Genomic DNA, 119899 nt, shown 5'->3' on the forward strand with positions numbered 1-119899 from the left:
GGAAGGGTGGGAGTAGTAGTGCAGAGCAGGGGGAAGGATGGGAGTAGTAGTGCAGAGCAGGGGGAAGGATGGGAGTAGTAGTGCAGAGAAGGGGGAAGGCTGGGAGTAGTAGTGCAGAGCAGGGGGAAGGATGGGAGTAGTAGTGCAGAGAAGGGGGAAGGATGGGAGTAGTAGTGCAGAGCAGGGGGAAGGATGGGAGTAGTATTGCAGAGTAGGGGGAAGGATGGGAGTAGTAGTGCAGAGCAGGGGGAAAGATAGGAGTAGTAGTGCAGAGCAGGGGGAAGGATGGGAGTAGTAGTGCAGAGCAGGGGGAAGGATGGGAGTAGTATTGCAGAGTAGGGGGAAGGATGGGAGTAGTATTGCAGAGTAGGGGGAAGGATGGGAGTAGTAGTGCAGAGAAGGGGGAAGGCTGGGAGTAGTAGTGCAGAGCAGGGGGAAGGATGGGAGTAGTAGTGCAGAGAAGGGGGAAGGATGGGAGTAGTAGTGCAGAGCAGGGGGAAGGATGGGAGTAGTAGTGCAGAGCAGGGGGAAGGATGGGAGTAGTATTGCAGAGTAGGGGGAAGGATGGGAGTAGTAGTGCAGAGTAGGGGGAAGGATGGGAGTAGTAGTGCAGAGAAGGGGGAAGGATGGGAGTAGTAGTGCAGAGAAGGGGGAAGGATGGGAGTAGTAGTGCAGAGCAGGGGGAATGATGGGAGTAGTAGTGCATAGAAGGGGGAAGGCTGGGAGTAGTAGTGCAGAGCAGGGGGAAGGATGGGAGTAGTATGCATAGCAGGGGGAAGGCTGGGAGTAGTAGTGCAGAGAAGGGGGAAGGCTGGGAGTAGTAGTGCAGAGCAGGGGGAAGGATGGGAGTAGTAGTGCATAGAAGGGGGAAGGCTGGGAGTAGTAGTGCAGAGCAGGGGGAAGGATGGGAGTAGTAGTGCAGAGCAGGGGGAAGGCTGGGAGTAGTAGTGCAGAGCAGGGGGAAGGATGGGAGTAGTAGTGCAGAGCAGGGGGAAGGCTGGGAGTAGTAGTGCAGAGCAGGGGGAAGGGTGGGAGTAGTAGTGCAGAGCAGGGGGAAGGGTGGGAGTAGTAGTGCAGAGCAGGGGGAAGGATGGGAGTAGTAGTGCAGAGCAGGGGGAAGGATGGGAGTAGTAGTGCAGAGAAGGGGGAAGGATGGGAGTAGTAGTGCAGAGCAGGGGGAAGGATGGGAGTAGTATTGCAGAGCAGGGGGAAGGATGGGAGTAGTAGTGCAGAGCAGGGGGAAAGATAGGAGTAGTAGTGCAGAGCAGGGGGAAGGATGGGAGTAGTAGTGCAGAGCAGGGGGAAGGATGGGAGTAGTAGTGCAGAGAAGGGGGAAGGCTGGGAGTAGTAGTGCAGAGCAGGGGGAAGGATGGGAGTACTAGTGCAGAGAAGGGGGAAGGATGGGAGTAGTAGTGCAGAGCAGGGGGAAGGATGGGAGTAGTATTGCAGAGTAGGGGGAAGGATGGGAGTAGTAGTGCAGAGCAGGGGGAAAGATAGGAGTAGTAGTGCAGAGCAGGGGGAAGGATGGGAGTAGTAGTGCAGAGCAGGGGGAAGGATGGGAGTAGTAGTGCAGAGCAGGGGGAAGGATGGGAGTAGTAGTGCAGAGCAGGGGGAAGGATGGGAGTAGTAGTGCAGAGTAGGGGGAAGGATGGGAGTAGTGGTGCAGAGCATGGGGGAAGGGTGGGAGTAGTAGTGCAGAGCAGGGGGAAGGCTGGGAGTAGTAGTGCAGAGCAGGGGGAAGGATGGGAGTAGTAGTGCAGAGCAGGGGGAAAGATGGGAGTACTAGTGCAGAGCATGGGGGAAGGATGGGAGTAGTAGTGCAGAGCAGGGGGAAGGGTGGGAGTAGTAGTGCAGAGCAGGGGGAAGGCTGGGAGTAGTAGTGCAGAGCAGGGGGAAGGATGGGAGTAGTAGTGCAGAGCAGGGGGAAAGATGGGAGTACTAGTGCAGAGCATGGAGGAAGGATGGGAGTAGTAGGGCAGAGCAGGGGGAAGGGTGGGAGTAGTAGTGCAGAGCAGGGGGAAGGCTGGGAGTAGTAGTGCAGAGCAGGGGGAAGGATGGGAGTAGTAGTGCAGAGCAGGGGGGAGGCTGGGAGTAGTAGTGCAGAGCAGGGGGAAGGGTGGGAGTAGTAGTGCAGAGCAGGGGGAAGGGTGGGAGTAGTAGTGCAGAGCAGGGGGAAGGATGGGAGTAGTAGTGCAGAGCAGGGGGAAGGCTGGGAGTAGTAGTGCAGAGCAGGGGGAAGGGTGGGAGTAGTAGTGCAGAGAAGGGGCAGGCTGGGAGTAGTAGTACAGAGCAGGGGGAAGGGTGGGAGTAGTAGTGCAGAGCAGGGGGAAGGCTGGGAGTAGTAGTGCAGAGCAGGGGGAAGGCTGGGAGTAGTAGTGCAGAGCAGGGGGAAGGGTGGGAGTAGTAGTGCAGAGAAGGGGCAGGCTGGGAGTAGTAGTGCAGAGCAGGGGGAAGGGTGGGAGTAGTAGTGCAGAGCAGGGGGAAAGATGGGAGTAGTAGTGCAGAGCAGGGGGAAAGATGGGAGTACTAGTGCAGAGCAGGGGGAAGGATGGGAGTAGTAGTGCAGAGAAGGAGCAGGCTGGGAGTAGTAGTGCAGAGCAGGGGGAAGGGTGGGAGTAGTAGTGCAGAGCAGGGGGAAGGATGGGAGTAGTAGTGCAGAGCAGGGGGAAAGATGGGAGTACTAGTGCAGAGCAGGGGGAAGGATGGGAGTAGTAGTGCAGAGCAGGGGGAAGGCTGGGAGTAGTAGTGCAGAGCAGGGGGAAGGGTGGGAGTAGTAGTGCAGAGCAGGGGGAAGGATGGGAGTAGTAGTGCAGAGCAGGGGGAAGGATGGGAGTAGTAGTGCAGAGCAGGGGGAAGGATGGGAGTAGTAGTACAGAGCAGGGGAAAGGATGGGAGTAGTAGTGCAGAGCAGGGGGAAGGATGGGAGTAGTAGTGCAGAGCAGGGGGAAGGATGGGAGTAGTAGTGCAGAGCAGGGGGAAGGATGGGAGTAGTAGTGCAGAGTAGGGGGAATGATGGGAGTAGTAGTGCAGAGCAGGGGGAAGGATGGGAGTAGTAGTGCAGAGAAGGGGGCAGGATTGTAGTAGTAGTGCAGAGTAGGGGGAATGATGGGAGTAGTAGTGCAGAGCTGGGGGAAGGATGGGAGTAGTAGTGCATAGAAGGGGGAAGGCTGGGAGTAGTAGTGCAGAGCAGGGGGAAGGATGGGAGTAGTAGTGCATAGCAGGGGGAAGGCTGGGAGTAGTAGTGCATAGCAGGGGGAAGGCTGGGAGTAGTAGTGCAGAGCAGGGGGAAGGATGGGAGTAGTAGTGCACAGCAGGGGGAAGGATGGGAGTAGTAGTGCAGAGCAGGGGGAAAGATAGGAGTAGTAGTGCAGAGCAGGGGGAAGGATGGGAGTAGTAGTGCAGAGCAGGGGGAAGGATGGGAGTAGTAGTGCAAAGCAGGGGGAAGGATGGGAGTAGTAGTGCAGAGCAGGGGGAAGGATGGGAGTAGTAGTGCAGAGCATGGGGGAAGGGTGGGAGTAGTAGTGCAGAGCAGGGGGAAGGCTGGGAGTAGTAGTGCAGAGCAGGGGGAAGGTTGGGAGTAGTAGTGCAGAGCAGGGGGAAAGATGGGAGTACTAGTGCAGAGCATGGGGGAAGGATGGGAGTAGTAGTGCAGAGAAGGGGGAAGGATGGGAGTAGTAGTGCAGAGAAGGGGGAAGGGTGGGAGTAGTAGTGCAGACCAGGGGGAAGGCTGGGAGTAGTAGTGCAGAGCAGGGGGAAGGATTGGAGTAGTAGTGCAGAGCAGGGGGAAAGATGGGAGTACTAGTGCAGAGCATGGAGGAAGGATGGGAGTAGTAGTGCAGAGCAGGGGGAAGGGTGGGAGTAGTAGTGCAGAGCAGGGGGAAGGCTGGGAGTAGTAGTGCAGAGCAGGGGGAAGGATGGGAGTAGTAGTGCAGAGCAGGGGGAAGGATGGGAGTAGTAGTGCAGAGCAGGGGGAAGGGTGGGAGTAGTAGTGCAGAGCAGGGGGAAGGATGGGAGTAGTAGTGCAGAGCAGGGGGAAGGATGGGAGTAGTAGTGCAGAGCAGGGGGAAGGCTGGGAGTAGTAGTGCAGAGCAGGGGGAAGGCTGGGAGTAGTAGTGCAGAGCAGGGGGAAGGGTGGGAGTAGTAGTGCAGAGAAGGGGCAGGCTGGGAGTAGTAGTGCAGAGCAGGGGGAAGGGTGGGAGTAGTAGTGCAGAGCAGGGGGAAGGCTGGGAGTAGTAGTGCAGAGCAAGGGGAAGGCTGGGAGTAGTAGTGCAGAGCAGGGGGAAGGGTGGGAGTAGTAGTGCAGAGAAGGGGCAGGCTGGGAGTAGTAGTGCAGAGAAGGGGCAGGCTGGGAGTAGTAGTGCAGAGCAGGGGGAAGGGTGGGAGTAGTAGTGCAGAGCAGGGGGAAGGATGGGAGTAGTAGTGCAGAGCAGGGGGAAAGAAGGGAGTACTAGTGCAGAGCAGGGGGAAGGATGGGAGTAGTAGTGCAGAGCAGGCGGAAGGCTGGGAGTAGTAGTGCAGAGCAGGGGGAAGGGTGGGAGTAGTAGTGCAGAGCAGGGGGAAGGATGGGAGTAGTAGTGCAGAGCAGGGGGAAGGATGGGAGTAGTAGTGCAGAGCAGGGGGAAGAATGGGAGTAGTAGTGCAGAGCAGGGGGAAGAATGGGAGTAGTAGTGCAGAGCAGGGGGAAGGATGGGAGTAGTAGTGCAGAGCAGGGGGAAATATGGGAGTACTATTGCAGAGCAGGGGGAAGGATGGGAGTAGTAGTGCAGAGCAGGGGGAAGGATGGGAGTAGTAGTGCAGAGCAGGGGGAAGGGCGGGAGTAGTAGTGCAGAGCAGGGGGAAGGCTGGGAGTAGTAGTGCAGAGCAGGGGGAAGGATGGGAGTAGTAGTGCAGAGCAGGGGGAAGGCTGGGAGTAGTAGTGCAGAGCAGGGGGAAGGGTGGGAGTAGTAGTGCAGAGCAGGGGGAAGGATGGGAGTAGTAGTGCAGAGCAGGGGGAAGGATGGGAGTAGTAGTGCAGAGAAGGGGGAAGGCTGGGAGTAGTAGTGCAGAGCAGGGGGAAGGATGGGAGTAGTAGTGCAGAGAAGGGGACAGGATGGGAGTAGTAGTGCAGAGCAGGGGGAAGGATGGGAGTAGTATTGCAGAGTAGGGGGAAGGATGGGAGTAGTAGTGCAGAGCAGGGGGAAGGATGGGAGTAGTAGTGCAGAGCAGGGGGAAGGATGGGAGTAGTAGTGCAGAGCAGGGGGAAGGATGGGAGTAGTATTGCAGAGTAGGGGGAAGGATGGGAGTAGTAGTGCAGAGAAGGGGGAAGGCTGGGAGTAGTAGTGCAGAGCAGGGGGAAGGATGGGAGTAGTAGTGCATAGAAGGGGGAAGGCTGGGAGTAGTAGTGCAGAGCAGGGGGAAGGATGGGAGTAGTAGTGCATAGCAGGGGGAAGGCTGGGAGTAGTAGTGCAGAGAAGGGGGAAGGCTGGGAGTAGTAGTGCAGAGCAGGGGGAAGGATGGGAGTAGTAGTGCACAGCAGGGGGAAGGATGGGAGTAGTAGTGCAGAGCAGGGGGAAGGATGGGAGTAGTAGTGCAGAGAAGGGGGAAGGCTGGGAGTAGTAGTGCAGAGCAGGGGGAAGGATGGGAGTAGTAGTGCATAGAAGGGGGAAGGCTGGGAGTAGTAGTGCAGAGCAGGGGGAAGGATGGGAGTAGTAGTGCATAGAAGGGGGAAGGCTGGGAGTAGTAGTGCATAGCAGGGGGAAGGCTGGGAGTAGTAGTGCAGAGCAGGGGGAAGGATGGGAGTAGTAGTGCACAGCAGGGGGAAGGATGGGAGTAGTAGTGCAGAGCAGGGGGAAAGATAGGAGTAGTAGTGCAGAGCAGGGGGAAGGCTGGGAGTAGTAGTGCAGAGCAGGGGGAAGGATGGGAGTAGTAGTGCAGAGCAGGGGGAAGGATGGGAGTAGTAGTGCAGAGAAGGGGGCAGGATTGGAGTAGTAGTGCAGAGTAGGGGGAATGATGGGAGTAGTAGTGCAGAGCAGGGGGAAGGATGGGAGTAGTAGTGCAGAGCAGGGGGAAGGATGGGGGTAGTAGTGCAGAGCAGGGGGAAGGATGGGAGTAGTAGTGCAGAGCAGGGGGAAGGATGGGAGTAGTATTGCAGAGTAGAGAGAAGGATGGGAATAGTAGTGCAGAGAAGGGGGAAGGATGGGAGTAGTAGTGCAGAGAAGGGGGAAGGCTGGGAGTAGTAGTGCAGAGCAGGGGGAAGGATGGGAGTAGTAGTGCATAGAAGGGGGAAGGCTGGGAGTAGTAGTGCAGAGCAGGGGGAAGGATGGGAGTAGTAGTGCAGAGAAGGGGGAAGGCTGGGAGTAGTAGTGCAGAGCAGGGGGAAGGATGGGAGTAGTAGTGCATAGCAGGGGGAAGGCTGGGAGTAGTAGTGCATAGCAGGGGGAAGGCTGGGAGTAGTAGTGCAGAGCAGGGGGAAGGGTGGGAGTAGTAGTGCAGAGCAGGGGGAAGGGTGGGAGTAGTAGTGCAGAGCAGGGGGAAGGCTGGGAGTAGTAGTGCAGAGCAGGGGGAAGGATGGGAGTAGTAGTGCAGAGCAGGGGGAAGGCTGGGAGTAGTAGTGCAGAGCAGGGGGAAGGATGGGAGTAGTAGTGCAGAGCAGGGGGAAGGATGGGAGTAGTAGTGCAGAGCAGGGGGAAGGATGGGAGTAGTAGTGCAGAGAAGGGGGAAGGCTGGGAGTAGTAGTGCAGAGCAGGGGGAAGGATGGGAGTAGTAGTGCAGAGAAGGGGACAGGATGGGAGTAGTAGTGCAGAGCAGGGGGAAGGATGGGAGTAGTATTGCAGAGTAGGGGGAAGGATGGGAGTAGTAGTGCAGAGCAGGGGGAAAGATAGGAGTAGTAGTGCAGAGCAGGGGGAAGGATAGGAGTAGTAGTGCAGAGCAGGGGGAAGGATGGGAGTAGTATTGCAGAGTAGGGGGAAGGATGGGAGTAGTAGTGCAGAGAAGGGGGAAGGCTGGGAGTAGTAGTGCAGAGCAGGGGGAAGGATGGGAGTAGTAGTGCATAGAAGGGGGAAGACTGGGAGTAGCAGTGCAGAGCAGGGGGAAGGATGGGAGTAGTAGTGCAGTGCAGGGGGAAGGATGGGAGTAGTGGTGCAGAGCAGGGGGAAGGATGGGAGTAGTATTGCAGAGTAGGGGGAAGGATGGGAGTAGTAGTGCAGAGAAGGGGGAAGGCTGGGAGTAGTAGTGCAGAGCAGGGGGAAGGATGGGAGTAGTAGTGCATAGAAGGGGGAAGGCTGGGAGTAGTAGTGCAGAGCAGGGGGAAGGATGGGAGTAGTAGTGCAGAGCAGGGGGAAGGATGGGAGTAGTAGTGCAGAGAAGGGGACAGGATGGGAGTAGTAGTGCAGAGCAGGGAGAAGGATGGGAGTAGTATTGCAGAGTAGGGGGAAGGATGGGAGTAGTAGTGCAGAGCAGGGGGAAGGATAGGAGTAGTAGTGCAGAGCAGGGGGAAGGATGGGAGTAGTAGTGCAGAGCAGGGGGAAGGATGGGAGTAGTGGTGCAGAGCAGGGGGAAGGATGGGAGTAGTATTGCAGAGTAGGGGGAAGGATGGGAGTAGTAGTGCAGAGAAGGGGGAAGGCTGGGAGTAGTAGTGCAGAGCAGGGGGAAGGATGGGAGTAGTAGTGCATAGAAGGGGGAAGGCTGGGAGTAGTAGTGCAGAGCAGGGGGAAGGATGGGAGTAGTAGTGCATAGCAGGGGGAAGGCTGGGAGTAGTAGTGCAGAGAAGGGGGAAGGCTGGGAGTAGTAGTGCAGAGCAGGGGGAAGGATGGGAGTAGTAGTGCATAGAAGGGGGAAGGCTGGGAGTAGTAGTGCAGAGCAGGGGGAAGGATGGGAGTAGTAGTGCAGAGCAGGGGGAAAGATGGGAGTACTAGTGCAGAGCAGGGGGAAGGATGGGAGTAGTAGTGCAGAGCAGGGGGAAGGATGGGAGTAGTAGTGCATAGCAGGGGGAAGGCTGGGAGTAGTAGTGCATAGCAGGGGGAAGGCTGGGAGTAGTAGTGCAGAGCAGGGGGAAGGATGGGAGTAGTAGTGCAGAGCAGGGGAAGGGTGGGAGTAGTAGTGCAGAGCAGGGGGAAGGCTGGGAGTAGTAGTGCAGAGCAGGGGGAAGGATGGGAGTAGTAGTGCAGAGCAGGGGGAAGGATGGGAGTAGTAGTGCAGAGCAGGGGGAAGGCTGGGAGTAGTAGTGCAGAGCAGGGGGAAGGGTGGGAGTAGTAGTGCAGAGCAGGGGGAAGGATGGGAGTAGTAGTGCAGAGCAGGGGGAAGGATGGGAGTAGTAGTGCAGAGAAGGGGGAAGTCTGGGAGTAGTAGTGCAGAGCAGGGGGAAGGATGGGAGTAGTAGTGCAGAGAAGGGGACAGGATGGGAGTAGTAGTGCAGAGCAGGGGGAAGGATGGGAGTAGTATTGCAGAGTAGGGGGAAGGATGGGAGTAGTAGTGCAGAGCAGGGGGAAAGATAGGAGTAGTAGTGCAGAGCAGGGGGAAGGATAGGAGTAGTAGTGCAGAGCAGGGGGAAGGATGGGAGTAGTAGTGCAGAGCAAGGGGAAGGCTGGGAGTAGTAGTGCAGAGCAGGGGGAAGGCTGGGAGTAGTAGTGCAGAGCAGGGGGAAGGCTGGGAGTAGTAGTGCAGAGCAGGGGGAAGGATGGGAGTAGTAGTGCAGAGCAGGGGGAAGGATGGGAGTAGTAGTGCAGAGAAGGGGGAAGGCTGGGAGTAGTAGTGCAGAGCAGGGGGAAGGATGGGAGTAGTAGTGCAGAGAAGGGGACAGGATGGGAGTAGTAGTGCAGAGCAGGGGGAAGGATGGGAGTAGTATTGCAGAGTAGGGGGAAGGATGGGAGTAGTAGTGCAGAGCAGGGGGAAAGATAGGAGTAGTAGTGCAGAGCAGGGGGAAGGATAGGAGTAGTAGTGCAGAGCAGGGGGAAGGATGGGAGTAGTATTGCAGAGTAGGGGGAAGGATGGGAGTAGTAGTGCAGAGCAGGGGGAAAGATGGGTGTACTAGTGCAGAGCATGGAGGAAGGATGGGAGTAGTAGTGCAGAGCAGGGGGAAGGATGGGAGTAGTAGTGCAGAGCAGGGGGAAGGGTGGGAGTAGTAGTGCAGAGCAGGGGGAAGGGTGGGAGTAGTAGTGCAGAGCAGGGGGAAGGCTGGGAGTAGTAGTGCAGAGCAGGGGGAAGGATGGGAGTAGTAGTGCAGAGCAGGGGGAAAGATGGGAGTACTAGTGCAGAGCATGGAGGAAGGATGGGAGTAGTAGTGCAGAGCAGGGGGAAGGGTGGGAGTAGTAGTGCAGAGCAGGGGGAAGGCTGGGAGTAGTAGTGCAGAGCAGGGGGAAGGATGGGAGTAGTAGTGCAGAGCAGGGGGAAGGATGGGAGTAGTAGTGCAGAGCAGGGGGAAGGATGGTAGTAGTAGTACAGAGCAGGGTGAAGGATGGGAGTAGTAGTGCAGAGTAGGGGGAAGGATGGGAGTAGTAGTGCAGAGCATGGGGAAGGATGGGAGTAGTAGTGCATAGCAGGGGGAAGGCTGGGAGTAGTAGTGCAGAGCAGGGGGAAGGATGGGAGTAGTAGTGCAGAGCAGGGGGAAGGATGGGAGTAGTAGTGCAGAGCAGGGGGAAGGATGGGAGTAGTAGTGCAGAGCAGGGGGAAGGATTAGAGTAGTAGTGCAGAGCAGGGGGAAGGATGGGAGTAGTAGTGCAGAGCATGGGGGAAGGGTGGGAGTAGTAGTGCAGAGCAGGGGGAAGGGTGGGAGTAGTAGTGCAGAGCAGGGGGAAGGATGGGAGTAGTAGTGCAGAGCAGGGGGAAAGATGGGAGTACTAGTGCAGAGCATGGGGGAAGGGTGGGAGTAGTAGTGCAGAGCAGGGGGAAGGGTGGGAGTAGTAGTGCAGAGCAGGGGGAAGGCTGGGAGTAGTAGTGCAGAGCAGGGGGAAGGATGGGAGTAGTAGTGCAGAGCAGGGGGAAAGATGGGAGTACTAGTGCAGAGCATGGAGGAAGGATGGGAGTAGTAGTGCAGAGCAGGGGGAAGGGTGGGAGTAGTAGTGCAGAGCAGGGGGAAGGCTGGGAGTAGTAGTGCAGAGCAGGGGGAAGGCTGGGAGTAGTAGTGCAGAGCAGGGGGAAGGATGGGAGTAGTAGTACAGAGCAGGGGAAAGGATGGGAGTAGTAGTACAGAGCAGGGGAAAGGATGGGAGTAGTAGTGCAGAGCAGGGGGAAGGATAAGAGTAGTAGTGCAGAGCAGGGGGAAGGATGGGAGTAGTAGTGCAGAGCAGGGGGAAGGATGGGAGTAGTAGTGCAGAGTAGGGGGAATGATGGGAGTAGTAGTGCAGAGCAGGGGGAAGGATGGGAGTAGTAGTGCAGAGAAGGGGGCAGGATTGGAGTAGTAGTGCAGAGTAGGGGGAATGATGGGAGTAGTAGTGCAGAGCAGGGGGAAGGATGGGAGTAGTAGTACAGAGCAGGGGGAATGATGGGAGTAGTAGTGTAGAGCAGGGGGAAGGATGGGAGTAGTATTGCAGAGTAGGGGGAAGGATGGGAGTAGTAGTGCAGAGCAGGGGGAAGGATGGTAGTAGTAGTACAGAGCAGGGGGAAGGATGGGAGTAGTAGTGCAGAGCAGGGGGAAGGATGGGAGTAGTAGTGCAGAGCATGGGGAAGGATGGGAGTAGTAGTGCATAGCAGGGGGAAGGCTGGGAGTAGTAGTGCAGAGCAGGGGGAAGGATGGGAGTAGTAGTGCAGAGCAGGGGGAAGGATGGGAGTAGTAGTGCAGAGTAGGGGGAAGGATGGGAGTAGTAGTGCATAGCAGGGGGAAGGCTGGGAGTAGTAGTGCAGAGCAGGGGGAAGGATGGGAGTAGTAGTGCAGAGCAGGGGGAAGGGTGGGAGTAGTAGTGCAGAGAAGGGGCAGGCTGGGAGTAGTAGTGCAGAGCAGGGGGAAGGGTGGGAGTAGTAGTGCAGAGCAGGGGGAAGGCTGGGAGTAGTAGTGCAGAGCAGGGGGAAGGCTGGGAGTAGTAGTGCAGAGCAGGGGGAAGGGTGGGAGTAGTAGTGCAGAGAAGGGGCAGGCTGGGAGTAGTAGTGCAGAGCAGGGGGAAGGGTGGGAGTAGTAGTGCAGAGCAGGGGGAAGGGTGGGAGTAGTAGTGCAGAGCAGGGGGAAAGATGGGAGTACTAGTGCAGAGCAGGGGGAAGGATGGGAGTAGTAGTGCAGAGCAGGGGGAAGGCTGGGAGTAGTATTGCAGAGCAGGGGGAAGGGTGGGAGTAGTAGTGCAGAGCAGGGGGAAGGATGGGAGTAGTAGTGCAGAGCAGGGGGAAGGATGGGAGTAGTAGTACAGAGCAGGGGAAAGGATGGGAGTAGTAGTACAGAGCAGGGGAAAGGATGGGAGTAGTAGTGCAGAGCAGGGGGAAGGATAAGAGTAGTAGTGCAGAGCAGGGGGAAGGCTGGGAGTAGTAGTGCAGAGCAGGGGGAAGGATGGGAGTAGTAGTGCAGAGCAGGGGGAAGGATGGGAGTAGTAGTGCAGAGCAGGGGGAAGGATGGGAGTAGTAGTGCAGAGTAGGGGGAAGGATTAGAGTAGTAGTGCAGAGCAGGGGGAAGGATGGGAGTAGTAGTGCAGAGCATGGGGGAAGGGTGGGAGTAGTAGTGCAGAGCAGGGGGAAGGGTGGGAGTAGTAGTGCAGAGCAGGGGGAAGGATGGGAGTAGTAGTGCAGAGCAGGGGGAAAGATGGGAGTACTAGTGCAGAGCATGGGGGAAGGGTGGGAGTAGTAGTGCAGAGCAGGGGGAAGGGTGGGAGTAGTAGTGCAGAGCAGGGGGAAGGCTGGGAGTAGTAGTGCAGAGCAGGGGGAAGGATGGGAGTAGTAGTGCAGAGCAGGGGGAAAGATGGGAGTACTAGTGCAGAGCATGGAGGAAGGATGGGAGTAGTAGTGCAGAGCAGGGGGAAGGGTGGGAGTAGTAGTGCAGAGCAGGGGGAAGGCTGGGAGTAGTAGTGCAGAGCAGGGGGAAGGCTGGGAGTAGTAGTGCAGAGCAGGGGGAAGGATGGGAGTAGTAGTACAGAGCAGGGGAAAGGATGGGAGTAGTAGTACAGAGCAGGGGAAAGGATGGGAGTAGTAGTGCAGAGCAGGGGGAAGGATAAGAGTAGTAGTGCAGAGCAGGGGGAAGGATGGGAGTAGTAGTGCAGAGCAGGGGGAAGGATGGGAGTAGTAGTGCAGAGTAGGGGGAATGATGGGAGTAGTAGTGCAGAGCAGGGGGAAGGATGGGAGTAGTAGTGCAGAGAAGGGGGCAGGATTGGAGTAGTAGTGCAGAGTAGGGGGAATGATGGGAGTAGTAGTGCAGAGCAGGGGGAAGGATGGGAGTAGTAGTACAGAGCAGGGGGAATGATGGGAGTAGTAGTGTAGAGCAGGAGGAAGGATGGGAGTAGTATTGCAGAGTAGGGGGAAGGATGGGAGTAGTAGTGCAGAGCAGGGGGAAGGATGGTAGTAGTAGTACAGAGCAGGGGGAAGGATGGGAGTAGTAGTGCAGAGCAGGGGGAAGGATGGGAGTAGTAGTGCAGAGCATGGGGAAGGATGGGAGTAGTAGTGCATAGCAGGGGGAAGGCTGGGAGTAGTAGTGCAGAGCAGGGGGAAGGATGGGAGTAGTAGTGCAGAGCAGGGGGAAGGATGGGAGTAGTAGTGCAGAGTAGGGGGAAGGATGGGAGTAGTAGTGCATAGCAGGGGGAAGGCTGGGAGTAGTAGTGCAGAGCAGGGGGAAGGATGGGAGTAGTAGTGCAGAGCAGGGGGAAGGGTGGGAGTAGTAGTGCAGAGAAGGGGCAGGCTGGGAGTAGTAGTGCAGAGCAGGGGGAAGGGTGGGAGTAGTAGTGCAGAGCAGGGGGAAGGCTGGGAGTAGTAGTGCAGAGCAGGGGGAAGGCTGGGAGTAGTAGTGCAGAGCAGGGGGAAGGGTGGGAGTAGTAGTGCAGAGAAGGGGCAGGCTGGGAGTAGTAGTGCAGAGCAGGGGGAAGGGTGGGAGTAGTAGTGCAGAGCAGGGGGAAGGATGGGCGTAGTAGTGCAGAGCAGGGGGAAGGATGGGCGTAGTAGTGCAGAGCAGGGGGAAAGATGGGAGTACTAGTGCAGAGCAGGGGGAAGGATGGGAGTAGTAGTGCAGAGCAGGGGGAAGGCTGGGAGTAGTATTGCAGAGCAGGGGGAAGGGTGGGAGTAGTAGTGCAGAGCAGGGGGAAGGATGGGAGTAGTAGTGCAGAGCAGGGGGAAGGATGGGAGTAGTAGTACAGAGCAGGGGAAAGGATGGGAGTAGTAGTACAGAGCAGGGGAAAGGATGGGAGTAGTAGTACAGAGCAGGGGAAAGGATGGGAGTAGTAGTGCAGAGCAGGGGGAAGGATAAGAGTAGTAGTGCAGAGCAGGGGGAAGGATGGGAGTAGTAGTGCAGAGCAGGGGGAAGGATGGGAGTAGTAGTGCAGAGTAGGGGGAATGATGGGAGTAGTAGTGCAGAGCAGGGGGAAGGATGGGAGTAGTAGTGCAGAGAAGGGGGCAGGATTGGAGTAGTAGTGCAGAGTAGGGGGAATGATGGGAGTAGTAGTGCAGAGCAGGGGGAAGGATGGGAGTAGTAGTACAGAGCAGGGGGAATGATGGGAGTAGTAGTGTAGAGCAGGGGGAAGGATGGGAGTAGTATTGCAGAGTAGGGGGAAGGATGGGAGTAGTAGTGCAGAGCAGGGGGAAGGATGGTAGTAGTAGTACAGAGCAGGGGGAAGGATGGGAGTAGTAGTGCAGAGCAGGGGGAAGGATGGGAGTAGTAGTGCAGAGCATGGGGAAGGATGGGAGTAGTAGTGCATAGCAGGGGGAAGGCTGGGAGTAGTAGTGCAGAGCAGGGGGAAGGATGGGAGTAGTAGTGCAGAGCAGGGGGAAGGATGGGAGTAGTAGTGCAGAGCAGGGGGAAGGATGGGAGTAGTAGTGCAGAGTAGGGGGAAGGATTAGAGTAGTAGTGCAGAGCAGGGGGAAGGATGGGAGTAGTAGTGCAGAGCATGGGGGAAGGGTGGGAGTAGTAGTGCAGAGCAGGGGGAAGGGTGGGAGTAGTAGTGCAGAGCAGGGGGAAGGATGGGAGTAGTAGTGCAGAGCAGGGGGAAAGATGGGAGTACTAGTGCAGAGCATGGGGGAAGGGTGGGAGTAGTAGTGCAGAGCAGGGGGAAGGCTGGGAGTAGTAGTGCAGAGCAGGGGGAAGGCTGGGAGTAGTAGTGCAGAGCAGGGGGAAGGGTGGGAGTAGTAGTGCAGAGAAGGGGCAGGCTGGGAGTAGTAGTGCAGAGCAGGGGGAAGGGTGGGAGTAGTAGTGCAGAGCAGGGGGAAGGATGGGAGTAGTAGTGCAGAGCAGGGGGAAAGATGGGAGTACTAGTGCAGAGCAGGGGGAAGGATGGGAGTAGTAGTGCAGAGCAGGGGGAAGGCTGGGAGTAGTATTGCAGAGCAGGGGGAAGGATGGGAGTAGTAGTGCAGAGCAGGGGGAAGGATGGTAGTAGTAGTACAGAGCAGGGGGAAGGATGGGAGTAGTAGTGCAGAGCAGGGGGAAGGATGGGAGTAGTAGTGCAGAGCATGGGGAAGGATGGGAGTAGTAGTGCATAGCAGGGGGAAGGCTGGGAGTAGTAGTGCAGAGCAGGGGGAAGGATGGGAGTAGTAGTGCAGAGCAGGGGGAAGGATGGGAGTAGTAGTGCAGAGTAGGGGGAAGGATGGGAGTAGTAGTGCATAGCAGGGGGAAGGCTGGGAGTAGTAGTGCAGAGCAGGGGGAAGGATGGGAGTAGTAGTGCAGAGCAGGGGGAAGGCTGGGAGTAGTAGTGCAGAGCATGGGGAAGGATGGGAGTAGTAGTGCATAGCAGGGGGAAGGCTGGGAGTAGTAGTGCAGAGCAGGGGGAAGGCTGGGAGTAGTAGTGCAGAGCAGGGGGAAGGATGGGAGTAGTAGTGCAGAGCAGGGGGAAGGGTGGGAGTAGTAGTGCAGAGAAGGGGGCAGGCTGGGAGTAGCAGTTGGGGAGAACGAGAGATGTTGAGGTGAGAGAGACATGGGGACAGAGAGTGAGATGTGGGGGAAAGAGAGTGAGACGGGGGAGGGGTAGAGTGAGATATTGGAGAGACAGAGACAAGTGACTGATAGGATTGATAAGTGACACAGAGGAATAAAATCTGCAGGGCTGCAACAGCTACTGTAGACAATAAAATAATCGCCATTGTCAGTGTGTGCCACAGGGTGACTATACTTACCAGCTTGCTCACTGCTTCCACAGTCACACAGCGTGCATGGCCTTCATAGAGTAGGAGCAGGTCCCGCACTGTTGTTGGAGGAGGAGCAACCGATGAGGAAAGTAAGGGCTGTGCGGCTGTAACCATACATGCTGCTCCGCACCGCTGCTGCTGCACAGCCCAATTAACTGAGATTTCCAGCCCGCGCCTCCCCTGCCCTCTGAGATCAGTGCCCTGAGTGTGGATGTACTGCAGCGGAGTCACTACATGACAGCGGGTCACGGGGCTCTTACTTTCTGACAGCAGCCGTGGTGCTGTCAGACAGAGGCCGCGACTACTGGTAATGAGAGAGCCGGGGTCCGGTCCAGCCACAAGGAAGTACCCTTGAAATCCCGCTGGCTGGGCCAATTCGGCCCTGGGAGGGACATCAGATTGGAAGACACGCCTCCCGGCGCCCCGCCTGCACCACCCAGCATGTGAGCACGCACCGCGACCAGTGCTCCATCATGGGTACAGCCTGTCAGAGCGGTAGCTGGGAGATATGCGCTGCAGTTCCCCGTGTGACGCTACCATTCGGACACATGTAAGAGGCACGGGGGTGGGGCCCTGCAGAAAGGTTACAGCGCGCTCACTTACCAGCCTACGTACCTCTCGGCTCCCGTCCTCCACCTTCAGTCCGTCGAGACAACTCCGACGATACTGGCACACGTCCAGACACAGAGGAGAACTTCCTGGGGTGACCTGAAAAGAATGGGGGACACACTACGCAGGGGCGGCCTACACTGGGCTCAGTCAAGGGTCATCATTGGCACTTGTGGCCTCAGACTGGGTGCCCCCGTAGTGGTGCAAAGCACCAGGCGCGACCCTGAACGAAAACGTCCAAAGGGGAGGTGGGGAAGGGGCAACATACACCACAGACAACACACGAAACACAATTCCGCTCACCAGCTGTATCCTCGGATCCCTGCCAGACGACTGGCCCTTCTTCCTTGCTCCTGTAAGAGAACACACAATACAGCCCACGGGACGTGGCGCTGCTTTCGCTTTTCCGATGGAGAGACACTTATACAGAGGTTATAACACGATACCGTAACACTGTTTCCACCTTGTGGTACTCACCAACGCGTACTTCCGACAGCCTACCTTTCATGGGGGCCTGGCTGTGGGGAAAACTGAGAACTTACCACACATGCTACCCGCGACCTTGCGCCGACTTAAGCAACCTGCGGCCTGCCTAGTGCCGACTTACGCAACCTGCGGCGTAGTGCCGACTTACGCAACCTGCGGCGTAGTGCCGACTTACGCAACCTGCAACGTAGCGCCGACTTACGCAACCTGCGGCCTAGCGCCGGACCAAGAGATACCACGGCCTAGCGCCGACTTACCATACACACAATAGCTTTGGGCTTCCTTGCCCTGGATGCCCCGGCCTATTGCTGCCTATCTGGGGGACTTGCATTGGGCCTGCTGCCCAGCTACCTAACCATGTACTTGATGGCCTAACGCCCGTCTTGTCCCCCGGGCCTAATGCCTGCCTAGGTGCGAGACTATCGGGCCTAATGCCCACTTGCGTTCCCCCGGGCCTAATGCCCGCCTATGGTGCCTCAGGCCTGTGCCAGTTTTGCCCACGGGCCTAGTGTCCGAATCCCTGGTGGTCTAGGGGGAGGGGGGGGGGCACCACCTGGACTTACCCATCCTATGGGCCGCGGCTGGACCGAGCCTGGTCCGGCCACGCCCACCGCGTTGTCTTTGCCGGAGGCGGGATGGTTCCCACCACCTCTGGGCTTCCTGGAGCCTTCGCCTGGGCAGCGGTGGCCAGAGCAAGCTCTTTTGCGTTGCACACCACTGTCCCAGGGCTTCCGACGTCTTCACCGACAGGCGTCGGCTCTTTGTACTTCACCCGGCGGGCGGCGGCGTGTCTCAGCTCTTTTGCAACTACCGCCGCCCTCCGGGACTTCCGGCGCCGTCTTCCTTCTTCAATCTTCAGGAGCTCCTCTCTGCTCCTTCCCCGCCGCCGCACTGAGCTCTCGCGCCCGGCGCTGGCTAATACAGGCCAGTGCCAGGGGGCAGGGCTATGACGTGGCGAGCCGGGATTGGCTCGCCGCCGCCACTCCTGATTGGCCACCAGCTCACGAGCCGTGATTGGCTCACAGCTGGCGCCAAATTCAAAAAGCTGCGCTGTGATTGGCGGGGTCTGCATCCCGGAGGATGCAGGCCCTCCGCCATCACCCGCGTGGAGCGGCGGTGACGATTCACCGCCGCCCCTACGCCCGCTGCCGAACTCAGCAACCAGCCGAGCAGGGGGAGACCGGACCATGCCCGGTCCCCAGTGTTGCCCGGTTTGTCGCTGCGGTGCGAGCGGCTCCGGAATGTGCGTGCGTGACGTTGCCCGGTGACAGGGGATGCCGGGTTACGTCGCGACCTACGAAGGAAGCGGTCGCAGAGTCGGCCGCAAAGAAGATTGACAGAATGAAGGCGTTCCTGGGCGTGTCTGGACCGTTGGCTGCCATTTTCGGGGAGCGGTGAAGAAAACGCAGGTGTGTCCAGGAGAACAGAGGGCGGATGTCTGACATCAAAGCCGGCCCTAGCATCGCAGAGATCGTCGCACAGGGTAAGTATGTCCAGGGCTAGTCATGTTCTGCTTTAAAAAATTTTAGCATAGCAGGGCTGCACAAGCGATCGCACCCCTGCTAAGCTAAAATACACTCCCCCATAGGCGGGGACTATTGATCGCAGCAGCAGCAAAAAGTTGCTGGCTGCGATCAACTCTTTGTCTTTTCTTTCACTGAGGTTCTGACTTTTATAACTTTTCTTTCTGCAGCCCTGGGCCCATAACCTGTTAGCAGAGAAGCTATACAGGAGCTGCAGAAAGTGTAACCGATCAGGAACTCTTTATTTCTGCATAAATAGCTACAGGCACATCCTGTACAACTGTAGATGTAGTCAGTGGCGGTTCTTGCCACGGGCAAGCGGTACTTTTGCCCGGGGCGCCGCCTTCCGGAGGGCGCCGGCGCCATCCGGAGGGCGCCGCACCAGGGCAAGATCCGCCACTGTGCCCCCCGTAGTGCCCTGCTGTGCCCCCCCGCTTTGAAGGGAACCAGACGCGTAGCGTCTAGTTTCCCTTCATGGAGAGGACCTTAGTTGTGCGGTGCGCGATGACGTCATCGCGCACCGCACAGCAAAGGTCCTCTCCATGAAGGGAAACTAGACGCTACGGTCTAGTTTCCCTTCGTCTTGAGGACCTCTGCTGTGCGATGCGCGATGATGTCATCGCGCACCGCACAGCATAGTGGCACAGACACTAGGGGTCATAATTGACCTCTAGTGTCTATGCTGTTCTATGGGAGAGACGTAATAACGTCTCTCCCATAGATCGAAGAGAACAGAGGAGAGGAGAAGAGCGGCGCCGCCGGCGGAGGGGGTCTGGATCAGGAACGGGGATGGTAAGTATAGTTTTTATTTATTTTTATTTTTTCTTTCAGCGAGCTGACCACGCCCCCAATCGAAGCCACGCCCCCCATATTTTGCCCGGGGCGCCACAGATCACAGAACCGGCCCTGGATGTAGTCAGTCTGTAGTCAGTCTGTATACATCAATTCCGCACCAGTTTGGTCTGGCGGCGGTTAAAAGGTTTTTATTGAGAAAGAAGGTCTTTAACCCAGCTAAAATTGATGTGATATTACAATTGCTAGAATTAATTTTGACTATTAATTTTTTCTTGTACGACAAGCAATTTTATATGCAAACACAGGGGTGTGCGATGGGTTCTTCTGTGGCTTCAGTTTATGCAAATATAGTAATGTTTGGAGTAGAGGAGGATTTGTTTTATAACAATCCTTCGTTTTCCTCCCAAGCGCTGTTATTTAACAGGTATATAGATGATTTAATCATCTTGTGGAAAGGTAACCATACAGTGCTAGAAAATATGTTAATTGACTATAATGCCACAGAAGGACCCATCAAATTCACCTATAACATGAATCAAAATGTTATCAGCTTTCTTGATGTACAAATTCAGATCAATGATTCGACCTTGACTACTACATTGTTTGTGAAACCAACTAACAAACAACAGCTATTACATGCAAAAAGCTGTCATCCTAAATCTATGATGAGAGGTCTCCCTTACTCCCAGATGATTAGGATTAGGCGCATAAATAGTAATAGGGAAACAGCCGAATCACAGATCGATTCTCTCATTGATAAGCTGATAGGTAGAGGCTATTCGCTAAAAGCATTAATGAGCTCCAAAAAGAAGGTGATGGCCCTGGATAGAGAGACGTTGCTTATCAGCACTACAAAAGCAAGTGTGGGTAAATCAGTTTTACCATGGGTGAATACATTTCATGTAAGATCATCTCAGATTAATACTATAACTAAAAAGCATTGGCCAATTATTGCTTCAGATGATAACTTGAATTTAAGAGATACTAATTTAATGCCGTGCTATTCACGAGGCAAAAACCTCCGGGATTTGCTAGTGAAAACAGATGTAGCAAAATTGAAAAGAGAACCTGTAGCAAAATCATTTTTACCAATGGAAATAAGGTTGGGAAACATCAAATGTTCATGTGTAACGTGCCAATATCTTCTTACAGGAGATAGTTTCAATCATCCTCAGACAGGACAAAAAATCTTTATTCAACATCAATTGACGTGTAATTCCAATTTTGTAATCTATCAAATTATATGTCCCTGTGGCTTGAGTTATATCGGTAAGACCGAACGAAAATTTAAAGAAAGGATGTCCGCACACAGGTCTGCCATTCGAAATGCATTGGACACAGGCGATAGTGAGCAGCCTGTTGCCCGGCATTTCGTGCATTTTAAACACCCAATACATAGCATAAAGTATAGGATGATAGATTGTGTTCCAGCAGACATGAGAGGAGGCAACAAAGGTGCTAAATTATTACAGTTAGAAACTAAATGGATTCTCCGCCTCGGGGTAATACACCCAAGAGGCTTAAATGAATCGATTTCTTATACTTGCTTCCTTAAATGAAAGAATTAGTAAGGTCCGTATTAAGTATTCTATTTAAAATCCTGAACTAACAGGAACAATGTGGTTAACTCCGTTATGTACTCAATGATTAATACGGTTTATATTGTTTCAGCATGCACAGCTGTTTACTGCACTGTTTAGTTTGTTGTCATGGTGATGGGCACGTCACACGGCGCCGTCGAGTGATGACGACGTCATAGCCTGTGCGGCTCGGCGGGTGAGTGGTCCCGGGACGAGCTGGCGGGAATACACGCGGTGATACTATAAAGGTATGTACTTGTTTTTAATCTGATATTAAAGCCTGACGACAGTAGGTTGGTCTACTGAAACGTTGCAAATTGGAAGTTTGCTGTGGATTTCTTAAGCCTAGAGTGCCGCATCCTTGTTCTATCTATCTATCTATCTATATATATATATATATATATATATATACAGCCAAAGGGGTACCCTGTTACATACCCCCAGAGCCGCTGCTGCTTCCCCCCCTCCCTTTCCTTTAATCCCTCCCTGTGCTAGACTGACTCCTGAGACCCTTATGTGCCTCTTGAACAAAATAGGCATGTATCATGTTTAGAATGGGGGGAAGAATATATGCGGGTAAGCGATCGCGGGGTGGGAGGCATAATCTCGGGGGGGGAGGGGCGGCGGCTGGCAGCGCGGGGTAACATGCGGGAAACTGCTCTCTGCATATACGAGGGTGTATGCCGGATGTTATGGGCGCGCAGAAGGGGAGAGGAGAGGTGAAAAAACAGCTAAAATAACAGAATTTGGGGGTAATTTTGCTCCTACGGTATTATTAACCTCAATAACATTCATTTCCACTCATTTCCAGTCTATTCTGAACACCTCACAATATTGTTTTTAGGCCAAAAGGTTGCACCGAGGTGGCTGTATGACTAAGCTAAGCGACACAAGTGTGCGGCACAAACACCTGGCCCATCTAGGAGTGGCACTGCAGTGGCAGACAGGGTGGCACTTAAAAAAAACTAGTCCCCAAACAGCACATTATGCAAAGAAGAAAAAGAGGTGCAAGATGGAATTGTCCTTGGGCCCTCCCACCCACTCTTATGTTGTATAAACAGGACATGCACACTTTAACAAACCAATCATTTCAGCGACAGGGTCTGCCACACGACTGTGGCTGAAATGACTGGTTTGTTTGGGCCCCCACCAAAAAAGAAGCAATCAATCTCTCCTTGCACAAACTGGCTCTACAGAGGCAAGATGTCCACCTCATCATCATCGTCCGATTCATCACCCCTTTCACTGTGTACATCCCCCTCCTCACAGATTATTAATTCGTCCCCACTGGAATCCACCATCTCAGGTCCCTGTGTACTTTCTGGAGGCAATTGCTGGTAAAAGTCCTGGAGGAATTTATAATTTATTTTGATGAACATCATCTTCTCCACATTTTATGGAAGTAACCTCCTACGCCGATCGCTGACAAGGTGACCGGCTGCACTAAACACTTTTTCGGAGTACACACTGGAGGGTGGCAACTTAGGTAAAATAAAGCCAGTTTGTGCAAGGGCTTCCAAATTGCGTCTTTTTCCTGCCAGTATAAGTACAGACTGTCTGACATGCTTACTTGGATGCTGTCACTCATATAATCCTCCACCATTCTTTCAATGTTGACAGAATCATATGCAGTGACAGTAGACATGTCAGTAATCGTTGGCAGGTCTTTCAGTCCGGACCAGATGTCAGCACTCGCTCCTGACTGCCCTGCATCATCACCAGTGGGTGGGCTAGGAAACCTTATCCTTTTCCTCGCAGCCCCAGTTGCGGGAGAAAGTGAAGGAGGAGCTGTTGACGGGTCAAGTTCCGCTTGAGTTGACAATTTTCTCACCAGCAGGTCTTTGCACCTCTGCAGACTTGTGTCTGCCGGAAAAAGAGATACAACGTAGGCTTTAAACCTAGGATCAAGCACGGTGGCCAAAATGTAGTGCTCTGATTTAAACAGATTGACCACCCTTGAATCCTGGCCAAGTGAATGAAGGGCTCCATCCACAAGTCCCACATACTTTGCGGAATTGCTCCGTCTTAGCTCCTCCTTCAATTTCTCCAGCTGCTTCTGCAAAGGCCTGATGAGGGGAATGACCTGACTCAAGCTGGCAGTGTTTGAACTGACTTCACGAGTGGCAAGTTCAAGGGGTTGGAGAACCTTGCACAAGACGGAAATCATTCTCCACTGCACTTGAGTCAGGTGCATTCCCCCTCCTTTGCCTATATCGTAGGTGGATATATAGGCTTGAATGGCCTTTTGCTGCTCCTCCATCCTCTGAAGCATATAGAGTGTTGAATTCCACCTCGTTACCACCTCTTGCTTCAGGTGATGGCAGGGCAGGTTCAGGTGTGTTTGATGGCGCTCCAGTCTTCGGCACGCGGTGGCTGAATGCCGAAAGTGTCCCGCAATTTTTCGGCCCACCGACAGCATCTCCTGCACGCCCGTCATTTAAAAAAAAAAATCTACGCCACTAAATTAACTGTATGTGCAAAACATGGGACGTGCTGGAATTTGCCCAGATGTAATGCATGCACAATATTGGTGGCATTGGCGGTCATTCCGAGTTGATCTCTAGCTGCCGTTGTTCGCAGCGCAGCGATCAGGCTAAAAAAACGGCTTTTCTGCGTATGCGTATGCGTATGGGATGCAGTGCGCACGCGCGACATACTTTCACACAAGCCGATGCAGTTTCACACAAGGTCTAGCGACGCTTTTCAGTCGAACTGCTGGCCGCAGAGTGATTAACAGGAAGTGGGTGTTTCTGGGTGGTAACTGACCGTTTTCGGGGAGTGTGTGTAAAAACGCAGGCGTGTCAGACAAAAACGCAGGAGTGGCTGGGGAAACGTAGGCGTGGCTGGCCGAACGCAGGGAGTGTTTGTGACGTCAAAACAGGAACTAAACAGTCTGAAGTGATCGCTAGCTAGGAGTAAGTCTCGAGCTACTCAGAAACTGCACAATCTTTTTTTGTAGCAGCTCTGCGATCCTATCGGTCACACGTTTGCTATGCTAAGATGCACTCCCAGAAGGCGGCGGCTCAGCGTTTGCACTGCTGCTAAAAGCAGCTGGCGAGCGAACAACTCGGAATGAGGGCCATTGTCCGATATCACAAATCCCCAGGAGAGTCTAATTGGGGTAAGCCATTGTGCAATGATGTCCCTCAGTTTCCATAAGAGGTTGTCAGCAGTGTGCCTCTTACGGAAAACGTGATACAAAACGTAGCCTGCCTAGGAACGAGTTGGCATTTGCGAGATGCTGCTACTGGTGCCGCTGCTGTTGTTGCTGCGGGAGGCAATACATCTACCCAGTGGGCTATCACAGTCATATAGTCCTGAGTCTGCCCTGTTCCACTTGTCCACATGTCCGTGGTTAAGTGGACAGTTGGTACAACTGCATTTCTCTGACGTCCTAGTGGATGCTGGGACTCCGTAAGGACCATGGGGAATAGCGGCTCCGCAGGAGACAGGGCACAAAATAAAAGCTTAAGGATCAGGTGGTGTGCACTGGCTCCTCCCCCTATGACCCTCCTCCAAGCCTCAGTTAGATTTTTGTGCCCGGCCGAGAAGGGTGCAATCTAGGTGGCTCTCCTGAGCTGCTTAGAATAAAAGTTTAGTTAGGTTTTTTTATTTTCAGTGAGTCCTGCTGGCAACAGGCTCACTGCATCGTGGGACTAAGGGGAGAAGAAACGGACTCACCTGAGTGCAGAGTGGATCGGGTTTCTTAGGCTACTGGACACTAGCTCCAGAGGGACGATCACAGGTTCAGCCTGGATGGGTCACCGGAGCCGCGCCGCCGTCCCCCTTACAGAGCCAGAAGAGACGAAGAGGTCCGGTGAAATCGGCGGCAGAAGACATCCTGTCTTCAGACTAAGGTAGCGCACAGCACCGCAGCTGTGCGCCATTGCTCTCAGCACACTTCACACTCCGGTCACTGAGGGTGCAGGGCGCTGGGGGGGGAGCGCCCTGAGACGCAATATAACAGAATACCTTAGGTGGCAAAACAGAATACATCACATATAGCTCCTGGGCTATATGGATGTATTTTAATCCCCTGCCATTTTACACAAAAAAGCGGGAGATAAGGACGTCGTGAAGGGGCGGAGCCTATCTCCTCAGCACACAAGCGCCATTTTCCCTCACAGCTCCGCTGGAAGGACGGCTCCCTGACTCTCCCCTGCAGTCCTGCTTCAGAATCAGGGTAAAAAAGAGAAGGGGGGGCACGTTTGGCAGCAAATAAATATATTAACAGCAGCTATAAGGGAGTAACACTTATATAAGGTTATCCCTGTATATATATATAGCGCTGGGTGTGTGCTGGCAGACTCTCCCTCTGTCTCTCCAAAGGGCTAAGTGGGGTCCTGTCCTCTATCAGAGCATTCCCGGTGTGTGTGCTGTGTGTCGGTACGCGTGTGTCGACATGTATGAGGAGGAAAATTATGTGGAGGCGGAGCAGTTGCCTGTGTTGGTGATGTCACCCCCTAGGGAGTCGACACCTGACTGGATGATTGTATTTAAACAATTAAGTGATAATGTCAGCAATTTGCAAAAAACTGTTGACGACATGAGACAGCCGGCAAATCAATTAGTGCCTGTCCAGGCGTCTCAGACACCGTCAGGGGCGCTAAAACGCCCGTTACCTCAGTGGGTCGACACAGACCCTGACACAGATACTGAGTCTAGTGTCGACGGTGACGAGACAAACGTAATGTCCAGTAGGGCCACACGTTACATGATCACGGCAATGAAAGAGGCATTGAACCTTTCTGACACTACAAGTACCACAAAGAAGGGTATTATGTGGGGTGAGAAAAAACTACCAATATTTTTTCCTGAGTCAGAGGAAATAAATGAGGTGTGTGAAAAAGCGTGGGTTTCCCCCGATAAAAAACAGCTAATTTCTAAAAAATTATTAGCATTATATCCTTTCCCGCCAGAGGTTAGGGCGCGTTGGGAAACACCCCCTAGGGTAGATAAGGCGCTCACACGTTTATCAAAACAAGTAGCGTTACCGTCTCCTGATACGGCTACCCTCAAAGAACCAGCTGATAGAAGGCTGGAAAATATCCTAAAAAGTATATACACACATACTGGTGTTATACTGCGACCAGCAATCGCCTCAGCCTGGATGTGCAGTGCTGGAGTCGCATGGTCGGATTCCCTGACCGAGAATATTGATACCCTGGATAGGGACAATATTTTGTTAACTATAGAACATTTAAAGGATGCATTACTATATATGCGTGATGCACAGAGGGATATTTGCACCCTGGCATCAAGAGTAAGTGCTATGTCCATCTCTGCCAGAAGAGCGTTATGGACGCGACAGTGGTCAGGGGATGCGGATTCCAAACGGCACATGGAAGTATTGCCGTATAAAGGGGAGGAGTTATTTGGGGCTGGTCTATCGGACCTGGTGGCCACGGCAACGGCTGGAAAATCCACCTTTTTACCCCAGGTCACTCCACATCAGCAGAAAAAGACACCGTCTTTTCAAACTCAGTCCTTTCGTTCCCATAAGTACAAGCGAGCAAAAGGCCATTCTTTTCTGCCCCGGGGCAGAGGAAGAGGAAAAAGACTGCACCATGCAGCCGCTTCACAGGAGCAGAAGCCCTCCCCTGCTTCTGCCAAGTCTTCAGCATGACGCTTGGGCTTTACAAGCAGACTCAGATATGGTGGGGGCCCGTCTCAAGAATTTCAACGCGCAGTGGGCTCATTTGCAAGTGGATCCCTGGATTCTACAGGTAGTATCGCAGGGGTACAAACTGGAATTCGAGGCGTTTCCCCCTCGTCGTTTCCTGAAGTCTGCTCTACCAAAGTCTCCCTCCGACAGGGAGGCAGTTTTGGAAGCCATTCACAAGCTGTATTCCCAGCAGGTGATAATCAAGGTACCCCTCCTGCAACAAGGAAAGGGGTATTATTCCACGCTGTTTGTGGTACCGAAGCCGGACGGCTCGGTGAGACCAATTTTAAATCTGAAATCCTTGAACACTTACATAAAAAGGTTCAAATTCAAGATGGAGTCACTCAGAGCAGTGATCGCAAACCTGGAAGAAGGGGACTATATGGTGTCTCTGGACATCAAAGATGCTTATCTCCACGTCCCGATATACCCTTCTCACCAAGGGTACCTCAGGTTTGTAGTACAAAACTGTCATTATCAGTTTCAGACGCTGCCGTTTGGATTGTCCACGGCACCTCGGGTCTTTACCAAGGTAATGGCCGAAATGATGATTCTTCTACGAAGAAAAGGCATTTTAATTATCCCTTACTTGGACGATCTCCTGATAAGGGCAAGATCCAGGGAACAGTTAGAAGTCGGAGTAGCACTATCTCAGGTAGTGTTACGTCAGCACGGGTGGATTCTAAATATTCCAAAATCGCAGCTGATTCCAACGACACGTCTACTGTTCCTAGGAATGATTCTGGACACAGTCCAGAAGAAGGTGTTTCTCCCGGAGGAGAAGGCCAGGGAGTTATCCGAGCTAGTCAGGAACCTCCTAAAACCAGGACAGGTCTCAGTGCATCAGTGCACGAGGGTCCTGGGGAAAATGGTGGCTTCTTACGAAGCGATTCCATTCGGAAGATTCCATGCAAGAACATTTCAGTGGGATCTACTGGACAAATGGTCCGGATCGCATCTGCAGATGCATCAGCGGATAACCCTGTCGCCAAGGACAAGGGTGTCTCTCCTGTGGTGGCTGCAGAGTGCTCATCTACTAGAGGGCCGCAGATTTGGCATTCAGGATTGGATCCTGGTAACCACGGATGCCAGCCTGAGAGGCTGGGGAGCAGTCACACAGGGAAGGAATTTCCAGGGCCTGTGGTCAAGCTTGGAAACGTCTCTTCATATAAACATTCTGGAACTAAGGGCCATTTACAATGCCCTAAGTCAAGCAAAACCTCTGCTTCAGGGTCAGGCGGTGTTGATCCAATCGGACAACATCACGTCAGTCGCCCACGTAAACAGACAGGGCGGCACGAGAAGCAGGAGGGCAATGGCAGAAGCTGCAAGGATTCTTCGCTGGGCGGAAAATCATGTGATAGCACTGTCAGCAGTATTCATTCCGGGAGTGGACAACTGGGAAGCAGACTTCCTCAGCAGACACGACCTTCACCCGGGAGAGTGGGGACTTCACCCAGAAGTCTTCCACCTGATTGTAAACCGTTGGGAAAAACCAAAGGTGGACATGATGGCGTCACGTCTAAACAAAAAACTGGACAGATATTGCGCCAGGTCAAGGGACCCTCAGGCAATAGCAGTGGACGCTCTGGTAACGCCGTGGGTGTACCAGTCGGTGTATGTGTTCCCTCCTCTGCCTCTCATACCAAAAGTACTGAGAATCATAAGAAGGAGAGGAGTAAGAACTATACTCGTGGTTCCGGATTGGCCAAGACGGACTTGGTACCCGGAACTTCAAGAGATGCTCACGGACGAACCGTGGCCTCTACCTCTAAGAAAGGACCTGCTACTGCAGGGGCCTTGTCTGTTCCAGGACTTACCGCGGCTGCGTTTGACGGCATGGCGGTTGAACGCCGGATCCTGAGGGAAAAAGGCATTCCAGAAGAAGTCATCCCTACTCTGGTCAAAGCCAGGAAGGACGTAACCGCAAAACATTATCACCGCATTTGGCGTAAATATGTTGCGTGGTGTGAGGCCAAGAAGGCCCCTACAGAGGAATTTCAACTGGGTCGTTTCCTTCATTTCCTGCAAACAGGACTGTCTATGGGCCTAAAATTAGGGTCCATTAAGGTTCAAATTTCGGCCCTGTCGATTTTCTTCCAGAAAGAACTGGCTTCAGTACCTGAAGTTCAGACATTTGTAAAAGGGGTGCTGCACATACAGCCTCCTTTTGTGCCTCCAGTGGCACCTTGGGATCTCAATGTGGTGTTGAGTTTTCTAAAGTCACATTGGTTTGAACCACTTTCCACTGTGGACTTAAAATATCTCACATGGAAGGTGTCGATGCTGTTAGCCTTGGCTTCAGCCAGGCGTGTGTCAGAATTGGCGGCTTTATCATATAAAAGCCCTTACTTAATTTTTCATTCTGACAGGGCGGAATTGAGGACTCGTCCTCAATTTCTAACTAAGGTGGTTTCTGCATTTCACATGAACCAACCTATTGTGGTACCTGCGGCTACCAGGGACTTAGAGGACTCTAAGTTGCTGGACGTTGTCAGGGCCTTGAAAATATATGTTTCCAGGACGGCTGGAGTCAGAAAATCTGACTCGCTGTTTATCCTGTATGCACCCAACAAGCTGGGTGCTCCTGCTTCTAAGCAGACGATTGCTCGTTGGATTTGTAGTACAATTCAGCTTGCACATTCTGTGGCAGGATTGCCACAGCCAAAATCAGTAAAAGCCCATTCCACAAGGAAAGTGGGCTCATCTTGGGCGGCTGCCCGAGGGGTCTCGGCTTTACAACTTTGCCGAGCAGCTACTTGGTCAGGGGCAAACACGTTTGCTAAATTCTACAAATTTGATACCCTGGCTGAGGAGGACCTGGAGTTCTCTCATTCGGTGCTGCAGAGTCATCCGCACTCTCCCGCCCGTTTGGGAGCTTTGGTATAATCCCCATGGTCCTTACGGAGTCCCAGCATCCACTAGGACGTCAGAGAAAATAAGATTTTACTTACCGATAAATCTATTTCTCGTAGTCCGTAGTGGATGCTGGGCGCCCATCCCTAGTGCGGATTGTCTGCAATACTTGTATATAGTTATTGTTACAAAGATTCGGGTTATTATTGTTGTGAGCCATCTTTTCAGAGGCTCCTTTGCGTTTATCATACTGTTAACTGGGTTCAGATCACAAGTTGTACGGTGTGATTGGTGTGGCTGGTATGAGTCTTACCCGGGATTCAATATCCTTCCTTATTATGTACGCTCGTCCGGGCACAGTATCCTAACTGAGGCTTGGAGGAGGGTCATAGGGGGAGGAGCCAGTGCACACCACCTGATCCTTAAGCTTTTATTTTGTGCCCTGTCTCCTGCGGAGCCGCTATTCCCCATGGTCCTTACGGAGTCCCAGCATCCACTACGGACTACGAGAAATAGATTTATCGGTAAGTAAAATCTTATTTTTTTTAAGACACTGAGGACACTATTTCTGACGTCTGTGTACATTCTCGGTATCGCCTGCCTAGAGAAGTGGAACCTAGATGGGATTTGATACCATGGACACAGTACCTCAAACAATTCTCTAAGTCCCACTGAACTAATGGTGAATACTGGACGCACGTCTAACACCAACATAGCTGTCAAGGCCTCAGTTATCCGCTTTGCAACAGGATGACTGCTGTCATACTTCATCTTCCTCACAAAGGACTGTTGGACAGTCAATTGCTTAGTTGAAGTAGTACAAGTCGTCTTCCAACTTCCCCTCTGGGATGACGATCGACTCCCAGCAGCAACAACAGCAGCGGCAGCAACGGCAGGCGTACCACTCAAGGATCTTCCGGAGGAATCCCGGTTAGGAGAGGATTCCTCAGTCTTGCCAGTGACATGGCCTGCAGGACTACTGACGTTCCTGACTGAGGAGGAAGTTGACATTGACTGAGTTGGTGGTGTGGCTTGCAGGAGCTTGGGTACAAGAGGAAGAAGGGATTTAGGTGTCAGTGGACTGCTTCCGCTTGCACCCAAAGTTTCACAATTTGACACTGACTTCTGATGAATGCGCTGCAGGGGACGTATAAGGGAGGAGGTTATTAGGTGGTTAACGTCCTTACCCCTACTTATTACAGATTGACATAGGCAACACACGGCTTGACACCTGTTGTCTGGATTTGTGGAGAAATAATTCCACACCGAAGAGGTGGCTTTTTTGGTATTTTGCCCAAGCATCACAATGGGCTTCTTCATCCCACGGACAACAGGTGTCTCCCCCGTTGCCTGATTTAAACAAACCACATCACCATCAGAATCCTCATCGTCAACTTCCTCCTCAGCGCCAGCAACACCCATATCCTCATCCTGGTGTACTTCAACAGTGACATCTTCAATTTGAATATTAGAAACTGGACTGTGGGTGCTCCTTCCAGCACTTGCAGAGGGCGTGCAAATGGTGGTAGGAGCCACCTCTTCCCATCCAGTGTTGGGAAGGTCAGGCAACGCAACCGCTGACACACTTGGACTCTCCTTGGGGATTTGTGATACCATCTTAGAACGCACAGTTCTTTTCTGTGCTTTTTCCAGCTTAACTCTTTTCATTTTTCTAGCGGGAGGATGAGGGCTTCCATCGTCATGTGAAGCTGAACCACTAGTCATGAACATAGGCCAGGGCCTTAACCGTTCCTTGCCACTCTGTCATAAATGGCATATTGGCAAGTTTACGTTTCTCCTCAGACCATTTAAATTTCTTTTTTTGGGTCTTTTTACTGAACTTTGGCTTTTTGGATTTTACATTCCCTCTACTATCACATTGGGCATCGGCCTTGGCAGACGACGATGGCATTTCATCGTCTATGCCATGACTAGTGGTAGCAGCTTCAGCACTAGGAGGAAGTGGTTCTTGATCTTTCCCTATTTTATCCTCCAAATTTTTGTTCTCCATTATTTTTATGGAGTTATATAACAATATGGAGAGTGTACCTCTACACCACACAGGGCAAACCCTGTGAAAATTATTTGGATTAAATATTAATAACCCCTTTATTTGGAGTAAATAATATACAGCACAGGACAGCACCACTGAACTTATATGGCAGCACCACTGGACTGGATTTATACGGAATTATATGGACTTATATGGAATTATACGGCAGAATCACTGGACTTATACGGCAGGATCACTGGACTTATACACCAGTACCACTGTAATTATACGGCAGGATCGCTGGATTTATACGGCAGTACCGCTGGACATATACGGCAGTATCAATGGACATATACGGCAGGATCACTGGACTTATACGGCAGGATCACTGGACTTATACGGCAGGATCACTGGATTTATACGGCAGGATCACTGGACTTATACGGCAGGATCACTGGACTTATACGGCAGGATCACTGGACTTATACGGCAGGATCACTGGACTTATACGGCAGGATCACTGGACTTATACGGCAGGATCACTGGACTTATACACCAGTACCACTGGAATTATACGGCAGGATCACTGGAATTATTCGGCAGGATCACTGGAATTATTCGGCAGGATCACTGGATTTATACGGCAGGATCTGTCACGATCCGGGTATCTGGACGCCATTTCTTACCCATCAGATGCCTCCTAAGGCTGGCTCAGCGCTCCAGGACCGGATTCCATCTGTTATCCTAATGTTCACATTCCTGCATCCTCTCCTGTCTCTCTGAGACGCTGTCACAGTAACGCCTTATTACATCTGGCATGGCGTCTCCCGCGGCCTCCGCCGCCGTCCCTGAGCTTCTGCATGCAGAGTGTCAGAGTGGCGATTACGTCAGCCGCGGCCTCCGCTGTGTCCGCGTGGTTGGATGTGCACTTGTCAGCCTGGCGTCTCCTGTCTCCAGTGGCCGGCGCCGCCATTACTGTTTTCATTACCACATGGATTACAAACCAAACTTCCCTCCAAGTGTCTGCATGGGCGCAGCCATCTTGGATTCTGTCAGCTGATCATTTCCTCCAATCTGTTGTCAGTATTGTTAATCTGCATAATTGCCTAGCCAATCCCTTCCTTGCTGCAGGTATAAATACACTGTGCCTGAGCAAGGAAGGCGTCAGTGCTTTGGTTGTCAAACCTAGTTCCTGTTTGTCTCTCTCCTGTGATTGTCTTCCAGGTTCCAGCTCCTGTCTCAAGACTTCCACCATAGAGACCCGCACCAGCATTCCACCTGCGGTGTAGCCTGACTCTCCAATCCATTGTGGATTCATCTGTTTCCAGCTACAACATTACCTGCTTCCAGCTCAGCTTCCAGCAGAGTACAGCTTCCCTTAAAGGGCCGGTGTCCTTTCTACACTTTACCACTCTCCACCGGTATTATTATTTCTCCGCTCTCAAGTTCTACATTTCAGTTCATATTTCATCACTCCCAAGTTCATTTATTATTTAACTGGTTCCAGCCAGTATCCACTCCGTGCTAACAACAGTCTGGTTCCAGCCAGTATCCACAGCAGCTGTTTTACCTTCAGCAACCCAGCTTTTCCTGGAACACCAGCTGGCACAATCCTGGGTTATCTCCATTGCTACAGTCGGGCCTGGTAAGGACTTTCCATCTAGAAGATCATAAGAACTATCTCACACTACCAGTGCCCTGTGGCTCCTGCCATCCTGTAGTACCCAGGAACTGTATTTATTATTTGCTGACTTTTACGTTTTCTTTTACTGCTGCTGTGTTGCGGAGTTGTCATAATAAACATCATTGACTTTTATCCAAGTTGTCGTGGTCACGCCTTCGGGCAGTTATTATTCATGTTACTTACATGTCCAGGGGTCTGATACAACCTCCCAGGTTCCGGTACATCTCAGCCCCTACAACTGAGGCTGCCTCCCGTCAGCTCAGGCCCTCAGTTGTGACAGTAAGCACTGACCTAATGAATCCAGCCGGAGACCAGGATCAAGCGGCCAGGCCGATGCAAGAACTGGCAGCCCGACTAGAACATCAGGAGGCTGCACAGGGCCACATCATCCGCTGTCTCCAGGATCTCTCTACTCGGCTGGATGGGATTCAGACAACTCTCCGTGGATCAGGCGCATCTGGTGCGTAAACCACAGTGACTCCAGCTATAACCCCACCCACCTTACCCATTTCTGCTCCACGTCTTCATCTTCCAACGCCAGCAAAATTTGACGGATCTCCAAGATTCTGCAGGGGATTTCTCAACCAGTGTGAGATTCAGTTTGAGCTACAACCTGGCAATTTTCCCAGTGACCGTACAAAAATTGCCTACATCATCTCTCTTCTCAGTGGCTCCGCCCTTGACTGGGCATCACCGTTATGGGAGAGGTCCGACACCCTGCTATCTTCTTACACTGCATTCGTGTCAACATTCAGGCGCATCTTCGACGAGCCAGGCCGGGTAACCTCAGCTTCATCCGAGATTCTCCGTTTACGCCAGGGGTCACGTACTGTAGGACAATATCTGATACAGTTCCAGATCCTGGCATCCGAACTGGCATGGAACGACGAGGCCCTGTATGCTGCATTCTGGCATGGCTTATCTGAGCTTATTAAAGATGAGTTAGCTACCAGAGACTTACCTTCTAAGTTAGATGAGCTAATCTCACTCTGCACGAAAGTTGATTTACGTTTCAGAGAGAGAGCAACTGAGCGTGGAAGATCATCTGCTCCAAAATCTTCTGCTCCTCCTCCTCGTCAACTGTCACCATCTAAAGATGAGCCCATGCAAATTGGCCGTTCCCGTTTAACTCCTGCTGAGCGCCGAAGACGTCTCTCTGAGTCTCTTTGTCTTTACTGTGCAGCTCCGTCTCACACCATCAATGCCTGTCCCGAACGTCCGGGAAAACTCCAAACCCTAGCTCGCCCAGGAGAGGGCCGGCTAGGAGTAATGATCTCCTCTCCATCTCCTCATGATTGTAATCTCCCAGTCTCGCTTCAAGTTGCTCAACGTTATCGGAACGTCATTGCTCTCCTTGATTCCGGAGCAGCTGGGAACTTTATTACTGAAGCCTATGTTAAACGGTGGTCCCTACCCACCGAGAGACTTCCTTCCTCCTTTTCCTTAACTGCCGTGGATGGCAGTAAAATTTTTGATACTGTTATTGCTCTAAGGACTCTACCAGTTCGTCTGAGAGTGGGAGTTCTTCATTCCGAACTTATTTCACTTTTAGTGATTCCAAGAGCCACACATCCTGTGGTCCTGGGCCTTCCATGGCTCCGTCTTCACAATCCTACAATTGATTGGACGACTACGCAAATCCTGGCATGGGGTTCCTCCTGTGCAGAGACATGTTTGTTTAAAGTATTGCCTGTCTGTTCTTCCTCCCCCAGGTCGTCTGATGTTCCACCTCCTCCATATCAAGATTTCACGGATGTGTTCAGTAAAGCTTCTGCTGATATCCTTCCTCCTCATAGAGAATGGGACTGCCCGATTGATCTCGTTCCAGGGAAGGTTCCACCTCGAGGCCGAACTTATCCGTTGTCTCTGCCTGAGACGCATTCTATGGAGGAATACATTAAAGAGAACCTAGCAAAGGGGTTCATTCGACCTTCTTCTTCCCCAGCCGGCGCAGGCTTCTTTTTTGTAAAAAAGAAAGATGGTGGTCTGCGGCCGTGCATCGACTACAGAGGTTTGAACGACATTACCATTAAGAACCGTTATCCTTTACCCCTGATTACTGAGCTCTTTGACAGAGTTAGCGGAGCTACCATCTTTACAAAGCTGGACTTGCGAGGTGCATACAATCTCATCCGGATCCGTGAGGGTGACGAGTGGAAGACCGCCTTTAACACCCGTGACGGACATTATGAGTACCTCGTCATGCCCTTCGGATTGAGCAATGCTCCAGCTGTCTTCCAGCATTTTGTCAATGAGATTTTCAGAGACATTCTATACCGTCATGTCGTGGTCTATCTAGACGATATCCTCATTTTTGCCAACGATTTAGAGGAACATCGTTTTTGGGTTAAAGAGGTTCTGTCCCGTCTCCGTGTCAATCATCTCTATTGCAAATTAGAAAAAATGCGTCTTTGAAGTCAAGTCCATTCCGTTTCTAGGGTACATTGTGTCCGGTTCCGGACTAGAGATGGATCCTGAGAAACTACAAGCAATTCAGAATTGGCCGGTACCCTTAACCCTCAAAGGGGTCCAGAGGTTCTTAGGGTTCGCCAATTATTACCGAAAGTTTATACGAGACTTTTCCACCATTGTGGCGCCTATTACTGCTTTCACCAAGAAGGGTGCTAACCCGTCCAAGTGGTCTGAAGAAGCCATGCAAGCTTTTCATCTTTTAAAACAGAGGTTCATCTCTGCGCCTGTCCTGAAACAGCCTGACATCGACTCTCCTTTCATCCTAGAGGTGGATGCCTCCTCCGTTGGAGTAGGAGCGGTGTTATCTCAGAGGGCTAAAGATGGCCATTTACATCCTTGCAGTTTCTTCTCCCGGAAGTTCTCCCCAGCTGAGCGCAACTATGCCATTGGCGACCAGGAGTTGCTAGCCATCAAGCTCGCTCTAGAAGAGTGGAGGTATCTGTTGGAGGGAGCTTCTCATTTAATCACCATACTTACAGACCACAAGAACCTTTTATACCTGAAGGGCGCACAATGTCTCAACCCTCGTCAGGCCAGATGGGCACTTTTCTTTTCCAGGTTCGACTTTAAACTCCAGTTCTGTCCGGGCTCTCAGAATCGCAAGGCCGATGCCCTTTCCCGCTCATGGGAGCAAGAAAATGAGTCAGAGTCTTCAGACAAGCATCCTATTATAAATCCGTTGGCATTCTCCACGGTAGGGATGGACTCTACGCCCCCATCAGGGAAAAGTTTTGTGAAGCCGATGCTAAGGAAGAAGCTCATGCATTGGGCCCATGCTTCCCGTTTTGCCGGACATACAGGTATCCAAAAAACCCTGGAGTTTATCTCTAGGTCCTATTGGTGGCCAACTCTGAAAAAGGACGTCTTGGAGTTTATTGCATCTTGCCCAAAGTGTGCCCAACATAAAGTATCCCGCCAGTCGCCTGCGGGGCAACTGGTTCCACTATCCGTTCCCCGTCGACCATGGACCCATTTGTCGATGGATTTCATTACAGACTTACCCATGTGCAACAAGTTCAATACCATCTGGGTGGTAGTTGACCGGTTCACCAAGATGGCACACTTCATTCCTCTCACCGGTCTTCCGTCAGCTTCCAAGTTGGCTCAAGTATTCATACAAGAGATCTTCCGACTCCACGGTCTTCCTGAAGAAATTATCTCAGATCGAGGAGTTCAATTCACAGCCAAATTCTGGCGAAGTTTATGTCAAGTCCTCCAAGTCAAGCTAAAGTTTTCCACGGCTTACCATCCTCAGACCAATGGTCAAACCGAGAGGGTGAATCAGGACTTGGAGGCCTTCCTCCGCATCTATGTGTCCTCCTCTCAAGATGACTGGGTTCAATTACTTCCCTGGGCCGAGTTCTGTCATAACAACCAGTATCATTCTTCATCTGCTTCAACACCATTCTTCACTAACTTTGGATTCCACCCTAAAGTTCCTGAGTTCCAACCGCTTCCAGCAACTTCTGTTCCCGAGGTGGATATCACCTTGCATCAGTTTGCCAATATCTGGAAGAGCGTACGATCAGCTCTGCTCAAGGCATCGTTCAGGTACAAGAAGTTTGCGGATAAGAAGCGTCGAGCAGTTCCTGCTCTCAAGGTGGGTGATCGGGTATGGTTATCCACGAAGAATTTGAGGTTAAGAGTTCCCAGTATGAAGTTTGCACCTCGCTATATCGGTCCTTTCAAGATTGAACAAGTCATCAATCCTGTTGCTTACAGACTCCAGTTGCCTCCCTTCTTAAAAATACCCAGGACATTCCATGTTTCCCTGTTGAAACCGCTGATCTTGAATCGGTTTCATTCCTCACTTCCTCCAACTCCGAAAGTCCAAACTCAACGAGGCGTTGAGTATGAAGTGGCCAAGATCCTGGACTCACGTCACCGTTACGGTCAACTACAATATCTTATTGACTGGAAGGGTTATGGTCCTGAGGAACGTTCATGGACCAATGCTTCTGATGTCCATGCTCCTGCCTTGGTCCGGAGATTCCATTCCAAGTTTCCTCAAAAGCCAAAGAAGTGTCCTGGGGCCACTCCTAAAGGGGGGGGTGCTGTCACGATCCGGGTATCTGGACGCCATTTCTTACCCATCAGATGCCTCCTAAGGCTGGCTCAGCGCTCCAGGACCGGATTCCATCTGTTATCCTAATGTTCACATTCCTGCATCCTCTCCTGTCTCTCTGAGACGCTGTCACAGTAACGCCTTATTACATCTGGCATGGCGTCTCCCGCGGCCTCCGCCGCCGTCCCTGAGCTTCTGCATGCAGAGTGTCAGAGTGGCGATTACGTCAGCCGCGGCCTCCGCTGTGTCCGCGTGGTTGGATGTGCACTTGTCAGCCTGGCGTCTCCTGTCTCCAGTGGCCGGCGCCGCCATTACTGTTTTCATTACCACATGGATTACAAACCAAACTTCCCTCCAAGTGTCTGCATGGGCGCAGCCATCTTGGATTCTGTCAGCTGATCATTTCCTCCAATCTGTTGTCAGTATTGTTAATCTGCATAATTGCCTAGCCAATCCCTTCCTTGCTGCAGGTATAAATACACTGTGCCTGAGCAAGGAAGGCGTCAGTGCTTTGGTTGTCAAACCTAGTTCCTGTTTGTCTCTCTCCTGTGATTGTCTTCCAGGTTCCAGCTCCTGTCTCAAGACTTCCACCATAGAGACCCGCACCAGCATTCCACCTGTGGTGTAGCCTGACTCTCCAATCCATTGTGGATTCATCTGTTTCCAGCTACAACATTACCTGCTTCCAGCTCAGCTTCCAGCAGAGTACAGCTTCCCTTAAAGGGCCGGTGTCCTTTCTACACTTTACCATTCTCCACCGGTATTATTATTTCTCCGCTCTCAAGTTCTACATTTCAGTTCATATTTCATCACTCCCAAGTTCATTTATTATTTAACTGGTTCCAGCCAGTATCCACTCCGTGCTAACAACAGTCTGGTTCCAGCCAGTATCCACAGCAGCTGTTTTATCTTCAGCAACCCAGCTTTTCCTGGAACACCAGCTGGCACAATCCTGGGTTATCTCCATTGCTACAGTCGGGCCTGGTAAGGACTTTCCATCTAGAAGATCATAAGAACTATCTCACACTACCAGTGCCCTGTGGCTCCTGCCATCCTGTAGTACCCAGGAACTGTATTTATTATTTGCTGACTTTTACGTTTTCTTTTACTGCTGCTGTGTTGCGGAGTTGTCATAATAAACATCATTGACTTTTATCCAAGTTGTCGTGGTCACGCCTTCGGGCAGTTATTATTCATGTTACTTACATGTCCAGGGGTCTGATACAACCTCCCAGGTTCCGGTACATCTCAGCCCCTACAACTGAGGCTGCCTCCCGTCAGCTCAGGCCCTCAGTTGTGACAGGATCACTGCAATTATACGGCAGGATCACTGGAATTATACGGCAGGATCATTGGATTTATACGCCAGTAACACTGGAATTATACGGCAGTACCGTTGGACATATACGGCAGGATCAATGGACATATACGACAGGATCACTGGACTGGATTTATACACCAGGACCACTGTAATTTTACAGCAGGATCACTGGAATTATACGCCAGTACCACTGGAATTATACGGCAGGATCACTGGATTTATACGGCAGTACCGTTGGACATATACGGCAGGATCAATGGACATATACGACAGGATCACTGGACTTATACAACAGGATCACTGGACTTATACAACAGGACATTGTAATAATACGGCAGGATCACTGTAATTATACGACAGGATCACTGGATTTATACGACAGTACCGCTGGACATATACGGCAGTATCAATGGACATATACGGCAGGATCACTGGACATACACGGCAGTACCACTGGACATATACAGCAGCACAGGGACACCACCACCGAACTGATGCAGGACAACACAGCACCACTGCAATGGACTGTACTTACACAGCAGCACTGGACATATGCAGGAGAGGACACAACCACTGTGACTGGACTGATGCAGCACAAGACACGGACACTGAGGACACTGAGGATGGAGACATGTCCTCTCTCTACAATCTCCAATGCTGGAGTGAAAATGTCGGCGACGCGCGGCTCCTTATATGGAATCCAAACCACGCGAGAATCCGACAGCGGGATAAGGACGTTTTGCCTCATTCTGGTTTCTGAGTCAGGCGGGAAAACCCGAGCCTGGCTCGGATCCGAGCTCGGGTGGTGAAGTTCGGTAGGGTTCGGTTCTCTGAAAACCAAACCAGCTCATCTCTACCTCCAAATGACCTGCTCTGAAAATACCACTTCCTTCAGGATGGTTGGATGCATGCACCTCTGCTCTAGGGCGTAGGGTACAAAATCCTCATAAGGGTTGAAAACCCATTTGATGCAAAGATGCTTTATTAAGTCACTTAAACCTGTCACTGGTACAGTATGATGCCTTGGGGAAGTTGGCATTTGCTAACCTGGGGGGTCCTATGCCCTGGTCTTGAACCTTAATGTTAGGGACCCACCAGATGAGGCCTCCTGGTCATATCTGGTGGGCCAATATTGTTGGCCAAAATGACCGATTGCAGAGTTTATATCATAACTATTATGATAGATTGTGGTGTTTAAATAATTATTCTGATTAGCAGAGCTTAGTATTTAGAGTGTGCACCTGCATTTTCTGTTGGAACTACAAGTCTCAGCATGGTAGCACCTCTCAGTATGTGTAGAATTAGGGGAGGGCATGCCATCCAAGGCTCCCCCTCCTGCATATATGCTTTATTAAGTAAGCCTGAATAGGTCAATCACATTCCACTTCCCTTGGCCGGGATAAGTAAATCTATATTTATTCTTGTGTTGGATCCAGAAGGGGAGGGATTCTTTCTGAGGCCGCAGGGTGTCATTATAAAGTGTTTCCCAGTTGTAGTAGCTCCTGTATCTCTGTAAATAAAATGAGCATTGAACCTTGGAGCTATTGGGAGGTTGCAGGTTTACAGCCAGATCTCCACATTGATTGCACAAATCATTTTCCTTACGGTTAACCTTTTTTTTTGAAGCAACGCTGAGTCTTCTCCGGCTGGCATGTGTTAGTGTTTAACCAGGACTGCATGCAGGTGCCAAAGTGTAACATCAGCCCAGCCTGCAGCCAGTCGGCACAGAGTCTACCGTCAACATGAAGACCAGGAGCTCCATCACCAACAGGATCCACAGGGCGATCTCCATACGCAACCAGTGGGTGCGAGAAGCCATGGCGGAACTGCTCTCCACCTTTGTGATGATGGTAAGAGAAAACCAGCCATATGTATAGATATATATATACTACATTGTGTGCCCTCTGTGCATTTCACCTTACACAAAGTGCTGTCAAACTTTTCACTTTTGTAATTCTGTATATTATATCATTCATTCTGGATTTGTTGCTTATGAATAAATGAAGAGAGGTTTTTTTATTTACCACCAGATTACTTTCATTTGATGCCCTCCGGCAGCTTTTACTTGATGCATTGCTATTCCCTTTTTTCATTGCAGTGCTTTTCAGCCATGTGTTTATACCATCAGCTAGAGCTGTGTATTTAGATTCGGAGGGCAAGAATGAACACAGTGTCGCCCTGATGATATACATGTATGGATAAAAAGCACAGAGGGGTTTCAGAAAGTAAAAAGACACTCTGCTTGGTGAAAACTGACATTAGTACTCCAACTGTAACAATCTAATTTCCGGACATTTTCATCGTTTTTTGCTGTTACTGCGGCATTGTGATATCGGTAATGATAGATAATAGCAGTGATAATGACGGGCAATGTGTTTTTCTTGCTTGTGTAATGTGTGTGGGTTCATATGTTTTTCTTACCGTGGAATGTTATTAATTAACCTTAGCACTGAGCAATGTATTATTGCAGGTTATAGATTCTCGCAATAGATAAATGTTTTCACAGCAGCCTTGTAAAATCCTGGCATGTAGATTGCGGTGGGCAGCTGGGCGACGTACGCACTGTGGCAGGGCTAGATGGGAATTCGGTTCATAGAAAGTACACAGTGTCCCTTACAGCTTGGCTTGGCATGTAGGTATACTCTATATGCAGAACTCTATGCATCTCAGCCACATCCCCACCTGTGGCTTAGTGTGTGTAACCGAGCCGTCACTTGGTGTGCGCACGTCGGCTGCGTGTGCTGTGGGTGTGTAGACTGACGTGTGCTATTTTGAGGGGAGCATATGCAGGGATCCGCTTTAGGCGAATACACCCTGTCAACCTGGGCGCGACACACGCGATAATTAAAGGGCATCCAAAACAATTGAATAGCAACAATTAGCGTCCTTTAATTATCACATTAGGACGAACAATTGAATAGCCCCATTTGAATACCGGCGATATTTACATTTATTTCTGAGCAAACAATGCAGCCACAGGTGCAGCTAAATCTATATGTATTCTGTACACTATAGAAAGCATTATCGTGACATCTGTACAATACAGAGAGAATTATAGTCACATCTATACAATACAGAGAAAATGATAGTCACATCTATACATTGAAGAGAGCATTATAGTGACATCTATACAATACAGAGAGTATTATACTAATGTATATGCAATACAAAGAGCATTATAGTGACCTCTTTACAATACAGAGAGCATAATAGTGACCTATATACCATACATAGAACATTATAGTCACCTATATGCAATACAGAGAGCATTATAGTGACATCTATACAAACTAGATAGCATTATAGTGACCTCTATAATATACAGAGAGTATTATAGTCACCTTTATGCAATACAGAGAGCTTTCTAGTCACCAATATGCAATATAGAAAGCATTATAGTGACATCTATACAATACAGAAAGCATTATTGTCACCTCTCTGCAATAGAGAGCATTATAGTGACCTCTATAAAATACAGAGAGCATTATAGTGACCTCTATACAGTAAAGAGAGCATTATAGTCACCTTTATGGAATATAGAGGGCATTATTGTCACCTCTATGCAACAGAGCACAGGTTCTCAAACTCAGTCCTCAGGACCCCACACAGTGCATGTTTTGTAGGTCTCCTCACAGAATCACAAGTGAATAATTAACTCCATCAGGGGACCTTTTAAAATGTGTCAGTGAGAAAAGACTACACCTCTGCTACTGCTAGGTGACCTGCAAATCATGATCTGTGTGGGGTCCTAAGGATCAAGTTTAAGAACCACTACAATAGAGAGCATTGTAGTAACCTCTATACACTACAGAGAGCATTATAGTCACCTCTGTGCAATAGAGAGCATTATAGTTACCTCTGTACAATACATAGAACATTATAGTCATCTCTATGTAATACAGAAAGCAGTATAGTGACCTCTATATACTACAGAGAGAATGATAGTCACCTCTATGCAATAGAGAGCATTATAGTGAACTCTGTTCAATACAGAGAGCATTATATTCACCTCTATGCAATACAGAAAGCATTATAGTGACCACTGTACAATACATAGAACATTATAGTCACCTCTATGTAATACAGAAAGCATTATAGTGACCTCTATACACTGGAGAGAATTATAGTCACCTCTGTGCAATAGAGAGCATTATAGTGACCTCTATAAAATACAGAGAGCATTATAGTGACATCTATACAGTAAAGACAGCATTATAGTCACCTTTATGGAATATAGAGGGCATTATCGTCACCTCTATGCAACAGAGCACAGGTTCTCAAACTCAGTCCTCAGGACCCCACACAGTGCATGTTTTGTAGGTCTCCTCACAGAATCACAAGTGAGTAATTAACTCCATCAGGGGACTTTTTAAAATGTGTCAGTGAGAAAAGACTACACCTGTGCTACTGATAGATGACCTGCAAATCATGATCTGTGTGGGGTCCTAAGGATCAAGTTTAAGAACCACTACAATAGAGAGCATTGTAGTAACCTCTATACACTACAGAGAGCACTATAGTCACCTCTGTGCAATAGAGAGCATTATAGTGACCTCTGTACAATACATAGAACATTATAGTCATCTCTATGTAATACAGAAAGCATTATAGTGACCTCTATACACTACAGAGAGAATTATAGTCACCTCTGTGCAATAGAGAGCATTATAGTGAACTCTGTTCAATACAGAGAGCATTATATTCACCTCTATGCAATACAGAAAGCATTATAGTGACCACTGTACAATACATAGAACATTATAGTCACCTCTATGTAATACAGAAAGCATTATAGTGACCTCTATACAATACAGAGGGCATTATAGTTACATCTATACAATGCAGCGAGCATTATATTGACCTCTATACAATACAAAGTATTATAGTTATCTCTATGAAATACAGAGAGCATTATAGTGACCTCTTTACAATACAGAGAGCATAATAGTGGCCTCTATACAATACAGAAAACATTATAGTGACCTCTATGCAATAGATAGCATTATAATGACCTATATACAATACAGAAAGCATTATAGTCACCTCTGTGTAATACAGAGAGCATTATAGTGACCTCATTCTTAAAGAGTGTATAATAGTGAACTCTATACAACCCAGAGAGCATTATAGTCGCCTCTATACAATACAGAGAGCACAATAGTGACCTCTATACAATACAGAAAGGATTTCATTGTCATTACACAGAAAGAATACAGTAATACTATGCAATGCCAAACTTGCTATGGTTACTTCAAAATTTGCAGACCTTCACACATAGGTGGTCATTCTGAGTTGATCGCTCGCTAGCATTTTGTAGCAGCCATGCAAACGCTATGCCGCCGCCCACTGGGAGTGTAATTTAGCTTAGTAGAAGTGCGAACGGTTGTATCGCAGCACGGCTACAAAGTTTTTTTGTGCAGTTTCAGAGTAGCTCAAAACCTACTCAATGCACAGTATTAACATTTCTGGGAAAATAGCCGCTGCACCATTCCCCCAGAGACCTCTGTATCCGGGTGCATCAGGGTGCGTATGCTGGCCGCAGAGTGAGTGACATGAAGTGGGCGTTTCTGGGTGTCAACTGACCGTTTTCAGGGAGTGTTCATAAAAACGCAGGCGTGCCAGGAAAAACGCAGGCGTGGCTGGGCGAACGCAGGGCGTGTTTGTGGCGTCAAAACAGGAACTGGACAGTCTGAAGTGATCGCAAGCGCTGAGTAGGTTTTGAGCTACTCTTAAACTGCACAAAAAAAACTTTGTAGCCGCTCTGCGATCCTTTCGTTTGCACTTCTGCTAAGCTAAAATACACTCCCAGTGGGCGGCGGCTTAGCGTTTGCACGGCTGCTAAAAACTGCTTACGAGCGATCAACTCGGAATGACCACCTTTGTCCACGTGTAGTGACAGCGAGCAGTGTTATCTGAGATTTTAGTGATGGCAATCAATGTATGCTAGTAATCCGCATCGCCCCTTCCTCCCCCCATTTTTTGTAATTATTTCAGGAAAAGCTTTTTAAATATTATGTACGGATTCGCTTCAAAAAAAGAAGGCAAAGGAAAAAACTTTTGAAAACATTGGAAAGTTTTATAAAACTGTTGATAAAGGAGAAAATTCTTAGAATTTGGTATGATATTTGGATATATGGTGGTCATTCCGAGTTGTTCGCTCGCTGCCGTTTTTCACAGGCGAACAGGTGGAAAATGCGCATGTGCATGGTACGCAGCGCGCATGCGCTAAGTAATTTTAACATCAAATGAAGCAATTTTACCCAGGTCTGAGCGATGCTTTTCAGTCGCTGTCCTGATCGGTGAGTGATTGACAGGAAGTGGCTGTTTCTAGGTGGTAACTGAGCGTTTTCAGGGAGTGTGCTAAAAAACGCAGGCGTGCCAGGTAAAAACGCAGGAGTGGCTGGGGAAACGGGGGAGTGGCTGGCCGAACGCAGGGCGTGTTTGCGACGTCAAACCAGGAACTAAACGGACTGAGGTGATCGCAGTCTAGGAGTAGGTCTGGAGCTACTCAAAACTGCAACAAATAATTTAGTAGCACTTCTGCTAAGCTAAGATACACTCCCAGAGGGCGGCGGCCTAGCGTTTGCAATGCTGCTAAAAGCAGCTAGCGAGCGAACAACTCGGAATGACCCCCTTTATGCGCAAGATCTCCCGATCTCCTTTTACATTTCTTATTAAGTGGTTAGGGATCTGGTCCGGTCTCCGCGTGTCACAAAAAACACGTTGAGGGGGAAGTGTACCCACCATATGGTGTAATACAGTATATGACATAGTGTAAAAGCTACGTTGTTTATATACAGTATATATACTGTATATGCTTCCAACTTCAGATAAATGATGAGATTGATCTTACTTCTTATTAGCTTATTCTAAAATGATAAGACATATTGGCTTACAAGTGGTCTGAGTACTTGCCGTCACGCAATTATTTCATTTAGTAATATACTTGCTTGAATGTGGTTTTGGCTTAATTATATTGGAAAGACTAACAAAACTCAAAATGTAATTTAGGACAACACAATAATACAAATATGGAGCGCAGTCTTAGGGGACGATTTAATTAGAGGTGAGATTCTGCAGAACTGCTTGAAGTTGGCACAATTTGGTTGTTCAAGGGCTGGACTGCCCATCTGACAGATGCCATAAGGGCCGATGACTTAATGGGCCGGTCCAGCCTCCTCTCGGCACTGTGCTCGGCTGCCCGGCATACAGAGACACGGTGACCTGCAACATGCCCCGGTGTGCTATGACCATGCTCCCTTTTGGTGCGTGGGGTAGTGAGCCTCAGTTCGTCCCTGGGCTGCACACATATTTCACCATTACGGTACTCTGACCTGCACAGGTTTCCTCCTCTATGGGGTGCAAGGTTAAACTTGCAATGTCGCGGAATCAGTGCCAGATTAAGGGCAACATGGGCCTGGAGCTGAAATTTACAAAGGGCCTAATTGTGTGAGGCAACAAGGGATATGGCTAGTGATATGGGGGGCATGGGGTGCAGTGATCGCGCTGAGCAAAAAAAGTTATGGGTCTCAGGGACTCCTCACTTTAAGATATTGGGGTCCTACTCCACGGTTTCTGGGTCCCATCACAATTTATGCATTATAGGCAGTGCTGGGGGATGGCAGCAGTTGGGGTAGAGCTGGGGGTTGAGTCAGGGAACACTTGGGGCGGGAGGGGTATAAGGGCAGGCAGTGCTGGGGGTAGTGAGGAGGTAAGAGCAGGCAACAGTTTGAGAAGTGCTGTGAGTGGGTAGCAGTTGGGGTAGAGGGAGATAAGGGCATGCAGGAGAGGGTAAGGAAAGACAGCAGCTGGGGCAGTACTGGGGCAATGCTGGGGATAGGTAGGGTGTAAGTGTAGGTAGGTACTGGGGGCAGTACTGGGGATAGTGGTAGATTGCAGCTGGGGCAGTATTGGGGGCAAGGAGTGGGTTAGGGGCAGACAATACAGAGGTAATGCTGGGGGTAGCGAGGGGGTAAATTTGGGGGGTTGAAAGTACACTGCTTTGTAATTATACCAGTAAATCACGGTGAAAGGTAGTTTTTTATTGCAGCAGTAACTGGCAATAGAAAACTAGAGGCAGAGGGTGATGCCATGTGGAGACAGAGAGTGCCAGGAGAGAGGGTGATGCCGGGGAGCGGAGGGTGAGGCAGTGGGTGACAGGGAGAGGCAGAGGGTGACAGGAGATTGTGATAGCGAGAGGCATTGGGTGATGCCAGGGTGTGGGTGATAGAGAGGATAATGGGGAGAGGCCGTTGGTGATGAGAGTGAGGTGACAAGTAGATATAGGAGGAGACGGAGAGGCAGTGGGTGACAGGAAAGGGTGATGGGGATAGAGAGGGTGACGGGGAGAGATAGTGGGAGACAGAGAGGCAGTGGGTGACAGGAAAGGGTGATGGGGATAGAGAGGGTGACGGGGAGAGATAGTGGGAGACAGAGAGGCAGTGGGTGACAGGAAAGGGTGATGGGGATAGAGAGGGTGACGGGGAGAGATAGTGGGAGACAGAGAGGCAGTGGGTGACAGGAAAGGGTGATGGGGATAGAGAGGGTGACGGGGAGAGATAGTGGGAGACAGAGAGGCAGTGGGTGACAGGAAAGGGTGATGGGGATAGAGAGGGTGACGGGGAGAGATAGTGGGAGACAGAGAGGCAGTGGGTGACAGGAAAGGGTGATGGGGATAGAGAGGGTGACGGGGAGAGATAGTGGGAGACAGAGAGGCAGTGGGTGACAGGAAAGGGTGATGGGGATAGAGAGGGTGACGGGGAGAGATAGTGGGAGACAGAGAGGCAGTGGGTGACAGGAAAGGGTGATGGGGATAGAGAGGGTGACGGGGAGAGATAGTGGGAGACAGAGATGCAGTGGGTGACAGGAAAGGGTGATGGGGATAGAGAGGGTGACGGGGAGAGATAGTGGGAGACAGAGAGGCAGTGGGTGACAGGAAAGGGTGATGAGGATAGAGAGGGTGACGGGGAGAGATAGTGGGAGACAGAGAGGCAGTGGGTGACAGGAAAGGGTGATGGGGATAGAGAGGGTGACGGGAGAGATAGTGGGAGACAGAGAGGCAGTGGGTGACAGGAAAGGGTGATGGGGATAGAGAGGGTGACGGGGAGAGATAGTGGGAGACGGAGAGGCAGTGGGTGACAGGAAAGGGTGATGGGGATAGAGAGGGCGACGGGGAGAGATAGTGGGAGACGGAGAGGCAGTGGGTGACAGGAAAGGGTGATGGGGATAGAGAGGGTGACGGGGAGAGATAGTGGGAGACAGAGAGGCAGTGGGTGACAGGAAAGGGTGATGGGGATAGAGAGGGTGACGGGGAGAGATAGTGGGAGACAGAGAGGCAGTGGGTGACAGGAAAGGGTGATGGGGATAGAGAGGGTGACGGGGAGAGATAGTGGGAGACAGAGAGGCAGTGGGTGACAGGAAAGGGTGATGGGGATAGAGAGGGTGACGGGGAGAGATAGTGGGAGACAGAGAGGCAGTGGGTGACAGGAAAGGGTGATGGGGATAGAGAGGGTGACGGGGAGAGATAGTGGGAGACAGAGAGGCAGTGGGTGACAGGAAAGGGTGATGGGGATAGAGAGGGTGACGGGGAGAGATAGTGGGAGACAGAGAGGCAGTGGGTGACAGGAAAGGGTGATGGGGATAGAGAGGGTGACGGGGAGAGATAGTGGGAGACAGAGAGGCAGTGGGTGACAGGAAAGGGTGATGGGGATAGAGAGGGTGACGGGGAGAGATAGTGGGAGACAGAGAGGCAGTGGGTGACAGGAAAGGGTGATGGGGATAGAGAGGGTGACGGGGAGAGATAGTGGGAGACAGAGAGGCAGTGGGTGACAGGAAAGGGTGATGGGGATAGAGAGGGTGACGGGGAGAGATAGTGGGAGACAGAGATGCAGTGGGTGACAGGAAAGGGTGATGGGGATAGAGAGGGTGACGGGGAGAGATAGTGGGAGACAGAGAGGCAGTGGGTGACAGGAAAGGGTGATGAGGATAGAGAGGGTGACGGGGAGAGATAGTGGGAGACAGAGAGGCAGTGGGTGACAGGAAAGGGTGATGGGGATAGAGAGGGTGACGGGGAGAGATAGTGGGAGACAGAGAGGCAGTGGGTGACAGGAAAGGGTGATGGGGATAGAGAGGGTGACGGGAGAGATAGTGGGAGACAGAGAGGCAGTGGGTGACAGGAAAGGGTGATGGGGATAGAGAGGGTGACGGGGAGAGATAGTGGGAGACAGAGAGGCAGTGGGTGACAGGAAAGGGTGATGGGGATAGAGAGGGTGACGGGGAGAGATAGTGGGAGACAGAGAGGCAGTGGGTGACAGTGTCACGTCTCCTCTATGCGTGCACAGATGAAGCTTGGGCATACGCTCCAGCTGCTCCAATTGCGATGGATACGGAACAGACCTAAAAGGGGAGGTAATGTGATTAGGGAGAATGGGGTAAGATACCAGAGATAGGGGGACGAGACAGAGCGGTGGGGATGGAGCCATGATAGAGCAGGGGTAGGGGGGAAGGCGGGACAGAGCATGTTGGGGCAGATGCTGGGTGATGGGCCCAATATGCTAATATGCAAAATGTTTCTAAATAATAATTAGAACACTGTCAGGATAATTATGGAACCACTGCCTGCTACAATGTCTCACCTGGTGAGTGCACCCCCAGGGCCCTAGCACCGTCAGCTATTCCACTGACAACAGATGGTGCGAATGCAGCAGTAGAGACTTCCTCCAATTCTCCCTGAGCCTGGCATTCATGCTGCCTGCTCCGAGTCCTCTCACTCTGTGTCCTGCAGAATCAAATAGAGCAGCAGCACTCCCATCCACACACACAGTGACCCAGAGCGCGCTACTGCACAGTGCACACAGCTCCTCAGCCACACACACAGTGCCCCGAAGCGCGCTACTGCACAGTGCACACCGCTCCTCAGCCACACACACAGTGACCCGGAGGGCGCTACTGCACAGTGCACACAGATCCTCAACCACACACACAGTGCCCCGGAGCGCGCTACTGCACAGTGCACACAGCTCCTCAGCCACACACACAGTGACCCGGAGCGCGCTACTGCACAGTGCACACAGATCCTCAGCCACACACACACACAGTGACCCGGAGCGCGCTACTGCACAGTGCACACAGCTCCTCAGCCACACACACAGTGACCCGGAGCGCGCTACTGCACAGTGCACACCGCTCCTCAGCCACACACACAGTGACCCGGAGCGCGCTACTGCACAGTGCACACAGCTCCTCAGCCACACACACAGTGCCCCGGAGCGCGCTACTGCACAGTGCACACAGCTCCTCAGCCACACACACAGTGACCCGGAGCGCGCTACTGCACAGTACACACAGCTCCTCAGCCACACACACACTGACCCGGAGCGCGCTACTGCACAGTGCACACAGCTCCTCAGCCACACACACAGTGCCCCGGAGCGCGCTACTGCACAGTGCACACAGCTCCTCAGCCACACACACAGTGCCCCGGAGCGCGCTACTGCACAGTGCACACAGATCCTCAGCCACATACACAGTGACCCGGAGCGCGCTACTGCACAGTGCACACAGCTCCTCAGCCACACACACACAGTGACCCGGAGCACGCTACTGCACAGTGCACACAGATCCTCAGCCACACACACAGTGACCTGGAGCGCGCTACTGCACAGTGCACACAGCTCCTCAGCCACACACACTGTGCCACGGAGCGCGCTACTGCACAGTGCACACAGATCCTCAGCCACACACACAGTGCCCCGGAGCGCGCTACTGCACAGTGCACACAGATCCTCAGCCACACACACAGTGACCCGGAGCGCGCTACTGCACACAGCTCCTCAGCCACACACACAGTGCCCCGGAGCGCGCTACTACACCGTGCACACAGCTCCTCAGCCACACACACAGTGCCCCGGAGCGCGCTACTGCACAGTGCACACAGATCCTCAGCCACACACACAGTGACCCGGAGCGCGCTACTGCACACAGCTCCTCAGCCACACACACAGTGCCCCGGAGCGCGCTACTGCACAGTGCACACAGCTGCCACACACACAGTGACCCGGAGCACGCTACTGCACAGTGCACACAGATCCTCAGCCACACACACAGTGACCTGGAGCGCGCTACTGCACAGTGCACACAAATCCTCAGCCACACACACAGTGCCCCGGAGCGCGCTACTGCACAGTGCACACAGATCCTCAGCCACACACACAGTGACCCGGAGCGCGCTACTGCACACAGCTCCTCAGCCACACACACAGTGCCCCGGAGCGCGCTACTGCACAGTGCACACAGCTGCCACACACACAGTGACCCGGAGCGCGCTACTACACAGTGCACACAGCTCCTCAGCCACACACACACTGCCCCGGAGCGCGCTACTGCACAGTGCACACAGCTGCCACACACACAGTGACCCGGAGCACGCTACTGCACAGTGCACACAGATCCTCAGCCACACACACAGTGACCTGGAGCGCGCTACTGCACAGTGCACACAGATCCTCAGCCACACACACAGTGACCCGGAGCGCGCTACTGCATACAGCTCCTCAGCCACACACACAGTGCCCCGGAGCGCGCTACTGCACAGTGCACACAGCTGCCACACACACAGTGCCCCGGAGCGCGCTACTGCACAGTGCACACAGCTCCTCAGCCACACACACACTGCCCCGGAGCGCGCTACTGCACAGTGCACACAGCTGCCACACACACAGTGACCCGGAGCACGCTACTGCACAGTGCACACAGATCCTCAGCCACACACACAGTGACCCGGAGCGCGCTACTACACCGTGCACACAGCTCCTCAGCCACACACACACTGCCCCGGAGCGCGCTACTGCACAGTGCACACAGCTGCCACACACACAGTGACCCGGAGCACGCTACTGCACAGTGCACACAGATCCTCAGCCACACACACAGTGACCTGGAGCGCGCTACTGCACAGTGCACACAGATCCTCAGCCACACACACAGTGACCCGGAGCGCGCTACTGCACACAGCTCCTCAGCCACACACACAGTGCCCCGGAGCGCGCTACTGCACAGTGCACACAGCTGCCACACACACAGTGCCTCGGAGCGCGCTACTGCACAGTGCACACAGCTCCTCAGCCACACACACAGTGACCCGGAGCGCGCTACTGCACAGTGCACACAGCTCCTCAGCCACACACACAGTGACCCGGAGCGCGCTACTGCACAGTGCACACAGATCCTCAGCCACACACACAGTGCCCCGGAGCGCGCTACTGCACAGTGCACACAGATCCTCAGCCACACACAGTGCCCCGGAGCGCGCTACTGCACAGTGCACACAGCTCCTCAGCCACACACACAGTGACCCGGAGCGCGCTACTGCACAGTGCACACAGATCCTCAGCCACACACACAGTGACCCGGAGCGCGCTACTGCACAGTGCACACAGATCCTCAGCCACACACACAGTGACCCGGAGCGCGCTACTGCACACAGATCCTCAGCCACACACAGTGCCCCGGAGCGCGCTACTGCACAGTGCACACAGCTCCTCAGCCACACACACAGTGACCCGGAGCGCGCTACTGCACAGTGCACACAGCTCCTCAGCCACACACACAGTGACCCGGAGCGCGCTACTGCACAGTGCACACAGATCCTCAGCCACACACAGTGCCCCGGAGCGCGCTACTGCACAGTGCACACAGCTCCTCAGCCACACACACAGTGACCCGGAGGGCGCAACTGCACAGTGCACACAGCTGCCACACACACACAGTGCCCCGGAGCGCGCTACTGCACAGTGCACACAGATCCTCAGCCACACACACAGTGACCCGGAGCGCGCTACTGCACAGTGCACACAGATCCTCAGCCACACACAGTGCCCCGGAGCGCGCTACTGCACAGTGCACACAGCTCCTCAGCCACACACACAGTGACCCGGAGCGCGCTACTGCACAGTGCACACAGATCCTCAGCCACACACAGTGCCCCGGAGCGCGCTACTGCACAGTGCACACAGATCCTCAGCCACACACAGTGCCCCGGAGCGCGCTACTGCACAGTGCACACAGATCCTCAGCCACACACACAGTGACCCGGAGCGCGCTACTGCACAGTGCACACAGATCCTCAGCCACACACACAGTGCCCCGGAGCGCGCTACTGCACAGTGCACACAGATCCTCAGCCACACACACAGTGACCCGGAGCGCGCTACTGCACAGTGCACACAGATCCTCAGCCACACACAGTGCCCCGGAGCGCGCTACTGCACAGTGCACACAGATCCTCAGCCACACACAGTGCCCCGGAGCGCGCTACTGCACAGTGCACACAGATCCTCAGCCACACACACAGTGACCCGGAGCGCGCTACTGCACAGTGCACACAGATCCTCAGCCACACACACAGTGACCCGGAGCGCGCTACTGCACAGTGCACACAGCTCCTCAGCCACACACACAGTGACCCGGAGCGCGCTACTGTACAGTGCACACAGCTGCCACACACACAGTGACAACACAGTAGTGCCCTTTCTATACACAACGCCACATAGTAGAGCACCTTATACACATAATGCCACATGTATTTATACACATAATTCCACACAGTAATGCCCCTTACACATATGAGACACATTATTAATGTCCTTATAAACATAATGCGCCTTACACATTATGCCAACCTTTATTAATGCCCTTTTACACATAATGTACCATACATATATGCCGCACATTATTAATGCCATTATTCACATAATGACACACATAGTGCCCCCTACACATTTGCTGCACATTATTAGTGCCCCTATACACATAATGACACACATACAGTAGTACCCTGTCACAAATATGCCGCACATTATTAATGCCCTTATACACATAATGACACACATAGTGCCCCTTACACATATGTTGCACATTATTAATGCATTTTTACATGACACACATAATGCTCCTTACACATATTCCGAACACTACTGCACAACCAACCCACTCACATGCACACAGCACTCACACTTCCACTAACACTGTGACCTCTGCAGGCTGCTTGGATACAGGTGGTCATTCCGAGTTGTTCGCTCTGTAATTTTCTTCGCATCGCAGCGATTTTCCGCTAATTGCGCATGCGCAATGTTCGCACTGCGACTGCGCCAAGTAAATTTGCTATGCAGTTAGGTATTTTATTCACGGCATTACGAGGTTTTTTCTTCGTTCTGGTGATCGTAATGTGATTGACAGGAAGTGGGTGTTTCTGGGCGGAAACTGGCCGTTTTATGGGAGTGTTTGAAAAAACGCTACCGTTTCTGGGAAAAACGCGGGAGTGGCTGGAAAAACGGGGGAGTGTCTGGGCGAACGCTGGGTGTGTTTGTGACGTCAAACCAGGAACGACAAGCACTGAACTGATCGCACTGGAAGAGTAAGTCTCGAGCTACTCAGAAACTGCACAGAGAAGTCTTTTCGCAATATTGCGAATCTTTCGTTCGCAATTTTGATAAGCTAAGATTCACTCCCAGTAGGCGGCGGCTTAGCGTGTGCAAAGCTGCTAAAAGCAGTTTGCGAGCGAACAACTCGGAATGAGGGCCACAGATGTGTCCTCACAAATCTAGCCTCAGTGCTAACGTCGGGCACCTTTTTTTTATGAAAATGCATCTTATTTGCATTACTATGTGGCTAGGATGCACAAGCTGTTTCTGTTGATTAAACTGATATGCAGCATGCCTATATACTGTGAGACTGTGGCTGTATCTGCATGTGAAATACTACACGCAGAATATAGGCATGCTGCATATCATTTTAATCAGCAGAAGCTACTGATGCCCCTAGGCATATCAAATGCCCTAGGCAATTGCCTAGTTTGCCTATGCCTATGGCCGGCTCTGCACACACACACACACACACACACACACACACACACACACACACACTACTGCTGCTGATGTGTACACACACACACACACCACATATATGCACACAGTAGAATACACACATACAGTACACACACACACCACTGCAGAATATACACTCAGTACAACACACACACACACGCACACACACACTACTGCTGCTGATGTGTACACACACAAACCACCACATATATACACACAGTAGAATACACACTACACACATACAGTACACACACACACACACACCACTGCAGAATATACATTCAGTACAACACACACACACATACACACACACACACTACTGCTGCTGATGTGTACACAGACACACATACATACACACCACCACATATATACACACAGTAGAATACACACTACACACATACAGTACACACACACACACCACTGCAAAATATACACACACCACTGCAGAATATACACTCAGTACAACACACACACCACTGCTGTATATACACACACACCACCACATATAAACAAACACACACACACAGTACACACTATATATACCTTCAGTACCAGGCTTCCTGCAGCAGCTGCAGCTCCTCGTGTAGTCTGGGGGCGGAGCTTATGACAGGCTCAGTATGGACCCCGGAGAAGGAGACACTGGAGGGGAGGGGTGGCCACCACACTGCCTGCACGGCTCTCTGTGATTGATCTCATAGACTGCCGGAGCTGGAGGAGGCTAAGTAGGGGAGAGAGGGCAGCCGCTTCCGCTGGCAGTGTGTGACAGGAAAAAGTTTTTTTTTCCTGTCAACGCTGTCAGTGAGTCTCCTGTGAGCCTGTTTTCAATGGGGGGCCTGGAGCTGTAGCTCCATCCGCCCCATTGTTAATCCAGCCCTGCGCGGAATGCCACATTGCCTCCAAGCCGTATGCAAACGCAGGGGGTTTCCAGTTGCCCAGAAACTCCCTTACCCACAGCCTTGTTAGTGGCCACAACATACAGTATAAAGGATGGAATGGAGCTGCTGCTTTACATAAATAGGCTGACCATACCATCCCTTTAAACAGGGACACTTGTGAATTACACAGGTTCTGTGGCTGATTAAAACAAACTGAAAGGCAGGCTTGAAACCAGCCAGCCACAGAACCTGTGTAATTCGTGACAGTTCCGGTTTAAAGGGATAGTATGGTTAGCCTGTACATGAGGGGGTGATTCCGAGTTGTTCGCTCGCTGGCTGCTTTTAGCAGCATTGCACACGCTAGGCCGCCGCCCTCTGGGAGTGTATCTTAGCTTAGCAGAATTGCAAACGAAAGATTAGCAGAATTGCGAATAGAAATTTCTTAGCAGTTTCTGAGTAGCTCTAGACTTACTCTGCCAGTGCGATCAGCTCAGTTCTTTTCGTTCCTGGTTTGACGTCACAAACACGCCCTGCGTTTGCCCAACCACTCCCCCATTTCTCCAGCCACTCCTGCGTTTTGCAACTCGAACGCCTGCGTTTTTCCGCACACTCCCATAAAACGGCCAGTTTCCGCCCAGAAACACCCACTTCCTGTCAATCACACTACGATCAGCACAGCGATGAAAAAGCTTTGTTATGCCGTGAGTAAAATACCAAACTTTTGTGTAAAATAACTAAGCGCATGCGCTCTTCGAACCTACCGCATGCGCAGTTTGCGACTAATCGCAGTATAGCGAAAATCGGCAACGAGCGAACAACTCGGAATGACCCCCATAGTGCACTTTGTGAATCTATCAATTCTCAACCTTCTCATTCACAATTTTTCGGTATTCATCATTGTTTCATATTAAATTGATCACTTCCAAAATAACTGTTCCTTTTGCGGAGACAGCTTTTTCGGAAAGTGCTATTTCTCTCTTCTGGCTGCAGAGGTCCACCATGGCTCCCCCCTTTCCCACACCCGTCAGTACCTTGTTGCTGTATCCGGCTGCAGCCGCCCCATAAACGGCAGCGTGTGCAGAGATTCGGGGGCAGTTCGCCATCTCAGGAACAGTTTCCCTTTCAAACTCTGAAAATAAATAATTTCCGGAGTTTGATGAATGTCACAATTTCTACATCCCCTGGGGACTTAAAGGATGATGACAATTAACCCTAGCGTGAATGTGTGTGTGTGTACATGTGGTAGGGAATATAGGGGGTCATTCCGAGTTGTTCGCTCGTTATTTTTTTCTCGCAACGGAGCGATTAGTCGCTAATGCGCATGCGCAATGTCCGCAGTGCGACTGCGCCAAGTAAATTTGCTATGCAGTTAGGAATTTTACTCACGGCATTACGAGGTTTTTTCTTCGTTCGGGTGTTCGTAATGTGATTGACAGGAAGTGGGTGTTTCTGGGCGGAAACAGGCCGTTTTATGGGAGTGTGTGAAAAAACGCTACCGTTTCTGGGAAAAACGCGGGAGTGGCCGGAGAAACGGAGGAGTGTCTGGGCGAACGCTGGGTGTGTTTGTGACGTCAAACCTGGAATGACAAGCACTGAACTGATCGCACTGGAAGAGTAAGTCTCGAGTTACTCAGAAACTGCACAGAGAAGTCTTTTCGCAATATTGCGAATCTTTCGTTCGCAATTTTGATAAGCTAAGATTCACTCCCAGTAGGCGGCGGCTTAGCGTGTGCAAAGCTGCTAAAAGCAGCTTGCGAGCGAACAACTCGGAATGAGGGCCCACATAGAGTGTAAGCTCCACTGGGGCAGGGACTGTTGTGAATGAACAAATATTCTCTGTACAGCGCTGCGGAATATGTGTGCGCTATATAAATAACTGGTAATAAATAAATACATACATAATACGCCCTTATAGCTTGTTACATGATAATTATGCGCCCTTCGTGGGTTGGCGACAATCTCGGTAAAATCAAACATTTGGAAACCCACCTCCAGAAATCCTGCATTTGTCCCTGCAAGCCGATAACAGGCCCTGATCCTGAGGTGGGCGGTAAACCACGTAGCACAGTGGGGGGACGGCAGATGCAACATGTGCAGAGAGAGTGAGATTTGGGAGGTGTGTGTACAAACCAGGGACGGTTCTAGCCCTTGTGGCTCCCCGGGCGAAAATAGGGGCGTGGCTTCATAAAAGAGTGTGGCCAATGTGCCTCCAGTAGTATTGCCCCCGTTTGTGACCCCAGTAGTATTGCCCCTGTTTGAGGCCCCAGTAGTATTGCCCGTTTGTGGCCCCAGTAGTATTGCCCCCGTTTGTGCCACTTTAAAAAAAAATAATACTTACCATCCCCGTTTCTGATTTCCGACCGCTGCTGCCCTCCGTCTCTGGCCGCTGGCGCCGCTCCTCAGATCTATGGGAGAGACGTCATGACGTCTCTCCCATAGAACCACATAGACACTAGAGGTCAATCATGACCCCTAGTGTCTAAGTGGCGCTCCCACAATGCAGTGCGGTGCGCGATGACTTCATCACGCACCACACAGCAGTACCGGCACCGGGGGTGGGGGGGGCACCACCAGTAGCGGAACGCGGCGCCCTCCGGATGGCGGTGCCCCGGGCAAAAATCTCGTGTGTCCATAGCAAGATCCGCTACTGGTACAAACATACATATATACATTGCTGTGTAAGAATAAAACTGATGTGTGGGCTTCATGCTCATGCAGCCAGTATTTACCCTGCATACAAACATATAAATGTATTTGCTTCTCATGAATTGCATCATGGTTTGTACCAGGTAAAAAGTTCTTTGCTTTACTCTCTCCTCGGGAATTAGGCCCATAGTGTCCCAAGATGCCAGAGATCTTATATTATATAAATATATGACTGTGAGCTCCCCATATCCTCTACGCCCCCCCCCCCCCCCCCCCCCATTCCCCTGCATCTCCTCCTCTGGCGCAGTCATATGCTTCTCCCAAAGCAGCACCAGATCTCAGATACAGGTGACATTGCTAGTCTCTGGAAGATGCCGCCTCTGAGCGACTACCTGTCACATGCCGTTCCCTCTGTAGAAGTCAGACACACGGAGAAGTCGTCCATCATCCTTTCACTAATGGCTGTAAATAAACATTTCCATGTAACCGGGCTCAGCATAACCAGGTCTAGTAATAAAGCAATATGTGTAACATCCCCACGAGCAGGAGTTATATCCGACCCTCTGACACAAAAAGCTGTCAGCAGCCACAATGGACATGCTGACGATTTTATGACAAATGCGCAAGCACGGTGCCTGATCTGTGTGTGCAAGGGCCCGGCAATGCGTTTGCTTTGCATTGATGCGAACACCTCTGATTGACAGTCAGAGGCGGTTGCAGGGCGGTCGGGGCGGCGTTGCAGGGGTGTGGAGTCGGGAACGCAGAGAGAATCATTTGATGGTGAGTGAGTTGCGAGCAGATTTGCAGCTGGCTGGCGATGGGCGAGATTTTTACAAGCCATACGCAGACTTGCACGGGACGAGTTTTCACTCTGTCTGGGCGGCGGCTATCTGATCGCAGACCTCTGCAAATTCGCAGAGGGGCGATCAGGTCTGAATAACCCCAAGGCCCATTGTCAGGTGTCTACGGAACTGTGAAATCAGGTCTTATATGAACTACGTTCTGACTTTTTACCCCATATGAGCCCAAGTGGCCGGTTCCAGGGCAGCCCAGGTGGATGTGGCTTAGATGTGCTTTGGGGAGATTGGGGACTTTGTTTTTTCGTTTGTGCCCCCTGTAGAGTTGTGCCCCCGTTTGTGCCCCCTGTAGAGTTGTGCCCCCGTTTGTGCCCCCTGTAGAGTTGTGCCCCCGCTTGTGCCCCCTGTAGAGTTGTGCCCCCGTTTGTGCCCCCTGTGGAGTTGTGCCCCCGTTTGTGCCGTTTCCAAAAAAATAATGAATTAATACTCCCCATCCCCGCTCTCCCATAGCACAGCATAGACACTAGAGGTTAATTATGACCCCTAGTGTCTATGTGCCGCTCCCACAATGGCGTGCAGTTCATCGCGCACCGCACAGCTGTGACAGCACAGCACCGGGGGGCACCACCAGTAGTGGATCTTGCTACGGCGGCGGGCGCCCTCCGGATGGCGGTGGCGCCCTCCGGAAGGCAGCACCCCGGGCAAAAATCCTGTGCGCCCGTAGCAAGATCCGCTACTGGGTCTGTGAAGATCGGGTGCTGTTGCCGACGTAGAAACATCACATCGCACCCTTTGTGGCTAATTGGATCGACCAATAGGTTTGTGACGCAGCTGTGTATGCTAAAAGCAGTCCAACGCCCCGCATACGTGCAGCCCCCTGTTGGGTTATTATTACGTACTTAAAACTTTATTTAGTGTATTGCCCATCAGTATGAGTATTATTGCGGTAGAGTCATCCTCACCACTGACCATATTGTGGGGCAGATGTACTAAAGCCTTGGAGAGTGATAAAGTGGAGAGAGATAAAGTGGAGAGAGATAAAGTACCAGCCAACCAGCTCCTAGCTGCCACGTTACAGGCTGTGTTTGAAAAATGACAGGTAGGAGCTGGTTGGGTTGGTTGCTACTTTATCTCTCTCCACTTTATCTCTCTTCAAGACTTAGGGGTACATTTACTAAGCAGTGATAAGAGCGGAGAAGTGAGCCAGTGGAGAAGTTGCCCATGGCAACCAATCAGCACTGAAGTAACATCTATAATTTGCATACTATAAAATGATACAGACCTGCTGATTGGTTGATGGGGAAATTTCTCCACTGGCTCACTTCTCCGCTCTTATCACTGCTTAGTAAATGTCCCCCTTAGTACATGTGGCCCTGTATCATTATCTCACCATTTTCATTCTGTGTTTAAAACAGGGCAGATAGAGATTAGCGCACTTACCTCGCTGTCATGCTCTCTGGGCGGCGGTACTGTATGTGGAGAAGACCCGGCATTTGCATCTAGTTGGAGTGGAAAGAAAAACAAGATCATCTTTCCCTGTTCACCCGTGTAGAGTTGGATGCTTTGACAGTGCGCACGGAAAGATGACTGCGTGAAAATGCACCCTGGCGTGCGTATGATCAGTCGGACGCGTCTGGCGAAGCTACTAGCATTGGAGGATCTCTGATGGGCGCAGATTGTATTGTGCACATGGTCCCGATGCCGGAATCCTGACAGCCGACAATGGCGCCAGCCGGAATCCAGGCGCAACAGGACTATTCCCACTCTTGGGTATCCACGACACCCATATAGTGGGAATAGATTCTGTGGTGAGAGCAGCGAGCCCTCAAGGTGCCTTCTTTGCGCTCGCCCCACTGCCGGCATTCTGGCGGGTGGGATACTGCTGTTAGGATATTGACAGCCAACATCACATCTGCCGGTAAATCATACTGAACCTGTACAGTGTGCATGTGCCAGTGTGGGCAAGGTGAGCGTGCAGACATCCCCTCTCCCCCATCATAAGATACCTCTGAACGGGAGGCAATCATGAGGCCGGCGGTCACAATGCTGGCACTGGAATCCCGAGAGGCGGCCGGAATACTGGTGCCACAAGCTTTTCTTCCTCTGTGGATGTCCACCACACCCATAGAGCGAGAATATAACCTGGCAAGCGTAGCGAGCTCGCCCCACTGCCGGCTTACTATTGGCCGCTGTCGGTATCTTAAAAGGCGACATCCCAGCCGCCAGTAAATAGTATGCATTTCCTTTGAACAACTATGATTAATTATAGTCCCCAATAACGTAGAGAAATAGTAGAGATGTGACAGTGGTCGTAGTAAATGCTATAGGTGCATTACCCATATTGTATATAGTATAATAATGTAATAAAGGGGATAATTCAGATCTGATTGCTGGGCTGCTAATTTTGCTGTCCTGCGATCAGATGGTCGCCGCCGCCAGGGGGAGTGTAAATTTGCCGTGGATGTGTGCGATCCTATGTGTAGTTGACCTGCGAAAATCCAGTGTGTGCAGTGTGTTCGCAGCCCAGGACTTACTCCTCCAGTGTGATGAGAACGGGCTGATCGGGGCCGGAGCTGACGTCACCCTCTCCCTGAGAACGCTTGGGCACGCCTGCGTTTTTACGGACACTCCCAGTAAACGCTCAGTTACCAGCCACGAACGGCCTCTTCCTGTCAATCACCTTGCATACACCCGTGCAATCGGATTTTTTGCACCATCATGACGCTGACCGGCGATGTTGTTTTCCAACGTGTGTGTGCAGTTATGACCTGATCCCTCGCTGTGCGAAAACACACAGCAGCAATCAGATCTGAATGACTCCCAAAGTATCATACTGTATATGTAACATAGAATAGTGTCAGCTATAAATATACAATGTCATTAAATACACAGAGAAATACAGGATGTGCATGGCCGCATAACGCCAGTTCTGACATTCATTCTTGCTTGGCTATAGCACAATAAATACTAAATTACCACCACTGCATTTAATAATTCTCTGTCACACACTTATAGAGGTTACTGACAGTCTCATTGGTCACTGTGAGAAATGCTCTATTCATGTTCAGCTACATTCCATAATTATTGTAATTATTCATTTTGCAATGTTGGACAATCATTGTTCAATGCTACAACAACCTCGTCTGATGTATCCGCTTGCTTGCTCTATTAATAATTTATTATACTTCTGAAACACGCTGACAGAGAGAAAGGGTGTGCTGACAGAGAGAAAGGGTGTGCTAGAATAGAGAAAGGGTGTGCTGACAGAGAAAGGGTGTGCTGGAAGAGAGAAAGGGTGTGCTGACAGAGGGAAAGGGTGTGCTGACAGAGGGAAAGGGTGTGCTGGAAGATGGAAAGGGTGTGCTGGAAGAGGGAAAGGGTGTGCTGACAGAGGGAAAGGGTGTGCTAGAATAGAGAAAGGGTGTGCTGGAAGATGGAAAGGGTGTGCTGGAAGAGAGAAAGGGTGTGCTGACAGAGGGAAAGGGTGTGCTGACAAAGGGAAAGGGTGTGCTAGAATAGAGAAAGGGTGTGCTGGAAGATGGAAAGGGTGTGCTGGAAGAGGGAAAGGGTGTGCTGGAAGAGGGAAAGGGTGTGCTAGAATAGAGAAAGGGTGTGCTGACAGAGGGAAAGGGTGTGCTGGAAGAGGGAAAGGGGTGTGCTGACAGAGGAAAAGGGTGTGCTGACAGAGGGAAAGGGTGTGCTGGAAGAGGGAAAGGCTGTGCTAACAGAGAGAGAGGGTGTGCTGGAAGAGGGAAAGTGTGTGCTGACAGAGGGAAAGGGTGTGCTGACAGAGGGAAAGGGTGTGCTAGAATAGAGAAAGGGTGTGCTGACAGAGGGAAAGGGTGCACTGGAAGAGGGAAAGGGTGTGCTGACAGAGGGAAAGGGTGTGCTAGAATAGAGAAAGGGTGTGCTGACAGAGGGAAAGGGTGTGCTGACAGAGAGAAAGGGTGTGCTGGAAGAGAGAAAGGGTGTGCTGACAAAGAGGAAGGGTGTGCTGGAATAGAGAAAGGGTGTGCTGACAGAGGGAAAGGGTGTGCTGGAAGAGAGAAAGGATGTGCTGACAGAGGGAAAGGGTGTGCTGGAAGAGAGAAAGGGTGTGCTGGAATAGAGAAAGGGTGTGCTGACAGAGAAAGGGTGTGATAGAAGAGAGAAAGGGTGTGCTGGAATAGAGAAAGGATGTGCTGGAATAGAGAAAGGGTGTGCTGACAGAGGGAAAGGGTGTGCTGGAAGAGAGAAAGGGTGTGCTGGAAGAGAGAAAGGGTGTGCTGACAGAGGGAAAGGGTGTGCTGGAAGAGAGAAAGGGTGTTCTGGAATAGAGAAAGGGTGTGCTGACAGAGAGAAAGGGTGTGCTGGAAGAGAGAAAGGGTGTTCTGGAATAGAGAAAGGGTGTGCTGACAGAGAGAAAGGGTGTGCTGGAAGAGAGAAAGGGTGTGATGGAAGAGAGAAAGGGTGTGATGGAAGAGAGAAAGGGAAATGGTGTGCTAGAAGAGAGAAAGGGTGTGCTGACAGAGAGAAAGGGTGTGTTGACAAAGAGAAAGGGTGTGCTGGAAGAGGGAAAGGGTGTGCTGGAAGAGAGTGTGTGTTGGATGAGGGAAAGGGTGTGCTGGAAGAGAGAAAGGGTGTGCTGGAAGAGAAAAAGGGTGTGCTGACAGAGGGAAAGGGTGTGCTGAAAGAGGGAAAGGGTGTGCTGACAGACAGAAAGGGTGTGCTGACAGAGAAAAAAGGGTGTGCTGGAACAGGGATAGGGTGTGCTGGAAGAGAGAAAGGGTGTGCTGGAAGAGAGAAAGGGTGTGCTGGAAGAGAGAAAGGGTGTGCTGGAAGAGAGATAGGGTGTGCTGGAAGAGGGAAAGGGTGTGCTGGAAAAGAGAAAGGGTGTGCTGACAGAGGGAAAGGGTGTGCTGACAGAGGGAAAGGGGTGTGCTGGAAGAGGGGAAGGGTGTGCTGGAAAAGGGAAAGGGTGTGCTGTAAGAGAGAAAGGGTGTGCTGGAAGACAGAAAGGGTGTGCTGGAAGAGAGAAAGGGTGTGCTGGAAGAGAGAAAGGGTGTTCTGGAATAGAGAAAGGGTGTGCTGGAAGAGAGAAAGGGTGTGCTGGAATAGAGAAAGGGTGTGCTGACAGAGAGAAAGGGTGTGCTGGAATAGAGAAAGGGTGTGCTGACAGAGAGAAAGGGTGTGATGGAAGAGTGAAAGGGAAATGGTGTGCTAGAAGAGAGAAAGGGTTTGCTGGAAAAGAGAAAGGGTGTGCTGACAGAGGGAAAGGGTGTGCTGACAGAGGGAAAGGGTGTGCTGGAAGAGGGGAAGGGTGTGCTAGAAAAGGGAAAGGGTGTGCTGGAAGAGAGAAAGGGTGTGCTGGAAGAGGGAAAGGGTGTGCTGTAAGAGAGAAAGGGTGTGCTGACAGAGAGAAAGGGCGTGCTGGAAGACAGAAAGGGTGTGCTGGAAGAGGGAAAGGATGTGCTGGAAGAGAGAAAGGGCGTGCTGGAAGACAGAAAGGGTGTTCTGGAATAGAGAAAGGGTGTGCTGGAAGAGAGAAAGGATGTGCTGGAAGAGAGAAAGGGCGTGCTGGAAGACAGAAAGGGTGTGCTGGAAGAGGGAAAGGATGTGCTGGAAGACAGAAAGGGTGTTCTGGAATAGAGAAAGGGTGTGCTGGAAGAGAGAAAGGATGTGCTGGAAGAGAGAAAGGGCGTGCTGGAAGACAGAAAGGGTGTGCTGGAAGAGGGAAAGGATGTGCTGGAAGAGAGAAAGGGCGTGCTGGAAGACAGAAAGGGTGTGCTGGAAGACAGAAAGGGTGTGCTGGAAGAGGGAAAGGGTGTTCTGGAATAGAGAAAGGGTGTGCTGGAAGAGAGAAAAGGCGTGCTGGAAGAGAGAAAGGGTGTGCTGGAAGAGAGAAAGGGTGTGCTGGAAGAGAGAAAGGGTGTGCTGGAAGAGAGAAAGGGTGTGCTGGAAGAGAGGGTGTGCTGGAAGAGAGAAAGGGTGCGCTGGAAGAGAGAAAGGGTGTGCTGACAGAGAACTCATCAACTAAGATGTAGCGATCAAACTCACAGCCAGGATGCAGCTGCTGTACTGGTGCTAGGTGTTGTACTGGTGCTAGGTGCTGTACTGGTGCTAGGTGCTGAACTGGTACTAGGTGCTGTACTGGTACCAGGTGCTGTACTGGTACTAGGTGCTGTACTGGTGCCAGGTGCTGTACTGGTACCAGGTGCTGTACTGGTACTAGGTGTTGTACTGGTGCTAGGTGCTGTACTGGTGCTAGGTGCTGAACTGGTACTAGATGCTGAACTGGTACTAGGTGCTGTACTGGTGCCAGGTGCTGAACTGGTACTAGGTGCTGTACTGGTACTAGGTGCTGTACTGGTACCAGGTGCTGTACTGGTGCTAGGTGCTGTACTGGTACCAGGTGCTGTACTGGTACTAGGTGTTGTACTAGTGCTAGGTGCTGTACTGGTGCTATGTGCTGTACTGGTACTAGGTGATGTACTGGTACTAGGTGTTGTACTAGTGCTAGGTGCTGTACTGGTACTAGGTGATGTACTGGTGCTAGGTGCTGTACTGGTACCAGGTGCTGTACTGGTGCTATGTGCTGTACTGGTACTAGGTGCTGTACTGGTGCTAGGTGCTGAACTGGTACTAGGTGCTGTACTGGTACTAGGTGCTGTACTGGTACTAGGTGCTGTACTGGTGCTAGGTGCTGAACTGGTACTAGGTGCTGTACTGGTGCTATGTGCTGTACTGGTACTAGGTGCTGTACTGGTGCTAGGTGCTGAACTGGTACTAGGTGCTGTACTGGTACTAGGTGCTGTACTGGTGCTAGGTGCTGTACTGGTACTAGGTGCTGTACTGGTACTAGGTGCTGTACTGGTGCTAGGTGCTGTACTGGTGCTAGGTGCTGTACTGGTACCAGGTGCTGTACTGGTGCTAGGTGCTGTACTGGTACTAGGTGATGTACTGGTGCTAGGTGCTGTACTGGTACTAGGTGATGTACTGGTGCTAGGTGCTGTACTGGTACTAGGTGCTGAACTGGTACTAGGTGCTGTACTGGTGCTAGGTGCTGTACTGGTACTAGGTGCTGTACTGGTGCTAGGTGCTGTACTGGTACTAGGTGATGTACTGGTGCTAGGTGCTGTACTGGTACTAGGTGCTGTACTGGTGCTAGGTGCTGAACTGGTACTAGGTGCTGTACTGGTACTAGGTGCTGTACTGGTGCTATGTGCTGTACTGGTACTAGGTGCTGTACTGGTGCTAGGTGCTGAACTGGTACTAGGTGCTGTACTGGTACTAGGAGCTGTACTGGTGCTAGGTGCTGTACTGGTACTAGGTGCTGTACTGGTGCTAAGTGCTGTACTGGTACCAGGTGCTGTACTGGTACTAGGTGCTGTACTGGTGCTAGGTGCTGTACTGGTACTAGGTGCTGTACTGGTGCTAGGTGCTGAACTGGTACTAGGTGCTGTACTGGTACTAGGTTCTGTACTGGTGCTATGTGCTGTACTGGTACTAGGTGCTGTACTGGTGCTAGGTGCTGTACTGGTGCTAGGTGCTGTACTGGTACTAGGTGCTGTACTGGTGCTAGGTGCTGTACTGGTACTAGGTGATGTACTGGTGCTAGGTGCTGTACTGGTACTAGGTGCTGTACTGGTGCTAGGTGCTGTACTGGTACTAGGTGCTGTACTGGTACTAGGTGCTGAACTGGTACTAGGTGCTGTACTGGTGCTAGGTGCTGTACTGGTACTAGGTGCTGAACTGGTACTAGGTGCTGTACTGGTGCTAGGTGCTGTACTGGTACTAGGTGCTGAACTGGTACTAGGTGCTGTACTGGTACTAGGTGCTGTACTGGTGCTAGGTGCTGAACTGGTACTAGGTGCTGTACTGGTACTAGGTGCTGTACTGGTACCAGGTGCTGTACTGGTACTAGGTGCTGTACTGCTCCCCGTAGATCCTGGGTCCCGGCAGCCGTCATTCCCTCCGTGGTCACTGCTCTCCATAGTTCCCATCCGCCGTCGCTCCCTCCGTGGACGGTGGCAGCAGCCTCACACAGGAGCCGCGGCACCGTGTCCCGCTCTTCCATCTCCACACTGCACGGCATACGAACGAGACCTGACCTGGCGCATCAAGGGGGGGGGGATTGGCACATTAATCGGCAGCAGGGGGGACATTAATCGGTGGCAAGCGTGTGAGTGAGGGGTGCACACACCTATGGTCTGCACTGCATACCGCTATTAGTTAAAAAAGAAAAAAACCTGTGGCGAAGTGCCGGTATGCCATACCGTTGAATACTGGCGCAGGCCCGCTTCAACCACTGTAATACCCTCGGAAGTGCCATTTATATAATTTATGCCCCCCACCCACACACACATACACATAGACAGATACACACATACATACATACATACATACATACATACACACAGACACACAAACACTTTCCCTCCACATACCTTCTGGCTGGCCACAGTTTCTGTCCTCCTCAGGCTCTGCAGCCTGGTCCCGTGTAGCCCCGCCCCTCGGTGCCATGTAGCCCCGCCCCCTTTTCGGTCAGGATACGGAGGACACTGCAGGAAGGTAAGGGGAGGCTTCAAGCTGCCGGCGCCGCTGCCTGTCAAATGGTGTGACAGGCCCAGCAGCCAGCAGTAGCTGCAGGGGGCCCAGGCGCTGCACAGGGATGCAGTGCAGGGACAGCGCTTCTCCCAGCCTGGCGCCTACCTGCACTGCAGTGGCGGAACTAGCGAGCGGTGGGCCCATGTGCGACAAAATGGCTTGGGCCCCCCCCCCCCCCATCCAATCCAAGTCCACCCCCTCACCCCTGGAGAGGATCTGGTGAGGGGGACCTGCTCAGGGAACTGGAGACATAGCAACAGTGCCGTAACAGAGCCCCTTTTACACCTTACGGCGGACATATTCCTCTTTTTACACATTACGGCAGACAGCGTCCCCCTTTTTTACACATAACGGCAGAGAGCGTGCCCTTTTTACACATAGCAGCAGACAGCGTGCCCTTTTTACACATTACGGCAGACAGCGTGCCCTTGTTACACATAGCGGCAGACAGCGTACACTTTTTTCACATAACGGCAGACAGCGTGCCCTTGTTAAACATAGCGGCAGACAGCGTACACTTTTTACACATAACGGCAGACAGCGTGCCCTTTTTACACATAATGGCAGACAGCGTCCCCTTGTTACACATTACGGCAGACAGCGTGCCCTTGTTACACATTACGGCAGACAGTGTGCCCTTGTTACACATTACGGCAGACAGCGTGCCCTTGTTACACATTACGGCAGACAGCGTGCCCTTGTTACACATTACGGCAGACAGCGTGCCCTTGTTACACATAATGGCAGACAGCGTCCCCTTTTTACACATTACGGCAGACAGCGTGCCCTTGTTACACATAGCGGCAGACAGCGTACACTTTTTTCACATAACGGCAGACAGCGTGCCCTTGTTAAACATAGCGGCAGACAGCGTACACTTTTTACATATAACGGCAGACAGCATGCCCTTTTTACACATAATGGCAGACAGCGTCCCCTTGTTACACATTACGGCAGACAGCGTGCCCTTGTTACACATTACGGCAGACAGCGTGCCCTTGTTACACATTACGGCAGACAGCGTGCCCTTGTTACACATAATGGCAGACAGCGTCCCCTTTTTACACATTACGGCAGACAGCGTGCCCTTGTTGCACATTACGGCAGACAGCGTGCCCTTGTTACACATTACGGCAGACAGCGTGCCCTTGTTACACATTACGGCAGACAGCGTGCCCTTGTTAAACATAGCGGCAGACAGCGTGCCCTTGTTGCACATTACGGCAGACAGCGTGCCCTTTTTACACATAATGGCAGAGAGCGTCCCCTTGTTACACATTACGGCAGACAGCGTGCCCTTGTAAAACATAGCGACAGACAGCGTGCCCTTGTTAAACATAGCGGCAGACAGCGTGCCCTTGTTGCACATTACGGCAGACAGCGTGCCCTTTTTACACATAATGGCAGACAGCGTCCCCTTGTTACACATTACGGCAGACAGCGTGCCCTTGTTAAACATAGCGGCAGACAGCGTGCCCTTGTTGCACATTACGGCAGACAGCGTGCCCTTGTTACACATTACGGCAGACAGCGTGCCCTTGTTACACATTACGGCAGACAGCGTGCCCTTGTTACACATAATGGCAGACAGCGTCCCCTTTTTACACATTACGGCAGACAGCGTGCCCTTGTTACACATAGCGGCAGACAGCGTACACTTTTTTCACATAACGGCAGACAGCGTGCCCTTGTTAAACATAGCGACAGACAGCGTACACTTTTTACACATAACGGCAGACAGCGTGCCCTTGTTACACATAATGGCAGACAGCGTCCCCTTGTTACACATTACGGCAGACAGCGTGCCCTTGTTACACATTACGGCAGACAGCGTGCCCTTGTTACACATTACGGCAGACAGCGTGCCCTTGTTACACATTACGGCAGACAGCGTGCCCTTGTTACACATAATGGCAGACAGCGTCCCCTTTTTACACATTACGGCAGACAGCGTGCCCTTGTTACACATAGCGGCAGACAGCGTACACTTTTTTCACATAACGGCAGACAGCGTGCCCTTGTTAAACATAGCGGCAGGCAGCGTACACTTTTTACACATAACGGCAGACAGCATGCCCTTTTTACACATAATGGCAGACAGCGTCCCCTTGTTACACATTACGGCAGACAGCGTGCCCTTGTTACACATTACGGCAGACAGCGTGCCCTTGTTACACATTACGGCAGACAGCGTGCCCTTGTTACACATTACGGCAGACAGCGTGCCCTTGTTACACATAATGGCAGACAGCGTCCCCTTTTTACACATTACGGCAGACAGCGTGCCCTTGTTACACATTACGGCAGACAGCGTGCCCTTGTTACACATTACGGCAGACAGCGTGCCCTTGTTACACATTACGGCAGACAGCGTGCCCTTGTTAAACATAGCGGCAGACAGCGTGCCCTTGTTGCACATTACGGCAGACAGCGTGCCCTTTTTACACATAATGGCAGAGAGCGTCCCCTTGTTACACATTACGTCAGACAGCGTGCCCTTGTTAAACATAGCGGCAGACAGCGTGCCCTTGTTAAACATAGCGGCAGACAGCGTGCCCTTGTTGCACATTACGGCAGACAGCGTGCCCTTTTTACACATAATGGCAGACAGCGTCCCCTTGTTACACATTACGGCAGACAGCGTGCCCTTGTTAAACATAGCGGCAGACAGCGTGCCCTTGTTGCACATTACGGCAACAGCGTGCCCTTGTTACACATAATGGCAGACAGCGTCCCCTTTTTACACATAACGGCAGACAGCGTGCCCTTTTTACACATAATGGCAGACAGCGTCCCATTGTTACACATTACGGCAGACAGCGTGCCCTTGTTACACATTACGGCAGACAGCGTGCCCTTGTTACACATTACGGCAGACAGCGTGCCCTTGTTACACATAATGGCAGACAGCGTCCCCTTTTTACACATTACGGCAGACAGCGTGCCCTTGTTACACATTACGGCAGACAGCGTGCCCTTGTTACACATTACGGCAGACAGCGTGCCCTTGTTACACATTACGGCAGACAGCGTGCCCTTGTTACACATTACGGCAGACAGCGTGCCCTTGTTACACATTACGGCAGACAGCATCCCCGTTTTTACACATTACGGCAGGCAGATTCCCCCTTTTTACACATCGCGGCAGGCAGATTCCCCCTTTTTACACATTGCGGCAAGCAGAATCCCCCTTTTTACACACTACGGCAGGCAGATTCCCCCTTTTTACACATTGCGGTAGGCAGATTCCCCGTTTTTACACATTGCGGCAGGCAGATTCCCCCTTTTTACACACTACGGCAGGCAGATTCCCCCTTTTTACACATTGCGGCAGGCAGATTCCCCCTTTTTACACATTGTGGCAGACAGTCCCCCTTTTTTGTAGAAAGAAAAGAAAGAAAGAAAGAAAGAAAGAAAGAAAAGAAAAGAAAGAAAAGAAAGAAAGAAAGAAAGAAAGAAAGAAAGAAAGAAAGAAAGAAAGAAAGAAAGAAAGAAAGAAAGAAAGAAAGAATTATACTTACCCTCTCCGCTGGCTCAGGCTCCTCGGTGCAGCGTCAGACGATTCCCGGGCAGGAGAGAAGGAGGAGGAGGGAGGTGAAGGAGGGAGCTGCAGCAGCGCTGTGTTATTGGTGGAGGCGCTGCTGCTGCTGCCCCTCTGCTTCACTATAGGCTGTTCTCGGAAGACAGCCTATAGTGAAGCAGAGGGGCAGCAGCGCCTCCACTAGTAACAAAGCGCTGCTGCGGCTCCCTCCTTCACCTCCCTCCTCCTCCTTCACCCGTACCGCTGCTCCTCTCCTCTCTCTGGGCGGCTGTGCGCTGCGGGCAGCGGTTGCCCGCAGCGCACAGCGGCATGTAATGAGTCAGTTTGACTCATTACATGCTTTGGGCCCCTGGACAGAGGCAGGACCCAGTGCAACGCACTGGTTGCACTGGCGGTAGTTCCGCCTCAGCTGCACTGCATCCCTTTGCTGAGCGGGTAGCGCTGGCCCTGGATGGTACGCCTAGTATTGCGGGGAGAGTGAGGGGATAGTACGCCTAGTATTGCGGGCAGAGTGGGAGCGATGGTACGCCTAGTATTGCGGGGAGAGTGAGGGGGATGGTACGCCTAGTATTGCGGGGAGAGTGAGGGGATAGTACGCCTAGTATTGCGGGCAGAGTGGGAGCGATGGTACGCCTAGTATTGCGGGGAGAGTGAGGGGGATGGTACGCCTAGTATTGCGGGGAGAGTGAGGGGATAGTACGCCTAGTATTGCGGGCAGAGTGGGAGCGATGGTACGCCTAGTATTGCGGGGAGAGTGAGGGGGATGGTACGCCTAGTATTGCGGGGAGAGTGAGGGGGATGGTACGCCTAGTATTGGGGGGAGAGTGAGGGGGATGGTACGCCTAGTATTGCGGGGAGAGTGAGGGGGATGGTACGCCTAGTATTGGGGGCAGAGTGAGGGGGATGGTACGCCTAGTATTGCGGGGAGTGAGGGGGGATGGTACGCCTAGTATTGCGGGGAGAGTGAGGGGGATGGTACACCTAGTATTGTGGGGAGAGTGAGGGGGATGGTACGCCTAGTATTGCGGGCAGAGTGGGAGCGATGGTACGCCTAGTATTGCGGGGAGAGTGAGGGGGATGGTACGCCTAGTATTGCGGGGAGAGTGAGGGGGATGGTACGCCTAGTATTGGGGGCAGAGTGAGGGGGATGGTACGCCTAGTATTGCGGGGAGTGAGGGGGGATGGTACGCCTAGTATTGCGGGGAGAGTGAGGGGGATGGTACACCTAGTATTGTGGGGAGAGTGAGGGGGATGGTACGCCTAGTATTGCGGGGAGTGAGGGGGGATGGTACGCCTAGTATTGCGGGGAGTGAGAGGGGATGGTATGCCTAGTATTGCGGGGAGAGTGAGGGGGATGGTACACCTAGTATTGTGGGGAGAGTGAGGGGATAATATGCCTAGTATTGCGGGCAGAGTGGGAGCGATGGTACGCCTAGTATTGCGGGGAGAGTGAGGGGGATGGTACGCCTAGTATTGCGGGGAGAGTGAGGGGGATGGTACGCCTAGTATTGCGGGGAGAGTGAGGGGATAGTACGCCTAGTATTGCGGGCAGAGTGGGAGCGATGGTACTCCTAGTATTGCGGGGAGAGTGAGGGGGATGGTACGCCTAGTATTGCGGGGAGAGTGAGGGGGATGGTACGCCTAGTATTGCGGGGAGAGTGAGGGGGATGGTATGCCTAGTATTGCGGGGAGAGTGAGGGGGATGGTACGCCTAGTATTGCGGGGAGAGTGAGGGGGATGGTATGCCTAGTATTGTGAGTTACCTATGGAGTAGCTACGACATGACATCCTAGGACACACAACTGCACCATGCATCACCATTATATTTGAGTGTGCCTTGGCAATATTTAGATCTTGTTCAGTGTGCTGCAAGTTGTAAAAGGTTGGAAATCTCTGACACCTAGGCGTCTCCCAAGGGCAAAACGTCAGGGTGCCCCTTTATATGCACTGGGCTGACCATCAGGACAAGATTAACATTTGGAGGCCCCTGGGCAAGTAACTGGTGAGGGACCCCACCTATAAAATATACTGGGGGTGTTATTTAAAAGAAAAAAGTATAATGTGTAAAACCACAAATGTATTAAACACACTGTAGTGCCCCCAGTTCACATTATGCCACAGTTCCCCCATGTTGGTGATATACTGTGTGTGTGCGTGGGGGGGCAGTGTGCGGGGGTCCTTAGGCATCCGTCCCGGCTACTCTGCTGACGTCCAGGGCGCTCCGGTACTACACCAAGGCGCATTGCCCAGCTTATCATACACAAGAGCCGCTGTATCTCTGGCACTGAGATGCTGCAACTTCTGGTATTGTTGCAGCTTGTGCAGCTGAACAGCGAATGTCACAGGTGTTTGGATTTGCGCGTTATCTCTGCTGATTGAGTCCATTAACCTTTCCCCGAGTTGTGTCGTTTCCTGACATTTTTCTTCATTAAATGACAATATTTAGTCCTTGTTAGGACCCGGCCTCCTGAGTGGAGCATGTTTGCTGATATTTAACACTGTGCTCATTACCCCCGCCTCGCATCACCGGCTCTGTCTGACCCATGACACGGGGACATAGACGCAGCTGAGGATAGCAGTCTGCCCATGTGTTCAGGTCAGGCTTGTCTGTGTATACGGTGACTGTGCCCCCCTTGTGTCTACAGCACTACAGGCAAGGCAGAGCGGGCGCACTACAGACTCTTGTAATACAGTCTATGGGGGTCATTCCGAGTTGATCGCTCACTAGCAGTTTTTAGCAGCCGTGCAAACGCATTGTCGCCGCCCACTGGGAGTGTATTTTAGCTTTGCAGAAGTGCGAATGCCTGTGCAGCCGAGCGGCTACAAAATCATTTTGTGCAAAACAAGACCAGCCCTGAACTTACTCTTCGTGTGCGATTCTAACGATGGAGAGACGGCTTTTGACCTCACACACCCGCCCAGCGTTCGCCCAGCCGCGCCTGCGTTTTCCCCGACATGCCTGCGTTTTTTGAAGCACTCCCTGAAAACGGTCAGTTGACACCCAGAAACATTCCCTTCCTTGCGGCCGCCAGTGCGAATAAAAATGTCGCTAGAACCTGTGCAAAACCACAAAGGACTTTGTACCCGTACATTGCGCGTGCGCATTGCGGTGCATACGCATGCACAGAAATGCCGCTTTTTAGCCTGATCGCTGCGCTGCGAACAACGGCAGCTAGCAATCAACTCAGAATTACCCCCTATATGGCGGAGGGAACTTGCAGTGGTCGTCACAATGCATGGTTCATATCCATCTGTTTTCCCCCCCCCTATATATAGGACGGAATTCAATTACCCACGAAGAGATAACAGGAGCATAAAAAACGTGTTTTTTTTTGCTATTTTCCATGATGTTTCTTCAATATTTTTTTTGGGGGGGGCTATCCAATTAGGGCAGCCGAAAACGAATGGATGAAAACTGAGCTATTTTCAGGGATTTTGCTTCGCCTGCCTGAGGCAGGTGAAACAAACTCCCTGATAAGCCGCGGCTCGCATCGGCTTATCGGGGCTAAATGAATAGCTCCTGGTGATGCAATTACCTGCAATCAGTGATCATGGGTAATTGAATACTGAGAGAGAGAGAGAGAGAAAAGATGTAATTACGTTTATTACAGAAACACATCAATAGTAAATACACATATAACCTACATATAAAATAAAATATATGGAAAAATAAAAGGAAAAAAATACAAAGTAGACTGATGTGAAACTTTAATGACCTTGTAGTCTCACATACATGTATAGACTCTAGAGCAGGCATGTTCAAACTGCGGCCCTCCAGCTGTTGAGAAACTACACATCCCAGCATGCGCTGACACAGCTTTATCATTCTCTGACAGCAAAACTGTGTCAGGGCATGCTGGGATCTGTAGTTTCACAACAGCTGGAGGGCCGCAGTTTGGACATGCCTGCTCTAAAGCATGTGTAATGCCCAAACTTATGCAGACCTGGATAGCTATTAGCTGGATAGTCCTTAAAGGGGGGTTAGTCCGCTCTGCTCCTGCATAGCCCGGGTAGTTATTACATGGCCACATGGTGAATACGTTCCACACTGCACTGCTGAGTTGCTTGAAAACTTGCAATGGTGAGCAAACGATGACTGAAATGGCAAATAGTAGTCACTCTGTATACAGCAGAAAGTCTTCCCATAAAGTGTATAATAATACAGAATGTGCACACGGGCCCTCTCCTCTCCTCAACCAGAAGTATTTTGGATTTCGGATTTTTCCACAGTTTGGAATATTTGCGTACAGCGGCGTATTATGAGAGGAGGGGGCCCGTGTGTAAACTCCATCCGGGCCTCCTCCTCTCTCTTGCCGGCAGTGTTCTCTCTGTGTGATGGCGCGCTAGTAGACTAGCGCTGTCCTACAGTCTACTATTTATGTGCAGGGCTCCGAGAAAATGGCGTGATTCTCCCTACTGCACATGGGAAAATGGCTGCTGCACGGTGCTTTTACAGCGCTGCTGCAGCAGATGTCGGACCCGGAGAGGTGAGGCCCAATGGGTGCAGGCAGGATGTGTGGTGCACCCATTATAGGTCAGCCAGTGTTTGCAGACCATAATGAGATAACTTGCGGATTGGATGAAATCTAACCACTTTGCATTATGGGCTAGAGGGATTTGGTATGATTTACCTGCAATCAAAATCCCGGAGGTCAAAATGCCGACAACAATTGGTCGATGGTCAAAATACAGACAGCGTCAAAATATCGATAAGGTCAAAATACCAACATTTAAAATACCGACAAGGTCAAAATGCCGTCATTTGAAATGTCAAAAAGTCGACACAAGTTTTTCATTGTTTTTTGAGGTGTATGTCAACATAGGTCGACATGGACACCATATAAGTGTACCGCTGCGCTCGCCATGTTTTGGGTACGGTGCCTCAGTGCGCTCGGCCCACTGTTATAATCCCCCGCCATGTCCACTGGGATGGTAAAGTATAAACAAGTCAGTTTCAATTAATAAATCATGAAAGATTCATGTTAACTTTTTGACCTGCCGACATTTTAAATGTTGGTATTTTGGCCTTGTCGATATTTTGACCATCGGTCAATGGTTGTCGGTATTTTGACCATTGGGATTTTGATTGTAAGTAAATTGACAGTATCCCGGTCTAGAGTCTCCCAGCTCCACAACTGACTCTCCGCACAGTGTAACTTCTCTGGCTGGCCGCACAATATAACTTCTCTGTATATCTGCACAGTGTAACTTCTCTGGCTGTCCGCACAGTATAACTTCTCTGGCTATCAGCACAGTATAACTTCTCTGTCTATCCACACAGTATAACTTCTCAGGCTATCTGCACAGTATAACTTATCTGGCTATCCGCACAGTATAACTTCTCTGGCTATCCGCACAGTATAACTTCTCTGGCTATCCGCACAGTATAACTTCTCTGTCCGCACGCACAGTATAACTTCTCTTGCTATCTGCACAGTATCACTTCTCTGGCTATCCGCACAGTGTAACTTCTCTGGCTATCCGCACAGTATAACTTCTCTGGCTATCCGCACAGTATAACTTCTTTGTCCGCACAGTGTAATTTCTCTGGCTATCCGCACAGTATAACTTCTCTGGCTATCAGCACAGTATAACTTATCTGGCTATCCGCACAGTATAACTTCTCTGGCTATCCACACAGTATAACTTCTCAGGCTATCCGCACAGTATAACTTCTCTGGCTATCCTCACAGTATAACTTCTCTGACTGTCCGCTCAGTATAACTTCTCTGGCTATACACACAGTATAACTTCTCTGACTCACCGCACAGTTTAACTTCTTTGGTTATCTGCACAGTATAACTTCTCTGGCTATACACACAGTATAACTTCTCTGACTCACCGCACAGTATAACTTCTCTGGTTATCTGCACAGTATAACTTCTCTGGCTATCCACACAGTATAATTTCTCTGGCTAGCCGCACAGTATAACTTCTCTGACTCTCTGAGCGGGTACAAAAAAACATTTTGTGCAAAACAAGACCAGCCCTGTAGTTACTTATTCTGTGCGATGATTGCTGCGACGAAGGTCCCGGAATTGACGTCAGACACCCGCCCTGCAAACGCCTGGACACGCCTGCGTTTTTCCAAACACACCCAGTCAATCTCCTTGCGATCGGCTGTGCGAATGGAATCGTCGCTAGAAGCAGTGCAAAACCACGATGCTCTTTGTACCCGTACGCCGCACATGCGTATTGCGCCCCATACGCATGCGCAGTTTTGCCATTTTTTGAAATGATCGCTACGCAGCGAACATCGGCAGCTAGTGATCAACTCGGAATGAGGGCCAGTATAACTGCTCTGGCTATCCGCACAGTATAACTTCTCTGGCTATCCGCACAGTATAACTGCTCTGACTCTCCTCACAGTATAACTGCCCTGGCTATCCGCACAGTATAACTTCTCTGACTCTCCTCACAGTATAACTGCTCTGGCTATCCGCACAGTATAACTTCTCTGACTCTCCTCACAGTATAACTGCTCTGGCTATCCGCACAGTATAACTTCTCTGACTCTCCTCACAGTATAACTTCTCTGGCTATCCGCACAGTATAACTTCTCTGGCTATCCGCAGTATAACTTCTCTGGGAGGGAATTGTGTCCAGCACACAGACTATCTCCTTGTATTCCCTATTATGTATTCTAGAAGCAGAGGTCTGTGTGGCTTCCTCCTTTTCCTATCTTCGCAGCGTTTCTGCTTCATGAATAACATTGGTGTCACACCTCAGTGTTACATTTACTTGTTGTAAAGCACTTGCTGGCTGGTGACCTTGTAATCAGGTTGGGATATGAATATGCCATGCTGGGTGCAGTAGTCCATCCACATGTGATACACACATGCCGCCCCTAGGAACGCCTGCTCAGCACAGTACAGCCCTTGGAAAATATTTGAAAATGTCAGCAGCCGACACCAGGACTCCAGGAAGCGAGGTAACGTTGTTTGGAAACTGAATGTTCCATTTCAGGCAGGTCAGATTGTAGATACAGTTACACGTACAGTATGTTTGTGAACACAAAGAGTATTTGATAACAGCTTTTAGTATTTTTATCTGTGGTGTTCATCCAGTGGGTGTAATATGTGAAAGCACTGTACGCTGGCAGAACCCTGCATTAGCTGAATGCTATGTGAATTGTGCATTGTAATCAAAGCCATGATATATAGACCTTTCATATTCTCTCCCCAGACGTTTGGCTTGGGCGCCGTGGCGCAGGTGGTTCTGGGTAAGAATGCATTTGGACAATACCTGAGTATAAACTTGTCCTTTGGAATCGGTGTGACAATGGGGATCCACGTGGCTGGAGGAGTGACTGGTGAGTATTCCAGCCGGAAGTATAAATAATATAATCCTACATCGCTGTAACATGCTGTTAAACTCTCACTTATTGTGTAAGACGTGCACGGACACCGGGTGAAGGGAGCTTAAATAATTCTTCCGTTCAGCATTTGTTGTATTTCCCCCCCAATCATGGCGGTTACATTTAACCCTTTCACTTTGGAGCTAAATCTGAGTCCTCTTGACAAATTATTAAAAGATACAAGTTTCCGGTAAGCTTGTTGTCAGTCGCCGGTATGTACATTATTATATAGAATGGTATGAAAATGCGGCATGAGGTATAGGTGTAGGCTGACCAAACTGTCCCTTTAAACCGGGACACTAATGAATTATACAGGTTCCGTGGCTGGCTGACTTCATACCTGCATTTCACCTGGTTTTAATCAGCCACAGAACCTGTGTAATTCATGAGCGTCCCGGTATAAAGGGATGGTACGGTCTTTGCCATCTCCAGGGGTAGAAGATGTACTCAGCGCTGTGTAACCAGGTTATACTCAGTGCTATTCATATATGATGTAAGAAACAGGAGGAGATTATCCCACACAAGGAATGAGCAAGAAGAAACATAACAAAAGCCTGCGGCTGCAGCTAACCAAAAGCTTCTCTCCTGGTACTCACAGTCCCCGGATTACAAATTGCTCTCTTAGGTCAACATAAACTGTCGTCTTCAGAGAGAGTTCCTGACAGTCCCAGCCTTTGTAAGGGCCCTAGGGCTGCAGGCAATTATCAGGCCAGATAGGCCCAAACCTAGGGGGTAATTCTGAGATGATCGCAGCAGGAAGTTTGTTAGCAATTGGGCAAAACCATGTGCACTGCAGGGGGGGCAGATGTAACATGTGCAGAGAGAGTTAGATTTGGGTGGGGTGTGTTCAAACTGAAATCTAAATTGCAGTGTAAAAATAAAGCAGCCAGTATTTACCCTGGCTGCTTTATTGAGGATATCCGACACGACATCTCCCGCCGTCACCCCTCTGCTACCCCCCTGCCCCCGTTATCCCTCCCCTCCATCTATCCCACCCTGTCCTCCTTCCATCCCACTTCAGAAAAGGAAGTCCACTCCCTCATCTTATCCTCCCCCCCCACCACCTGCCCCCTGGACCCCCTTCCCTCCAGTCTTCTCCGCTCCCTCTCCCCCACTGCCTGCTCCCACCTTGCTCACCTCTTTAACCTGTCCCTCTCCACCGGCATCTTCCCCTCACCATTCAAACATGCTCTGGTCTCGCCTATTCTCAAAAAACCCAACCTCGACCCCTCATCACCCACTAACTACCGCCCCATCTCTCTTCTCCCTTTCGCCTCCAAATTACTTGAACGACTAGTCTACAGCCGTCTCACAAGCTACCTCTCTGACAACTCCATCCTCGATCCACTACAATCTGGCTTTCGCCCACTCCACTCAACTGAGACTGCCCTGGTGAAAGTCACCAATGACCTGCTTTCGGCCAAATCCAGGGGCCACTTCTCTCTGCTCATCCTTCTGGACCTCTCTGCTGCCTTTGACACCGTAGATCATCCTCTCCTCCTCGGCACACTCCAAAACGCTGGCCTCTCTAGCACTCTCCTTGACTGGTTTTCTTCTTACCTCACTAACCGCTCCTTCTCTGTGTCTGCCTCCGGCACCACCTCACACCCTTCCATCCTTCCTGTTGGTGTCCCTCAGGGTTCTGTCCTTGGTTCTGTTCTCCCTGTATACCTCTTCCCTGGGTGCGCTCATTAACTCATTTGGCCTTCAATACCACCTCTATGCTGATGACACACAACTCTACCTCTCATCTCCTGATCTGTCCCCCTCTGTCCTCTCTCAGGTTTTCAGCTGCCTCTCTGCAATCTCCTCCTGGATGTCTGAACGCTCTCTAAAGCTCAACATGGACAAAACGGAACTCATCACCTTCCCCCCATCCAGAGCAACACCCCCGACCAATATCTCCATCATTGTTGACAACACCACCATCTCCCCCGTTCCCCAACTCCGCTGCCTGGGCATCACTCTTGACTCCTCCCTCTCCTTTGCACCCCACATCCAAGCTCTGGCACAATCCTGTCGTTTCCAGCTACGTAACATTGCTCGTATCAGGCCATATCTCTCCCAGAGTGCAACTAAACTCATCATCCACTCACTGGTCATCTCACGACTTGACTACTGCAATGTCCTCCTCACTGGCCTCGCTTGCTCCCATCTTGCTCCCCTCCAATCTGTCCTGAACTCCGCAGCTAGGCTTATCTTCCTCTCCCGCCGCACCACATCTGCCACTCCCCTTCAACAAAATCTACACTGGCTCCCATTCCCCTACAGAATCCTCTTCAAACTCCTCACCCTCACATACAAGGCCATCTCTAATTCCACTGCTCCCTACATCTCCAACCTCCTTTCCCTTCATACTCCCTCCCGCCCCCTACGGTCGACTAATGACCGTCGCCTCTCCACCGCCCTGGTCACTGCTTCCCATGCACGAGTTCAGGTTTTGGCCGTGCTGCACCCCTTCAGTGGAACGCACTCCCCCGCTCCATTAGACTCTCCCCGACCCTGCAAAGCTTCAAACGGGCACTAAAAACCCACCTATTCATCAAAGCATACCCTCCCGATGCATAACCCAGTACTTAAGCCGCGCCTCCACCCCCTGCCTCATGAACATCTCAGCTTTGCTTACATACTGCCATCAGGCTACCTCCCGCTTGCCTGCACCTCTTGTCATCTGTCTGTCGCCCCTCCCCAATAGATTGTTAGCTCTTCAGAGCAGGGCCCTCTTTCCTCTTGTTATCTAAGCCCTCGTCTCAACACATTTCACTCACAGCTCTCCCCCACTCAACGACCATCTTTATCCTGCTAGTAAAGGCTCATCTCCATCTATGGCCACCAGCCTCTAGTAGTACGATGATCACTCCCTCAATACTTACATCTTAGCTGTATTATGTCTTGAGAATGTGTGGTGCTCTGTTACCTGTACTCTATTTCTGTTATTTATTTACTGTAATGCAATGTTCTGTCCCCTGTACTGTCCTTTGTACGGCGCTGCGAAACACATGTGGCGCCTTATAAATAAAATGTAATAATAATAATAATACCCTGCACAGAAGCAAAATAACCCACCCAAAATCTAACTCTCTCTGCACGTTACATCTGCCCCACCTGCAGTGCACATTGTTTTGCCCAACTACTAACAAATTTGCTGCTGCAATCAACTCAGAATTATCCCCTTAATCCCCAACATCCTGCCATTGAGTCCTGGGTTTCCTTCCAGATATTAGGGTAGAGAAACCGGCCAATATACCCTTTCTGTGCTGCCTCTGTGCACCTTCCTATTGCCCTGCACATATTAACAGTAATGCATGGTCAGTTTCATTGGTAATTTATGGCCTGTATCACTGGTAGTGTATGCAGGGCCACCGAGAGCAGCCACGGGCTCGGGTACTTAAGGGGCGTGGCAAAATCTGGGGATGCATGGCCACGTCCCCTAAAAAAAATAACAAAATGTTTTCCTGGCTGCTGCACAGGGGCATTCTTATTACTTGCCCCACATAGGAACGCAGCAAAGGGGTACAGTGTCCCCCTTAGCAGCTGACCCAGCCCCACCAAGAAACCTAGGTCCGGGTAATTACTAGTACCCCCTCCCCCTCTCCACTCTCGGTGTCCCTGAATGTATTATTATTATTATTATTATCCTTTATTTCTCTATCGTCCTAGTGGATGCTGGGGTTCCTGAAAGGACCATGGGGAATAGCGGCTCCGCAGGAGACAGGGCACAAAAAGTAAAGCTTTAGGATCAGGTGGTGTGCACTGGCTCCTCCCCCTATGACCCTCCTCCAAGCCTCAGTTAGATTTTTGTGCCCGGCCGAGAAGGGTGCAATCTAGGTGGCTCTCCTAAAGAGCTGCTTAGAAAAGTTTAGCTTAGGTTTTTTATTTTACAGTGAGTCCTGCTGGCAACAGGATCACTGCAACGAGGGACTTAGGGGAGAAGAAGTGAACTCACCTGCGTGCAGGATGGATTGGCTTCTTGGCTACTGGACATTAGCTCCAGAGGGACGATCACAGGTACAGCCTGGATGGTCACCGGAGCCTCGCCGCCGGCCCCCTTGCAGATGCTGAAAAGAGAAGAAGGTCCAGAATCGGCGGCAGAAGACTCCTCAGTCTTCTTAAGGTAGCGCACAGCACTGCAGCTGTGCGCCATTTTCCTCTCAGCACACTTCACACGGCAGTCACTGAGGGTGCAGGGCGCTGGGAGGGGGGCGCCCTGGGAGGCAAATGAAAACCTATTTTGGCTAAAAATACCTCACATATAGCCTCCGGGGGCTATATGGAGATATTTAACCCCTGCCAGAATCCGTTGAAGAGCGGGAGACGAGCCCGCCGAAAAAGGGGCGGGGCCTATCTCCTCAGCACACAGCGCCATTTTCCCTCACAGAAAGGCTGGAGGGAAGGCTCCCAGGCTCTCCCCTGCACTGCACTACAGAAACAGGGTTAAAACAGAGAGGGGGGGCACTAATTTGGCGTTAGAAATATATAAAAAGATGCTATAAGGGAAAACACTTATATAAGGTTGTCCCTATATAATTATAGCGTTTTTTGGTGTGTGCTGGCAAACTCTCCCTCTGTCTCTCCAAAGGGCTAGTGGGTCCTGTCCTCTATCAGAGCATTCCCTGTGTGTGTGCTGTGTGTCGGTACGTGTGTGTCGACATGTATGAGGACGATGTTGGTGAGGAGGCGGAGCAATTGCCTGTAATGGTGATGTCACTCTCTAGGGAGTCGACACCGGAATGGATGGCTTATTTAGGGAATTACGTGATAATGTCAACACGCTGCAAGGTCGGTTGACGACATGAGACGGCCGACAAACAATTAGTACCGGTCCAGACGTCTCAAAAACACCGTCAGGGGTTTTAAAACGCCCGTTTACCTTAGTCGGTCGACACAGACACAGACACGGACACTGAATCCAGTGTCGACGGTGAATAAACAAACGTATTCCTTATTAGGGCCACACGTTAAGGGCAATGAAGGAGGTGTTACATATTTCTGATACTACAAGTACCGCAAAAGAGGGTATTATGTGGGATGTGAAAAAACTACCTGTAGTTTTTCCTGAATCAGATAAATTAAATGAAGTGTGTGATGATGCGTGGGTTCCCCCCGATAGAAAATTATTGGCGGTATACCCTTTCCCGCCAGAAGTTAGGGCGCGTTGGGAAACACCCCTTAGGGTGGATAAGGCGCTCACACGCTTATCAAAACAAGTGGCGGTACCGTCTATAGATAGGGCCGTCCTCAAGGAGCCAGCTGACAGGAGGCTGGAAAATATCATATAAAAGTATATACACACATACTGGTGTTATACTGCGACCAGCGATCGCCTCAGCCTGGATGTGCAGAGCTGGGGTGGCTTGGTCGGATTCCCTGACTAAAAATATTGATACCCTTGACAGGGACAGTATTTTATTGACTATAGAGCATTTAAAGGATGCATTTCTATATATGCGAGATGCACAGAGGGATATTTGCACTCTGGCATCAAGAGTAAGTGCGATGTCCATATCTGCCAGAAGATGTTTATGGACACGACAGTGGTCAGGTGATGCAGATTCCAAACGGCACAAAGGTGTATTGCCGTATAAAGGAAGAGGAGTTATTTGGGGTCGGTCCATCGGACCTGGTGGCCACGGCAACTGCTGGAAAATCCACCGTTTTTACCCTAAGTCACATCTCTGCAGAAAAAGACACCGTCTTTTCAGCTTCAGTCCTTTCGTCCCTATAAGAGTCATATTTGCCCAGGGATAGAGGAAAGGGAAGAAGACTGCAGCAGGCAGCCCATTCCCAGGAACAGAAGCCTTCCACCGCTTCTGCCAAGCTCTCAGCATGACGCTGGGACCGTACAGGACCCCTGGATCCTACAAGTAGTATCCCAGGGGTACAGATTGGAATGTCGAAACGTTTCCCCCTCGCAGGCTCCTGAAGTCTGCTTTACCAAGGTATCCCTCCGACAAGGAGGCAGTATGGGAAAAAATTCACAAGCTGTATTCCCAGCAGGTGATAATCAAATTACCCCTCCTACAACAAGGAAAGGGGTATTATTCCACACTATATTGTGGTACTGAAGCCAGAAGGCTAGGTGAGACCTATTCTAAATCTAAAAAAATTTGAACACTTACAAAGGTTCAAATCAAGATGGAGTCACTCAGAGCAGTGATAACGAACCAGGAAGAAGGGGACTATATAGTGTCCCGGGACATCAGGGATGCTTACCTCCATGTCCCAAATTTGCCCTTCTCACTAAGGGTACCTCAGGTTCGTGGTATAGAACTGTCACTGTCAGTTTCAGACGCTGCCGTTTGGATTGTCCACGGCACCCCGGGTCTTTACCAAGGTAATGGCCGAAATGATGATTCTTCTTCGAAGAAAAGGCGTCTTAATTACCCCTTACTTGGACGATCTCCTGATAAGGGCAAAGTCCAGGGAACAGTTGGAGGTCGGAGTAGCACTATCTCGGATACTGCTACAACAGCACGGATGGATTCTAAATATTCCAAAATCGCAGCTGATCCTGACGACACGTCTGCTGTGCCTAGGGATGATTCTGGACACAGTCCAGAAAAAGGTGTTTCTCCCGGAAGAGAAAGCCAGGGAGTTATCCGAGCTAGTCAATAACCTCCTAAAACCAGGAAAAGTGTCAGTGCATCATTGCACAAGGGTCCTGGTAAAAATGGTGGCTTCCTACGAAGCAATTCCATTCGGCAGATTTCACGCAAGAACTTTTCAGTGGGATCTGCTGGACAAATGGTCCGGATCGCATCTTCAGATGCATCAGCGGATAACCCTATATCCAAGGACAAGGGTGTCTCTCCTGTGGTGGTTACAGAGTGCTCATCTTCTAGAGGGCCGCAGATTCGGCATTCAGGATTGGATGCTGGTGACCACGGAGGCCAGCCCGAGAGGCTGGGGAGCAGTCACACAAGGAAAAAATTTCCAGGGAGTGTGATCAAGTCTGGAGACTTTTCTCCACATAAATATACTGGAGCTAAGGGTAAATTTATAATGCTCTAAGCTTAGCAAGACCTCTGCTTCAAGGTCAGCCGGTATTGATCCAGTGGGAAAAACATCACGGCAGTCGCCCACGTAAACAGACAGGGCGGCACAAGAAGCAGGAGGGCAATGGCAAAAACTGCAAGGACTTTTCGCTGGGCGGAAAATCATGTGATAGCACTGTCAGCAGTGTTTCATTCCGGGAGTGGAAACTGGGAAGCAGACTTCCTCAGCAGGCACGACCTCCACCCGGGAGAGTGGAAACTTCATCGGGAAGTTTTTCCACATGATTGTGAACCGTTGGGAAATACCAAAGGTGGACATGATGGCGTCCCGTCTGAACAAAAAACGGGACAGGTATTGCGCCAGGTCAAGAGACCCTCAGGCAATAGCTGTGGACGTTCTGGTAACACCGTGGGTGTACCAGTCGGTGTATGTGTTCCCTCCTCTGCTTCTCATACCTAAGGTACTGAGAATTATAAGACGTAGAGGAGTAAGAACTATACTCATGGCTCCGGATTGGCCAAGAAGGACTTGGTACCCGGAACTTCAAGAGATGCTCACAGAGGACTTATGGCCTCTGCCGCTAAGAAGGGACTTGCTTCAGCAAGTACCATGTCTGTTCCAAGACTTACCGCAGCTGCGTTTGACGGCATGGCGGTGGAACGCCGGATCCTAAGGGAAAAAGGCATTCCGGAAGAGGTCATTCCTACCCTGGTCAAAGCCAGGAAGGAGGTGACCGCACAACATTATCACCACATGTGGCGAAAATATGTTGCGTGGTGTGAGGCCAGGAAGGCCCCACGAAGAAATTTCAACTCGGTCGATTCCTGCATTTCCTGCAAACAGGAGTGTCTATGGGCCTCAAATTGGGGCCCATTAAGGTTCAAATTTCGGCCCTGTCGATTTTCTTCCAGAAAGAATTGGCTTCAGTTCCTGAAGTCCAGAAGTTTGTCAAGGGAGTATTGCATATACAACCCCCTTTTGTGCCTCCAGTGGCACTGTGGGATCTCAACGTAGTTCTGGGATTCCTCAAATCACATTGGTTTAAAACCAGTCAAATCTGTGGATTTGAAGCATCTCACATGAAAAGTGACCATGCTCTTGGCCCTGGCCTGGGCCAGGCGAGTGTCAAATTGGTGGGTTTTTTCTCAAAAAAGCCCATATCTGTTTGTCCATTCGGACAGGGCAGAGCTGCGGACTCGTCCCCAGTTCTCTCCCTAAGGTGGTGTCAGTGTTTCACCTGAACCAGCTTATTGTGGTGCCTTGCGCCTACTAGGGACTTGGAGGACTCCAAGTTGCTGGATGTTGTCAGGGCCCTGAAAGTATAGGTTCCAGGACGGCTGGAGTCAGGAAAACTGACTTGCTGTTATCCTGTATGCACCCAACAAACTGGGTGCTCTTGCTTCTAAGCAGACTATTGCTAGTTGGATGTGTAATACAATTCAGCTTGCACATTCTGTGGCAGGCCTGCCACAGCCAAAATATGTAAATGCCCATTCCACAAGGAAGGTGGGCTCATCTTGGGCGGCTGCCCGAGGGGTCTCGGCTTTACAACTTTGCCGAGCGGCTATTTAGTCAGGGGCAAACACGTTTGTAAAATCCTACAAATTTGATACCCTGGCTAAGGAGGACCTGGAGTTCTCTCATTCGGTGCTGCAGAGTCATCCGCACTCTCCCGCCCGTTTGGGAGCTTTGGTATAATCCCCATGGTCCTTTCAGGAACCCCAGCATCCACTAGGACGATAGAGAAAATAAGAATTTACTTACCGATAATTCTATTTCTCGGAGTCCGTAGTGGATGCTGGGCGCCCATCCCAAGTGCGGATTATCTGCATTACTTGTACATAGTTACAAAAATCGGGTTATTATTGTTGTGAGCCATCTTTTCAGAGGCTCCGCTGTTATCATACTGTTAACTGGGTTCAGATCACAGGTTGTACAGTGTGATTGGTGTGGCTGGTATGAGTCTTACCCGGGATTCAAAATCCTTCCTTATTGTGTACGCTCGTCCGGGCACAGTATCCTAACTGAGGCTTGGAGGAGGGTCATAGGGGGAGGAGCCAGTGCACACCACCTGATCCTAAAGCTTTACTTTTTGTGCCCTGTCTCCTGCGGAGCCGCTATTCCCCATGGTCCTTTCAGGAACCCCAGCATCCACTACGGACTCCGAGAAATAGAATTATCGGTAAGTAAATTCTTATTTTATATGGCGCCACAAGGGTACCGCAGCGCCCAATTACAGAGTACATAAACAAATAATCAAACAGGAAAACAGCAACTTACAGTTGATGACAGTATAGGACAAGTACAGGGTAAATAAACATAGTTACATCAGCAGATGACACTGGAATAAGTATCAGGTGGCAGAAGACTGATGGAATTGGTGCAGTTGAAGATTATTAAAGTAATAAAGGATAAGCACATGAGGGAAGAGGGCCCTGCTCGTGAGAGCTTACATTCTAAAGGGGTGGGGTAGACAGACAGGGGTGACACAGATGGGGTACATAGAGAGCGTAGAACAGAGGGTTAGGTTGAGATTTGGCTGGGTTTGGTGAAGAAGTGGGTCTTGAGAGCCCGTTTGAAGTTTTGTAGAGAGGTGGAAAGTCTGAGGTGGAGAGGTAGGGAATTCCAAAGAAGTGGTGCAGCACGTGAAAAATCTTGGAGGTAGGAGTGGGAGGAAGTAATCCGTAGGCAGGAGAGTCAGCGTGCATTAGCAGAGCGAAGAGGACGAGTGGGAGTGTAAAGGGAGATAAGGTCAGAGATGTAGATGGGAGAGGAGTGGGTGAGTGCTTTGTAAGCGAGTGTGAGAAGCTTGAAATGGATTCTGAAAGGGAAGGGGAGCCAGTGAAGGTCTAGTAAGAGAGGAGAGGTGGACGAAGTGCGTTTGGTGAGGAAGATGAGCCGGGCAGCAGCATTGAGGATAGATTGGAGTGGAGAGAGGTATTTGTCAGGAATGCCAGTCAGGAGGAGATTAATGGTCTATGTCACTGGTAACGTATGGTCTCTTGCAGGTGCCCACATGAATTGCGCTGTGTCGCTAACAAACTGCATCTTGGGAAAGCTTCCGTGGAGAAAACTTCCTGTTTACATGTTGTCCCAAATCGTCGGCGCCTTTCTGGCAGCGATGGTGGTCTACTTTCTATACTACGGTACTGAACCCACTTTACGGTATCTGCAATACTTATAGCGTACCCGCCACCTGCACACAGCGGGGACCGCCATATTGGTGGCTGAGACAATTTTAAAAGGAAAGCGGACAAAGGTCTTACGGGTGTGTACACACGGTGAGATCCCTGCTATGTTCGATTTTTACTATGCGATTTCCCTTGAACTCCCCCAGAGGCCAGATAGCACAGATTGTACAGATTGTACAGATTTTGACTATCTGTGCTTGAGATTTTGTCTATGTACGATTTTGACTAAGTGCCAATTTTGACTATACTTTGTACTAGATTGTACACTAGATAGTCAAGATTGACTTGCCTGCACAGTCTATCTAGCCTTACGATACCGACCCCACGGGAGCGCGCATCGGGATGGAATCTGTATCGCAAGCTGCCTAGCACCATGAGATATGCACTAACTTTTCATAAGATTTTGACTATATAGTCAAAATCTCACAGATTTATCTCACCGTGTGTACACACCACTCGGGGCTAGTCAAATCACTGAGGAATGGTTCACTTCCCAGTAATATCATTAGTCCCGACTCCCTACTGACCAGTGAAATGATCCCTACTCACCCTCAAAATGGCCATCTCCACTGTAGGCAGGCATTTCAGGAACTTGGCAGAATTAAAGGCATTTGCAGTGCTTCTTAGCAATGTTTCTTCATTATCTCTGCTCTTGCTATTCAGTCATTATTTGCTGAAAGAGATATCGTTGCTCCAGGAAATGTCCTGATTCTTACATTACAATAAATGACCTCACTCCCTCCTTTCTTATTCTCTGGGCGTTTAGAATTTACCAGTTACAGAAATTAGTATTTTTAACTAGAATAATATGCACATTCAGAAAACATGGCATGCTGGCATTACAATCCTCTGAGGACTGGCTGTGTCCCTGGAGAATGCGTTCAAAAATTGGCAAACACAAAGTAAATTCATTATACAAAATATAAAAATGAACGTTTTCATTATTGTCTTTTATGCCCCTTTGGACAAGAAGAATTCCAGGGGATAAATAAGAAAGCACGTTACATACTTTAATAACACTTCTATGTACATGACACAGAGAGGACGCTGTGATTTGACCAATATATGTTCTAGATCAGTGGTTCTCAAACTCGGCCCTCAGGACCCCACACACGGTTCACGTTTTCCAGGTTACCCGGCAGCTGCACTGTGTATCACCAACTGCCACATTTTAAAAACCTACAGATGACCTGCAAAACATGGACCGTGTGGGGTCCTGAGGACCGAGTTTGAGAACCTATGCTCTAGAATCTAGAGCATAGGTTCTCAAACTCGGTCCTCAGGTCCTCACACGGTGCATGTTTTGCAGGTCTCCTCACAGAATCGCAAGTGAAATAATTAATTAGCTCCATCTGTGGATCTTTTAAAATGTGTCAGTGAGTAATTAATACACCTGTGCACCTGCTGGGTTACCTGGAAAACATGCACTGTGTGGGGTCCTGAGGACCGAGTTTGAGAACTTGTGTTCTAGAGAGAATGTATCTGGCATTTGGAGCTAGTACACCACTGGATCTATATTATATATAACTAAAAACAAGTCCTCTGTAGTATTATATAATGAATCGTGTGAATGTGTCAGTAAATAGGAACAGATATTTATATAGCGCACACATGTTTTGCAGCGCTGTACACAGAATATTTGGTCATTCACATAAATCACTTACAAGCTTACCACGTGTACACTGTTGCCAGGAGCCAATTAACCCACCAGTTTATTTTTGGAGTGTGGGAGGAAACTGGAAAACCCGGAGGAAACCCACACAAGTACGGGGAGAATATACAAACTCCACACAGTTAGGGCCACGGTGGGATTGAACCCATGACCTCAGTGCTGTGAGGCAGTAATGCTAACCACTACTCCATCCGTGCTGCCCAACGTGACTTTCAGCTGCTTTAATTTTACAATATTACAAATCTCGAAACAAAAACTTGTCACCGGTAAATGAGTGAAATGTGACGTCTTGTCTGACAGAGGCGCTATACAAATACTGCGGAGGAAACCTTGTAGTGACCGGTCCTAATGAGACAGCCAGTATATTTGCCACGTACCCCCAGCCGTACCTGTCCATCGGGGGTGGATTTCTGGACCAGGTGAGTGGAGAACTCTCATGTTATTACATCACGTAATATGCCAGTTTTCTCATACCCAGGTAGATAAGAAAAAAACACACCTGAAACGTGAGGTGAGACTGTGTACATCTCGGGGTGTGAGACCGGGTCAGGAATGGGCGTAGAGTCGTGAGACGTGGGCGTACGATTGCAGTGGGCATGCAGTCACAGCGAAAGTACACTAATTGTGGGTACACACTGGTAGATATATCTGCAGATCAATGGATCTGCAGATAAATCTATAGCCGGATCGGTCAGTGTGTTGTGCATACACACTGCCAGATCCGTCGTTACTGATGTCACAAACTGGGCGGGCAATTACACGCGCCGGCCCAGTTCAGCCGTCAATCGGGCTGCCCGCCCGTACACACACAGACAACGATGCACCAACATAGCTGTAGATATATTGGTCATTGTGTGTGCTGCAGGCAGGGCCGGATCTAGGGGGGGGGGGGGCGAAGGGGGCGACCGCCCCCCCTAACACAGTCATAGCCACGCCCACTTTTGAGCAGAAGAGAGCTCTCCGGGGAGAGCCTGAGGAAGAACGATGTGCTGCAGCTTATACCACAGCAGCACAGAGGAGCCAGGAGAGCAAGGGTTACAGAGCATTTGCCCCTCACTTGCTGGTGTGTGGGTACTAGGGCTAATAAATACAATTACCCCATAGCACAGTCACATGTACATAGAACAATCACAAAGCTCTATCTCAGTCTCACTCAAAAAGTTCAGTCAGAATTGAGAGAGGAGGAGTTAGGATTGCAGATGGGAGGAGTTGGGACTGTAGAGGGAGGAGTCAAGATTAAACAGTAAACCGCCCCCCCTAAAGAAAAGTCTAGATCCGTCCCTGGCTGCAGGGCCGACGTGATATGTCTGTGAACGACGGCGTGTACCCAGCATAAGGGCGTGATGTGGGTGTGTATTTGCAATTTGAAACTAACATGGCCGCCCAAAAGTCTCAGACAAAACCTCCTGGTGTAAGTGTAACGATGATGATGATGATGATGACTGCAATTGATTACAAATGGTGAAAATACGCCTATTTGTGCAAAACATCTGAAACTGCTGTGACCGTGCTTTAGAAGTGACTTTACACTGGAGTGCACACTCGTTTTACACCAATAAACAGGCTTTAATCCACCTGAGTACTTACTGCCATCTCTATCCAGGCATTACTGTACTGTGTTTCCACTATGCACTGGGATTTGTAGCATTAGCAAACGCATAGTGCGAATCCGGATGTAAGACCCTAAACGCACACACTTTACATGCACAGAATTAGGTGTTAACTTAGGGGGTCATTCTGACCCGTTCACTTGCTGCTTTTTGTCACAGCCAAGCGAACGGGTCCCTACTGCACATGTGCCGGTGCCATAGTGCGCCGGCACGTGCCTGATGGCCGTAGCAGGGCTGCGATCGCCAGGCAGAGGCGGTCACTGGGTGGGAGGGGGCAGAACGGCGGCGTTTGGCCGCCGTTTCGTGGGAGCGGTCCGGCCAACGCAGGCGTGGCCGGACCGAACAGGGGAAGTCCGCAGCGGCTGCGTGACGTCACACGCAGCCACTGCGGCCCGGGGAGCAATGAGTAGCTCCTGGCCAGCACGCTAAAGCTACTCTTGAAGTGCAAAGGCCGCTGTGCGATGCCTTTGCACTTCTGCGGTGGGGGGGGGGGGGGGCGGCACTGACATGCGGGGCGGGCTAGACCTGTGCTGGGCGTCCCCCTGCACGTCAGTGTGAATGATCGTAGCTGTGCTAAATTTAGCACATCTACTATCAACTCGGAATGACCACCATAGTTAGTAGAGTTAAAAAGTAAGTAAGGTGACCCCCCCCTATATGACAGTGCAATACCTATAGGGCTGAGTGTGGATCATTGGACCTACATGGTAATTGTCTAAAGTCAATACGTCAACCCAAATTAGTGTCGCGTGCCCCCTCATTTGGCTTTGGTCAAGGTTACTATTCCCAGTTGAAGTCCATGTGGCTAATAATGGATGAAAAAGTTGAAAATAATTAAAAAAGCGGCGTCGAACACGTCGATCTTTTCTACCTATCGACCTAATACAAATCGACCATTTGCGGTTGAAATTTTTAATGTAGATCTATCAACCGGATACCATGGGGCCATGTTTGCATTTTTAAATCTGTTTTAATGTACATATTGGGGGCATTCCGTGTTGATCGCTCGCTAGCTACTTTTTGCAGCCATGCAAACTCATAGTCGCCACCTATAGAGGAGTGTATTTTCGCTTTGCAAGTGTGCGATCGCATGTGCAGCCGAGCGGGACGAAAAAGTTTTTTGCAGTTTCTGAGTAGGTCTGAACTTACTCAGCCGCTGCGATCACTTCAGCCTGTCCGGTCCCGGAAGTGACGTCAGACACCCGCCCTGCAAATGCCTGGCCATGCCTGCGTTTTTTCCAACCACTCCCAGAAAACGGTCAGTTGACACCCATAAACGCCCTCTTTCTGTCAATCTCCTTGTGAACGTCTGTGCGAATGGAATCATCGCTAGAAGCATTGCACAGCAACATTGCTGTTTGTACCCGTATGACGCGCGTAGTAACCTGAACGCTGCGCTGCGAAAATCGGCAGCGTACGATCAACTTGGAATGAGGGCCTTTGAGCGAGCTTGTGAGTTGGACTGTGCAGTGCCCGTGTGTGTGTGCGTCTTTTGCTGGTATAGCTTCTGGAACTTTATGCCAATACCACTATAAATCCTCCCCTGGTGTACAAGCGTGCGTCAGACGCTTCAGACACTCAGGTACCGCTGGGTATGTCTTCAGTGGCACTAACCATTATCCGCGTCTGAGACCCATTGAGTGCTGTACTAAACAGCGAAGATGATTAGATGAATTTGCAGCACCACGCGATCAAGGGGAACTCCGCAGAGTGCATGCTACAAGAACAGTCCATAATACACTGTATATGGTCTCACTAGGAGATAACAGTATATGGTCTCACTAGGAGATAACAGCAATCCATAATAACATGGTGTGCTGCCATAAATACACAACTACGCGCGCGCACGCACGCACGCACGCACGCACGCACACACACACACACACACACTCTGTAGGAAGTTCTGGCACAGACGGAATAAAATACAGTTCTGTACAGTGGTAACAGGTCTGCAAAAATATCCTAGAATAGAAAAATAAATTAAATGGAATTTTAAATGTCCTTTTCATCCCTTAAATTAACTACTATATACGTGCTAAAAATGAAACACTATTATGCTAAGTACTATTATATCTAACACCTGTATACACTTCATGCACAAGAAAATGTTCCCCTCATTTTGCTGCCCCCTAATGCTCATTCCCGGAGGTAACTCACAAGAGGCGCAGTCTCGTCTCCTATTGGCGCTAACCTCAGCCATAGGCCAGTGCTAGATAAATAAATAGTAACAGGAACATATAATTAGCATGACTAATTGAGGAAAACAATGGTATAAGGTTTTTATATTGTGACATCGTCTAAGTACCATTAACTGTTTCCAAGCCGTATGTAATGTCTCCTATTGCTTGTGTATGAGTGAATGTGTGCATTTGCATATTTCAGCATTTCTACCTAATAATGATGATTTGAGAACTGTGACCATAGCAACTAAATCACTTGATGTTCTTACTCTGGTGTTTGATAAACAGATTTATGCGGATACAAATCCACGCATCAGCCAACAAAATGCTGATATTACCACTCTCATTAATAACTTATGAATTCTGCCTGAAATTGTCTGCTGTAATCTCAGAAAAACACTATTGCTGCCATTTGACAGCTATGCTGTGAAGAAGTGAGTTTTACAATATTTGTAACTATGGAAACACCTGTGGTTACAAATGTAGCAAAGCACTAGAACTGTTCACTCAATAAGACTCAAAGTTGCAGTTTAAAATACAAAATAAAGGTATCAAGTATTCTCATATCAAATGGCAGCAACAGTGCATTTGTGAGTTTTCAAGAGGGAATATCAGACAGAAGTTCTATTTCAAGTATGGAGAGAGGTTCCAGTAAATTACATAATGACTTTAATTACATGCCAGTATTTATTGGTGTTCCCCATCTAACTATTGCAGCAGCAAAGTGTCGCTGGAAGTAGTGTGACTCCCAACATTATAATTATTATTATATAGCATCAGCAGATTCAATATTACAATACAATTTGTTTTTAAATGCCCCTGACAAGTGAATGTTGTGTTCCTGTTGTTGCTGTAGGTGATTGGTACAGCCGCCCTGTTATTATGTATCCTGGCTATCAATGATAGGAGGAATAACGCAGCCTTGGATGGGACACAAGCCGTTGTGGTTGGGCTCCTTGTGACGGTCATTGGAATGTCAATGGGAATGAATTCTGGATACGCCATCAACCCAGCCCGTGACCTGGGGCCGCGGCTCTTCACAGCGGCTGCTGGATGGGGCGTGGAGGTCTTTAGGTAAAAGAAGCTATATCCTTCTAGATATGGGTGTCCCTGTAAATGACACCTACAATATACTATACACAGTATATCTATGGGATCCAAACAGGATCCTGGCTGTCGGGATTTCGGCTTGGGAATCCCCATACTATTGGGAATGCCGACACCGGTACCCAAAATAGGTTCACTATCCCGGTGCTGGAATCAGCAGAGATGCCAAACAAGCACACACCGGCCCACAGGAGAGGTAAGTCATGGGGGTAAGGGGGTTGGTGTTAGGGATTAGGCTGCGCCCCAGTGGGGTTAGGTTTAGGCAGAGAGGGGGGTCAGGAGGCCAAGGGGGGAAGGTAAGTATACTTACCTTCCCCTGTTAGGATGCCATAGTTGGTATTCTGAATGCCGGCATACCGCATATCTATTTCTCTCTCTCTATATATATATATATATATATATATATATATATATATATATATATATACTGTATATGATGTTCATTTCTTCAGTTTCTAGAATTTTGGATGATTTTTATAGAATTATGTAAAAAGAAATGTAAACATTTTTCTACAAACAACGAAACACAGATAAAGAACCATAAAATTTTCCAAATAATTTTGCTCATCACGGCTGAATATCCCCTAAAGTTGTCAGAAAGTCTCCGGGAGCGTAACATTCCGGCTGCAGTATCAGCAGTCACCGGGAAGAGCCGTACTCCCAGATCTCGTCAGGATTTGCACTTAGTAAATCATGACTTTGCATTCTGTTTATTGGGTAGTTAATAACAATTATCTGAGTACACAGGATGACAGATGTCATACACCCGACACACGGTGACCAGATAACCAGACTCCATGCCTGCTCTCTGCGTGTTCCGTGAATTTGCGGTCACGCCTGTGTTATCAGACATGTGTGATTAGACACTGCCAGCGAGATATTGTGCCCAATTACAGCAGAAAGTTTGACAAAGATTTACTTTAAGGAGGCAGGTTCCCACATCACATGGAACGCGTTCCTTCACGGATTCAGCCAATGGTACGGCTTTCTGATAATAGAGGTGTATGCAGAAGTTTAGATATCAGGGCTGGCGGCACTGTGTGACCCAAAGCAAGGCTGCATAAGGTCATCAGTGTAATGTCTGCAATAAGTAATTCATGGTCCAGTGTTCTACCACAATTGCTGTATGACTGCACAATTAGTATGACCCCATAACGTTAGCTCAGAGTTGTCTGTATATGATCACATAGAATTGTTATATAGTATTATACATGGATTTACAGTATAGTCCTGTATGAGACTCGTGCCTTGTACAGGGCATTTGGTGGTGACTACAGGATTGGAGCCTAGGACTTTCACTCTCATTGTTTAGGAACTCACAGACTGAGTGTTATATAGTGGGAGGAGCAGGGTCACCAGCAGCACAGAGTATATCAGGAGATGAGTGATGTGTCAGTGAGGACAGGGCTGCATGTGACAGGGGCAGTGACATGATGTGAGGAGGGGAATGGAGGCAGCAGGAAGCCACAGACTGAGAGTTATATAGTGGGAGGAGCAGGGTCCCCAGCAGCACAGAGTATATCAGGAGATGAGTGATGTGTCAGTGAGGACAGGGCTGCATGTGACAGGGGCAGTGACATGATGTGAGGAGCGGAATGGAGGCAGCAGGAAGCCACAGACTGAGAGTTATATAGTGGGAGGAGCAGGGTCACCAGCAGCACAGAGTATATCAGGAGATGAGTGATGTGTCAGTGAGGACAGGGCTGCATGTGACAGGGGCAGTGACATGATGTGAGGAGAGGAATGGAGGCAGCAGGAGGCCACAGACTGAGAGTTATTTAGTGGGAGGAGTAGGGTCCCCAGCAGCACAGAGTATATCAGGAGATGAGTGATGTGTCAGTGAGGACAGGGCTGCATGTGATAGGGGCAGTGACATGATGTGAGGAGGGGAATGGAGGCAGCAGGAAGCCACAGACTGAGAGTTATATAGTGGGTGGAGCAGGATCCCCAGCAGCACAGAGTATATCAGGAGAGGAGTGATGTGTCAGTGAGGACAGGGCTGCGTGTGACAGGGGCAGTGACATGATGTGAGGAGGGGAATGGAGGCAGCAGGAAGCCACAGACTGAGAGTTATATAGTGGGAGGAGTAGGGTCCCCAGCAGCACAGAGTATATCAGGAGATGAGTGATGTGTCAGTGAGGACAGGGCTGTATGTGACAGGGGCAGTGACATGATGTGAGGAGGGGAATGGAGGCAGCAGGAAGCCACAGACTGAGCGTTATATAGTGGGAGGAGCAGTGTCCCCAGCAGCACAGAGTATATCAGGAGATGAGTGATGTGTCAGTGAGGACAGGGCTGCATGTGACAGGGGCAGTGACATGATGTGAGGAGGGGAATGGAGGCAGCAGGAAGCCACAGACTGAGAGTTATATAGTGGGAGGAGCAGGGTCCCCAGCAGCACAGAGTATATCAGGAGATGAGTGATGTGTCAGTGAGGACAGGGCTGCATGTGATAGGGGCAGTGACATGATGTGAGGAGGGGAATGGAGGCAGCAGGAAGCCACAGACAGAGTTATATAGTGGGTGGAGCAGGATCCCCAGCAGCACAGAGTATATCAGGAGAGGAGTGATGTGTCAGTGAGGACAGGGCTGCGTGTGACAGGGGCAGTGACATGATGTGAGGAGGGGAATGGAGGCAGCAGGAAGCCACAGACTGAGAGTTATATAGTGGGAGGAGTAGGGTCCCCAGCAGCACAGAGTATATCAGGAGATGAGTGATGTGTCAGTGAGGACAGGGCTGTATGTGACAGGGGCAGTGACATGATGTGAGGAGGGGAATGGAGGCAGCAGGAAGCCACAGACTGAGCGTTATATAGTGGGAGGAGCAGTGTCCCCAGCAGCACAGAGTATATCAGGAGATGAGTGATGTGTCAGTGAGGACAGGGCTGCATGTGACAGGGGCAGTGACATGATGTGAGGAGGGGAATGGAGGCAGCAGGAAGCCACAGACTGAGAGTTATATAGTGGGAGGAGCAGGGTCCCCAGCAGCACAGAGTATATCAGGAGATGAGGGATGTGTCAGTGAGGACAGGGCTGCATGTGACAGGGGCAGTGAGATGATGTGAGGAGAGGAATGGAGGCAGCAGGAAGCCACAGACTGAGAGTTATATAGTGGGAGGAGCAGGGTCCCCAGCAGCACAGAGTGTATCAGGAGATGAGGGATGTGTCAGTGAGGACAGGGCAGCATGTGACAGGGGCAGTGACATGAAGTGAGGGGGGGAATGGAGGCAGCAGGAAGCCACAGACTGAGAGTTATATAGTGGGAGGAGTAGGGTCCCCAGCAGCACAGAGTATATCAGGAGATGAGTGATGTGTCAGTGAGGACAGGGCTGCATGTCACAGGAGCAATGATGTGATGTGAGGAGGGGAATGGAGGCAGCACTAAGACACAGACTGAGAGTTATATAGTGGGAGGAGCAGGGTCCCCAGCAGCACAGAGTATATCAGGAGATGAGTGATGTGTCAGTGAGGACAGGGCTGCATGTCACAGGAGCAATGATGTGATGTGAGGAGGGGAATGGAGGCAGCAGGAAGACACAGACTGATAGTTATATAGTGGGAGGAGTAGGGGCCCCAGCAGCACAGAGTATATCAGGAGATGAGTGATGTGTCAGTGAGGACAGGGCTGCATGTGACAGGGGCAGTGACATGATGTGAGGAGGGGAATGGAGGCAGCAGGAAGACACAGACTGAGAGTTATATAGTGGGAGGAGCAGGGTCCCCAGCAGCACAGAGTATATCAGGAGATGAGTGATGTGACACTGAGGACAGGGCTGCATGTGACAGGGGCAGTGACATGATGTGAGGAGGGGAATGGAGGCAGCAGGAAGACACAGACTGAGAGTTATATAGTGGGAGGAGTAGGGGCCCCAGCAGCACAGAGTATATCAGGAGATGAGTGATGTGTCAGTGAGGACAGGGCTGCATGTGACAGGGGCAGCGACATGATGTGAGGAGGGGAATGGAGGCAGCAGGAAGCCACAGACTGACAGTTATATAGTGGGAGGAGCAGGGTCCCCAGCAGCACAGAGTATATCAGGAGATGAGTGATGTGTCAGTGAGGACAGGGCTGCATGTGACAGGGGCAGTGACATGATGATAGGAGGGGAATGGAGGCAGCAGGAAGCCACAGACTGAGAGTTATATAGTGGGAGGAGCAGGGTCCCCAGCAGTACAGAGTATATCAGGATATGGCTGACGTGCCAGGGGCGGTGACATCATGCAAGGAGGGGAATGGAGGCAACAGGAGGTCATAGTGGTAAATGGTGGAAGGAGCAGAGTGCCATGTTTCTGTCACACTGATGCTTGAGAACTGTGGTGGCAAATGTCTATAAACTAAACATACAACACTGAGAAAAGTACTTCTGTGTATTAATCAGTAAACAGCACGTAATTTCCACTTCTTGTCATCCATTCCAGGGCTGGGAATTACTGGTGTTGGGTGCCGATTGTGGCCCCCATGGTGGGCAGTGTGACCGGCGCCTTCCTGTACCAGCTGCTAGTGGGACTACACCATCAGCCCACGGAGGAGAAGATGCTAGATGAGATGGAGAAAGGGAACCCAGACATGGAAACAAATATGTGAATACATGTGATAGCTGGGGACGGCACAGCCCTGCAGCCAGGGACTATGAAACGCAGAGAGACGTGTAACAATGTACAATGCTCACATACTGGGCTGCTCACCAGAGACATATAACTACATTGATATGTACAAACGTCTGGGAGAAAATGACGGCCATTGTCTGGACATTACTTTTATTATTTGTTTACCTGTCATTAATTTATCATTTCTCTCTGTATACTGTCAGTCATCTCCTCTCCCGTGAGAACAGCACAGAATGTAAACGCCAGCGCCCCTAGTGGTGCAGAACAGGTAGTGCTGCGCTGTGCATGGCGTACTGCATAGGTTCTCAAGCTCGGTCCTCAGGACCCCACACAGTGCATGTTTTGCAGGTAACCCAGCAGGTGCACAGGTGAATTAATTACTCACTGACACATTTTTAAAGGCCCACAGGTGGAACTAATTATTTCACTTGTAATTCTGTGAGGAGACCTACAAAACATGCACCGTGTGGGGTCCTGAGGACCGAGTTTGAGAACCTTTGGCGTACTGGATTCTGGAAAGTCTGTGCGTTACTGTATTTATAATGGAGTGTGCTTTTATTGTATTTAAAAATTAATGTCATTTGCTTTCAGTTTATTTTAATATGTTTGCACAATACATTACACAAAGTATTCAATCCTATAAACCGAAAAGCACAATCTGCATCGCATAAGGACTCAGCAGGAATGAGGTCACGTGCGATGTGAGCTGTAATATACTGTAATTGCCTCTTATCATTTTTACTTTTTTCATTATGATGTCATTATTTTACTTCCAGCCAATCAGGCTGCAGCCAGTATGTGAGCGAAACCAATATTCAGAGAATGGAAAGCACAGGTACCAAATGGATTTATCCCTTGTAGATTTGCAAAACACACACTGGGCCCTGAGTCAGAGATTTACGCACATCCGATATTTCTGTAAATCTTCAACGTTCAATGGCGCTCATTCCGAGTTGTTCGCTCGTTGCCGATTTTCGCTATGTTGTGATTAGTTACTAAATGCGCATGCGCATGGTACGCAGAGCGCATGCGCTTAGTTATTTTACTAAAAACTTAGCAGTTTTGCTGTTGTTCGTGTGGCGCTTTTCAGTCGCACTGGTGTTCGGTAAATGAATGACAGGAAGTGGGTGTTTCTGGGTGGCAACTCAGCGTTTTCCCGGCGTTTGCTAAAAAACGCAGGCGTGTCAGGGAAAAACGTGGGAGTGGCTGGAGAAACGGGGGAGTGGCTGGGCGAACGCAGGGCGTGTTTGTGACGTCAAACCAGGAACTAAACGGACTGAGGTGATCGCAGTCTAGGAGTAGGTCCGGAGCTACTCAGAAACTGCAGGGAATTATTTAGTAGCAGTTCTGCTAATCTTTCTTTCGCTATTCTGCTAAGCTAAGATACACTCGCAGAGGGCGGCGGCCTAGCGTGTGCGATGCTGCTAAAAGCGGCCAGCGAGCGAACAACTCGGAATGAGGGCCAATGATCACTGAGATCTGGTCTTGCGACGTTGCTTGCAGGGCCCCAAAAGTAGCAGCATCATCCACACGCTGCTGGTAGCGACGGGGAGAGTTTCTCTAAGCGCGCCAAAACCAATGGCTGCATCCTCGTATGCAGCTTCGCTGGTCTCGGCGGCGTAACTTTGCAGATGGCCGATGTTCACGAAATTGATCCAATGCTGCCTCTTCGTACGCAGCAGTGGATCGGAAAGGCCGGCGTTGGGTGTCTCTTTAGTTAAGACAGTTTCTGCGGCTTCTGCAGAATTTTGCTGTGTCATGGCTGCGCCATCACGCTTTAAATCAGGAGCACAATATGCATACTACTCAGCTGGGCACAAGATCAAGGCAGACGAGACAGAACAAGTAGTCCTTGTATACTGTCAAATTCAATGGTTTTATAGTGGTCGGGTACAGGATCTGACAGGATGCCAGCGGAATCACAACACATGTAGGTAAGTGGGCAAAACCTCACCCTTACCCTCCTTACCCGCAGCCTAACCCTAACCCTAGTGCCTAATCCTAACCTTCCCCTCCGCAGCCTAACCCTCACTGGCATACTTAATTCTGACTGTTGGGATTCTGCGCGGTGTTGAGGTTCCAGCACCAGTCTTCTGACCGCCGACATCTCAAGAGTCGGGATGCCAACTACATCCCTATTATAGTTATTTTCTTTTTAATAGTGATATGTTTATGGAGAGCACATATTAACATCTTCCTTGTTCCTTGTGTCTGGGGCACTTAAAGGGGCTCATTTATAAGAAAAATATTTACAGCTAGAGCCCCGAAAACACCAGTTTTTGGGATATAGCCGCAAATATTACGTATCCCCTGAATGCATGCAGGAGGGGCTGCAGCAGGTATCGGAGATCCATCCATTCCCACCCGCAGCAGCACCCCCCATAGGTTTCTATGGGGATCCAGTCTGAAGATCGACACTGTCTAGGTCGACAATGTTTAGGTCGACCACTATAGGTCGACAGTCACTAGGTCGACAGGGTTTCTAGGTCGACATGTGCTAGGTTGACAGGTCAAAAGGTCGACATGAGGTGTTTTATTTGAACTTTTTCATACTTTACCGTTCCAATCGTAGTCCACGTGGATCGTTAAGTATGAAAAAGTGAAGAAACCCCCCCAAAAAACGAATGTCGACCTTTTGACCTGTCGACCTAGCACGTCAACCTAGAAACCCTGTCGATCTATAGCGGTCGACCTAGACACTGTCGATCTAATGATCCACACCCGTTTCTATGGCGGATGCTGCCCGACTTATCAATATCCGGAACGCGAAGCATTCCCAAAATTGGCCCCTGTAGCTAACACCATCTTCAGATGGCGATAGCCGGTTGTAGCCCATGGGGTACGTTTCCCAGAAGTATTTCAGGAAGGTTCCCCTGGGACCCTCTGCTGAAAGTGGCGCTGTACATGGCAGTCGGCCTGGCCACGCATGCGCAGCACTTGGAGCACGTGGCAGGGACAGGCTTCCCCTGCGGGAGCTCCATCCCGCATCCTGGCGATGTAACACATTTTGCAATGCAATGTTGGGCGTTAATATGGCCCCCAGATCGCACCGTAAATGTGATTAATTATAAATGGACCCCATAATCATTGTTTAGGAATTAGTTACGGCAGCCTATTACCATATTACCATCTACCTGGGGCATTTACAGGTTGACTATTAGAGAAACAAGCATAGGTGGTCATTCCGAGTTGATCGCAGCCAGTAACTTTTTGCTGCTGGTGCGATCAACTAATCCCGGCCTATGGGGGAGTGTATTTTAGCATAGCAGGGCTGCGATCACTTGTGCAGCTCTGCTAAGCTAAAAAAGTTTTGTGCTGTGGAAGAGTAAGGCTGGATCTACTTACCCTGTGCGATGGATCCAGCGACGTTCCTCCCGGCTTTGACATCAGACATCCGCCTGTGTTCGGACGACCACTCCTCGAAAACGGCATTCAACGATGAGTATCCGCCCCGGAACGCCTCTCCGCTGTCAATCTTCTTGCGGTCGGCGATGCGTCTTCTTTTTTTCGCTGTGCGCGCCGTTGCCCAGCGACGGCAACAGCGCGCACGCCGTGCATGCACAGTTCCGACCCGTTCACACCGCAGCGAAGAACCACTGTGTGCGAACAGGATGGGATGACCCCCATTGTGAGTAACTTTGCCCTTTCCTAGGAAAACTGGGACACGTGACCTTTACTTTTTGCCTCCCTGTTGTCTGTAGTTCCTGAATATTGGTGCAGTCTATAAAATAGCTGATAGAACAAGGCTAGGCAACATGCGTACTCCAGCTGCTGAGGGAATACACATCCCAGCATGCCCTCCCACAGTTATAGCACAGCCTAACAGCAGACCTGTCTCAGTGCATGCTGGGCTGTGTAGTTCCACAGCAGCTGCAGTGCCGTTGTAATAGAAGGCCTCTAAGATCTCTGTTTGAGTCTTTTACTCTTTGCGGCAAAGAAAATACATTCTGTAGGTGTCATTTTCCTTTATGTGTTTGTTCATGCATTTTATAAAATAAAACAGAATATTACACACTACAGACTCAGGACAAGTATTCCTGCGCACATGCCAGTCACCATCGCGGCCCCTAATCTACCCGTGCCGCATGCAGAACAAACCAAACCACTGGACAAGAGCACACTTATGTGGCTGTTGCAGTAACTAATCAGTGTAGTTTTGCAGGCTGGCGAATATGCTGGACGGAAACACTCTGATCACAGCCCTAACCACTGATAGTTTGGAGAAAGACACCGGGACCATCCGTATTACATGTGTCCTGAGAGTGAGGGGACACCGGGACTGTCTGTATTACACGTGTCCTGAGTGTGAGGGGACACTGGGACTGTCTGTATTACATGTGTCCTGAGAGTGAGGGGACACCGGGACTGTCTGTATTACACGTGTCCTGAGTGTGAGGGGACACTGGGACTGTCTGTATTACACGTGTCCTGAGAGTGAGGGGACACCAAGACTGTCTGTATTACATGTGTCCTGAGTGTGAGGGGACACCGGGACTGTCTGTATAACACGTGTCCTGAGAGTGAGGGGACACCGGGACTGTCTGTATAACACGTGTCCTGAGAGTGAGGGGACACCAAGACTGTCTGTATTACATGTGTCCTGAGTGTGAGGGGACACTGGGACTGTCTGTATTACATGTGTCCTGAGAGTGAGGGGACACCGGGACTGTCTGTATTACACGTGTCCTGAGAGTGAGGGGACACCGGGACTGTCTGTATTACACGTGTCCTGAGAGTGAGGGGACACCGGGACTGTCTGTATAACACGTGTCCTGAGAGTGAGGGGACACCGGGACTGTCTGTATAACACGTGTCCTGAGAGTGAGGGGACACCGGGACTGTCTGTATAACACGTGTCCTGAGAGTGAGGGGACACCGGGACTGTCTGTATTACATGTGTCCTGAGAGTGAGGGGACACCGGGACTGTCTGTATTACATGTGTCCTGAGAGTGAGGGGACACCGGGACTGTCTGTATTACACATGTCCTGAGAGTGAGGGGACACTGGGACTGTCTGTATTACATGTGTCCTGAGAGTGAGGGGACACCGGGACTGTCTGTATTACACATGTCCTGAGAATGAGGAGACACCGGGACTGTCTGTATTACACGTGTCCTGAGAGTGAGGGGACACCGGGACTGTCTGTATTACATGTGTCCTGAGTGTGAGGGGACACCGGGACTGTCTGTATAACACGTGTCCTGAGAGTGAGGGGACACCGGGACTGTCTGTATAACACGTGTCCTGAGAGTGAGGGGACACCGGGACTGTCTGTATTACATGTGTCCTGAGAGTGAGGGGACACCGGGACTGTCTGTATTACACATGTCCTGAGAATGAGGAGACACCGGGACTGTCTGTATTACACGTGTCCTGAGAGTGAGGGGACACCGGGACTGTCTGTATTACACGTGTCCTGAGTGTGAGGGGACACCGGGACTGTCTGTATAACACGTGTCCTGAGAGTGAGGGGACACCGGGACTGTCTGTATAACACGTGTCCTGAGAGTGAGGGGACACCGGGACTGTCTGTATTACATGTGTCCTGAGAGTGAGGGGACACCGGGACTGTCTGTATTACACATGTCCTGAGAATGAGGAGACACCGGGACTGTCTGTATTACACGTGTCCTGAGAGTGAGGGGACACCGGGACTGTCTGTATTACATGTGTCCTGAGAGTGAGGGGACACTGGGACTGTCTGTATTACACGTGTCCTGAGAGTGATGGGACACCGGGACTGTCTGTATTACACGTGTCCTGAGAATGAGGAGACACCGGGACTGTCTGTATTACACGTGTCCTGAGAGTGAGAGGACACCGGGGCTGTCTGTATTACATGTGTCCTGAGAGTGAGGGGACACCGGGACTGTCTGTATTACACATGTACTGAGAGTGAGGGGATGCCGGGACTTTCTGTATTACACGTGTCCTGAGAGTGAGGGGATTCCGGGACTGTCTGTATTACACGTGTCCTGAGAGTGAGTGGACACCGGGACTGTCTGTATTACACGTGTCCTGAGAGTGAGGAGACACTGGGACTGTCTGTATTACACGTGTCCTGAGAGTGAAAGGACACCGGGGCCGTCTGTATTACACGTGTCCCGAGAGTGAGGGGACACCGGGACTGTCTGTATTACACATGTACTGAGAGTGAGTGGACACCGGGACTGTCTGTATTACACGTGTCCTGAGAGTGAGGAGACACTGGGACTGTCTGTATTACACGTGTCCTGAGAGTGAAAGGACACCGGGGCTGTCTGTATTACACGTGTCCCGAGAGTGAGGGGACACCGGGACTGTCTGTATTACACGAGTCCTGAGAGTGAGGGGACACCGGGACTGTCTATATTACACGTGTCCTGAGAGTGAGGGGACACAGGGACTGTCTGTATTACACGTGTCCAGAAGTAAGGGGACACCAAGACTGTCTGTATTACACGTGTCCTGAGATTGAGGGGACACCAGGACTGTCTGTATTACGTGTCCTGAGAGTGAGGGGACACCGGGACTGTCTGTATTACATGTGTCCTGAGAGTGAGAGGACACCGGGACTGTCTGTATTACACGTGTCCTGAGAGTGAGGGGACACCGGGACTGTCTGTATTACACGTGTCCTGAGAGTGAGGAGACACCGGGACTGTCTGTATTACACGTGTCCTGAGAGTGAAAGGACACCGGGGCCGTCTGTATTACACGTGTCCCGAGAGTGAGGGGACACCGGGACTGTCTGTATTACACGTGTCCTGAGAGTGAGGGGACACCGGGACTGTCTATATTACACGTGTCCTGAGAGTGAGGGGATACCGGGACTGTCTGTATTACACGTGTCCTGAGAGTGAGGGGACACCAAGACTGTCTGTATTACACGTGTACTGAGAGTGAGAGGATACTGGGACTGTCTGTATTACACGTGTCCTGAGAGTGAGGGGACACCAAGACTGTCTGTATTACACGTGTCCTAAGAGTGAGAGGATACCGGGACTGTCTGTATTACACGTGTCCTGAGAGTGAGGGGACACCGGGACTGTCTGTATTACACGTGTCCTGAGAGTGAGGTGACACCGGGACTGTCTGTATTACAAGTGTCCTGAGAGTGAGGGGACACCGGGACTGTCTGTATTACACGTGTCCTGAGAGTGAGGGGACACCGGGACTGTCTGTATTACACGTGTCCTGAGAGTGAGGGGACACCGGGACTGTCTGTATTACACGTGTCCTGAGAGTGAGGGGACACCGGGACTGTCTGTATTACACGTGTCCTGAGAGTGAGGGGACACCGGGACTGTCTGTATTACACGTGTCCTGAGAGTGAGGGGACACCGGGACTGTCTGTATTACACGTGTCCTGAGAGTGAGAGGACACCAGGACTGTCTGTATTACACGTGTCCTGAGAGTGAGTGGACACCAGGACTGTCTGTATTACACATGTCCTGAGAGTGAGGGGCACCAAGACTGTCTGTATTACGTGTCCTGAGAGTGAGGGGACACCGGGACTCTCTGTATTACACGTGTCCTGAGAGTGAGAGGACACCGGGACTGTCTGTATTACACGTGTCCTGAGAGTGAGGGGACACCGGGACTGTCTGTATTACACATGTTCTGAGAGTGAGGGGACACCGGGACTGTCTATATTAGACGTGTCCTGAGAGTGAGGGGACACCGGGACTGTCTGTATTACACGTGTCCTGAGAGTGAGGGGACACCAAGACTGTCTGTATTACACGTGTCCTGAGAGTGAGAGGACACCGGGACTGTCTGTATTACACGTGTCCTGAGAGTGAGGGGACACCGGGACTGTCTGTATTACACGTGTCCTGAGAGTGAGAGGACACCTGGACTGTCTGTATTACACGTGTGCTGAGAGTGAGGGGACACCGGGACTGTCTGTATTACACGTGTCCTGAGAGTGAGGGGACACCGGGACCGTCTGAATTACACGTGTCCTGAGAGTGAGGGGACACCGGGACCGTCTGTATTACACGTGTGCTGAGAGTGAGGGGACACCGGGACTGTCTGTATTACACGTGTCCTGAGAGTGAGGGGACACCGGGACTGTCTGTATTACACGTGTCCTGAGAGTGAGGGGACACCGGGACTGTCTGTATTACACGTGTCCTGAGAGTGAGGGGACACCGGGACTGTCTGTATTACACGTGTCCTGAGAGTGAGAGGACACCAGGACTGTCTGTATTACACGTGTCCTGAGAGTGAGAGGACACCAGGACTGTCTGTATTACACGTGTCCTGAGAGTGAGAGGACACCGGGACTGTCTGTATTACACATGTACTGAGAGTGAGTGGACACCGGGACTGTCTGTATTACACATGTCCTGAGAGTGAGGGGACACCGGGACTGTCTGTATTACGTGTCCTGAGAGTGAGGGGACACCGGGACTGTCTGTATTACACGTGTCCTGAGAGAGTGAGAGGACACCGGGACTGTCTGTATTACACGTGTCCTGAGAGTGAGGGGACACCGGGACTGTCTGTATTACGTGTCCTGAGAGTGAGGGGACACCGGGACCGTCTGTATTACACATGTCCTGGGAGTGAGGGGACACCGGGACCGTCTGTATTACACGTGTCCTGAGAGTGAGGGGACACCGGGACGTCTGTATTACACGTGTCCTGAGAGTGAGGGGACACCGGGACCGTCTGTATTACACGTGTGCTGAGAGTGAGGGGACACCGGGACCGTCTGTATTACACGTGTCCTGAGAGTGAGGGGACACCGGGACTGTCTGTATTACACGTGTCCTGAGAGTGAGAGGACACAGGGACTGTCTGTATTACACGTGTCCTGAGAGTGAGGGGACACCGGGACCGTCTGTATAACACGTGTCCTGAGAGTGAGGGGACACCGGGACCGTCTGTATAACACGTGTCCTGAGAGTGAGAGGACACCAGGACTGTCTGTATTACACGTGTCCTGAGAGTGAGGGGACACCGGGACCGTCTGTATTACACGTGTGCTGAGAGTGAGGGGACACCGGGACCGTCTGTATTACACGTGTCCTGAGAGTGAGGGGACACCGGGACTGTCTGTATTACACGTGTCCTGAGAGTGAGAGGACACAGGGACTGTCTGTATTACACGTGTCCTGAGAGTGAGGGGACACCGGGACCGTCTGTATAACACGTGTCCTGAGAGTGAGGGGACACCGGGACCGTCTGTATAACACGTGTCCTGAGAGTGAGAGGACACCAGGACTGTCTGTATTACACGTGTCCTGAGAGTGAGGGGACACCGGGACTGTCTGTATTACACGTGTCCTGAGAGTGAGGGGACACCGGGACTGTCTATATTACACGTGTCCTGAGAGTGAGGGGATACCGGGACTGTCTGTATTACACGTGTCCTGAGAGTGAGGGGACACCAAGACTGTCTGTATTACACGTGTCCTGAGAGTGAGAGGATACTGGGACTGTCTGTATTACACGTGTCCTGAGAGTGAGGGGACACCAAGACTGTCTGTATTACACGTGTCCTGAGAGTGAGAGGATACCGGGACTGTCTGTATTACACGTGTCCTGAGAGTAAGGGGACACCGGGATTGTCTGTATTACACGTGTCCTGAGAGTGAGGGGACACCGGGACTGTCTGTATTACACGTGTCCTGAGAGTGAGGGGACACCGGGACTGTCTGTATTACACGTGTCCTGAGAGTGAGGGGACACCGGGACTGTCTGTATTACACGTGTCCTGAGAGTGAGAGGACACCGGGACTGTCTGTATTACACGTGTCCTGAGAGTGAGTGGACACCAGGACTGTCTGTATTACACATGTCCTGAGAGTGAGGGGACACCAAGACTGTCTGTATTACGTGTCCTGAGAGTGAGGGGACACCAAGACTGTCTGTATTACGTGTCCAGAGAGTGAGGGGACACCGGGACTGTCTGTATTACACGTGTCCTGAGAGTGAGAGGACACCGGGACTGTCTGTATTACACGTGTCCTGAGAGTGAGGGGACACCGGGACTGTCTGTATTACACATGTTCTGAGAGTGAGGGGACACCAGGACTGTCTATATTAGATGTGTCCTGAGAGTGAGGGGACACCGGGACTGTCTGTATTACACGTGTCCTGAGAGTGAGGGGACACCGGGACTGTCTGTATTACACGTGTCCTGAGAGTGAGAGGACACCGGGACTGTCTGTATTACACGTGTGCTGAGAGTGAGGGGACACCGGGACTGTCTGTATTACACGTGTCCTGAGAGTGAGAGGACACAGGGACTGTCTGTATTACACGTGTCCTGAGAGTGAGGGGACACCGGGACCGTCTGTATAACACGTGTCCTGAGAGTGAGGGGACACCGGGACCGTCTGTATAACACGTGTCCTGAGAGTGAGAGGACACCAGGACTGTCTGTATTACACGTGTCCTGAGAGTGAGAGGACACCGGGACTGTCTGTATTACACGTGTCCTGAGAGTGAGAGGACACCGGGACTGTCTGTATTACACGTGTCCTGAGAGTGAGGGGACACCGGGACTGTCTGTATTACACTTGTCCTGAGAGTGAGGGGACACCGGGACTGTCTGTATTACACGTGTCCTGAGAGTGAGAGGACACCTGGACTGTCTGTATTACACGTGTGCTGAGAGTGAGGGGACACCGGGACCGTCTGTATAACACGTGTCCTGAGAGTGAGGGGACACCGGGACCGTCTGTATAACACGTGTCCTGAGAGGGAGGGGACACCGGGCCTGTCTGTATAACACGTGTCCTGAGAGGGAGGGGACACCGGGACTGTCTGTATTACACGTGTGCTGAGAGTGAGGGGACACCGGGACTGTCTTTATTACACGTGTCCTGAGAGTGAGGGGACACCGGAACTGTTTGTATTACACGTGTCCTGAGAGTGAGGGGACACCGAAACTGTCTGTATTACACGTGTCCTGAGAGTGAGGAGACACCAGGACTGTCTGTATTACACGTGTCCTGAGAGTGAGGGGACACCGGGGCTGTCTGTACTACATGTGCCCTGAGAGTGAGGAGACACCGCGACTGTCTGTATTACACGTGTCCTGGGAGTGAGGAGACACCGGGACTGTCTGTATTACACGTGTTCTGAGAGTGAGGGGACACCGGGACCGTCTGTATAACACGTGTCCTGAGAGTGAGGGGACACCGGGACCGTCTGTATAACACGTGTCCTGAGAGGGAGGGGACACCGGGCCTGTCTGTATAACACGTGTCCTGAGAGGGAGGGGACACCGGGACTGTCTGTATTACACGTGTGCTGAGAGTGAGGGGACACCGGGACTGTCTTTATTACACGTGTCCTGAGAGTGAGGGGACACCGGAACTGTTTGTATTACACGTGTCCTGAGAGTGAGGGGACACCGAAACTGTCTGTATTACACGTGTCCTGAGAGTGAGGAGACACCAGGACTGTCTGTATTACACGTGTCCTGAGAGTGAGGGGACACCGGGGCTGTCTGTACTACATGTGCCCTGAGAGTGAGGAGACACCGCGACTGTCTGTATTACACGTGTCCTGGGAGTGAGGAGACACCAGGACTGTCTGTATTACACGTGTTCTGAGAGTGAGGGGACACCGGGACTGTCTGTATTACATGTGTCCTGAGAGTGAAGGGACATCGGGACTGTCTGGATAACACGTGTCCTGAGAGTGAGGGGACACCGGGACTGTCTGTATTACATGTGTCCTGAGAGTGAGGAGACACCAGGACTGTCTGTATTACACGTTTCCTGAGAGTGAGGGGACACCGGGACTGTCTGTATTACACGTTTCCTGAGAGTGAGGGGACACCGGGACTGTCTGTATTACACGTGTCCTGAGAGTGAGGGGTCACCAGGACTTTCTGTATAACATACGTCTTGGGACTGAGGGAACAACAAGACTAAGTGGAGGGGCAAATAGAGCTTTGAGAGGGCAGTGTGAATGACACGGAGGGGGGCAGTGAGAATGACATGGAGGGGGGCAGTGAGAATGACACGGAGGGGGGCAGTGAGAATGACATGGAGGGGGGCAGTGAGAATGACACGGAGGGGGGGCAGTGAGAATGACACGGAGGTGGGCAGGGAGAGAGATGGAGATGGAGTGAGAGTGACTTGAATGGATACAGTGAGGGATATAGGGGGCGGGCACTTATAGTGATATGGATGGGGCAGTGAGAGAGGGGAGGGGCAGTGAAAGTGACACGGAGGAGGGCAGTGAGACTGACACGGAAAGGGGCAGTGAGAGTGACATGGAGGGGGGCAGTGAGAGTGACACGGAGGGGGGCAGTGAGACTGACACGGAAAGGGGCAGTGAGAGTGACACGGAGGGGAGCAGTGTGAGTGACACGGAGGGGGGCAGTGAGAGTGACACGGAGGGGGGCAGTGAAAATTATATGGATGGGGGAAGTGAGAGTGACATGGAGAGGGGCAGTGATTACACGGAGGGGGGGCAGTGAGTGACACGGAGAGGGGCAGTGAAAGTGACACAGGGGGGGGGGGGGCGGTGAGTGACACGGAGAGGGGCAGTGAAAGTGACACGGAAAGGGGCAGTGAAAGTGACATGGAGGAGGGCAGTGAAAGATATGGAGAGGGGCAGTGAGAGTGACACGGTGAGGGGCAGTGAAAGTGACATGGAGGAGTGCAGTGAAAGATATGGAGAGGGGCAGTGAGAGTGACACGGAGGGGGGCAGTGAGAGTGACACGGAGGGGGGCAGTGAGACTGACACGGAAAGGGGCAATGAGAGTGACACGGAGAGGGGCAGTGAGAATGACACGGAGAGAGGGGCAGTGAGAATGACACGGAGAGGGGCAGTGAGAATGACACGGAGAGGGGCAGTGAGAATGACACGGAGAGGGGCAGTGACAGTGACATGGAGAGGGGCAGTGAGAGATATGGAGAGGGGCAGTGAGAGAGGGGAGGGGCAGTGAAAGTGACACGGAGGAGGGCAGTGAGACTGACACGGAAAGGGGCAGTGAGAGTGACACGGAGGGGGGCAGTGAGACTGACACGGAAAGGGGCAGTGAGAGTGACACGGAAAGGGGCAGTGAGAGTGACACGGAAAGGGGCAGTGAGAGTGACACGGAAAGGGGCAGTGAGAGTGACACGGAAAGGGGCAGTGAGAGTGACACGGAGGGGGGCAGTAAGAGTGACACGGAGGGGGGCAGTGAGACTGACACGGAAATGGGCAGTGAGAGTGACACGGAAAGGGGCAGTGAGAGTGACACGGAGGGGGGCAGTGAGAGTGACACGGAGGGGGGCAGTGTGAATGACACGGAGGGGGGCAGTGAGAGTGACACGGAGGGGGGCAGTGAGCGTGACATGGAGAGGGGCAGTGATTACACGGAGGGGGGGCAGTGAGTGACACGGAGAGGGGCAGTGAAAGTGACACAGAGGGGGGGGGCGGTGAGTGACACGGAGAGGGGCAGTGAAAGTGACACAGAGAGGGGCAGTGAAAGATATGGAGAGGGGCAGTGAAAGATATGGAGAGGGGCAGTGAGAGTGACACGGAGAGGGGCAGTGAAAGTGACACGGAGAGGGGCAGTGAGAGTGACACGGAGGGGGGCAGTGAGACTAACACGGAAAGGGGCAATGAGAGTGACACAGAGAGGGGCAGTGAGAATGACATGGAGAGGGGCAGTGAGACTGACACGGAGAGGGGCAGTGAAAGTGACACAGAGGGGGGCAGTGAGAGTGACACGGAGGGGGGTAGTGAAAGTGACACGTAGGGGGGCAGTGAGAGTGACACGGAGGGGGGTAGTGAAAGTGACACGGAGGGGGGCAGTGAGAGTGACACGGAGAGGGGCAGTGAAAGTGACATGGAGGGGGGCAGTGAGAGATATGGAGAGGAGCAGTGAGAAATATGGAGAGGGGCAGTGAAAGTGACACAGAGGGAGGGGGGGCAGTGAGTGACATGGAGAGGGGCAGTGAAAGATATGGAGAGGGGCAGCGAGAGTGACACGGAGAGGGGCAGTGAGAGTGACACGGAGGGGGGCAGTGAGAGATATGGAGAGGGGCAGTGAAAGTGACACGGAGGGGGGTAGTGAAAGTGACACGGAGGGGGGCAGTGAGAGATATGGAGAGGGGCAGTGAAAGTGAAACGGTGGGGGGCAGTGAGAGTGACACGGAGGGGGGTAGTGAAAGTGACACGGAGAGGGGGTAGTGAGAGTGACACGGAGAGGGGCAGTGAAAGTGACACAGAGGGAGGGGGGGGCAGTGAGTGACACAGAGAGGGGCAGTGAGAGATATGAGAGGGGCAGTGAAAGTGACACAGAGGGAGGGGGGGCAGTGAGTGACACAGAGAGGGGCAGTGAGAGATATGGAGAGGGGCAGCGAGAGTGACACGGAGGGGGGCAGTGAGACTGACACGGAAAGGGGCAGTGAGAGTGACACGGAAAGGGGCAGTGAGAATGACACGGAGGGGGGCAGTGAGAGTGACACGGAGGGGGGCAGTGTGAATGACACGGAGGGGGGCAGTGAGAGTGACACGGAGGGGGGCAGTGAGAGTGACATGGAGAGGGGCAGTGATTACACAGAGGGGGGGCAGTGAGTTACACGGAGAGGGGCAGTGAAAGTGACACAGGGGGGGGGGCGGTGAGTGACACGGAGAGGGGCAGTGAAAGTGACACGGAGAGGGGCAGTGAAAGTGACATGGAGGAGTGCAGTGAAAGATATGGAGAAGGGCAGTGAAAGTGACACGGAGGGGGGCAGTGAGAGTGACACGGAGGGGGGTAGTGAGAGTGACACAGAGAGGGGCAGTGAGAATGACATGGAGAGGGCAGTGAGAGTGACATGGAGAGGGGCAGTGAGACTGACACAGAGAGGGGCAGTGAAAGTGACACAGAGGGGGGCAGTGAGAGTGACACGGAGGGGGGTAGTGAAAGTGACACGGAGGGGGCAGTGAGAGTGACACGGAGAGGGGCAGTGAAAGTGACACGGAGGGGGGCAGTGAGAGATATGGAGAGGGGCAGTGAGAGATATGGAGAGGGGCAGTGTAAGTGACACAGAGGGAGGGGGGGCAGTGAGTGACATGGAGAGGGGCAGTGAAAGATATGGAGAGGGGCAGTGAGAGTGACACGGAAAGGGGCAGTGAGAGTGACACGGAGAGGGGCAGTGAGAGTGACATGGAGGGGGGCAGTGAGAGATATGGAGAGGGGCAGTGAGAGTGACACGGAAAGGGGCAGTGAGAGTGACACGGAGAGGGGCAGTGAGAGTGACATGGAGGGGGGCAGTGAGAGATATGGAGAGGGGCAGTGAAAGTGACACGGAGGGGGCAGTGAGAGTGACACGGAGGGGGGTAGTGAAAGTGACACGGAGGGGGGCAGTGAGAGATATGGAGAGGGGCAGTGAAAGTGACACGGTGGGGGGCAGTGAGAGTGACACGAAGGGGGGTAGTGAAAGTGACACGGAGAGGGGGTAGTGAGAGTGACACGGAGAGGGGCAGTGAAAGTGACAGAGGGAGGGGGGGCAGTGAGTGACACAGAGAGGGGCAGTGAGAGATATGAGAGGGGCAGTGAAAGTGACACAGAGGGAGGGGGGGGGCAGTGAGTGACACAGAGGGGCAGTGAGAGATATGGAGAGGGGCAGTGAGAGTGACACGGAGGGGGGCAGTGAGAGATATGGAGAGGGGCAGTGAAAGTAACACGGAGGGGGGCAGTGAGAGTGACACGGAGGGGGGCAGTGAAAGTGACACGGAGGGGGGCAGTGAGAGATATGGAGAGGGGCAGTGAAAATGACACGGTGGGGGGCAGTGAGAGTGACACGGAGGGGGGTAGTGAAAGTGACACGGAGAGGGGGTAGTGAGAGTGACACGGAGAGGGGGTAGTGAGAGTGACACGGAGGGAGGGGGGGCAGTGAGTGACACGGAGAGGGGCAGTGAGAGATATGGAGAGGGGCAGTGAGAGTGACACGGAGAGGGGCAGTGAAAGATATGGAGAGGGGGTAGTGAGAGTGACACGGAGGGGGCAGTGAGAGTGACACGGAGAGGGGCAGTGAGAGTGACACGGAGAGGGGCAGTGAGAGTGACACGGAGAGGGGCAGTGAGAGTGACACGGAGAGGGGCAGTGAAAGATGGAGAGGGGGTAGTGAGAGTGACACGGAGGGGGCAGTGAGAGTGACACGGAGAGGGGCAGTGAGAGTGACACAGAGGGGGTAGTGAGAGTGACACGGAGAGGGGCAGTGAGAATGACACAGAGAGGGGCAGTGAGAATGACACGGAGAGGGGCAGTGAGAATGACACGGAGAGGCGTAGTGAGAGTGACACGGAGGGGGTAGTGAAAGTGACACGGAGGGGGGGCAGTGAGAGTGACACGGAGGGGGTAGTGAGAATGACACGGAGGGGGGCAGTGAGAATGACACAGAGAGGGGTAGTGAGAGTGACACGGAGGGGGTAGTGAAAGTGACACGGAGGGGGGCAGTGAGAGTGACACGGAGAGGGGCAGTGAGAGTGACACGGAGGGGGGCAGTGAGAGTGACACGGAGGGGGGCAGTGAGAGTGACACGGAGGGGGGTAGACGGAGGGGGGTAGTGAGAGTGACACGGAGAGGGGCAGTGACAATGACACGGAGGGGGTAGTGAGAGTGACACGGAGAGGGGCAGTGAGAATGACACGGAGGGGGGTAGACGGAGGGGGGTAGTGAGAGTGACACGGAGAGGGGCAGTGAGAATGACATGGAGGGGGTAGTGAGAGTGACACGGAGGGGGGCAGTGAGAATGACACGGAGGGGGGCAGTGAGAGTGACACGGAGGGGGTAGTGAGAGTGACACGGAGGGGGCAGTGAGTGACACGGAGGGGGGCAGTGAGAATGACACGGAGGGGGTAGTGAGAGTGACACAGAGGGGGTAGTGAGTGACACGGAGTGGGGCAGTGAGAATGACACGGAGGGGGTAGTGAGAGTGACACGGAGGGGGGCAGTGAGAATGACACGGAGGGGGTAGTGAGAGTGACACGGAGGGGGGCAGTGAGAGTGACATGGAGGGGGTAGTGAGAGTGACACGGAGAGGGGCAGTGAGAATGACACAGAGGGGGCAGTGAGAGTGACACGGAGAGGGGCAGTGAGAGTGACACGGAGGGGGTAGTGAGAGTGACATGGAGGGGGTAGTGAGAGTGACACGGAGAGGGGCAGTGAGAGTGACGTGAATGGACACAGTGAGGGATATAGGGGGGCGTGCACTTATAGTGATATGTCTGGGGCAGTGAGAGCGGGGAGGGGCAGTTAGAGTGATATGAAGGGGGCAGTGAGAGAGGGGAGGGGCAGTTAGAGTGATATGAAGGGGGCAGTGAGGGTGTGAGTTCTCTACTAAATATAAAGCAGCGAGTTGCTATAAGGCCGGTTTAGCAGCAAACTCAGTGAAGTCACACCGGTAGCGGAATCTCAGAACCTATTACATAACCCCCTTAGTCTTCCATTACTGGAGAACATTAAGTGAAGGTGGGTTGGGGATGGCAGCAGGAGGTGGGTGGGCATGTGGGATTTGGCACAAGGAAATGTCTTGTCAAATTGGACTCATTTTGTTACTTTAAAGTGCGTGGCAAAATGGTGGTCTGTGTGGGTGGAAGTGCAGGTGGCAGAGAGATGCGCTGATGGTCGCACAGTGGCGATGGGTGTTCGGAGACTGGATGGTATTTGAGAAGGCAAGAACGCTTGCTTGGCAAGTGACGGGCAGCGCAGCAAGATGAAAGGATGCATAGTGTAGCGCGAGTTCCTCCGGTGGCGCTTAGCAGTGAGGGAGCACATTGCGGACAGCGAGTCTGCGTGTTATGTGTGAGGCTCGGCGGAGATTATGGGCCTGACTCAGTGGTGCGTGCAGTTCATGCGCAGATGCGATTACTCATGGATGCTCAAGTGCGAAAATCCGCAAACGCCAGTGTCAGCCTTCCCCTTCCCCAAAATTGCGCGACGCACGGAGTAAGTCCTGCCACACCCACTTTTCTTATCTGAGCGATGCTCAAGTGCTCTGGCAGATCCGATGTCTCCACCATCGGTCGCTATATCGATTCCTTGAGCAGCCCGTCTGTCCCTTGTAACTTTCTGGAAATATGTTTGGCTTCTAACATGCGTTTGCTCAGCTGCGCCCACCTCTGAACCAGGCCCTATATGCGGTGGCTGCAGTGAGTGCCTAATTACAGCCTGATCAGGCAGAACAGGGATAGGGGGAAGCAAGTGTACTCAGGAAAATGGTGAGCGGATCAGGTACGGAATATTTAGTTATTTTATGGGTGGGGTTATAAGGTCAGGCACTAGAGGGAGGTTAGGGTTAGGCTGTGGAAGGGGAGAATTAGGGTTAGGTTAGAGGGGTTTAGGTTAGGTTACGGATGGGGTTAAACGGCGTTGTTGTTGTCAGACACGCGTGCACATTGCAGTACACGCGCTGTTATGACCTGATTGTCCGCTAACTTAATACCCGTGCTTCGCTACGGAATTTCAAGTATAATCACAAAGATTTAATTGTAAGAAAATCTGTAGTCTCTGTGTCTTATTTCACAACGGGATATACCCGCTGGTGCAGAGGAGAATAATCCGATTCCTTCTCTGCCCCGTCCCTCCTCTGATGCTGCCCTGCTCAGTGCTGTAACTGCTGGTGCTGAGGAGAATAATCCGCCTCCTTCTCTGCCCCATCCCGCCTCTGATGCTGCCCTGCTCAGTGCTGTAACTGCTGGTGCAGAGGACAATAATCCTCCTCCTTCTCTGCCCCGTCCCGCCTCTGATGCTGCCCTGCTCAGTGCTGTACATGCTGGTGCTGAGGAGAATAATCTGCCGCCTCCTTCTCTGCCCCATCCCACCTCTGATGCTGCCCTGCTCAGTGCTGTAACTGCTGGTGCTGAGGAGAATAATCCGATTCCTTCTCTGCCCCGTCCCGCCTCTGATGCTGCCCTGCTCAGTGCTGTAACTGCTGGTGCTGAGGAGAATAATCCGCCTCCTTCTCTGCCCCATCCCGCCTCTGATGCTGCCCTGCTCAGCGCTGTAACTGCTGGTGCTGAGGAGAATAATGCGCCTCCTTCTCTGCCCCGTCCCGCCTCTGATGCTGCCCTGCTCAGTGCTGTAACTGCTGGTGCTGAGGAGAATAATCCGCCTCCTTCTCTGCCCCGTCCCGCCTCTGATGCTGCCCTGCTCAGTGCTGTACATGCTGGTGCTGAGGAGAATAATCTGCCGCCTCCTTCTCTGCCCCATCCCACCTCTGATGCTGCCCTGCTCAGTGCTGTAACTGCTGGTGCTGAGGAGAATAATCCGATTCCTTCTCTGCCCCGTCCCGCCTCTGATGCTGCCCTGCTCAGTGCTGTAACTGCTGGTGCTGAGGAGAATAATCCGCCTCCTTCTCTGTTCCGTCCCGCCTCTGATGCTGCTCTGCTCAGTGCTGTAACTGCTAGTGATGAGAATAATCCGCCTCCTTCTCTGCCCCGTCCCGCCTCTGATGCTCCCCTCAGTGCTGTAACTGCTGGTGCTGAGGAGAATAATCCACCTCCTTCTCTGCCCCGTCCCGCCTCTGATGCTGCCCTGCTCAGCGCTGTAACTGCTGGTGCTGAGGAGAATAATGCGCCTCCTCCTTCTCTGCCCCGTCCCGCCTCTGATGCTGCCCTGCTCAGTGCTGTACATGCTGGTGCTGAGGAGAATAATCTGCCGCCTCCTTCTCTGCCCCATCCCACCTCTGATGCTGCCCTGCTCAGTGCTGTAACTGCTGGTGCTGAGGAGAATAATCCGCCTCCTTCTCTGTTCCGTCCCGCCTCTGATGCTGCTCTGCTCAGTGCTGTAACTGCTAGTGATGAGAATAATCCGCCTCCTTCTCTGCCCCGTCCCGCCTCTGATGCTCCCCTCAGTGCTGTAACTGCTGGTGCTGAGGAGAATAATCCACCTCCTTCTCTGCCCCGTCCCGCCTCTGATGCTGCCCTGCTCAGCGCTGTAACTGCTGGTGCTGAGGAGAATAATGCGACTCCTCCTTCTCTGCCCCGTCCCGCCTCTGATGCTGCCCTGCTCAGTGCTGTACATGCTGGTGCTGAGGAGAATAATCTGCCGCCTCCTTCTCTGCCCCATCCCACCTCTGATGCTGTCCTGCTCAGTGCTGTAACTGCTGGTGCTGAGGAGAATAATCCGCCTCCTTCTCTGTTCCGTCCCGCCTCTGATGCTGCCCTGCTCAGTGCTGTAACTGCTGGTGCTGAGGAGAATAATCCACCTCCTTCTCTGTCCGTCCCACCTCTGATGCTGCCCTGCTCAGTGCTGTAACTGCTGGTGCTGAGGAGAATAATCCGCCTCCTTCTCTGTCCGTCCTGCATCTGATGCTGCCCTGCTCAGTGCTGTAACTGCTGGTGTTGAGGAGAATAATCCTCCTCCTTCTCTGCCCCGTCCCGCCTCTGATGCTGCCCTGCTCAGTGCTGTAAATGCTGGTGCTGAGGAGAATAATCCGCCTCCTTCTCTGCCCCGTCCCGCCTCTGATGCTCCCCTCAGTGCTGTAACTGCTGGTGCTGAGGAGAATAATCCACCTCCTTCTCTGCCCCGTCCCGCCTCTGATGCTGCTCTGCTCAGTGCTGTAACTGCTAGTGATGAGAATAATCCGCCTCCTTCTCTGCCCCGTCCCGGCTCTGATGCTCCCCTCAGTGCTGTAACTGCTGGTGCTGAGGAGAATAA

At 51.4% G+C, this 119899-nt stretch overlaps 1 protein-coding gene across 3 annotated transcripts; it reads left to right on the forward strand.

The window, feature by feature from the left end:
• Positions 1 to 39727: 39727 nt before the first annotated feature.
• LOC135054712 (aquaporin-7-like) lies at positions 39728 to 103323 on the forward strand. Of its 3 annotated transcripts, none has more exons than XM_063957999.1 (6): positions 39730 to 40109; positions 77771 to 77897; positions 87947 to 88084; positions 90102 to 90220; positions 94448 to 94665; positions 99118 to 103323. In XM_063957999.1, the coding sequence occupies exons 1-6, from the start codon at positions 40002 to 40004 to the stop codon at positions 99281 to 99283; spliced, it is 876 nt and encodes a 291-aa protein (XP_063814069.1). In that variant the 5' UTR covers positions 39730 to 40001; the 3' UTR covers positions 99284 to 103323. The 3 variants fall into 3 exon arrangements, with proteins under 3 accessions (XP_063814085.1, XP_063814069.1, XP_063814078.1); XM_063958008.1 differs by lacking the exon at positions 39730 to 40109 and adding an exon at positions 77436 to 77516; XM_063958015.1 differs by lacking the exon at positions 99118 to 103323 and having other exon boundaries at positions 39728 to 40109; positions 94448 to 94669.
• The last annotated feature ends 16576 nt before the right edge of the window (positions 103324 to 119899 follow it).

This window comes from Pseudophryne corroboree, chromosome 1 (genome assembly GCF_028390025.1).
Source record: "Pseudophryne corroboree isolate aPseCor3 chromosome 1, aPseCor3.hap2, whole genome shotgun sequence".
Taxonomy (NCBI): Eukaryota; Metazoa; Chordata; class Amphibia; order Anura; family Myobatrachidae; genus Pseudophryne; species Pseudophryne corroboree.

Excerpts from the sequence above, each read along its gene's own strand:
- LOC135054712 (XM_063957999.1), top strand. The coding sequence starts at position 40,002 with ATGAAGACCAGGAGCTCCATCACCAACAGGATCCACAGGGCGATCTCC. Across the intron at positions 77,898-87,946 it reads CGTGGCTGGAGGAGTGACTG|GTGCCCACATGAATTGCGCT; the intron begins GTGAGTATTCCA and ends GGTCTCTTGCAG. Across the intron at positions 94,666-99,117 it reads TGGGGCGTGGAGGTCTTTAG|GGCTGGGAATTACTGGTGTT; the intron begins GTAAAAGAAGCT and ends CATCCATTCCAG.